This window comes from Amborella trichopoda, chromosome 13 (genome assembly GCF_054954075.1).
Source record: "Amborella trichopoda isolate Santa Cruz 75 chromosome 13, AtrichopodaSantaCruz75HAP2 v2.0, whole genome shotgun sequence".
NCBI classification, from domain to species: domain Eukaryota; kingdom Viridiplantae; phylum Streptophyta; class Magnoliopsida; order Amborellales; family Amborellaceae; genus Amborella; species Amborella trichopoda.
Genome location: NC_142348.1, coordinates 29049887 through 29167252, shown reverse-complemented (window position 1 = coordinate 29167252; position 117366 = coordinate 29049887). Strand labels below are relative to the sequence as shown.

Here is a 117366-nt window from a genome sequence, read left to right as displayed (position 1 = left end):
TCATATCTATCCTCCCTCTCTCTAGGCTGATTCCCTTCGCCTTCTTCCTCTTCTAGCTCCTCACCTACTCTTGTAACTGGTGACCTTTATCTTCTGCTTCCTATCCTCTTTTGCTAGTTCTTTTGTCCTGCCAATATGGGTAGGTTTGGATGTCGTTCCCTCCCAGCATGGAATAGTTCCAGTAACTTCTCTAAATCATCCATAGCAGTAACTGCTCCAGATCATCCAGAGCCTCTAGAGGTGGTGCTAAAGGCTTTACTGAGTACCTTAAGGTCAACTGTTTGAATGGATCATGGAGTTCTGCTCGTCAAAGGCCTCACGTATTCTGAGTGGTGGTCGAACTATCCTAAAAGGAGCTCATGGTCCTAGCAGTTGTAGCTCATCCTCTTCTTTCAAGGAAAGAGGTATGTTTCAGCCCTCCACCTTCTCAACCCCCTGCTCTTCTAGCCTCTCCTGCCTCTGCGGATGGGATACTTGTGCTTGAGGTTAGGAAGGGCTCCACTACTCAGTGGGACTCCCAGTTACTCAAGGCTCTAGTATGTTCTTTTAGTCCTCCGCTGGCCGACTTGAGTATGCTTCAAGATTGGGTGCCCTGCACTTGGAGGTGTCCATTAACTTGTAGGATCATCCCTAACCATAGAACTCTTATGATTTTCAATAGCCCAAATGTTATGTGTAGGGTTTTGAAGTAGCACTTTAGAAGATTCAAGGGAGTGCTCATGACGGTGGAGCGATGGTCCATCGAGGCTAACTTGTCTCTCTTTAAACCTCCTTCGGTCTCGGTGAAAGTTTTAAGTATACCTATCCATTCCTGGACTAAGGAAATCTTTGTACTGGTGACTCAAGCTTGCAGCAACCTAGTGGAGATAGACTGGTTCACCTCAGCAGGTCCTTCCATGGGATCCTTGAGGATGAAAGTGTGGCTTATCCCTGACAGAAATATCCCTGACCATTTTGTTGAAAGTGGATGACGATCATTTCAACGTCTCTCTCTAAATCGTACAAGGCAACCTTGTTGTTCATATGCCCTATCCCAAGTCTTCTTTCTCAACTTCCTCTGGTAATGCTAATATGAATTTGGGCCGGAGTAAACCTTCCAACGACAGGAAGCAGGCTCCTAAGACAGAAGATAACCAACGGGAGGGCTAGACAGACTAGAGATCTACCTCCCCTGAAGCATTTCCAAAAAGAATAGCGAAAGAAGGGAGTTGGTCACAATCCTGGTACCTTAGACAGCGCGAAAGACAGACGGCATTCAATACGGATTTCAAATTCAAACTTGAGTTTGTCCCAAAAGGTTAAAAGTGGTGGTCTTGTTCGAGGGCATGCATGATCGAACATTATTCATTTTGGCGGCCTTGTCCCATGCAGCCTCTGTAACTGTGCCCACATGTCCTATCTCCGAAAAGGCGTCGTCTTGTGTTGACGAGAGGACATTGGTTGATGGCAATCTAACGGCCCCACTGTAGGACGACCGAATTCAATGGTTAGATGTAAATGACGGTTGTGGGACTGTCTATTCAAATCCGAGAATGATATCAAAGAGTCATCATAAGAAAGGTAAGGGTTTGGATATTGACCTAGACCCAAATCCTTCTCAACAATTGGATTTTGGTAATCCTCTAAGGAGATCTCCCTCGACCGAATATATGACGCTGAATGTTGTTCGCCTCTAAAAGGAGCGATGTTCTGGAAAGGTTGCACCCTTTGAAGATAGCTCTTAGCATTTAAACTCGGACCTGCAACTGGTGGTTTTCAGACCTCCTCCTTTGTTCCCTCTTCCTGGTCTTGGCTCTCTGTTGTTGTTGTGGGCTCTCTTCTCGACATGCTCAGTGCTTTTGTTGCTTAGGAGGAGTATTCTATTTTTGTTGTCCCTGATAATGGCACCCTTGGTGACTATCCTGGATGTTATGAAGGAGAGATGTAATGCTTTCAGATTTAGAGATTGCACCTGAAGATGCAATGGCTATGACCCTCTCTAAATGGGAGTTCAGTAGGCACTTCAGAAGCCTGTCCTTCAAGAACCCTTCTATGATGGCAACCCAGAAATAGAGAGAGAAGTGCCTTCTGCTAGCTACGATTTCAAACATCCCCATGGCCCCTCCGCTCTGTATGATTGAATCTTTAGGCTCCTCTAAAGAGGACTTGACCCCAAAAGACAAAAACTGGTCTATTAAAAAGCACAAGAGGGGACTGGTCAAGGAGTGTGCTACGAAGCACCTGAAGGGCATGAAGGTGTCACTCAAATGAGAGATCAAGCTGATCAAGGAGATGATTGCCCTAATGGACATCCCAACACCGAGAACTAGGAGCAGAGAAGTCATCTTCAAAAGGAGGATGCGGAGCTGGCTGCAGGGATTTAGTATAACCCCCTCTCTTCGGGTGCTATGGGTGCCACTAGCAGAGGGAAAGTCTTTCGTCCTCAATGATCGTCCTCTCGTGGAATGTTCGTGGGCTTGGAAGTGCGAGAAGAAGAAGGGTTCTGCATCGACTGATCCGTAGATGTAGACCTAACATTGTGGTTTTGCAGGAAACCAAGCTCTCGAACTTTGATCTCTCCGTTTTTAGATCTTTTTGGGGCCACCACCCTATAGACTTTGGTTCTGTTGCTTTTTGTAACCTCTCTGGAGGCCTTCTGACTATTTGGGACCCCGCTGTTGTTTCTGGGATTTTGTTTCACTCTTCTTTCCATGATATTTCTCTTTCCCTTACAAACAATGATGGGTTTGTTTGGTGTTTATCAAATGTATATGATCCTAATGTTGGGGGGACAAGGAGGAATTTTTTGGCTCCATTTCGAGTATCATCACTTCCTATGGGTGCCCATGGATCGGTGCTAGGGATTTCAATCTAATTTGGGGACCCCAATAAGTCTCCACTCCTACTGCCTTCAACCCCCAGATGCTTATGTTTGACTCTTTTATTAACTCTCATGATTTCTTTGATTGTGATGTGGTGGGGACCAAGTTCACTTGGTCGAATAATTCTTTGGTCGACCCGAAAATGTCCAAGTTAGACAGGTTTCTAGTAACCGAAGGCTGGGATATTCAATATCCTAAGATTGTGGTCAAGGCTGCCCCCTAGATGGCCTTGGATCACGTCCCAATTCTTATGGACTCTCTTGGGGTGTCTTTGCTCCACCACCCTTTCGTTTTGAACTTATGTCGTTAGAAGATAAATCTCTCTACGATTCTATCCATATTTCTGGATGGCCTAGGTATGTTCTCACCAATAAGCTTAAAGATTGGGGGCGGATGAATTTTGATGACGTGTCAGGTAAATTTCAAGTACTGGAGGGGGAGATCAAGCATCTGAATGCTTTGGAGCAGTCGATGGTTGTATTTTCTCCTAACCAAATTTCAGAAAGGAGCACTAAGAAGAATGACCTGGACAATTTACTGAAGATGGAGGAGATCTTTTGATTCCAAAGATCCAAGTCCATATGAGTTAAGACTGGAAACATGAATACCAAATACTTTCATGCCTTTGCTAATTCTAGGCATCGTTCAAATTGCATCAGTGGTCTGTCCATCCTTGGTGTTAACATGGACAATCAGGATGCTGTAGAGAGTGCCATTGTCAAATATCTCTCTTCGGCACTTTCATCTCTCCCTTTGACATACTCCGAGTGCCCTTTAATAAACTTTCCTCTTCTTCGATGGCCAATCTTGAAGTTCCTTTCTTAGTTGAAGAAGTTAGAAATGTTGTCTTCAACCTTTCAAGGGACAAGGCGCCGGGCCCTGACGCTTTTTCCCTTGCTTTCTTTCAGGAATCCTGTGAAGTTGTAAAAGATGATATTATGTCTTGGTTGTATCAGTTCTATGTAAATGGCTTTGTTAGTAGTGCAATTAATTCCACTTTTATAGCCCTAATCCCCAAAAAGACCACTATCCACGTCCTGAGAGACATTAGCCCAATTAGTTTGCTTTCGACTTTATATAAAATTATGGTCAAATTACTGGCCAACCGGCTTCGTTAGGTTCTTAATGAAGTCATTGAAGGCCCTCATATGGCCTTCATTAAAGACCAATATATCGTGGATGGTATACTCCTGGCGTAGGAGACTATCCACTCAACAGAAACCTTTGGCTCCAAGCATATTCTATTGAAATTGGATATTGAAAAGGCTTATGATAGGGTGGAATGAGATTTCCTCCTTAAAATCATCGAACTCATGGGCTTTGGGGGTATCTGAAGGAAATAGATCCAAGGATGCTTGTCTTCATCCCATTTCTCGGTGCCCATGAACAGCAAAGCGAATGGATACTTCCAAGCATCCAGAGGTCTTCATCAAGGAGATCCCAGATCATCTTTTCTGTTCACCTTGGTGGTTGAAACCTTCAGTAAATACTCCAGGGTGCAATGGATGGTGGGCTCATCCAGGGCTCACCACCCTAGCCAAATGACATTGTTCTAAGTCATTTGTAGTATGCAGATGCCACCCTCCTCGTGTTGAAAGGCGGTGATGAGAATATTTGGCTTTTCCTTAAACTGTATGAGCTTATCTCGAGAGCTCAAATTAACATGGACAAGTCCAAAATCATTGGCATCAACTGCCTATCCACTAAATTGCCAGAATGAGCTTTGTGGTTGGAATGTGAGATTGAAACATTCCCCACCAAGTATCTTGGCATGCCACTCCTTAATGGGTTGGCCTCTAGATCCATGGGGGATCCTCTCATACAAGGAGCTTTGGTTAAGCTAGATGGATGAAAAGCTCGATTCCTTTCAATTCCTTTCCTTTGCTGGCATATTAGTCCTTATAAAGTCAACTTATCCAACTTGCCTATTTATTTGTTCCTTTTTATGGCTCCCACCTCATTAATTCACAAGATTGAGCTGCCAATGAGGAATTTTTTGAGGAGTAGATCCCAATCAAGTAAGAATTTACAATTAGTAAGCTGGGCTTCGGTCTGTCTCCCTAAAAAGGAAGGAGGTCTCAGTATACAAAGAATCAAGGCAGTTAATGAGTCCATTCTTACTAAATGGTGGTGGAAAATTGCTAATAACATGGATCAGCTTTGGGTAAAGGTCATCCTTGGAAAATCCGGGAGGGATCCAAATGGATTTATTGCTAAAAAATGTACCAGATTGTTCAAACTCTCCAGTCTAGAGAGGGATTCATCAGGTTAGACCACTTTTTATAGCGTATTCTAGAATTCTGGTTGGGGATGGAACACTAACCAAATTTTGGCATGCTAAATGGTTGGGTAATTACCCGCTCAAACTGGTTTATCCTAATCTTTATAGCAGATCAACGCAAAAATAGGAGGTGCTTGTGAATTTGGTTTATGTTTTAGGTGATCATTTGGCTTGGGATATCAGGATTAGCACCCAGAGAGATGACGCTCCATCGACGAACAATTTTAGGTGCTGGTGGCATCACTATATGCTTTCTGTTACTATCCCAGGAAACCAGATAGAATAATATGTTCCCTAGAACCTAATGGCCAGTTCTCGGCATCCTCTTTGTACTATGAGATTGTTAAAGACCGCTATATTGATGACTTCCCTTGCCAAGCTCTGAAACTGCAAACTTCCCCATCGGTTCAAGACCTTTCTATGGCTTCTCGACTATAAAAGGCTTCTCACTATTGATTGGCTAAGGAGAATGGGGTTCTCCCTCACTAATGTCTGTTTGCTTTGCAAGAATGATGTAGACTCTAATGACCATCTCTTCATTCACTGCCCTTTTGCTACAACTTTATGGGATTAGTTGCAAACCTAGGCAACTGGATTGGTCTCAAACATACCGAGACCCATGCCTGGTTACCACAATTGTGGTCCCCTCCCTTCGCTTCCCTGGGTATCTGAGGATCTAGGTTGCAGTTATCTCTTGGAACCTTTTGAGAGAGCGGAAGATGAGAACCTTCGAAGGGCGACGCAAAGACCTACGCTCTTTTTTGGAAGCTATCAAGTGGTCGATCATTCTCTAGGTGTAACTTTTCTTCCCTTAAAAGTTGTGCCAAAGTACTTGATATTTTCTAATTTCTCTCACCTGCTCTTCAAATCCACCTGCCACAGCAAACAATTTGTTTGGGCTGCGCCTACATAGGGTTGGGCTAAACTAAACTTTGATGGTAGCGTTAAGGGCCCCATTGATAGATATGGGGGTCTTCTTCGAGATCATCTCGGTTCAGTTTTTTGGACCTACTCAGCAACACTGCATCAACGTGAGCCTAATGAAGTTGAGCTCTAGGTGGTTTGTAAGGGTGTGGCTTTATTGGATCCTTCTTGTCATAGAGTCATCATTGAGGATGATTCAACAAATGTCATTTCCTGGTGTTCCCGTATGGATTCCACCCCTTGGAGATCGAGCGATGTCATGGACGAAATATTGTTAATGCTTTTTGGATTTGAGGTCTTCTTCGCCCATGTTGTCTGGGGATTTAATTCGGCAGCGGACTCCTTGGCTCATGAGGCTACCTCTTGACTAAGTCTGAGCCCTCTCTTCTTTATCTCCCCCTCACTCTCTCTCTCTTTCTCCCTTCTTCCTCCTCCCCTACACTCCCCTTTTCGTCTTCTTCTCTTCCTGCTTTTTTTTTATTATGTTCTCTTTTCTTCCTTGTAATTTCATTATCTTAATGAAGCTCGCATTTTCTCAAAAAAAAAAAAGGTTCTCAGGAACCCCTCACTTGCAGAACCGGGAATCCCAAGTATTAGGATCCGACCCAAGATTGTGTACATGATTGGCTATATGTAAAGTAGATAAATACAAGTATAAATTGAGTGCCAGAAATAAAACAAAACAAAAAAAGCACCACAATAACGCACGATTTACGTGGTTCACCCCATAGGGCTACATTTACGACCTCGACAAGTAGAAATCCACTATTACAATGAAGATTACAGTTTTGAGTTACAAGAGATAATACCTATATCTAAATCTCGGTAAAAAAGTCATTGATATTCCCTTGTAAACCCGCTCTCCCGATATACATTTTTTTCCATGGTGATACCACTACCAGAAAGATAACTTCGAGAGCAACCAAGATATTTTCTCTTTCTAGAAGTGGAAGCCTTACCAACCTAAAAACCCATGGGAATACCGCCTCTCTCAGAGGCCATCTCTCTCTCTTGGAATCTATCTCCATCTTGGAGATCCCTTCCCATAACCCCAAAGGGATATCCTTTAAAAGGAGGATATTATATCTTCCTTGATTCTCTTTTATAGATATCAACTTGAGCTTCTTTCTTGCTCCACAAGAAACCCCTTCTCTTTTTACCATAATGCTCTCAATCTTTTAATGAAAATATAAGTATATGTACTGTGATTTGGCTATCACCTAACCCAACAATATGGAGCATGGAAGTTTTTGGTTTCTACAAGTTTGAACGCATGATATCGGGAAGTTTTGGAATACTTGATAACATTCTAGATGTTATGTTATACAAAGATCAGGTTTCATAATAATCTGAAAAAAAGGAAAAGAGCTCGGGCTTAATTGGTTAGCACTTGAAGATTTGCAACACTACATCCTTAGCTCAATTCCTATCAAGTATAGGAGCCCTCGCCCTACTGACCCATCCAAGCAAAAATAAAATATGAAAAAACATGACAGATATTAGGTTTCAGGGCTTCACACACAAGACTTAGATAAAGAAAAGACATAGTTGGAGAGAGAGGGTACATTTACAGAGATAATGAGTTAGGGGGACAAAGGGCACCATTACATAAAGAGCTTAGAGAAAAAAAAGGACATGAATAGAAAGATTAAAGACTAAGTGCCAGTTTGTATGTGCCCAAAATTGCAATATTTTTGGATTACAATTCAAAAATTATGTGAAACAGATTTGAACCGTTAGGACAACCTCAAGATTTTTTTAGATTTTTAAATTGAAATAAAAAATATTGCAGTGTCAAGGCAAAAGTTTTGGTAAAAAAATTCAAATCAGACTTGAATTTTTTTTTTATGAAAGTACAACTCTCTCACCCCCGTGCAAACCTTAACCCATGACCCAACAACTCCGTAAAACCTCAGAAACCTCAAAACTACTCTCTCTCTCTCTGAATAAATAGAGAATTTTTATTTTCTCTCTCTAAAAAACCAGAGAAGCTCAAGTCCCACCCATGGCCGCCCTAGGCGGTGTCTTTGTAAAGCCAAGACCCTTTCTCTCTCTACAAAAGGCGAGCCTTTTCTCTCATTCCACACCCATGGGAAGCCCCGTCTCTTCATGAATAAGGAGAAGCTCGAGTTGCAAAAAACTAGAGAAACTCAAGCCCCATCTATGGCAACCCTAGGCGGCGTCTTTGTAAAGCCAATGCCATTTCTCTCTCTATAAAAGGCGAGCCTTTTCTCTCATACCACACCCATGGGAAACCCCTGCTCTTCGTTAATAAGGAGAAGCTCGGGTTGCAAAAAAACAAAGAAACTCGAGCCCCATCCATGGCAGCCCTAAGTAATATCTTTGTAAAGCCAAGACCCTTTCTCTCTCTACAAAAGACAAGTGTTTTATCTCATACCACACCCACAAGAAACCCCTTCTCTTCATGACTAGAGAGAAGCACGGGTTGCAAAAAACCAGAGAAGCTCAAGTCTCATCCATGGCAGCCCTAGGCGGTATTTTTGTAAGGTCAAGGCCCTTTCTCTCTACAAAAGACGAGTCTTTTCTTTCATACCACACCCATGAGAAACCCCTTCTCTTCATGAATAAGGAAAAGCTCGGGTTGCATGTTTGATTATTGTATGGAAGCTAATTGTTTACTTCTGCGAGAGATACAGGAAAATCTTTTGGATTGGCAAGAGAATTTTGGAAGGATAGAATGAGACTTTGCTTTTAGTATGTTAACTCCAACCAAACAGTCCAACATAATAATAATAAAAAAAGATGGCAATGTTTCTTAATTAAGGATAAAAAACTTATGATTTTTTTCCAATGTGAAGGTTTTTTTATTTGACATCCAAACTTGCCCTAAGAGAGAGAAATGGCACATTTAGAAAAAGATTAGAATCACAGATAGTAATGACGCAGCTAGAGAGAGAGGGGACACGATTAGAGAGTGAAATGAGTAAGAGATAAAAGGGCACGATCAAAACTAGAGTTAGAGAGAGAAGAATCCTAGTTATAGGGAAGGAATTTAGGAAGATAAGGGCACAACTATATACAATAGTGATTGGGTTAAATAGGGTTAGAGAGAGAAAGGGCACACTTAGAGGAGTCAAAGAGAGTAAGGGGTCATTTATAAAGAACAAAGAGTCCGAGAGAAAAAAAAAAAGAAGTTGAGAAAGGAAATAAAAAGAGGAAACAGATGTTTAAATATAATTTTTAAATAGAGTGGATATCGATAGAGAAAGGATATAGTTGAAGAGAGAAAGGAATTAGAGAGAGTTGGGGAGAGAAATGATACAGGAAGCGGAAAAAATGAAGTGAGATACGAATTTCTTAAAAAACATAATAAGCGAATTGTTATAGGGGATGGAAGTTGCATATTCTCATTGATTTATGAACCTGAATTTTCTTTCGCCAATTTCCTATTGCAATTCTTGTTATCAAACAAATAAGTGCTACAGTAAACTAGAACTTCTAGTTCGTAGAGCTAGAACTTCTGGTTATCGAATGTGCCTCAAGTGACAATAAAGATTCATCATACTGAATGTAGAATATGTACTAATATGTACTTCTCTACTAGAAAACAGACTAATTCAACTTTGGCCAGTCAAACCAAGGGAAGAAGAAAGATGCAATTAAAGATATAAAATTAAAGAAAAGGGTAAAATAAATTTTAGGTCTTATTAAAAAAAAAGTAAAGCTTTGCCTTAAAAGTCATCAAAAATTACGGTTCTTGCATCCAAAAACCTTCAAATCGCTCATCTCAACATTGAACATTGTGATTGTTGCACCCACAAAAAAAGTGTATATTGTTAACCTAAGGCGTCAATTTTTAAGTGTTATTACCTTTTTTTTGAGCTACAAATTTCATAATCAGATGTGAAGATTGATTTCAATGCCATCATAGAGATTTCCGTTGCCCAAAGTATTTTCTGAATGAAGTTTCATGCCTTGCTTTTTTTTCACATAACCTAGGTCTTATAAAAACCGCATCCTCAAATTAATGTGGCATGCCATGTATTTTATATTACTGCAACTAATATGACGTTCTACGTGCTTTATATAACTAAATATGACATGTCATGTGCACTTGTAAACACTTTATTTTATGGACCCGGTTTCTATGCGACCAAGCTCCCATATGTAGAAACGCAGGCCTATTAATAAATCTACTTTTGAGATGGATTTTTGGACTTAATTTTGAAGGACATGTAATCTCTAACATGGAGATCATGAATATGAAAAAGTAAGTAAATTTTATAATTAGAAATAATAATTCTAGTAAGAAAACATTTGAACCGTTAGTTTCCATTATTTTTAGATGGAACACCTACTTGCATCCATCTTAAAGATGGATGCTTTATACTTTTTGGACCGCATCATGCAGTCCAGCCCGCATGAAACAATTTCCCTTATTTTATTTAAGGGAACTCCTAGGATCCCTAAACCTTAAAACCTCTACGTCAAGCTTATAAAACACCGTACCTTAGATAGGGGTGGCATTCAGGACCTGTAAACCAGAGACCCAAATGGTAGACCCGACCCGGGTCCGGGTTTGGGTCTAAGATTTTGGACCTGGTGGGTTAGGTCCATGTCCAAATCTTAGACCCAAATAGTATTTGAATCCGGGTTGACTCCACAATGTCCATGTGGATCCCACGTGAGTTTTATTAATTTATTTTAAATGTATATTTATAGTTATAACTTTTAAATAGTATATATATAAATAAAATATCTATAAAATATGTGCTTAATCCCTACCGTTATTCTATTCTAAGATGAATTATGGGGGTTTATCTTCTCATAAATAAGTTTACTCTCTTTTTTTAAGGGTTTCGATCTCTCTCTCCCCCCTCTCTCTATTTTTGGATTTTCATGTCGGGTCTGGGTCCCTTATAAACAATTTGAGGTTTGGGAACTTTGGACCCAGTCAAGTTCAGGTCCGGGTTTGGGTCGGGGTCGACTGGGTCCGGGTCCAAGACCTGACCTGTCCCGACCATAATGTTAGAGGGCCCTCTCAAGCGTAACAAACACATACAACTACCGTCTGCATCATCTTCATGCCCAAAAACCCTGAAACCATCCCTTACAATAATAAATACCATATTCCCTCGAAAACTCATTCCAATTGAAAAATTTTGGTTTTAAAGTATAGAAGATGTCACAAGCCTTTACACAGTCCAATAATCAGTTAATTCCGATATATAATTTGAATGTTATGACGAAATTAAATTTATTTAAAAAATTCCATTTTAGCCTCTCTTACTACTTGAGTCACACGACAGTTCTGCAATGCGACTCACATTGCAAAGCACTGTTATGTGATGCATGAGCCATTTTGCTTAGGATTAGCTATGCTAGTCACCTCCACGAATCACTCCTATCGGGTTACCGACCCGAAAATTGCTCAAAACACCCCATAAACGAATCCAGGACCGACCGCAACCTACATTGTGATCTTAGTTCCGCCTGAATCATGTCACATTGTAGCAAGATGGATAGCTCAAATTGAGCATTACTCCGCCATTGTGCAATAACAAACACGAGGTCTATACATGCCCTTTCTCTAGATGATTTTAGGGTCTAGACTTAATCAATTGACATTGTATAGAGTCGAGGCTTTAAACAATCAAATTAGAGCCCACGTTCAAGTAGTATCGAGAATTGTGGTTTCAATATTGTAAATCTTTATGAGAGCCTTTAAATATATTATCATATTTAATTATAAAATTTAAAACTAAAAAGGTAGTATATATCGAGCAAATCTATGAACACTTGAAAACCTTGCAAATTGACAGTCCAAAAAGGTGTTACAAGATGCACTATTTTCAAAACTTGAACTCCTTTTTTTTCATGTCCATGCATCTTGATGTTGAGATGATCAATATAAAGATATTTGGGCATCAAAACAACCTCTTCTAGTAAAAGTTTTTAGGTGCGCCTTAATTTGATTGTTTAGAGCCTTGGCTCTATATAACTTTTCCCATTATGAATTCGCCTAAATTATATTCTTGACCTTCAAACCTAGGAACCCTCGACCTCACCCAAACCCTAAGAGCTTATGTGACTCTAGTAAACCCTAGCTCGGACCTTTTCAAGGCTTGCAAATGGAAAACTATAGAACGAAGTTATGACGCCAACGTTTTGTAGTCCGTCTTTTCTAACATTTTTAGCTTGGAAACATTGCTAGAATGAAAATGTTTAGCGTGTAAACATTGCTAGTTTAAAAGAATCCTCTTTTATAACATTTTTAGCGTGGAAATTGTAGGGCCTTTAAAGATGTATAGTCAAGATATTATTCGTTAATTGCCATTAACAAATGGTTTTGTGGTGTAGTTGGTTATCACGTCAGTCTAGCTCACTGAATAACTCCGATTCGATTCCGGGCGAAGCCATATTGAACTGCAAAATTTTTGGTTTATATTTTAGGGGTTAAGTTTGACAAAAAGAAACTAAAAATTTGGTTTCTTTGGTTTACTTATTCCTTTTCTTTGGTTCACCTTTTGGGTTTCGGATGTGTTGTATATGTAGGGGTTAAGTTTGTTTTTGGTTATATTTTAAGGGTTAGGTTTGAAAAAAAGAAACTAAAAATTTGGTTCACCTTTTCGGTTTTTTATTCGTTTTCTTTGGTTTACCTTTTGGGTTTCGGATGTGTTGTATATCAGGGGTTAAGTTTGAAAAAAAGAAACTAAAAATTTGGTTTACCTTTTCTTTGAAATTGGTTTATTTAAGGGTTTTCATTTTTATTTATTACTTTTTTATAAATATTATTCTTATGAAAATTGATGCATCCATAAGTCTAAAAATTGCACACCAACAAAAAATGAAAAATATTATGGCAATTTCGTTCATTCTTTTATAAATATCATGCATGTGAAAATTGAGGCATCTATAAATTGCACACCACCAAAAAAAAAAAATTGAACAAAACGATTTGACCAAATACCCCGAAATGTTCAAGCATATTTTGATCAATTTTTTTTAAATTTTTTTTTAAAAAAGAGACTTATATGCCTGTACCATAAGAAAAAGGGTTTACGGGAAGCACATGGATCCCATTTATGTTATTGAGGGGTGGGAATGGGCTGGGTCAGGCCTGGTTGAGGTTGACCAGACCTGACCTACCTACATCCATGTTAGGCTTACTTGACCCGGACCCGACCCACCCCTATAAACAAAAATATATAGAAACTTATGTCATACTTTTTATACTATATTGTTAATATTATTTATATGTATTTTATAATATACCTGGCCGGTAGGGTCGGATTACCCCAACCCAACCCTATAGGATCCAATATAGACCTGGACCCAAATCCAGACTCAAACTAAACAGTTCAGGTGGACCCAAACCTAACCTGTCGGGTCAATTGTTTGGGTCTTAAATCGGATCCACTACGGTTGACCTATCAAGTGCACGGGTCCAACCAACTCATTTCCCATAAAATAAGGATATATAGACTATTATATGTCTTTTTTGATGTACTTGTATCCTCAGATGCATAAGAAGAGACTCGGTCGTAACTTGGTCCTACCGGTGCCAAAAACGCCGCTAGACCACGGGAACACTATAGAAATAAGCGTGATATGGGAGTAATCTCAAAATAAGTGTCAGAATGATCTTAAATTGCATGAGAGAGTCATCTCATTCCGACAAGTTTTGAGCCGATTAGGACGAAACTCAGTTTTTAAATCCAGTTCCTATCATGCTAAAAATGGACCATATAACTACAACCTTATTTTTTGGGTACTACTACCATTAGATCCAGAAAGTCGAAAAACCCCCAAATACCAAATTTTGGCTCAATCAGACCCTTTGGGACCATTCTGGACCTAACGTAGTAAACAAAGGTGGGTTTTACATTATTGCGGTGCAGCGCGGTACAACCTCAGTGAACTAAATTCCATTTATGGAAACTGTATTTTCTCATTTCGAGATGAATTTCAAATGCTCATAACTTGCTCATTTTGAGTCCAATTATGCTCAGATTCGGACACAAGCTAGATCTCATCAATACGCTCATTTTGACATATAGAACACATCATGGTGTGCCCCGAAACGAAAGAATTCTTAAAGAGAAAGTGGGCTCAAAACATGAAATTTTAGATTTTAAAAAGAGAAACATCTCATTCTTTGAAAGTCCATAGCTCGAGATCCCGATGTTGGATCATCGCAAGTATACGTTAGTTGCGATCGTGCTTCGAAGGGCTTCAATTTGATGTAGTGTTTTAGCATAATTGAAGGCCGGACGATACCAAATTTTGAGGTTAAAGAAGGCACATGTTCTGGTCGTTCAGAATCTCATTTTTCGGCGACCGCCCAAATTTTGAATGCACTCAAACGAAGACCAAAACATACGATATTTATAATAAAATGATCGTGATAGTATCCACTTCAATTTTTGATCAAAATGAAGTCTCGAAACATCATGGATGGTGCCAAATTGGTGATCGAAGAATCAAAAGTTTTTGGACTTGGCCGGATTTTGGGTTCTTCCTTAAACTCTATTTCAAGATGATCAATGGGTATCAAAATGTGCATAATAGTGCAAGCAATGATTCTACGATGTTTGATAGGCCGAATTACGTCCGAAAACATCCGAAAAAGCTTTCGAGGCCTAGCAATAGCAAGAGGCCCCTCAAAGAGGGATGGTTTTATCATTTCATTAAAAATGCTTAGGGACAAATTTCTTATTATTTTAAAAAATGGGATTATTATTTTATTCTATTAAATGTGTAATTTTTAACAATTTTAGTGAATTTTGAGTATCCACCCATGTTTTGGGGTTACTCTATATCAGCAAGTTAAGTCATTTGTAATGGGAGTTTTGGAAATCAATTGAAAGAGCTTGAGAATTCAAAGAGCTTAGGCTTCTTCTTTTGCTTCAATCCCAAATCCAAACCCAAGGAGAGAGGAGAGAGAAGTAATTCTTAGAGAGAGAAAATACCCTTGGTACCCCTCACTCCTTAGAACTCCAAACTTGCCATTTCCTAGAACTCCCAACTTCCTACTCCCTCCTCCATACACCCTATCCTACTCCATATACCTTCGCCTACTCCATACACCCTATCATACTCCATACACCTTAGCCTACTCTATACATCCTATCCTACTCTATACACAATAGCTTCCATACACTCTAGGATTCCCAATTCCGAATCCTACTCTATACACCCTAGCTATCATACACCCTAACCTACTCCATACTCCCTAGTTTCTATACACCATAGCTTCAACACACCTAGCCTACATCTTACCTTACTCCAACCAACCTAGTCCATACACCTAGAGCCTATATCCTAGTCGTAGCCTCTCCAAGAACCAATACCGCTCTCTAAGATGCATGCAGAGGGACCCTTGAAGGCAAACTTTGGCCCGAGTCCACTTTAGGCCCACTCTCTTTCCTATCTCTTTCCCTCTCTCTCTCCACTCAGACCCAGGGCAGGTCCAAGCTCTCATGTAAGTATCGAGATTTTCTCGGCATAGTGAAGTACACGTGTGGCAGAAGAGAGAGGAGGCCACCGTGCGTGCAAGGAGAGAGGTCGTCATGCGTGCGAGAAGAGAGAGGAGGTCATCGTGCGTGACACCGCTGAGCCTATGCATGATCCTAGGTGCCATCTGCCTGCTGCATGATGTCATGCATGCCACCTGTCAAACTGCAAGCCACTGAGAGCCACTTGGTGAACCCAAGCTGCCACCTCCCACTTTTGAGACACATAAGTCTCTCTCTCTTTCCCTCACACCATGTTCATTTTCTCACTCTTGAGAAGCTAAACACTTAGAGTTCTCAGCCCCTTTTGTGCCCACTGTTAGAGAGATTGAAGTGGACACAGGTAAGTTGATCAAGCACCTTGTATGTCTTTACTTATGAAAGCATGAAATTAAGCAAGAGCTTGTATGAATTACGAAGAGGAAAGGTTGCATATATCCTTGGATATGTCATGTTTTTCCAAGAAATTATGCCTTCATTTGCATGACAATTTGGGCACTGAAATTCCTCTTGTCGACCATGAAAATTTGCGAAATTATAGTTACGTGAGTCTAATTTAAGATGAAAGAGGTCTCATGTAAATATCTATCATCAATTAGAAGTTATTGATTGTTCTTTGAGGCATGCCATGACCATACTGTGAATTTTTAGGGAAATTACATATTCTTGTAATGAACTTTTGATTAATCAAATGATATCCAAATGGCTTCAAACCACCTTTATTTGAAATATATGTGTTCTACTTAAATGTTGTCTTTGAAATCATCTCAAAATTTCTAATAGATTGGAAGTTATGTCTCTATTTATGGGGACATGTCACTATTATTAGATTACAACAGATTTTAGAAAGTTCATTCCTATTGTACTGAGCTTTTGAGTGATCAAACGAGGTCCAAATACTTTCAAGCTACCTCCAATTGAAAGATATGTGTGTTTACTTTGAAGTTGGTTTTGAAACCATATCAAAATTCCTCCTAAATTGGGAATTATGACTCGGTTGGTGGGGACATGTTACTGTAAGGAATTGCAAAAGTTTCAGAACTGTATTCCATTTTGCATTGAGCTCTTGATTGATCAAATAACACTCAAATAACTTAAAATTTCCTTTGATTGAAATATATATATGTCTATTTCAAGTTGAGGTTGAAATTGAGTTGAAATTTCTTATGAATTGGATACCATGCCTCCTTTTGCATATGTATATCACTGATGGGAATGGTAGTGAATCTCAAACTATTGTATGATTCATGAAAAGTGGTGCATTGATTTATAATTTTCTGAAAAAAGCTTAAACCCTCCATAAAGAGATTGAAATTATCTGTTATGAGACACTGAATATGCATGCTTATGATACTATGAATGCTTTTGAATTACTGAAAAAATAGCAAAGCAAGAGTGAATGAATGCTTGAGTATGCATGTACACATCTGCAATTTGGACCACTATGCAATGGGACACCCATTGGCCATGGGATACTGTTATGATGTGTTTGTGATATGGACCACTATGCAATGAGACACCCATTGATAATGAGATACTGTTATGATGTGACTGTGATAGGGACCACTATGCAATGGGACACCCATTGATAGTGAGATACTGTTATGATGTGACTGTGATATGGACCGCTACGCAATGGGTCACCTATTGGTAGTGTGGTATGATATTGTGAGACTTCTGATATAAGGCACTACGCAATGGGTCACTCGTTGGTGGTGCGATCTGTACCGTTATGATTGGAAAGTAATGCCGGCAACTGAGATCTTTCCTGACCCTCAAGATAGGAATGGGGTTGAGATGTGAATGTGAATATTTAAAAGGGTTGTGCCCCCCAAATCTATATGAGCACTACACACTAGGTTACCTAGTGGTAGTGTAACACCCACTTACCTGAAAGGCATAAGGAGAGGATGGTGTCTTGCAAGGTCACCGCTTATCGAAAACGCCAAAGCGCACTGGGGACTGTGTGCATGTGTGAGGACATTACAAAATGAGACACCCATTTGTCATTGTTCTCCCTCTTGAGTGAGGGTAGAAGTTCCAAGTTACAGGATTAGCTTGACCTGGTCGATGGGACTTCTACTTTGGGAGTAAGCTACTCTAGTTTCTGCCAGTGTGCATTGTGCATTTCGTCTGAGTTTCTATTTCGTTATTATGATAAGAGATGCAGTAAATATGAGCTTATGCAATATATGATGTCCTGATATCTGAATTATACTTCTTCTTACACTGCTAAAGAATTGTGATGCATGACTCCACGTTGTGACTTCTGTATAAATTTGGGAGGGGGGGGGGGGGGTGTATGTCTATAAATGTCATCATATATGGGCCGGAATGCAATAGTGTTGATTTACTTACTAGGCTTTTAGCTCATCCATTTATTTGTATCTATGTAGAGTGATAACTTCCGACTCTTGAGAGTGGGCAATTGGACATTGTGGCAGGCTACTGAAGCTCAGTGCTGGGACAAGGGAGCTTCTTGATAGTAGGTGTTTGGTGGCAGTGTCATAGAGTTGTTTTGATGAAGTGTTGTAATCTTGTTGTCAGGTCTGTAGTGCCTTGAACATAATTGTAAAAGAATTTCTAGAGAACGTATATGTGTAATATGGTTTTATTTTGTTCAATTTTGTGTGGATCATGCTGAATGAGGTTTTATTTTTTTCTTTCATGGTATGCTGTGATTCCGCATTTTAAAACGCGTTGAGCCACTCTCACCTGAGTAGCGTTTGCCACCTCCGATCACTATCCCGCACTCTGTCGCCCTTCAGCAAGTACGATAGGAATAGGTTGGTGGGGTCATGACACACTCTCCCTCTCTCTCTTTGCTCTTACTCTCTTTTTGCTATCTCTCTCCATTCGGACCCAGAGCGGCTCTGAGCTCTCTCTCTCTCTCTCTTTGCTCTTACTCTCTCTCTTTGCTCTCGCTCTCTCTCTTTGCTCTTACTTTCTCTCTCTCTCTCTCTCTCTCTCTCCACTTGGACTCAAGATGGGTTTGAGCTCTCACTCTTCCTCTCTCTCTCTCTCTTTGATCTCACTCTCTCTCCCTCTCTCTTCTAGTCATAGACCCACACTAGAGGCGGGCCCGTCTCCCTCTCCCTTTCTTTCTCTTACTCTCTCTCTCTCGCCTTAGTGATGGACTCGTGTCATCCTCTCCCTCTATTTTTCTCTCCCCCTTTCACCCTCTCTCGCCCTACCAAGTCATGGACCTGCGCTATAGGCAGGTCCGTCCTTGCTCTCTACATCTTGCTCTCCCTCTCTCACCCTCACTCCCCCTCATAAGTCACAGACCCGTGCCATAGGCAAGTCCATTCTCGCTCTCCATCTCTCTCTCTCTCTTTCTCTCTCTTTCATCCTCTCTTTAACCACTTAGACACAGACCCGTGCCATAAGCAGGTCCACCCCGCTCTCTTACTCCACTCTCTCTAACTCCCATCACTCACTCATCCATCCTTATCTACGCTCTCTCATCCATTCTCTCTTTCTTTGACCTCTCATTCACCCACTCTCATTTCATTACTTCTTTATTTTCTCTTCACTCATCTCTTCTCTTACACTCGGTCACTCGAGCCGGGGTCCTCCTGAGATAGCTTCTTAGGGTTCCAACTCTTGGGCTACTGCTTTAACCATCAATTTACATAGTGTTTTGGGACGTAAGAGACTTAGATTCTCTTGCGATCGATCACTCAGGCTGGGGTCCTTTTGAGACAGTTTTATTAGAGTTTTAACACTTGAATATCATCATTTATAGGCTGGAATACAATAGTATTGATTTACTTACTGGGCTTTTAGCTCATCCCTTTATTTCCATCTATGTAGAGTGATAACTTCCAACTCTTGAGAGTGGGCAACTGGACATTTGTGGCAGGTGACTGAAGCTCGGTGTTGGACAAAGCAACTTCTTTATAGTAGGTGTTTGGTGGCAGTGCCATAGAGTTGTTTTGGTGAAGTCTTGTAATCTTGTTGTCATGCCCGTAGTGCCTTGAACATAATTGTAAAAGAATTTCTAGATAATGTATATGTGTAATATGGTTTTATTATGTTCAGTTTTGTGTGGAGCACGATGAATGGGTTTTATTTTTTTCTTTCATGGTTTGCTTTGATTCCGCATTTCTAAACGCGTTGAGCCACTCTCACCTGAGTGGCGTTCGCCACCTCTGATCGCGATCCTGCACTCTGTCCTCCTCCGGGAAGTACGGTAGGAGTAGAGTGGCGGGGTCATGACACACTCTCCCTCTCTGTCTTTGCTCTCACTCTCTTTTTGCTCTCTCTCCATTCGGACCCAGGGTGGCTTTCAGCTGTCTCTCGCTTTGCTCTTACTCTCTCTCTTTGCTCTCGCTCTCTCTCTTTGCTCTCACTCTCTCTCTCTCCACTCGGACCCAAGATGGGTTTGAGCTCTCACTCTTCCTGTCTCTCTCTCTTTGATCTCACACTCTCTCTCCACTCAGACCCAAGGCAAGTTTGAGCTCTCACTCTCTCTCTGTTTTTGCTCACACTATCTCTCCCTCTCTTTGCTCTCACTCTCTCTCCCTCTCTCTTCTAGTCACAGACCTGCACTATAGGTGGGCCCGTCTCCCTCTCCCTCTCTTTTTCTTACTCTCTCTCTATCTCGCCTTAGTCATGGACTCATGCCATCCTCTCCCTCTATTTTTCTCTCCCCCTTTCACCCTCTCTCGCCCTACCAAGTCATGAACCTATGCTATAGGCGGATCCATCCTCTCCCTTTACATGTTCCTCTCCCTCTCTCACCCTCACTCCCCCTCACAAGTCACAGACCCGTGCCATAGGCAAGTCCATTCTCTCTCTCCATCTCTCTCTCTCTCTCTGTTTCATCCTCTCTTTCACCACTTAGATACAGACTCGTGCCATAGGCAGGGCCACCCCCTCTCTTACTCCACTCTCTCTAACTCCCATCACTCACTCATCTATCCTTATCTACTCTCTCTCATCCATTCTCTCTTTCTCTGACCTCTCATTCACCCACCCTCATTTCATTACTTCTTTATTTTCTCTTTACCCATCTCTTCTCTTACACTTGGTCACTCGAGCCGGGGTCCTCTTGAGATAGCTTTTTAGGGTTCCAACTCTTGGGCTATTGCTCTAACCCTTAGTTTACATAGTGTTTTGAGATGAAAGAGACTTAGATTCTCTTGCACTCGATCACTCAGGCTGGGGTCCTCCTGAGATAGTTTTATTAGAGTTTTAATACTTGAACTACTCTAACCACCGGGTTACATAGTGTTCAGGCTGTGAGAGATTTCTATCTCTTTCATTCTCTTTTACTCTATTATCTTCTCTCTCTGGATCGCTTTTAACGTGCTCTTTGGGTTAGTGACATAGTCATGGGTTAATGACATAGTCATGGGTTAAGTCACGCAAATCCACTTCCCGAACCCTTCGGGTACCAAGGCTTTGAGCCTAGTACTTTCCCTTGTCTTCGGTAACACTCCTTAGGAGAGGTTACATCGGGAGGCTGCCCGATTCTCGTGATCAATCAAGATGGTGATGGTCCCAAAGATCCAATGACATGTTTTAATGAAACCTTGAATCAAATCTTGGATAGGCTCAAAGAATTAAAAAATGCTCGACCAATCAGGGCATCTTCTCACCATGAAGAAAATTCCCCTCTTGCGCCTCAACTTGAAGAAGAAGAGCGAAGATCACCACCTCCTCCTATAACTCAAACCTCACGACCTCCAGTTCCTCCAATTCTTCCTGATATACAACCCCATGTAGTGTCTCACGCTATTTCCCCAACAGTCACACCGGAAGATATTCAAAACATGATCAATAGAAGCATTCAAGGCTTGCAAATCCCAAAAGTTCATGAAAATGCCCATTACAAGAAGCCTTACCTGCCCTTCATTGATCGAGTTCTTGTTCCACCTGGTTACCAAAAGGGAAGGTTGCGTATCTTTGATAGCACCGGCTCACCCCAACAACATGTGGCATACTTTGTGTCAGCATGCAAGGAATCGGCTTTCAATCCCATACTGCTTCTTTGACAGTTTGTGGAGACACTAGCTGAACCTGCCTTTAAATGGTATGTGTGTTTGCTCCCGAATTCTGTTCACTCCTTGGAGGAGATGGAACAACTATTCTACAAATGCTTTTATGAAGTCGTGTGAGAAGTTCAGACAATAGAGCTTGTCATTATGACTAAAAGGGTGAACGAACCAGTGAACCAATATATTCAGAGGTGGAGGGACCTAGCGGTATACCAGAGCAACCCTATGCTTGAGATCGACACCATGTAAATATGTATAAGGAACATGAAGAAATAAATCTCCCTTCATGTCGAAGCTTCTAATCCTACCACCTTCTCAGACATGATCTCTAAGGCCGTGAAAATTGAAAGCTTACTTAAGCATCATGGTGGGACTCAGGCTCAAACCTCGGGGGGAGGTCATTGTCGGACCTTAACTAATAACTGGTCTAACCCTCACACTACGAGCAAAGAGACAATGTCAGTGCAACAGTTACCACCACACTCATTCTTCCCAAACCTCCTACTACCAACACACCTCTTAAAACATTGGATACTTCTCGAGGGGTATCGCAATTCAAGGGTCAAGGGGAACGTCAACAATGACAATTACAACCTAAGGCTTATAACAGAGTTCTACCACCACGAAATCTTTACCAGCCCAATTACTTTGAGTAAAGGATGAACACACAATACAACTTTAATAAAGCTTGGGTACTGCTTCTTCTAAAAATGTTGTTAGAGCAAGGCATGATAATTCTTCCAAAGCCTAAGAGACTAGATCAAGTAGGGCTCACCAATAACAAGAATTATTGTGCTTATCGTCGGATGTTGAGTCATCACGTTCAATACTGCTTTCATCTCAAGGACCATATCGAAGCCTTGATTCAGAAAGGGCAAATTCACTTGGACAGTCTCAGGTAAGCTTTCGAGATAGTAGAAGTATCACATGTGGTCATAGTATGAGAAGAACGAATGTAGACTTTGCAACCAGAAGAAGTACCATCTGACCTTCTTCCAAACCTCTTTGTAATGATGGCGCTGCAAGGGTTGATTACCCCACTCTCATCAAGACAACCTAGGCATTTGATTCGGGGAACTAAAAATATTTGGTGCCCATTCCACCAAGTGTGGGGCCATGAGATATCTCAGTGTTCGAGTTTAAGGATATTAGTGCAAGAGTCTATAGCTGAAGGACGAATCATTGTGAATGTACCAGTCCAAACTCGTGAACCACCGAATCCAGTAACCCCTGAAAATGCCACCAAGGAACCTTTTACTTCTCACAATGAAATGAAAGAAGAGAAAGTTCACTCCAATGGTTCTAAGAAGACAGGTGAAACAATTGACTCTTCATACCTGATTACAGTTCAAGAGGAACAACCTTGGGGTGACCCCATGGATGAAGTGTCCCCCGACATGTTTCCTATCATCTTTGATATGCTCATACAATAAGAGATGATTAAGCTTTGCTTGCCTAAGAAGGCGAAGCACCTGAAGATGGAATGTAAGGATTTATGGTGCCTATATCATCATATGAAAGGACATGATCTGCTTTAGTGTTTGGGATTCAGAGACATTCTAGAGGAGTTCATAAGAAATAGTGAAGTAGTCATTGATAACACCCCACCCCAATGTCAAAAGATTGCTCATGGCGATATAACCCAAGAAACTCCCATTTCCAAAGTACCTCTTGAAATGCCCAAGTCATGACAAGAACATCATGGGAGTGGCAAAATGAAAAGCCCCAGGAGGGAGGCCATTCAGCAAGCAAATGTGGTATCTATACCACCAACTCATAAGACTGCACCTTTAAGAAAAGGAAGAAGAGTAAGCGGTCTTCAAGGGCTCAATGCCGAAAATAAAAATTGCCACAGTCATCGGTTGAAGTACCATTCTTTCCCCTTATTCCCCTTCTTCTTACTTTGTATGACTTTATCTCAAGGAAAGTCCTTTTTGTTGAGGGTAGTCAATATATAACCATGAAAACATTCCAAATCCCGTCCAATATAGGTGAGGACATTAAAAGAACCCCAAAATAGTCTAAAAAAGGTAAAAACTCTAAAAGCACCCCTCAAAGGTCCATGCAGGGTAAAGACTTTAAAGATCCCCTACAATCATCCAACAAGGGTTATGATGTTAAAATTCCTCGAGTACATCTAATTAGAGTGAAGACGTTAAAAACCTCTTTGAGTCCAATTCAGGTGATGACCCCAAATGCTACCTGGTTCGGTCCAATTTAAGTGATGACCTTAAAAGCTACCTGGTTCGGTCCAATTTAAGTGATGACCCTAAAAGATCTATCTCTTCTTCTATCCCCGATTCTTTAAACTCTTCTTCTCTCTCTGAGCTTACGCTTGAATTCCCAGACTTTGAGGCTCTTGATGAAGAGCTCAAACTCTGCAATATTAGGACATCGCAAGCAGCTAAGGAAGATGGTCGCTCAAAAGGCCTGATTCTTGAGCGTTTGGGATGCTATGGCTTTTACTGCCAAAAAGGACAACCCTTGTCCTACTCCCGCAGAGCCTGACTTGGGAGAACTATGGAAGAACTAAAGGGTAGAGAGTTCCTCAACCTATGAAGCATGCCACATGTTGGTTTTTCATGAGGTAAGCACAATAGCTGCAATTACGATTGAGATCACGAAAGAGACTTAAGCCAATTCACAGACCAGCTCCACCTAAACTCCAAAAATACCCCCACTGGTTCCATATCTAAACTCACCTATTCCCACTCAAGAATTACCCCCTCTCTTAAAATACCCAGAACCACCACTAGTCCCTTACCCAAATCCTTCACCGTCTTTCCTCAAAAACCCTAAACCATCATAACCTTCATCTTCTCATGTCTTAACGACACCTATTCCGGCTGTGCAACCCAGTCAGCCCTCTGTGCCTCCTCCTGTAACTACAACCGACCCTTCCTTAGCAATTGTAGCAAACCCTTCCCCTCTAAAAGCTACTCCATTACCACTTGTGCCTTCAAAACCAATGGTGAACCGAGGAGTTGTCTTTCCTGAAACCGACAAAGTCAAGGATGATGTGATTGGGCACATGAGACTCTCAGCTCTCTTGAGTGTTTATGATGCTCTCATGTTGTCAAATGACTTTCGTATGGCTCTGGTAAAAGCTCTCTCCCAGCTTGAAGTTTATGAGATTGAGATTGAGCGAATTGAGGTAAACCCTATAATCATTAACAATTGCATGGCTATCACTTTCTCTGATGATGACCTCCAATTGGGTGAAAGGTTTTACAACCGGCCTCTCTTCATAACTAGTGAACTACACGTTTGTCCAATCAATCGGATCATGTTATATGGGGGATCAGCAGTGAACCTTATGCCCAAGAGAATACTACTCGAATCGGGATAGGCGTCGAGCAGCTCGAGCCCACGAGCCTAACGGTTCAAGGATTCAACCACTCGGGGGAGAAACAGGCTGGTGTTATCCATCTCAAGCTCAAGATTGGAGATTTGAATACTTCCACACTGTTTCATGTGATTGAGATAGACACTTCCTACAACATTCTTCTGGTCATCCTTGACTACATGATCATGGGGTGGTTCCATCCACATTCCATTAGTGCTTCAAATATAGCCGAGATGGAAGGAACACACGATCTATGCTGATAAGAGACGGTTTCCCATTGCTGAGATGCATTATGATGATGCAAAGTACTATTTCATGGATCCTATGCCATCTCAAGAGCTAATGTTGCCTATGAAAGCAACTATGAACCCTAACATGAGAGAAAGTACTGAGACCTCTCATGAAGATGTTGAGGATATGGTAGGATCACTCAATCATATGTTTCAAGAAGAGATGAGGTGTGGAAAAGTGATTCCCTTTATCCTCATTGATGGAAATTTACCAAGTTCTCCAGTGGAAGTGATGCCTCAAAGTCATAAAGAGCAAGCTTCATCTTCTGCCCCACTTCTCAAGAATCCATTTGGGTGGTGGCTCAAACTGAACAAGTCATGAAAGAAGAAACCACTGACTTGGTTGCTACTGTCACTTATACTCATGGCAATGTGAAGGTGTTACGTATCCCGATCCCCTTTCTAGAAGCTGAGGTTGCTTGTCGAGCTGAGACCGACCAGATAACTGACCCAAAGGTCTTGCACATTCCAGTCTCTTTAAGAGAGGAGAATAATGTTCACCTTACTCCTCAAGTCAACTACACACCAAATCACCTCAAGGTATTGTAAATACTAGAGGTTTTACACATCGAGGAGCCAGCACGACCATTTCAAGGTCTTGCAAATCCTCGAGGTCTTGCATATCCCAGTTCCTGAAAGGGAGGAGGATAATGCTTACCTCACCTCGTCAGCTCCATATTAACAAGATCGCCTTAAAGTCTTGCAAATCCCTGAGGTATTGCATATCCCCATCCCCGAAAGGGAGGAGAATTGTGCTTACCTCACTCACAAAGCTCAAAAGGTCTTGCGCTTCCCAACCCCCGTCATGGAGACCTAGGTTGCTAATCAAAACATGACAAGTAGTCTCCTTTCCCCCTCCAATGACTTCATCGGCACTCCTGAACAGCAACTTGAGGTTCAAAGAAAGCCACTATTGCTGAGTTGAAAGAGCAAGTACACGATTTGCTCAATCAGGTCGAGACCATAAGGAAATGAAAAGCTAAGATGAACGAAGAGCTTCCTCCAAATCCTTTTTCCATCCCTCTACTCGGTTTCACTCCATAAACCCGAAGTACTAGTGCTCCGAAGAACTCTCAAGGTCCCTCTTCTACAAATACTGCAATATTGTCAAAGCGGGATTTGCACAGTCATAAAGCTCATCAGATTATGAAGAAAATAGATTATGCACCTGAAACTAATCAGGGGTTAAAATACGGTAAAAGGAATGTTAGCACCCTTTGCAGTCATTGAGACTATTGTGTCTCAGCATATCAACAAATAGGGCCTGGGGTACACGGGGCACTTTGGCTTGCCTCCTTGGCTATTCTTGACCGACTAAATATCTCATGTGACAGTATCTCAAGAACTGCCACTATCTCCCCTTAAACCCATCCTTGAAGAAGTTATTCCCCTAGAATCTCCAGAAGAGGTGGAAGTTGCCCAAATTTCCTAAGAACCTGAGGGTTCGAAAGGGAAGGAGATGAAAGAAGAACCCTTGCCTATAGAGCAAAAATTTGAAGTGTTTGAAGTTGATAAGGGGCCGTTTGGGTACCTGGGAATCTATTATATTACAATAGATTACAATAAAATGTGACATTTCCATTGTTTGGGTACGCTTAATCGTAAGGAAATGGAAAGAGATTACGTGAGATTTCTCCAAAAATCAGGAAATTCATTACACGAGGTGATAAATGAAAAATCTATTACGAGAGTGACTGGTAATTTTGGAAAATCTTTCGCTTGCATTTTGCTCTTCGTGCTATAGGGATGGGATCCTGATGTCCCTCCTCCCTGGATGCCCTTTCGGAAGGCTTTGTTGGACATTAAAAGGGGTCGTGGGTAGAAGTCGAGGGGAGAGTCCTGCAGCTTAGGACACGTCCACGGGCTCGCGAACGGACGGGGGCTTCCGTGCTGAAGGGGTCATGCATGTCGAAGTGGGAGGAAGAGAGAGAGAGAGAGAGAGGGAGAGAGAAGGAATGCCTTGGCTTGGGAGAGATGGGATGACCCGTGCGACCGGGCTGCTCGCAGGACCGTGCACTCAGGGGTACCCTCCTCAAAATTTTCGCAGGACCGTGCACTCAGGGGTACCCTCCTTCTCAAAATTTTCTCTCTCTTTCTTTCTTCTCTCCCGAATAGGCTAGTGGCTCACAGAATAAGACAAAACAAGAAGGTATTAGAGCTTTCAAAAGGGAACCTTTTGGAGCGATTTTTTGGCCCTTTTTACAAATGAGCTAAGCTTTATATAGAGGATTTACCAAACAGGGGTGAAAGCTCAAAAGTCAAGCTTAATTACAATTAAAGTAAGAGTAATGATCCTATGAGATCCCCCCACACCCATGTGTATAGGACCCCAAAGGATCAGTATTAAATTTGGCACAGATTTTCAGAAAAGTTATCACATGGGTGTGGGACTTGACTTTTCTAAAGATCTGTGCCAAATTTAATGGTGATCCTTTGGGGTCCTACACACATGGGTATGGGAGGGTCTCACAAGATCATTTCCCTTGAAGTAATTGAAAACAAATCCAAAATTAGACGCAAATGACCAAAATGTCTCTGCGATCTTTTCCCGAATAACGAGACCGTCCCTGCATGTAGGCTGCTCTGCCATGGGACGACCTTGGAAGCTGGTTCTGCAACTTGCGACAATTGTTTAGCATTTTCAGCAACATATCTTCGTTCTTCTTTTGATTGCGAGCATTTTGATGACCTTCAATTGTGTTGTGGTGGCCGTCTTCCCCGGGGTGAAAGTCCGACCAGTTTTATGAACTTTGTTTACCGACGCATCTCCAAGCTGCATCGTTTTAGCTCCTGGCTCTACTTGCAAGTCAGAGAGGAGGTTGGTGCAGTCGTTTTGCACCAAGTTGGGGCCGGTTTAGTGCAGATTTGCGTCTTTGGCAATTTTGGAAGGTTACCGGAGAAAGGGATTCCGACAACTGGCTCGATTTGCTTCTTTGGTGACCTGAGGATTTGCATTCATCGAACAAGGGATTGAATGCAAGAGTCATACCATAATGTAGCTCTGTGCGAGGTGGTTCTTTTGAACTCTCCATTGCGCCAATTCATGGCCTGAATTTTGAGCTATGCTTCACCGAATCTGGAGCCTGTCAGACCTCTTTTTTAATCCTGATTTCTCTGGCTGCTTTCCTCTTCAGAGCAATAGGGGTTTCCGGTCACACCATAGTGAGTGCTTTAGGTCAAAATGACGAGGTTGGTGTGATCTAGAACATGTCAACATTTGAGTTCGATCTGATTTCAGAGAAAGGCGCCTTAGGTTGAAGAAGTTGCTGCCAAAAAACAGACACATCCTCATTTCCGGGACTGATTCGTGAAGCCGCATTGCATTATGGTAAAACCCATGAGTTGCGAGGCGGCTAGAGGGGTCCGATTGAGCCCAAATTTGGTCCGTGGGGGTTTTTTAACGTTCTGAGCTCAATGGCGATGGTCTGGTGCCCTGTTGCAGTTTTTATCACAAGGCTACAATGGAGGGTCCTTCTTTATTATTGGGGCACCGCACCCAGGTCACTAGGCTGGAGGCTTTATTTCTCGACACAATCCTAGCCTGCGGGTGTTTCGTGACGCTGCGAGACCAGACTATCGTCGGCTCTCTCCTTATTTGCATGAGCTCATAGAAGTATGTCAAAAATGACGTACAACAACTTGCCGCACCCGATGTTACGCTTCGAGAGAAGTGAGAAGTGCAACATTCGGAAAACTTTAATGTCGTAGCTCCTCTAATGAATCCTTGCCAAGACGTGTTTATTGTCTGTCGATCATAGATCACTGGCTCAAAGCAATCCTCGAGGGGTAGACCTTGCTGAGCTTTTCCCTTGATCGGGGGGCGACCAAAGTGGTTTCCAATGGTTTGTTGCCTTGTTGAGTGGCTTTCTCCGGGTCCTGCCAGAATTTTTTTTTCTTTTTGGGAGATCATGCTAATATTCTACCATCGGCGGGCTTATGAATTATCAACGCGAATTCTCGATTTTCTAGTCAGTGGGGGCCCTTCTTGTGAGCTTTATCCCATTCTGGTCGGGGAGGTCCTGACGGTCCAGATGGCGGGGTCCCTTCTTGTGAGCTTTATCCCTATTCAAACAGAAGCGGCAGGAGTAAACAAGGTACCGCTTGGCTTACGTCCTACAGGTCTAGTTGGGGGTCTTCCGAATTACCCAGACATGAAAGGAGGATGGCCTTCGAAGCGGTCCCATTTTAGAGGACTTCACCCTGGATGCTTGAAGGTTGGTGGAGGAAGAAAAGGCAGACAAGGTACCTCTTCGGCTTACGTCCTACTGGAGTGGCTAGGGGTTTCTCGTCGCGTCTTGATTCTCCAGGCATGATAGGAGGATGGCCTCAGAAGTGGTCCCATTTTAGGGGACTTCACCTTGGGTGCTAGAGTTTGATTAGAAGAACGACAGGCAAGGTACCTCTTTGGCTTACATTCTACTGGGGTGGCTAGGGGTTTCTCGGCCATCCCGATTGTCTAGGCATGATAGGAGGCTGGCCTCTGAGGAGGTCCCATTTGAGGGGACTTCACCCTGGCTACAAGAGTTTGATAGAAAAGAAGAGGAGGAGAGGATTTTTTTTTTTTTGTGTTGGCAGTACTAAGGCCCATGATAAAAGGGTGGCATTGAAGCACTAAGGGTCCGGTGCCGAAAATAAGAAGGCGACACTAAGGCCCAGGATAAAAGGGTGGCACCAGAACACTAAGGCTCTGGTGCCTAAAATAAGAAGGCAGCACTAAGGCTCGGGATAAAAGGGTGGCACTGAAACACTAAGGCTCCGGTGCCGAAAATAAGAAGGCAGCACTAAGGCCCAGGATGAAAGGGTGGCACCGGAACACTAAGGTTCCGGTGTTGAAAATAGGAAGGAGGCACTAAGGCCCGGGATTAAAGGGTGGCACTGGAACACTAAGGCTCCGGTGCCAAAAATAAGAAGGAGGCACTAAGGCCCGGGATAAAACAAAGGTGGCACTAGGGCCGAAACTATTTTGAAGTTACTAGGGCCGTAGTTTTTTTTGGAGGGCACAGGGGACGTAGTTTTTGAAAGGCACTAGGGCCGGATTTATCTTTTTTGGAAGGCAATTGGGCTAGAGTTTTTTTTTTGGAAGGCACTGGGGCCATAGTTTTTTGGAAGGCACTGGGGCCGGAGTTTTTTTGGAAGGCACTGGGGTCGAAGTTTTTTTTTTTGGAAGGCATTGGGGCCAGATTTTTTTTTTTGGAAGGCATTGGGGCGGAGTTTTTTTTGGAAGGCACTGGGGCCATGGTTTTTTTTTTTTGGAAGGCACAAGGGTCGTATTTTTTTTTGAAGGGCACAGGGGACAAAGTGAGGAGGTTTGGCCTGGAGGAGGGTAGCGGGAGGTTCAGTCTAGGCACCCATTGTGGGTTTTCACTGAGACCGAGGGGATATGGCACCAGCAGAGTGGTTTTCACCATATCCATTGTTGGGGGCTTTTACCCGTGACTTCGAGGTGATGTCCACCCGTTAGCTTCCGCTTTTACTCATGACGCCCATTGAGGGTTTTCACCATGCTCAGATGTTTTTCTTTTAGGACTCTTTTACTCATGGCTTTGTGGTCATGCTCGCTTGTCATTTTTTCATGGCTTCGTGATCATGCCCGCCTGTCATTTTTACTCATGGTTTCCTTTACGGGTTTTTGTTTTTTATTGGGCGATTTTACCCATAGCCCCCCCCCCCTCCCCCTCGGTCTTTTTTGGGGCTATGTCCGCCTGAAGCTCTTTTTCTTTTACTTGCGATGATTGTCATCGCGCGCAGCTTCTTTTTTTTTTTTTTTGGGGAGAAAGTGGCCACCAATATGGTGAACATTGATGAAGGAGTCTTGAGAGTCTTGAGGGTACGGCCCTGCCCTGGGTCGATTGTAGCGGTTGGAGGCCTAGGCAGGGCACCTTTTTTTTTTCTTTTGGGGCGTTGCCTTGAAGAGTAGCTTTATGGTGACCCAGGCAGTGTGTCCACGCGGGGTCAATGATGGAGGTGTCCGCGGGAGGTGTCGGATGATGCATGCGGTGGTGGGATATTGGAAGTACCCGCGGGATGGTGAAGTGATGGAGGTGCCTGCGGGGGGTGAATGAAGATGGCACCCGCGAGGGGTGAATGAAGATGGGCACTTGCAGGGGGTGAATGAAGATGGGACCCGCTGAGGGTGAATGAAGATGAGACCCGTGGGGGGGTGAATGAAGATGACACTCGTGGGGGGTGAATGAAGATGGGCACCCGCAGGGGGTGAATGAAGATGGGACGCACGGGGGGTGAATGAAGATGAGACCCGCAGGGGGGTGAATGAAGATGGCACCCGTGGGGGATGAATGAAGATGGGCACCCGCAGGGGGTGAATGAAGATGGGACCCGCGAGGGGTGAATGAGATGGGACCAACACTATATTCTTTGATATATGGGGGTGAGGTTGTTTTGCCTTTGGAAATTCAGTTACTCTCACTCAGAATAGCCCTCCATCATAGGATGACGGATAAGGAACAAGCTGCTATGTGTTATCAAGAGCTTGATTCACTCGATGAAAAAAGGCTATAGGCACAACAAAGTCTCGATATTTGCAGACAAAGTATGCAGCAAGCTTTTAATAAATCCATACGGGTGCGATCATTGGTCAAGGGAGAATTGGTCTTGGCAGTAAGAAGACCAATTATTACTCATGGCTGTACACAAGGGAAGTTTGAGCTGAAATGGGAAGGCCCATTTGTGGTAAAGAAAGCTTTTCCTAATGGAGCTTATGTACTGGTCAATGCTGAAGGAGATGAAGTTATGTCCCCAATTAATGGGAGATACTTGAAAAACTATTACTCATAGACCACGGTCCAGGCCGCACGACCCTAAGCTGCATGGCACCAGTCCAGCTATATGACCCTAAACTATAACACACATCTTAGTGGCATGACGTTAAACTGTGTCACCTACAGTCTCCAAGGCACGACCTTAAAATTGCCTCCATAGGGTCTTGGAGGATGACCTTAAAACACACCAACCTTACGTTCTCGAAGGCATGACCCTAAATTGGCCTCCATTAGGTCTTGGTTGATGACCTTAAAACACACCAACTCGACGGTCACGGTGGCATGAGCATAAACACGCCTCCTAGTGGTCACAACGACATGACCTTAAAAGTGCCTCTATGAAAAGACTTACATGGCGGGGGCGTAATGGATAAAAAGAGTCAAAGAAAAGAAAAGAACATGAAAAAAAATGATGGGCATAATAGTATCATTAGCTATTATGAGAGAAATATGTCAAAATAAAGGAAAGAAAAATGGGCATGGTGAAAACCCGCAAGGGAACCATAAGTAAAAATGTAAATTAGCAGACATGGTGTAAAAGCCATGAGAAAAAGCGCCACAAAAAAAATGCAAGGTTTTTGTGAAAACCAGGAATGGCACATGCCCCAAGGACTTGGATGAAAACTCGAAAGGGAATTCAAGTCATACACGATGGAGATCAAATCATGATCCCATGTGAAGCAATCTACAAATTCATCCCTTACCCACTTTTTGGAGGAGACAAGGGCAGTTAGGAAAGAGATGAAAGAAAGAAGCAAACTATTAAGTAGAAGAAGCAAACAAAGATGAAAGAAGCGAGCATTATAGACATCAAAATCCAAAAAAGGAATGAGAAGAAGAAGATGAATAAAAATAAGATTATGAAGTTCATGAACCCCTAGAAATTGTCAATGGCTTCATGAATCCTTGTCTTCAATGTTTTTGAATGCTCTGAAGCAGCCTTCATCTATTCTCTGAGGGTGGAGATTGCTTTCGTGATTTGATTTGACCAAATGATGGTCGATGCTATCTCAAAGTTCAGCTTCTCCAACTCTTGGAATTTGCTTTGGGCCTCTGCTCGCCTCTGATCCAGCTGGCTCTTCAATTTGCTGTGATAAGCGTGCAGCCTGGTTATTTCTTCTTTTGTAGCTTTCATCTTTGCAAGACATGTTGTGTCTTCACTCTTGAAGCTATACTGATAAGCAAGTAGAGAAGCCTTCTTCTCATTGTAGTCTACCATTAGGTTCTGATGTTGAACTAGGGAATCTTCCAAGGAAGTCAACTGGGTTCCGCACAATTCCTGAACATTGGATTCACTTTGCAAGGCCTCGACTCTCTACTGTTCAAGGTCATTCAAAAGGCTTTCTAATCGATTAAAGGTCTCCTTTGCAAAACTGACACCCCTCAAAGTAGTAGCACAGTCCCTAACTGCGATAATCTCAACTTTGAGATCGGAGAGGGAACATCCCTTTAACCCATGAAGACTTACCCGTAAAAACGTTTTTGCCAAAGAAGCCTTCCTATTCGATAGGGTGCTTGATACCGAAGAAGGCATATAAGAGCTAGCCATAGCGAGGTGTGGAATTTCAGCAATGATGACTGGTTCATGAGGAACAAGAGCCAAGGTCTCACTAGAAGGAGCATCTGGATTGGATTAAGGCTCTACATCTGAAGCCGCTGAAGTGGGCACTTCTGGAGTTAGTACAACCACAAGTTCCAAAGTCTCACCCAATGGAACTTCTGGCTCAGGTCTAGGCTCGACCTCTGAAATAGCTGAAGTTGATATTCCTTGAGGCTAGGGTCACACTGATTGCCCCAGTATCATCATCAAGTCTTCTGGTCTCTTCTGCAATAGTACAAGAAAAGTCTGCATGACCTAGTGGTGAGGAAGATGAAGGTTGTACCATCTCAGGCTCAGTTGGATCTTTATCACCAAGAGCCTCTATGATCGGGTGAACTGTCTCCATCATGGGTGTAAGAGTGCCCTCTGAACTACATCTCATAATGAAAGAAGTTTGACCAGATGAACCTGGTTGAGCTATGATAACTTCGGGAGCTGTAGTGACTGTCTCTTGCGTGGGAGGTACTACCTCTAATGGCAGAGTTGGGTTAGGGGAAGCCTTCTTCTTTGCATGTTTCTTTGGCCTGGGAGGTAAATCAGTTACTTCACTAAGACAGGTTCCATCGAAAGAGATGCATATGAGCTTGATAAAGCCCTCGTACTCAGTCGGGTGCTCTTTCGACGAACCTTAGGTTTTGTAGTGGTACTAGGTTCAGCGCTCTCTGAGGCCTTATTCTTCTTCTTTGTTCCTTTCTCTGGAGTTGCCTTATCCCCTGACTGTAAAGAGGCACCCTTGGTTCATTGACCATAACGAGCTTTGGTAGCTGGAGCTGAGTGTGACCCACTCCCTATTAAAGCATTGATATCTTGTATGGGTCGACCCTCACGACCAGAGACAGCATGACCCTTCGTCCATTTTAAGATAGAGCAAAGATCATCAAAAAGAGACCTGGTTTTACCCTCAAGAGAATGATATTGAATGCTAGTATGATCTATAGCCAATGATCGAGGCATACCGAGCTCTTTCCAGTTTAGTGGGTAATCAAGCTCACAAATTTTGAAAAAGATGGGAGGAGTGAAATGTTTCCCATGCCTTGTATCATTTTTGGCACAGTTGATGGCCTTCCATTCATGTGTCGTCTTCCAGTAAGAACGGTTAGTGGTGTTCCACCACCGCCAATAACCTTCAGTAGTATGGCCGACACGACCATAGTGAGGGATGACGAACTTGCTCAAACCAGTAAGGGCAAGACAGGTTTCCCATGCCATTCGCAAATTACTATCTGTTCAGGATTCACGCTTTGCACATGAGGATCTTGCAAAGACCCCTTCCCATATCTCTTCTCAAAGAGCACTGAGAATGAGCATCCTTGATCCAAACCATGTTAGCGTGCAGATCTATGAGGAAAATAGCCCTCAAGCTTCTTTTCCCCAACACCCCTATAAGGCAGAATGCATCCCCTAACACTTAGAAGATACATGGCTTCGTAGGTCTCAGTGGTGTGCCTGTCAAAGACCTCGCCAAAGGCATCGGTATAAACACAGTCAGTGGGGCCACCTGCAAGGAGAGGCTCCCACAAGAGAAGAAAAAACTATCAGCAAGGAATCAACATGTCTCGCTTGGTCCTCTGAATATGGTCTTCATTCTGGCGATTCTCATCATTAGAGGGCAAGCATACCCTGAGAAGTCTTCATTGATCTTGTATGATCCAGGTGCATAAGGAGAATCTTTCTTTGGAAAGTATGTTGAGAGCTAGCCAAAAATAGAGTGAACATAGAAGGCTGTTGTAAAGCAACCAGGAAGAACCTCCTCACCAAAAGATTCACTTTTCCTATCACTAGACATTGCCTTACCATGGGCAATTGCCCCTAGACCATGGTATATGATGCAAAAGACTGACTGAGCTAAGGCATACTGACACCCTTGGGTGAGCTTGCAAGCTACAAAGAAACATTCAGAACGAATGACATTACTTCTTGACCCTGGGAGTGCAAATTTGCACAAGCAGAGAGTGAGATAAGTTGCCAGATACATGTGATCCTTTTCAATCTTCTAGAAGGAATCACGAGGTCTTCGGTCTTTGTCACCACCACTTGAATATCGTGATCCCAAATGGCACTAGAATTGGGTTCCTCCTTGTCTTGACAATTCCCGTGAAAGAAATATCGCCATACATTGAAATTTACCATCTTGTCATTGTTCTTTGAAAGCAAGAGTTGGATGATTTCAAAGAAGACCTAGAGTTTCAAAAGATTGGGAGGGAAAGAATCTCGTTTGTAAGACAGTGCCACCAATCTAAAAGTAAGACTAGAATTTGATCAAACCAAATATTTGCCTTGGTATTAAGCTACCCATGATAAGAGTGTTTAGCCTCCAAGGTCTTGAAGTTGAGTTGACAATAGGCAGCCACACGATGGTTCAATGTGTTATTTATGTTCTCGGTACCTCTTGCCACAAGAGGTTTGCCCATGTGGCTGGCAAAGCACAGGCCCGGACCAAAAAACGTAGGGCCTAGGCTAAAAGTTATCGTAGAGGCTCAAACGGGACAGGGCCACAGGCCAGCCTAGACAAGACATGTTTCTTCCTTCTTTTTTTTAATCTTTGCGTCTAGTAGGCCCGAACCGCCCAGCTTGCCTGGAACAAGGCGCCAAGGCCAGGCATGAGCAGAGGTCCCCTTGGCCCTCTGGCAAAGGGAAGGGGCTGGCCCTTCTCAGCCCTGCCTTTTGCCAACCCTAGCTATGTTCCAATGTCTAAGATTGCGAATGCCTGGGCAAATCTTTGATTTGGAAAGACAAATGGTTACGCATCAATTTTCAAGTTATCATACTTTTCCAAAATGAATTTTTAGGTGGAATTCTCATGTTTCCCTTTCTATGCATTTTGGTATATACATTCAAATAAGTTTCCTTATCGTCTTATGCTTCTATAATTCGATTTTGTCTCCTCATTTTATTTTCTGGTTTTGGTTCGCTATACTTCAAAAAGATGAGGCATGTTCATACGACCTTAGAGAGGGATGTCCAATATCAACTCGAGGTCCCTAGTATAGTAAGAGTGATTAACAAGAAAAGAGACCCGGGGTGGAGCCCCTGACTCCTAATTCTCTTACATTTGCACCATTTTTCAATCTGAGCTCAACCTAAGTTCCACAATTGATTATAAAAGATAAGGTCCCAATCTCTTGTTTGTTCCTATCTTTTTATCAGTGTCCTTGACAAGAAAATTCAAGAAAATTCATGGATAAATCACTACTTTCTAGTTCCATGGATTCCTTGCACTGAAAAGATTATTCATAGTTCAAGGCTTACACAATACAAACTTGCCATTCATCATTGCTGCTTTGTGAACCGAGCAAGCCACAAATGCTCCCAAACCTGCTCTCTCAAACCATCCAAGTAAAAAAGGCACCCAATTAACACAAATTACATATCCCCAATAAGAAACAATTCACCCCAAGCCTCCCCCAGACCAACAGACCACATTGTGTTCTGTGCCACGCTAAAAATTCCTTCATGCTTTGATGCGAACAACAAATGAACCTAATATTACATACAGGAAAGGCCATAAGCGAAATTGGAATCGATTAAAGGCAGAGAATGAGGCTGCAAGTCATCAATGTAGCATAATAATCCAGTTGACTATCAAAAGATTATACTCCACTGGGTTCACCACTGTCCAAATGCAATGGGTGGTTATGGAGTGAAAGTGGGAGCCATCACTGGGAGCATGCCCTGGTCGGCTCTCTCTCTCTCTCAAAACATTTCATTGGACAGAAATGATCCAAATGAAATATGGAAAATGGTTTTCCATAACCTATTGCAACACAATATACTTTGCTGATAAGGAATAATCAACTCACAAGCTGGAAGATTTGATAGATCTGCTGAAACTGCACATGGCACTCCCAAATTGGTGAGGGCTCCCCTTATGATCCCACAAGGAAAGTAGAGATGCATGCTAGCTGCCTGTGCTGTCTTATTGTCCGCTGCAGCCGATGCCAGAGAGTCAGGTTGTGGTTTTGGCAGGGTATGGTCAACAGACATGCGTGTTAGCCACTTGAACTGGTTATCTTGCAAGACAAAAGTCCCCTACACAAACCAATAACAAAGGCTTTTTCTCAGTAAGGAAATCAGAAGCTTTTCTTTCTTAATGCTTTTGTTTCTTAAAAATGTAAAATAATGGCTCACTCTATGATTGGTCTTCAAATTGTCAATTTGTTTCTTGAAGAGGCTCTGCCAGAAATCCTTGCAGATGAATTTGATTGCTTCCAACTGATCAATGAATCGGGATCCATCCATTGTATACCTAACAAAGGAAGTGCAAGAAACAGACCAATACAATAAGTGACAAAGGAACAACTTTTTAACCCAAGTCTTTATTTCCATTATGCACATTATATGGTCCACTGAGTCCCAAACCACCAACCTATTTAGGCAGGCTATGAAGATGCACGTCGGACGGTATTATAGAAAGTACTATTTTTCTTGGAATTGTCATACATTCAGCAATATATGTTTTGGTACGTAATTCATAATCTCAAATGCATTAAAATAGACACATTTCAAGGAGTGAATAGCAAAGCACACTACATGTCATCTCCAGTAATAGAACGCGTAGAAGAACCTTTTCTTTGCTCAAGTCCACCATTGTCCGCTAAAGTCAAAGAACAGTTCCATCCTTAATTAAGTACAAAGAGTGCAGATGACATGACGTATGATATTGTTCTGCTATTTGTAGTATGTTCCATTACCATTTGAGATTTGAAAATATCAGTGTGAAGCCGAAGCAAAAAAGGGTGTAATTTAGTCAGAACAGATAACTATCGGAATAAATCAGCAGCCTTAATGAAATCTGGTGGTCCAAAGTTAGCAGCTAGATCATACAAAGTAGGATTCAGATCACCAGTCAGAACCTTCACACAAGGACCACTATAATTGTTACTATTATAGATACAGTCATACAAAAATATAGAGAGGATAGCAGGCTTCCTTTTTCACGTCATGGCTGAAACATCAACTTTGCCATTTTTTCGGAAACTCTTTCCATTTTCTTGACTTATCAAGTACTAATTTGTGCTTCGTTTGATTGTTATAAATTTATGATTACACCAAGTTACTTGAGAGCCAACAAAAAGGAAAATATCTTGTACCCCCAAGGCCCCTTGCTAAGGCAACGAGCCAAAGTTATTAGGGTCAGCAATGGTTTCTAATTTGATAGCAGCACAATGTCAACCATCTTACCATCTAAATTGGTGAACTGAAAGAAATGCTAGACCAACCACTGCTCTGCTTCGCCTGTCCAAATGTTACTTTGAAAGTCACCACCCATCTTTTTCCTTTTTTTGTTAATTACCACCCATCTAATTTTTCAAAGCATCCAATAATATGGAACTCATCTCACATTCATCTTTGCAAGTTATCATTCAAGACATCTTCCTTAATTAAATCACAAGCACCCCTTGCAGAAGACCATGAGGAAGCTTCAAATGGAAGGAGTTTGATCCCATGATCACCAATAGGTCCAAGACATCAATCAATGACCTTGATCTAATTGCTGCAATACACCATTTTAACAAATTCCAGAATAGCATTTCCCATAATTGTGAATCTATACGTGCTTTACCATCTAATTCATCTTTTTCTTCTTTAGCCTTATTGCGAAGCAAGGATATCAGCTAATTACGGATTACGAAAGGTGTCAGTCATTAGTCCGAAAGGCAAGAAGGGAAGAAGGAAGGGTTTTCATCCCAGCTGTTGGGTCAAGCTAGTCAAGGGTGTTCTCCTATCGTCACTAAGTCAAGTCGACCAAGTGCATTAGCCGTCTGGCGAAGCAAAGAATGGTGCTAGTCGGCTTATAGGGTACACAATTACAAAGAGAACCGGACCAACTGAGCCTGAACAACGCTTGTGAATAGCAGCACGATGGAAGGAAGGGACAATCCTAGGAATACCGGATTGAGTCAAGGACACATGAATCTATGTTGGTTGGTGGCGAGCGAATGCATGTATCTTCGCCTTAGACTCATTATGCCATAGACTCGTTAGTTTTAGATTTGCTAGTTTGCATTTATTTTAGATCGATCAGTTAATTCTTTCCTTTTTTTCCTCCTCTTAGGTGTGTGGATTGTGGAGCAATGTATCAAAAAGTGCTAGGCCGGTCCTAGGTTGCTTGGGGGGTCCAGGTCACCTAGCGCTTAGGCGGGCGCCTAGAACCTGAGCAGCTGCCATTTGAAATTTGAGAAAAAGTAAAAACCATACCAAATTTCCAATTTAATACCATATTCCAAGTTGAAGAAAAAAAAAGATAAACGTTGAGAAGATAATTTTGATAATCCATATATTTAAAACAATAAACAGTAAAACCCTAAAAGTGTAGGTAGGATATAAAAGTCAACACTCAACCCAATAGAAATTTATAAAATATACAGTATAACAAAAGTCAACACTCATGACTCAACACAACAGTCAACATACTCAACACTCAGCACCAAGAGGCAAGAGTTTTCAATCGTCGTCATGATCATCATCATCACCATCATCATCAGAAAGAATATCAATAGGGCAAGCCTCATCATATGCATCAAAGTCGAGGCCATCATCATCAGAGTCATCTCCCTTTTTAATATAACGCTCGTCCTCCTATGTTTCTATTGAATCTGCCTCTTCCTCCTCCTCTTCTTCTACCTTCCTCTTACTAGTGTGTGCAGATGAGGCCCTAGGAGTCTTGGCTACTCTACCATTTTCTTTGTGCTTCTCCGAACTCAAATATCATATAATTTCCTCCTTGGTAACCTCAGGAACATTTTTACAAGGGGCAACATCCCCTTTAATACCGGCAAGGCGTTTTTTAAACCGGTAAATGCCCCCATTAGTATCCTTTCCACAATAATTACATTTAATACGATTTTTATCATTTGGATTCGGGTTATAACCATACCTCCAACGAGAATCACCACTGCGTCTAGAACCTGAAGAAGATATTTCCATAGAACAAGGCTTATTTTTGTCCTTTTCTGATTCTTCAAAATTCAGAAGATGTCTAATCTCATCCCGAATTGCTTCAGGAACCATTGTACAAGAAGCAACATTAGCTCTAACACCAACAATGTGTTTTTTGAATCGGCTAATACCCCCATTGGTATCTTTTTCACAAAAATTACATCTTATACAATTTTTATCATTTGGTTTTGGGTTGTACCCATACTTCCAACCCGGATAACTTTTTCTAAGAGTAGCAGAAATAGATCTATGATAAGGATTTTGTTCTTGTTTTTGTTTTACATAACTTATAAATTGCTTAATCTCCTCTCTGATAGCTTCAGAAACATTTTTACAAGGGGCAACATCTCCCTTATTACCGGCAAGATGTTTTTTAAACCGGTTTATGCCTCATTTTGTATCATTTTCACAAAAATTGCATCTAACGCAAATTTTGTCATTGGAATTCGGGTTGTATCGATATTTCCAACCCGGATCTCCACTCCGACTAACTACTGAAGAAGACATCTCAAAATAAAACAAGCAATCTAAAAAATACACTTACTTTGGTTGCTCGAACTCCAAACTTTGAGAAACACTTCGACGATTAGACCTAATGAAATGTAGTTTTTTGGAGGTTTCTTTCTCTCTAAAAGGGTTTCTTGGGGTTTACGTTTCAAATGAACCTAAAACCCATCTTTCTAAACTTTTATATATTGAAAGAAACCAAAAAAGAAAAAGAAAATTACTTTTTCGCTTCTGGGAGGGGCACAGGCCCTCGGCGGCCACCTAGGGACCACCGCCCAGTTTGGCCGCGATGCGCCCAGGCCTTCTGGACCGTCTAGGCACTGGGTGGTCCCTTTTTTTGAACAATGTTGTGGATAATGGACTATGAACTGGGATGACAATCATGGTAATGGTGTGGACTAAGGAGGGTATGGATGGAGTTATGGAGTATGGACTATGTGCTATGTCAAGTACTGAATATTTTTTTTTGAATATCTATGTCTAGTACTGAATTTGAATGTTGGATTATATTTTCCTATTTTTCTTAATGGGTTATTAACTAATTGTCCAAATCTCAAATACTTTGGTTTGTCTTTGGAGCTTGGATTGATTGAACATAAAAAATGTATTAAAAATGTCTCAATATGCAATTTTTATCCACAATTTGGACATAGAATTGTTTTTATGGACACCTCCCACCCCTATTATTCCACCTTGGCCGCCCAGAAGCCTGGGTGGCCTCCTGTCTACTTACATGCTCACAGTCCTTTGGCATCTCTCCCTCTCTCCAATCTACATACATAGATACACACACACATATTAAGTGAGAAGGGAACGCTTTTCACTCTTCCCATACGTATCCTTTGTGCTTCCAGTTTTGCACTTTTATTTTGTCTATTCTATTTTTGATACATCATATAATTAAGCAATCGTTTTTTTTCTAATATCTGTTTCGAATCTCCAATAAAAAACGAGGAGATCTATCGGGCATACATGATCGCATACTTCACAAGCAATGCATTTATCAAACACAAAGTGGATTTGCCCCCGGAATGCTCTGATGTGATCGATTTTTCACAAGGATACTGAATGGTTACAGGTAAATGATTCGTGTGAGATAAGGCAATCACGAAACTTTGACCAATATATCTTGCAGCTCACACTGCTTGTTGACCATAATTCATGAACCCAATCACCATAGGGAACATATTGTTGATATTCATGAATAATCTTTCTTTCTCTTGCTTGAGAGAGATTATGAATCTAGAATCTTTTATTACATTACAGCGAAAAAAGTTGGGAAGAACTTGTCAATAATAGATTACCTAGAGCAATAGGTGCATATTCTTTATTTTTTACCTCCTTCACTCTATCTTTGTTAGTACCTCGATTCTATAATGAATGGCTGGTGAATCAAAACTTTCAATTAGTGTTTTAAAATGCAGCCGCATCGCCGCATAGGTGGCCGCATCATCAGTATGCGGTGAACACCGCATCAAAAAAGACCGCATATGCGGTTTGGAGCTATGCGCCGCATTAGAGCCACATAGCACATCTATCGCATATGCCCGCATAATTTCTGCCTTTTTTTTTCAATTGTGCCCCTCGGGATGGATAAAATGGTGATTTTTTACCATCAAAACTTGGGGGGAAATAGTTTGGAAGGGTGTTAACCCCCCTAAACAATCATTTACAGCCACTTTCGTGGCTTTTTTGGTATCAAATCAAGCAAAAAAAAAAATTGGGCAGAAATTGTTTTTCATTGAGATCTTGGATTTGTGGATTGTTTGATACATGGATCTTGATTTGAACCTTTTGGTTCTTGATTTGGATAAGTTTAGGTGAATTTGTGACCAGAAATCGAGGGTTTCAAAGGCCATGAAGAAATAGAGCACTGCTTCAAGAACCGGTAACTTTTTATTCCTTGTACAACAATATTTATTTTTGGGGCAATGTCTTCTTCCCAATCATATCCGGCTTGGAAATATGTCAAACTAAAATATCCGAAAGATAGAAATTGTGTGATTTGCATGCCCTGTGAAAATACTTATATGGGTAGTGTTTTCCGATAAAAAGAACACTTAGCCGTTTCTGGGAATATAAGAGCATGCCCACAAGCTACCGATGAAATAAAAAAAGAGATTAGAGAATACATGGATAGATTGAAAAAAGATAAAGAGAAGAAAAAATGAAAAGAAAAGAATTACTTGATGATATGCAATTATTTGATGATGATGATGATGATGATGATATATCTGAAATTGCAATTAGGCAAAGGCGTACTCGAACTCCAGTCTCAAGAGAGAGGGTTATAAATATTAGTGGTAGTGTAGAAAAAAGAGCACCGCTTTCTAAGGGGCCAATGGGTGTTTTTTTCACCCCTAGCCCCGAAATTGTGCTTCAGGAGAGAAAGAAAAAAAACAAAACAAACTACAATTGAAAATAGACACAAGAAAGAACAAAGGAAGTCGGTATGTAAGTGGATTGTAAAGTGGATTTACATGGTCGGCATTCTTTTTTATACTATAACTCTTGATAGTTTTGCATGTATGGTCCAGGCAATTAGGCAATATAGCCTAGGACTTGTTCCTAGGGAGCCCTTGTTGAAGGATGTTGTATTGATGTCAACAAAATTTTGATTTCTCAAATAAAAGGGTGGGAGAAATATGGGGCCACTATTACGTGTGATGGTTGGTCCGATGAGAAGTCGAGGGCATTCATTAATTTTTTGGTTAACTGTCCAAAAGGTACTTTTTTTGTTAAGTCTGTTGATGCATTAGACAAGTCACATGATGCTACATAATTATGTGGCTTGATGGATGAGATTGTAGAGTTGTTGGAGAGAAAAATGTGGTACAAATTGTCACTGCCAATGGTGCCAATTATGCTGCAGCTGGGCATTTCTTGATTCTGATAAGGATGCATATAATTTGGACTGCTTGCGCAGCTCATTGTATTAATCTTATGTTCAAGGAAGTGGGTACATCTTTATTTAGTGGGGTGATTTCAAAAGCTATGTTTGTTGTTGAATTTATTTACAGTCACACCACAGTCTTAAGCATGATGAGATTTTTTACAAAGAAGAGAGCATTAGTGAGACCGGGTATCACTAGATTTGCCACGTCATTTCTCACTCTTCGAAGCCTAGCCAAGCAAAAAAGTGCCTTAAGGACCATGTTTGCTTCAGAGCCATGGAGTTAAAGTAAATGGTCAAACCATAAGGATGGGAGAAAGGCTGAAAAAATTATTCCGAATACATCTTTTTGGAGTCAAATAATTCTTGCATTGGAGGTGGCTCGCCCTTTAGTGAGAGTACTTCGATTGGTTTATGGTGATGTGAAGCCCGCCATGGGCTACATACATGAGGCAATGAAAAGGGCAAGAGAATAGATAAAAAATGTTTTAACGGATGATGAAAATATGCGCAAGGCTATACTTGAAATTTTTGATAGGAAATGGGATACCCAGCTTCACAGACACCTCCATTCAGCCGGTTACTTTTTAAACCCATCTCTTCACTACAAGCACCCATCCATTGATTCAGATCGTGTAATAAATGGTGGCTTCTTAGATATACTTGAGAGGTTGGTGCTTGATAAAGATATCCAGGATGAGATCTACAGACATGAATTGATTAAGTTCAATTTAGCTTTGGAAAACTTTGGGAGAGATATTGCTACTCGAAAGAGAGACGCTACAGAACCAGGTACAGGCAAAAAGTACCCTTAATTTTTATCTATATTATAATCTAAATTATAAAATATTATACAGTTGCATGGTGGGCATTATATAGAAGCGAGACACCAAATCTACAACGTCTCGCAATTCGAGTGTTGAATCTCACATGTAGCTCATCTGGTTGTGAACGAAATTGGAGTGCATTTGAGCATGTAAGTCCTTAACTCCTTATTTCTTGAATTTCAATTTCAATTTCAATTTTCAATTTTATAATATAAAATCTAATTTCAATTTTCTACCACAGCTCCATACAAAAAAAAGGAATAGGTTGGAGTAGAAAAAGTTGAATGATTTGGTTTATGAGCGATATGATGAGCGACTTAGGGAGAGGTATCAAAATCGCATAAAGCTCAAACTTATTCAATTGTATGAAGCTGATGGTGATTCCACAAGTGAGTGGACCATGAATCCAAGACTAAAGCGTGTGTTCGAGGATGAAGATCTTACATGGCTCGATGTCAAGCTAGCAACAGGGCCTAATGAAGAAGATCGACCTAACACTAAAGCACAGAGGAATAGAGGAGCAGCAGGAGCTGGGTCTAGTCGCACTCGCACATCAGCTCTAGAGGTCAAGGAGGAGGAGGCTGACTCAGAGGAGACTGAGGAAGAAGAATATGTGGTGGCCGCAGAGGATGATATTGATTATGCACATGACCACTCTCAAGATCACTTCTCTGATTAATATTTGAAAAATTGACTTCAAAATTGTCTGGGATGATTGCATTAACTATTAACTCTTATTGAGTTTGACTTCAAAACTCTTTAATCTTCATGGAGACATGGACTTTTAGTTTGCTAACTTTAAAGTTTGTGGTTGCAAATTTGTGCTTATGGTTGTTGATTGTTGAATGTTTTACGAAGCTAGTTTCAAGTTTCTAGTTTCTATAAGGGGATAGTGGATACAGAATCTCTGACAGCTAATATTTTTAGAGTTAATCATTAAGCTAAAATACCTATTATCACATATATCACCTCCATATTTTTTTCTATGTATTAGCCTATATTTGTAGATTGTTTAGAATTTTTTTATATTTATTGACCGCATCCTCGCGATGCACCCGCATCCGAACCGCATCAAGCCACATCGCCGCATCGGGCCCCCCAATGCTTTTGGCCACATCCCACATTTTAAAACACTGCTTTCAATTCAAACGGATCCTATCAATTGGGATTGTTTCTTATCATCGTATCTCAATTCAAACTTAGGCAAATGTTTTACTTATATATATATATATATATATATATATATATATATATATATATATATATATATATATATATATTATAATTATTATATGTATAATGATAATGTATAATAAAGAACATATCTCATTTATCTCCTTCACTCCTATTATAACTAGTTATTCCGGTTTTCTATTGGTTGCTTCAACTATAACCTCAACTTTATTGATTGGCCTGATACCACTAGAATATCATGTATTGGTCCAAGTAAATCCGTGATGTGCGAAACAATAAGTCGAAGTATTTCATAATCTTACTGACCAGAAAAAAAAAGGAGGTTACCTTATTTGTTTTTATTTTTCTTTACGTTCCTACTTTACGTTCTAAATTGAATTTCTCTTAATTTTAATGTGTTGTGGATTAATATTCGTGTAGATAGAAAATTTTGGACATTAGACTAATCATTTTTTGGTATAAAAAAAACAAGCCCGTGATTTTTAATTTTGGAATCATAATACAGTACATCCTCGCATGAACTAAACACCACATAATTTCCTAATGCCAAGAAGAGATAAATATATAAGATTTTATGATATATTAATAGTATAATATATCATTAAAAAATAACCATAACATGATTAAAATAATTTACTAATATTTGATTAAAATTATTTCCTAATAGAGATCAAATTAAAATTATAATTTAAGTTTCTTATTATATTCTAATTTTAAACTTATTTTTATTGATATTACATAATTTTATTAATAACTTTCCTATTATTAATTATATCTTAATCACCTCTCTTAACACCATAAAAAAGATAAACACAGATAAAGATAAAAGTAAGAGGCAAAGATTTATAGAGATATACATAGATATAGAGATTCACGTGTAGGAGCCTCTACTTATATGCTTAGGAAATTTAAATAAATATTTAGGAAACATGATTCAACATAGAAAGGTGAACAAGAGAAAGTCTATAAATAAGGTGCTACACGGATTGAGACTCCCGAGATCTTACATAAAAAACCTTACCAAAATTTTGTTTTTTCTTTTACCTCTCTTTCTAACTAGTATTATAAAACCAAGAAAGTGATTTGCTTTTTCTTTTCCTTTTGCTCTCTTTAAGAAATTATTTAGGATAGTAGTTTTCTCTATCTATTTTTCAAAGAGATTTTTGGTTGTTATATGCTCCAACTTAATTATAACATATATGAATAACATGCAATATTTTAAATAGAATAATAATGAAGCATTTAAGATAATTTCACTAAACATAATTATGATGACAATTAAAACTTTAATAAAGAATCATTAATCTAACATAAAGAAAATAATGGTAATTATAAAAATTTATATTATTATCATCATCATCATCATCATCAAAGCCTTTTCCCAACTATTTGGGGATGGTAATTATAAAAATTTATATATAATTAGTAAATTTATTCTAATTATATAAGGAAAAGGTTTTGATAGGGCTGCAGCCCTATCAAAATAAGTAAAGCCTCACCTCAAAATTCATCAAAATTTGCAATTCAAGCATTGGAAAACCTTTACATCGATCATCTCGGCTTGAACATAAAGGTTGTGAAAAGAAATTACAATTTCAAGCTCAAAAAATAGTGTATATTGTAACAAATTATCTACACTAACCCATTTCGCCCTAAAAATAAGTGTTCAAAGATCCGCAAAATTTGTACCATTTTTTGAATTTCAAATTTTATTGTTATTGTTGGAAATTGATTGTAGAGCCATCATGGAGATTTCTATTGCCAAAAGTGCTATTCGGATGAGGATCAGAGATGAGGCTTTATTTTGTTTTCATAAAGCCCAGGCCTTATAGAAACCTCATCCATTATATAATTATATCATATGAATTTTATTTATTCTAATATAATTATTTTAATGATAAAATAATTTTGGTAATTTCATTAATATATATACTTTTATAAATATAAATATTTAAAAATTGTTTAATATAAAATTATAATCAAGACGAATATAATAATTCATTTATATTAACAATATTAATTATAGCTTCGTTAAATATGATCAATCTATCATAAAAATGTAATGGAGATTATATAAAATTGAATATAATATATAATTATATAATGGGTTTTGTTGGGGTACTCCTACACATGGAGTATTTCGTTAGTGTACCCAACATTCATTGGACACTCATTACCTTTGCTTTGTAATGCAAAAGTTTTCCAACAATAATATTTTTCATCATTAAGAGGGGTAGAATAGATATTTTTATAAGAAACTTGGCATTTTATTAGTAGTTAAAAAGCAATTAATGCTTCATGTGGGTGATGTCATACCTCATGTAGATGAGGTCATTCTCCATTATAGTTAATAAATGCTTGTCTTTCTATCAAGAGATTCTACTTTTCCCTTGATTAATTACCTAAAATGCCTATAGATAAAAAAGTTACTACATTGCGAGGTCAAGGTATCAAGTGTCTAAGATTATTAAGTACATTAAAAAAATACTCCATATGTAGGAGTACCCTAACAAAACCCTAAATAAGGTGAAGATCAAGGCCATAGAAGAAAGGCCTGCACCTACCGAGGGGAATGAAGGTCATTCCTCGAGTTAGTGAACTACTATCAACAGTTCATCCACCACTACTTAAGAAGAACGGCTTAACTCACGAATCTCCTCAAGAAGCACAGGTCCATATGGATAAGGACTATCATGACGCTAGGCATGTCAGAGAGCTTTTGAAGGCCTAAAACAACAGTAACAAGTGACCCGGTGCTATGCTTATATGACTACAGCAAGCTGTTTGATGTCCACACAGACGCATCGGACTTTGCCATAAGTAGAGTCCTAATGCAAGTGGGCCACCCAATGACCTGTGAAAGATATATGTTTTATTATGGTACTCCAATGTATGGAGTATTTCCTTAATGTACTAGCATTCTTTGACACTTAATACCTTTACCCCACAATGTAGTAACTTTTTTATTTAGGAGTATTTTAAATAATCAATCAAGGGTAAAGTAGAAGTTCTTGATAAAAAGAAAAATATTTATTATTATTAACTATAGTGAAGAATGACATCATTCACATGAGGTATGACATTACCCACATGCAATATTAATTTCTTTTTAACCACTAATAGAATGGCTCTAGTTTCTTATAAAAATATCTATTCTACCCCTCCCAATGATAAAAAATATCATTGTTCAAAAAAGTTTATATTACAAAACAAGGATAGTAAACGTCCAAAAATGTTGAGTGCATTAAAGAAATACTCCATGTGTAAGAGTACCCTTAGCATAACCGCATATACACACATACACACACACACACACACATATATAGACACACATATAAGACTTTTTTTCCATACAAGGATCGACAGACCTTGGTCTTTGATCCTACTACGACCATGCGGCTGCTCCATATAGATCTCTCATCTGAGCTTAACTACTTGTTTGTTTGTGCAAACTGAATGGATGCCCTCTTATCTAAGAGTAACCAATGCTATAAGATCCTTATACCGCTCGACCATCAGCTCTAAATTTCAAACCATTGCAATTGATGGCCTTCCAGCCTTCAGGTTTATATGATAGGTGCCAAACCTACCTACCTTATTACGAATCATAAAACTCCTCATCCACGGCTCCATGCCATGTATGTATTTGCATCTAGTAATATATATACACACACACACACACACACACAAATATATATATATATATATATAGAGAGAGAGAGAGAGAGAAAGTATACAAAGAGACCATTTACTTTTAATACAAGGAGGTTACAATCAATCTTGTCTGTCAAATTTCAAATCAAGAGGTTGTGAGTGGGCCATTGACTGCACTCAAAGTTCAAAACAAAATTCTTGAACTTTGTGACACACCCCAAACCATCAATTTTGAAATCTAATGGCTACTAGCAATTGAGTGTTTACTTTTAATACAAGGAGGTTACAATCAATCTTGTCCGTCAGATTTCAAATCAAGTGGTTGTGAGTGGGCCATTAACTGCATTCAAAGTTCAAAAAAAAAATTCTTGAACTTTGTGACACACCCCAACCCATCCATTATGAAATCTAATGGCTATTAGCAATTGTTACCTCCTTAACAAAGATAAATGGTCTTATAGTATATATATATATATATATATATATATGTAGGAAAAATATATAATTAGACTATTTACTTTTGGTACAAGGTGGTCACAATTAATCTTGACTATTAAATGTGATATTGGATGGCTGCCTTTATTTCATTAACCAAGCTCAAAGTTCAAACAAAAATTCTCGAACTTTGTTACACACCCAAGCTATTAGATTTCACATCGGATGGCATATATATATATATATATATATATATATATCAAAGCTCAAGACACTCCACTTCCACTTTCAACATACACATTTTCCTAAAGGAGTCTAAATTTTATCATAGAACGTATCAAAAACATGTCTAATGTATATAGATATCAAACTCAAGCCACTCCACTTCCACTTTCAACATACACAGATTTTCTTAAAGAAGTTTAAGTTTTATCATAAAATGTATCAAAAACATGTCTAATATGAGGCTGTCATCCTCTCATCAATTCCTTCAACCATGATGCTGGATTCCATCGACATCACCTCAAATCTAGAATGGCAACGACCCAAATTGGTGCATGATCCAAGACATGTCTCATTTGGTTATGCACCACAACACCGAGAACTGATATTCTTCGTCACTTACGGATGCTAAAACTGATCCAAATTTACAACAAGATTGTAATGCACAAGAGAAGATCTACCAACTCATTCTTCTATAAAGAAAGACATGACATGTCAGTTTACCATAACGCAGCCACCCTTCTTAAAAAGTAAACTAATGGGGCTAAAGTTGCCTAAAAAACAATAGGTTCCAACCAAAATTAACCCTAATCCCCAGAAAATTGATGCCATGTACTATAACTGTAAACCAAGCACATTTTCTGACAACATCTCTGAGATCCTGAGGATCTAAATTCCCGAAAAGCACCACTCATAGCAAAGGCACTAATTGTAACCTCTTCGTATATGACTGCATTTAGGCCTGAGTCAACCTACTATAACAAGGTCAAATCAACTCCACACATTTTCATAAAGTTTACAACATGTAGCCTCCAATGTAGTACCAAAAGGCTTCTAATTGTCCAGCAGAGGAACTTTGCTAGGAGACAAAAATATGAGAAACACCCTCCAACTCCTCCAACCTGCCACCAGGTCCACCATCAGCACCATGCGTCTAGTTGTTTCAACTGTTATTCTTATAGTTACAGTAGGTACTAGATCTAATGATCAGCAAAAATATATTCAGATTATATACAACTGGCCATTTTTCAGCGTAGTAAAAACTGGCCCTTTGCAATTCCGAAAATTATCACATCTTCCCCCTGACACACATGGTCTAACTACTTTCCAGATAGATCCTGCACAAATTTTTCTCAACCACTTTGCTACATTGCTCTCATGTCCTCCACCAACCCCTCTCTAATGCCCAATGCACACATACAGGCTTCTCCTGCCATCACAAACCAAACCTGCTAGAAAAGGACTGACTGAATCAGAGGATATCTACAATTAAAAGAAAAATAAAGAGGAGGATTTACTAGGAAACTGACATAGAACTCCCTCAAACTCAACTAGGTTTTGCGCCAAGCAATGGGGCCCCATAACATGATGTGAAACATCAAGATGATTCTTAGCTTTGTAACTTGTCAACACAAAAAAAAAGAAAAGGGAAAAAGAATTCCAAAAAGGATTCCTGGTTTAAGAAGCCTTATCCTCTCATACATGGGGCTTATGCCTCAAGGCAAAACCAAAATAAACAGCCTTCAGAAAAAGTGTGAGGCCTTGATTTCTTGAAGTGGCCTATGCCCCATTTACTGATCTCTAACAAAGCCTACAGGAATAATGTTTATATCAAGCATGATTTCATCATTTCATTTTCTTTCTTCATTTTTATTAACTTTGGCTCCTCAACCCTTAAACCAGATTTAAGTGAAAGCAATTTTAAATGTTTTAAAACACGCTTCAAGTTTGTGATATCTTAATATCTCAGTACTTTGTTATCTTCATAGTTTTCTGTTTTTCTGTAGCATTTTTCTATTTCTCCATAACATAATTGGGATTTTTCTAAAGCATTAGCATGAAACATACTTCGTATGTTATGCTAAAAAGTTAAGCCAAAATACCACTCTCATGGAGCCATTCTTTTCCACCCCATTTGGGTGCACATTTCTTTAGCAATAGCACTATTTTTTCTTACACCTGTTTAAGATTCATAGGCATCCCAACTTAATCCATGACCATTCATGGAGAAAACAACGTTGCCTGTTCCTAAAATGCCACCAAAACTCTTGTACAACAACAAGAAATAAACTCTGTTTCTCCACTTCTCCCGAAAAGAGTGGACTTCTTTGGTGTGGCTATGGCTGTTTCAGTTTTTCAAGCCGCCCATAAAACTACACAGGGTAACTTATTTGATACAACTACGAAGGTGTCCAAATAGGGCCTTAAAGCATTATCTAAATGTAGTGGCTCATGAATACCTACCACATCAAGGGGTTGGTATTCAATCAAGTTGTTGGATTCTAGTGATAGCAAAATCATGATCCAAGATGTATTCTTCTATTCCTATCGAACTCTTATGTAAGTTTAATTGGGCAAGTCGAATGATTAATTAAATTGGGAAATCTCTGGAGATGAGTTATGATATGACAAATCTCTATTGGGAGCTACATTTTAGATAGAGAAAGAAGCACATGGAGCCTTTTGGATTGCAATTCCCAATACATATAGGATAAGAAATAAGGAACATTGTTAGTCCAAGGAATGAAAATGAAAAAGGAAACTTGGGCTTCTAGAAAGAGTGAGAGGCAAGGCCTCCAACACAGAAAGGCACAGCCTGCAGATAGAGAGAGATGAACCTCCTAAATCAAGATTGGGCCTCATACAAATAAAAAAATATGCTTTCCCATGGAGACTTGTTGGAACAAGGTATAGCCTAGCTTGGATACTGGTTATTGGGATTTTGAGACCTACCCAAATGAGAAAACATGACCATAATTACAAGAATTTTTACACAAAGATGGTGGACATAGCCAACTAAAAGCAAAATTGGCAAATCTAAACCAAAAATAGGAGCACAAGAAATAAAGCAAAAACATAAAACAGATCACAAAAACACAGGATATAAGTAGTTTGTGCAAAGGATATATGCCCATGAGTATAAAATGACATATTATGTGGTAAAACATTATACCTCTAACCCTTCAAAATTCCCTGTTGATCATCACTCAAAACCTGCTCTCTTATTGGCAACACCAGCCTATCACTCCTCTTTCATACTAGTAACTACAGTAAGAAAGAGATACAAGAGAAATGAGAAACTGGTATTATCTTTCTAAAAGGAGATGCCGATCAAATTTTCTCATAATCGTGGTTGTTCATTTTCTTTCCTTATACTTTGAACTGTTGGGAGGGTGCTTGATGCTAAACTGTTCCTTTCTTAATAGATTCTTTTTTTTTGTTGCACAAATCACTCAATTATTCTTGTTGAAGAAGAATGTGTTTAACAAATATCAAATAAATAAAAGAAGGAGAACATAATATTTACCATCATAATCTCCACCTCACACCAAATATTGCATTGTTTTTTTTAAGAAACCACTATTTTAAAAAGCGGACTGCCCAGCGCCTAGGCGGATATCCCTGGGCGCCCCCCAGAACCCGCCTAGGCAGCCGCCCAAGGCTTGTGCCCTGCCCAGGGGCAGAAATGCGACTCCTTGCAGGTATTTTTGGGTCATATTTTTAATACTAAAGAGGCAAAATTGTGGGTTTTAGGTTCATTTGAAACCTAAAACCCATTAGAGGTTATTTTAGAGAGAGCAAACCCCAAAAAAAAAAAAAAAAAATTATACTAGGTCGCCCAGGTTCTGGGCACCCGCCTATGCGCTGAGCGGCCTGGACCCCCTGACCGCCTAAGTACCGCTTAACGCTTTTTGAAACACTGGAGGAAACCGAATACTACATATTTCACAAGGTGTTTTTTAAAACGCCTATAGAAACCTTAGCTACTCTTACTAAACCATGCACTAAAATAGCACTTGTTACTATCAAGGATTTAAGTATAACCTTACTTTGATACTAATTGTCGAAATTACTCTCTATCCTAAAATCTGCAATCTCAATTAGAATAGTGGATTTTCGTTTCCCATGCCCATGAATGTAATCCTTTGAGCGAAGCTCCTAAGCTAATCTGGTGTAATTTCTCTCGCATTTTATTTCGTATTCACCTATGTTGCTTTTAGACAATAGAGTATACAAACCTCAGTGGAGTCTAGGTAATTGGGTTTCATGTTTCCACAACTAGGTGGCTCCTAATTCCCAATGCATGGGACCAAAAGTAGGTTATACCTTATACCAATGACTGTGTTGGCTAGTAAATATTGTTCCCAGTAACATGTACATGGTATGCTCTAATTAATGTCAAACATGTGACATAGAGTCAGCTGAATATAAAAGAAGCAAATGCCTCAACATCACTAACAAGAAGGTTGGCTATAGATCTCAAGGATAGAACCATCAATCTTTGAGAATCTGTAGAATGCCATATACAATGGCATATACAATTAAGGAGCAGAAAATATTCACGTAAGTATTAGTGATATTCTTATATTTAGAACCATCACAGTAAATTGGTTGTAAACCCCAACAACCCCTTCATTGAACAAGGGGAGAGTTTTCTTAAAAGCAAAATCTTAAAGATGGCATATTACAAATATTATAGGCAACAATAAAGCAAAGTTAGAACAAATTAAAAAACCAGATACTCAAATATCGGATGGCTTCTCAAGTCACTGAACATAGTTTAAGAGAGGGATTTCGACGCATGAACACAGATAGCTACTCTTTAAGAGATGGATTTCCACTCTTGAACAAGGATAGCTACTCTTTATCTCCACAACAACATTTTCAATATGCAAGTCATCCCAACCAGCATAACCAATAACTTAACACAATAAGGTGGAAAGAGAAAGAGTACTTAGGCTAGATTGTGTTTATCATTAAAGTAATTGTATACTAGGGAAATAACAAAGCAAAATCATGAAACATTGGTTAAATCTAAATAGGTTTCATGGTCGAGAATCATACGACTGTAGAATGGATGAAACAAGAGTAAAACAAGTTTTTTTGGGAGAATTTGAGAAATGAAATTTCAAACCAAACGAATCTAAGTTATCTGCTTATACTAGGGCATTCCCCTTAAGTGACGCACTATACCGGAACCTTGGTACATTAATAAATGAGCAAGGGCTCACTAGGGCATTCCCCTTAAGTAACGCACTATACCAGAACCTTAGTACATTAATAAATGAGCAAGGGCTCACTAGGGCATTCCCCTGAAGTGATGCGTCGCAAACACCCAATTGCAGTGAAAAAATAGGCAAGGGTTCCCACGACATTCATGACGAGCGCGGGTAAAGAAGCTAGTCCAAGAGGTAAACTTTCCCTTAACCCATCCGAAGCTGGGTAAAGGGGGTGGGTTGTGGTAGATGGGCAGCTAACGTAAAACTTTGACAAAACTTTCCATGTTGATGAAATTTCAAACCTAACAATACTAATGGTTTAAGGGAAAAAAAGCTAAGAAAAATACTATAGCATGGAGTGGACATGCACACCAAATAAAGCTGATGACTAAGCTTAAAACTACAGAAAATGACCCTGAAAGAAGGCGACTGAACTCATATGTGCCCAGGAATCTTCTTGCAAAGATTGGAAAGATGCCCATGCTGTTACCTCAACTAAATGTTATGCATAAAAATGGTCTTCCAAATTTTGATTGATGCAAATTGTCACAAAAACCAACATTCCAGTGGTAATTGCCAGCAATGCTACAAAAATATCTTACAATTCAAAATCAACACAAGCCTTCCATGCCCCATATTTGAAGCATAAGGATGATTTATCAGAAAACCCTAGCACTCATCCCTCGCTTAGAGCATAGTTGGTGATGCATCCCTAAATCTAGAAAGGTTCTTGAAGGTTCCACAATTTGTGCCCCATTTTTCAATCCTATTGCCTTAGAATACATCAGTTAGTGATACCGCATTTTCAAGCAAGTGAGTTTTGAATTTCAAAGCGTCTGGCCGTTCTCCCGCTGCCCGCAATCATAATGACCTTCAAAAAAGCAAGCGTTTTCAACCCTAGAATTCTGTCCCAGGTTTTTCCATATGACTCCCTAATTTACACAGGATAGAACGCCATGGATCCATTACCAAAGAACTTTTCTCCCAAAACTCTAGTCTCCTTTTTTGGTGCTTTCAAGATTTTAAAAAATAAATACAGAGCTTAAGTGGCTACCTGAGAACGAAGAAATAAGCGTAAATTTTTCAGATCAGAGTTTGATCAACAGGCATGGGCCTAACCTCTCAGAGAGTTGGAGACCAACTTGGAATCCAATGGCTTCAATTCTTCGAGCTGCGAGCTCTGGCTTAGTAGAATAGAAGCGGTTGCAATAGGATGAAACCATCTCTGTAACCAAGCTGTTGACACAGCTCTCTGATACCTCCTTCCCTCCCATCACTAATCACGGCAGAGAAACAAGAAACCAGAGGTTTGGCGGGGTGATAAAGTTGATCCTTGCCCTTAGCCTGGAATTTCAGTTTCAATAAGAAAGCGTGATCCAGTTGATATTTTGCCCTAGAAATTCCAGTTTCGACGTTTTGCTCATTTCTGCTCACTCGAAAATGGGATCTTAGATCCGCTTCTCAATAGAAAATTACACGGAATTTTGTTTTTCCTTCTCCAGAGACGCAAAATGTGGTAGCTTGGCTACGGTGGGTAACATTTGTGGTTTCAAAATGAAAGTTTCGGCGAAAGATTGCCGCAAGACATATAGATAGCACACTGGCATTGACATGTCTTTCAGGATAGTATTCAATTGCATTATTCAAATAAGGGAAAAGTTTAGATAAGGTTGCAACTGAAGTAGAATTAAAGATGCATCTCAAAAATCCATCATAATAACTTGTTTAGACATTGAAAAACCTTCTAATTGATTGTCTCGGCATCAAGATATATGAATATGAAAAGAATAAAAGACTTCGCGTCCATGAAATACTGTATCTTGCATTACATTATATGGTACTCCTATTTTCAAGATTTACATATATTTATAGATTTATTTGATTTGAACCATTTTTTAGAGTTTAAAATTTTATAATTAGATATAAAAATAGATTCTTTAAAAAAATTTTACATTAAAATTACATTTATGATAAAATTTAGAGGTGTGCCTTAATTTGATTGTTTAAAGTTATAACCTTATGCAAACCAAACCGTTCAAATAATATGGATGATATAGATTGAAGCAACCTTATTTCTACCAATAAGGTTATAATCTTATATAAATTTTTTCCGTATTTTATTACATATATTTGAGGGGCAAAATAACAACGCACGCCTACCACTTGGATGGCATATTCAATAATGAGAAAAATCCTAATTTATGTTACGAGGATTGATTTGCACGAATTTTAAGAAGCCATGGAATTTCACTAAACCCGTATTAATGCCTGGTAAGATGGCAAGTAAAGTAGTGTAGTGGATTTAAGTGTGATGCATGTGCTTATGTAAACAATATGTAAACAAAGATACAATAATAAAGAAAGGGGATAGTATACAAAGAGATTATTATCTCCATTACAAGGAGGTCACAAATGACAATGACTCTTAGCGACTGCATCTCAAATTGGAAGGCTTGGTGTATGTTGGAAAGTTTCAATTTTGTTTTTAGACAGTTTGATAAATGACATTCTTATACCCATCTGATTTAAAATCTAATGGACAAAAATGATTGTGACGTATTTGCATCAATATAAATAGTCTCTTTATATACTTTTACTAAAGAAGTAATAAAAACAAACACTAAAACATGTTTTGCTAGAAAATCTCACGGGTTGCTAAAAAAATATTATAAAAATAAAATGGATATTGTTTTCAAACATTAATAAATTAAAAATAAAAGTGACTCGTAAACTCCATAATTCATCACGTATATTAACCATAATCTACCACATGGTTTCCTACTTCTTATTTTTGTAAAAATGTAAGTGAACTTTTAAGTATGGACACAGTTTCGATATTAACCATAATCTACCATATGATTTCTTACTTCCTATTTTTGTAAAAATATAAGTGAACTTTTTAGTATGGACACAGTTTCGATGCGGTTTGTATAGAGCCAAGGTTCTACACAATCAAAGTAAAGCACACCTTCAAATAATATCAAGAAATGTAGTTTTAAATATAGTTTTAGTACCGAAAAACTTTGTGATAGCCTTAAAATATATTTTTATTTTTAATTATAAAATTTAAAACTTCAAAAATAATGTCAAATCGAGTAAATATATGAAAACATATAATCTAAAAAATTGACTGTAAAAAAAAACAATACAAACTACATCATTTGTAAAACTTGAAATTTAATTTTTTCTCGTATTCATGCTTCTTGATGTTAAAATTATCAATTTGTTTACAATACAAACTACATCATTTGTAAAACTTGAAATTTAATTTTTTCTCGTATTCATGCTTCTTGATGTTAAAATTATCAATTTGAAGATATTTGAATATTGGTGTACAAACATTTTTCCAAAAAAATATAAAAAATTATACAGTCCACTTGAAATCCCTTGCCCCCATGACGCTCGTCTGTCTCTATAAACTCCATCCCATAAGAGCAATTAAACCATACGCTATGCGCACAACGCTCCCATCGGCTATTCTCTGTCTCTTTAAGAAGCTTGAAGCTCCCAACCCTCTGCGCAAGTAAACGGCTCTCTCTCTCTCTCTCTCTCTCATCCCATAAGAGCAATTAAACCATACGCTATGCGCACAACGCTCCCATCGGCTATTCTCTGTCTCTTTAAGAAGCTTGAAGCTCCCAACCCTCTGCGCAAGTAAACGGCTCTCTCTCTCTCTCTCTCTCTCTCTATCACATAAGGTCTCACAGAAGCTCCCATCCCTCTGCGAATAAACGGGATGAAGTTTCTCCATGGTGTCTCTCTCTTCCTTTCCTAGTAGCATTTCTGGATAGAGAGTGAGGCTTCGAATCGCATTGAATCCCTTGGCCTTGGAGGCCTCTCAAGGCTTTTAAGAAGAAACACGGTGCGTTTTAGAGAGAGATGGGCGAACACCACAGGGACAGCAGTAGCAGGCGGAGGAGGAGGAGCAGAAGTTTGTCAAGGTCAGGGGCAGATTCAGACAACTCCTCTTTCTCTTACTCATCCTCCCCTGGTAGAAAGAGAAGTCGAAATCCAAGTCGTCGAGAAATAACAGAGGAGGAAATTCAGGAGTACTTGGCCAGAAAGAACGAGATCATTGCCAAGAAAGCCCAGAAAAAGGTTCGAGTCAATGTTCCCGTTTCTAAATATTTTTCATTTTCTTTTCTAGGCTCCTCATCATGGCGCTTGTTCTTCAGGCTTTGAAAGTGGCAAAGAAGCTCAAGACGCAGACCGTTTCTGGTTATTCCAATGATTCCAATCCCTTTGGGGATACAAACTTGAACGAGAAGTAAGCTCTGGAAATTTGAAATCTTTGGATCTTCCTATGCTTTCTGTGATTCTATATAAATTTCTGTTGTTTTTTCATTGTATTCTCCTGGTGTGAATTGTGTAACACTAGAAGAAATAAATTTCCCCATCAAATACATGTTTTTACCCTAATTTATGGACGAACAAGTTCTCTGGCGCCTTGTTCTCCTAAATTCGATTTGTGAACAAATGAAAAGATGTACTTGTGTCTTATAACTCTATGTTCTATGGAAGGGTGGCTTATTTAAATTCTAGGTAGCATAATCACATGAAGGTTCAAGTCGAACAATTTTGATCCTGCGATGATATGTATGTATGTGTCCTCCTGTTGATGACATGATTGCTTTGCTTGAAGATCTCATGAATTAGGCTTTCCCTTTGTTATGGTGAATTAGGCTTTTCCTTTGTTACGAGGAGTACCCACAACCCTGGAATTTGGAAAGAAGAAAGAAATTACAACACTCCGGGGGTTAATAATACACCCTTGTAGTTGCAGTTAACATTTCTTCAAAAAATAATACTTTGCAATGTATCAAAAAGCGCTAGGTGGGTCCTAGGCGGCCTGGGGGGTCCAGGCTGCTAGGTGGCTGCCTAGGCGGGTGCCCAGAACCTAGACGTCTGCCCGGTTGAAAAAAAGTAAGAAACATTCCAAATTACCAATATACTATATTCCAAGTTGAAAAAAAAAAAAGAGACGTCGAGAAGAGAATTTTGATAATCCATAGTGTTAAAACAGTAAACTGTAAAACCATACAAGTGTAGGATAATCTGCCTCTTCTTCCTCCTCTTCTTCTACCCTCCTCTTACTAGTATGTACAGTTTATGCAGATGAGGTCCTAAGAGTCTTGGTTGCGCTACCATTTTTTGTGTGCTTCTCTGAAATCAAATATTGTATAATTTCCTCCTCGGTAGCCTCAGGAACATTTTTACATGGGGCAACATCCCCCTTAATACCGGCAAGGTATTTTTTAAATTGGTAAATGCCCCCATTAGTGTCATTTCCACAATAATTACGTTTAATACGATTTTTATCACTTGGATTCGGGTTATAACCATACTTCCAACCTGGATCACCACTCCGACTAGAACCTGGAGAAGATACTTCATAGAACAAGACTTATTTTCATCGTTTTTTGGTTTTTCAAAATTCAAAAAATGTCTAATCTCATCTCGAACTGCTTCAGGAACCTTTGGACAAGAAGCAACATTACTTCTAACACCAGCAAGGTGTTTTTTTAAATCAGCTAATACCCCCATTGGTATCTTTTTCACAAAAATTACGTAATTTTTATGATTTGGTTTTGGGTTGTACCTATACTTCCAACGCAGATCACTTCTTCTAGAAGTGGTAGAAATAGAAATAGATCTATGACAATGATTTTGTTCTTATTTTTGTTTTACATAACTTATAAATTGCTTAATCTGCTCTCCGATAGCTTCAGGAACATTGTTACAAAGGGCAACATCCTCTTTAATACCGGCAAGATGTTTCTTAAACCGGCTTATGCCTCATTTTGTATCTTTTTCACAAAAATTGCATCTAATACAACTTTTGTCATTTGGATTCGGGTTGTATCCATATTTCCAACTTGGATCTCCACTCCGACGAACTCCTGAAGAAGACATTTTAAAATAAAACAAGCAATCTAAAAAATGCACTTACTTTGGTTGCTCGAACTCTAAACTTTGAGAAACACTTCGATGATTCGATCCAATGAAATGTAGTTTTGTGGAGGTTTGTTTCTCTCTAAAAGGGGTTATTGTGGGTGCAGGTTTCAAATAAACCTAAAACCCATCATTCTAAACTTTTATATCTTGAAAAAATGAAAAACAAAAAGTACTTTTCCACCTAGGTCTGGGCGGGGCGCAAGCCATGGTGGTCGCCTAGGCGGTCCAAAAGGCCTGGGCGCTCTATTTTTTTGAACAATGATACCTTGTAGTTGTTGTTGTCTCTGTCTGGCTCTACTAGTTTTGAAACTGAGATGGAGGTTTACAACTTTCAGGAGTTGTCTTTGCCAATTTCGTAGGCTGCAAAGGCATTTGATAATCCTTCTGGCACTATGTAATCTTTGATGCCTTTTTTGCCGTGTTATTAGTGGCATTCATTAGCATTTTTTAGTATTTCTGTTGCATGTGCTCTGGTCCTTATGTAAAAGACATAAAGCTTTCCCTTGTTCCATCTAGTTTGGTAGTATTGGATAAGTTTACCGCCACGCCAAAGTAACACAAATGTTTTTTGCTTTAATATATAGAATGTGGCTTTCCGTTAGAAAGCTATGGACTCGCTCAGTTTTTAAGACTTGGTATATGACATGTGTACATAAGAATCAATATTTATTTGCTTAGTCTGTCACATCACACTAGTGAAGTAGTTTCCTTATACATTTAAAACAAGAGGAATCCTCATAATAGATAACGGTTTCGTCATATATATGCCTAGTATGAAATAGTGAGATCCAATTTCACTCTTACGCAAGCTTATCTGCGTCAAAGTTATACGAGGATCAGAATCAAATATTGAAAGTTTATCTTATGTTTGTGGTTGCGTTTATCAACTTTTTTTTTCTGAATATCAGTGTGAAATACTTAAATAGGTTTTCTAGTATTTGCTTGGATTTCATTACATAAGCCATAAAACTGTAAATGAATACTTATAGCTGCTAAACTTTGTTCTCAAGAAGTAGATATCTCTTTTAACCGATAAAGAAAAAGTGGATTGCTTAAAGGTAGTGGTCTTGATCTCTGCCCAGTGAGACATATAATTAGAAAATTGCTTATCTGGTCTTGGGCATGGAATACCAACATGTTTATGCCTTTCTTGTTTGGAAGTCAGTAGGTTTGTTGCTTAGATCTCATTGGTCTCCATCAGTAGTACATCTGCAATGTACAAATTTAACATCTGTTACTATGATTATGGCATAATTGAAATAATTGAATACTTGTCTTCTTTATTTAGCCTAGTGTTCTTACTATTTCTTGCTATATTACCCAAATGTTGATTCAGGTCTTGGATCATCCTTAACATTTAAAGCTTCTTGTATGAAAGGATATTGAGTTTAGATAATTACATTCTATTGGCATGGAGACCTTTGATATATATTTGTTCTGTATTCTAATCTCTCTCTGTTCAGACTTTCTTGTGGAAAATTATGTGCATTAGGGTTGTCCCATGAATTTAAACCTGATTATGTGATTGATTTATTACCCAAATTCAACTGTTGACTATGTACACACTGGCATTTGTAAAATTTCATAGGTTTGTGTGGCGAAAGAAGATAGAACGAGATGTTGGTCAAGGTCTCACATTGGACATGCTGTCTGTTAAAGCTGAGAAAAAGCGTCAAAGAGAAAGAATGGTATCAACTTAAACTTCTAAATAAGCATTTCCTTTTTTACCAGTCTGTGGCATGGATTAGGTTGGTCCTATTGTTCGGATTAGAATGAGAAACATTACTTATAGGAAACACACTTTGGTGTTCTCTCTAAGAAAAACTAGAGTATGCAAAAGATGCCCTTGTTGTACAATGTTAGACGTACAAATGTTAGGCATACACCTACCAATCGAGATATGAAATATTATCTGTACTTCAAAAAGACAATATATACCTGAGACAGCACAACATAGAAATTGATATGACAGATAAGGGATTGGAGAAACTGATGTGTTTTCTATTTTAAGTTTTTGCATTTTATATTGAATAGCTGGCAACAAGAGATGCATCTCTCTATGGGCTTCGTATTCCTCCACTTCCCAATACATGGAAAGCATGCTCATGGGGGTTTATTGGATTCCAAGAACTGTTGAAGGGTAGAAACCATGCAACTCTGAAATTCCAGAATCAAGTCACATATCATACCTGCAAAATGGAGAGATAAGGATGGCAAAAATAAAGAAATGGAGAAGGATACCATCATGGTTATCTGATGCATCATCTGTAGAGCTTGCATCATAATTAACACGTTTCTTCTCTTAATTAATGATGCTTAAGAACTTCACAAGCCTCCACTTGCATGATAGGATTCACCATAATATGTAGAAGATCTCATATATCTATGGTCTGACTGTGTGAGAATGCAATCATAACACATAAAGTGTCAAGCAAGTTAAGTTAATTAAGACATTAAATATGTTTATTGATTATTTGTACCATGGGAGACGTTAATTGTAATGATTGCTGCCTTCAAGTTTTCCCTTAAGAGTGAAAGGTATCACTAGCAAGATTCTAGAAGAGCAAGGAAGCTTCCTTAGGATTAGAAGATGCTTTTTCAATGGAAAGATTTACTTCTATGAGATAATGCATTGAGTTTGACCGCATGCTAATATAGAAATTTTTTGTAAGGTTAACGGTTAACCTGCATGTGACTTCGTTATTTATTGGAGGCTTAGAGCATAAAACTCTATATTAGCTTCTCCCATGTTACGGTTCTTGTAATATCTAAAGTTCATGAAAAATATTGTTTAACTCTAATCCATGATCTAGTAACACAAATTATATCAATATCATTTGATTCAACCATGATTGTTCCATGTGCAAGCTTTTATTCCTTGAATCGTGATCATATTGTAGCTTGAGTGTCTATTTAAATGGCAGCCCTAACCCTAGCATACTTTGTTTAAGAATCCTAGAGTTCTGTACCTTGACTAGGCTTTAACTCATAATGCAGGCAGAAATTGAAAAAGTGAAAAAGAGAAGGGAGGAAAGAGCAATTGAAAAAGCTCAGCATGAGGAAGAAATGGTTGGTTGTGCACTTGATTTTTTTTTTCTATCGGTATGCATGAATAAGAATATGAACTGGAAAGATAGAATATTTGCTAACTTTTACACTTTTACAGGCTATGTTGGCTAGAGAACGTGCTAGAGCAGAGTTTCAGGACTGGGAGAAGAAAGAAGAAGAGGTATGCTAGTAATGGCTCTCACTGGATTGTTTATAAGAATTTGTTAGTCTATTCAATTTTTTTATCCCATTGTGATATTATGTGGCATGATCTGCTAAACTAAATCTTCTCACAGTTTCATTTTGATCAAAGCAAAATCCGGTCACAAATTCGACTGCGGGAAGGGCGTACGAAGCCTATTGATATTCTTTCCAAGAACCTGAATTGTTCTGATGATTTTGATATTGAAATAAATGAACCTTACATGGTTTTCAAGGTATGTATCTATTTTTCTTCTTTCCTATTTCATTACACATTTGTTTATATATATATATATATATATATATATATATATATATATATATGTAATTGCACGTTTGTTCATATGTATATGTATACGTGTAATTATGCGCACACACACACATATACACATACTGGAATAGGGATAAACTGGATTTCCTGGACATCGATCATGTATGGAAGCTATATTTTATATCACCTATGTGTCTTTTATTTTATGGCAAAATGGTGACTGATGAAAGCCTCATAGGGAAGGTAGTGAGCTCCTTTACATGACTTGGATCAGCTAAGATCTGCATTGCTATTCACATTCCTAGCGGTTTTTGTTACCTACCAATTACTTGAGATTATCATCATCAGAGCCTTGTCCCAACTATTTGGGGTCAGCAAAATGTTTTAAAAATGTGGCCGCATCATGCGGTATGCGGTGGGCACCGCATTTGCACAGACCGCATATACGGCGTTGAGTTATGCGGCCGCATATGCGCCGCATCAGAGCCGCATCTGGCCGCATCGTTTTCTGCAAAAACAATTTCGATTGTGCCCCTCGGGGAGGGGCAAAATGGTCCTTTTGACCATCAAAAATTGGGGGACACAGTTTGGGAGGGTATTAAACCCCCTAAACGATCATTTACAGCCACTTTCGTGGCTTTTTTGGGATCAAATAGAGCAAAAAAAACATTAAGGGGGAATTTTTTTTTTCATTCAGATCTTGTATTTGGGGATTGTTTGATACTTGGATATTGAATAGAACCTTTTGATTGTTGATTTGGGGAAATTTAGGTGAATTTGTGACAAGAAATCGGGGGTTTTAGAGGCCATGAAGAAATTGAGCACTAAAATTGGGGGTAGTGGATACAAAATCTCCGACAGCTAATAATTTAGAATTAATCATTAAACTAAAATACCTACTATCACATATATCACCTCCATATTTTTTTCTATGCATTAACCTATTTTTTTAGATTTTTTATTATTGACCGCATCGTCGCGATGCACCCGCATCCGGACCGCATCGAGCCGCATCGGTTCCCCCCACCGCTTTTAGCCGCATCCCGTATTTTAAAACATTGGGTCAGCGTACCAATTACTTGAGATGATCACTTTAATTAGTGGGTTAACCACTGCTTGCCAACCAGCTACTGATGCTTGCCAAAGATAAAATCATATTACGTTGAAAATTTAGCATCCTTGGATGATGAATTTCGGGCTTCGTACCACTTATCTATGATACCAAAAGGTGGAGAGCTTATTGGTTTGTTGTTATTGATTTGTGTGGGTTATATAGTTAATTCAGATTTGCCACTAGCAACAAAAAATCATTCCAGTTCCAAACAAAAAAACTTTTAAAGATATATGAAAACAAGCATTAAGATATATGTTGAATTATGATTTCCTATTGCTAGTTCTCTCTAATTCCCTTGCTTGTGGCGGTGATTAATGATATTTCCTTTCATGGGAATTGGGCCTCCCCACTGTTTTGATTTTAACTTATGCAGTTGGATGATTTGGAGCTAAATGATAGAGTGAAAAGATGGTGGACAAATGTTAGTGTTCAAGGTTGGGCTATTTAAGAATGCTAGAAAATTTTATAATGTGTAAAGGAAAACTTAAAAACTGGAGGTATATTGCGCTGAGAAAATTATCCCTGTTTAGATACAATAGATGAGTGATTGGAGAAGAATTCTGCTACTCTTAGGGCTCATCTGAATACAGGGACACTATAGATTCGGAGCCTTAAAGGGGGTTCAATTTCTAGTTATGCTAGAAACTGTAACGGTTGGATGGATAGATGATATGCTTGGTTCCTGTGGCTGATGTCTTAACGTTTGGAATGTGGCCATGTGAAATCAAGGAGTTTTAAGGGCTTTCTTGAGATTGTGGGAGGTGCCTGTTGGATAGCATCACCCAGTTGTTATTTGCACTATCAAGTAGATGGTGGATACCATGCTCCTAGTTTGTTAAATAAGTATTACATAGGGCATGGCAGAACTGATAAAACAAATTGGAAATGTGAAACTGTGGGTGTATCTCTGGTTATATCCATGTATGGTAATTTGCCGTAACTCAGAGGTGGTTTCTTGATCAACTTTATATATTTCAAATAGGCCCATACCAAGTTAAGGTATTTGTTGTCTACTCATAAAAAGGAGAAGAAGTTCTGAAGATTCTCTGCAAAATATAAATTTCTCTTCAGATGATTGTATACCTTTGTAGGGAAAAAGAGGTCTATTGACTACTTCTTGTCCAATGTTGTTTCTGCTTGGAATTTTGGGTGTAGCGGATCCATGTCGATTTTGTTTGGTGCTTGGTAATGCCAGCTTCTGTGGATTTATTGTGGGCATTGTTGGTTTATGCCTGTTTTCTTATTTGTATTGCAGGCATTAACTAGTGTGAAAGCATAGTTGTTGGGATTGGGAGCTGGGGAATTGTTGTTTGCCAGAAGTTCCCTCATTGGGAGCCCATATGATAAATATAAACAAAAATAAACATTTAAGAAATAAACTCAAAAATTAATTGATGGATTTTGATGTTCGAGAAATCATTCTAGTTTTTCTAGAATGAAAATTTCTGCTTCTTTAATATCTGACATTTATTTTCTGATGCATTTCGTAGGTCAAAGGGGGCCCTTCCTTAAAAGTAGTAGTGGAAAGAGTTCCCAAGAAGATGGGGAATGCGTACTCAAGACTATTGAGGCCATTGGGAATGCATTCCCGTCCCTGAATGGCAGAACCACATTCCGGGAGCAGGAATACCACGTTGTCTGGCAGATCCCAGTAACAATGGTATAGGGGAAAAGAGAGATCTATTTGTGTCATCTTCATATTTAGAATATGTGGAAGGCGCATATTGGCGAATTATTTAGCGGAAGTACCTATCTTTGTTGGACATTTTTGGAAAGTTCCTTATGCTATGATACATGTCATGGAAACAGTGTGGTCATGGGGTTTTCACAATCCCCTTTTTGGGTTCGAAAATGATGGTCTGAGAATAGTCTGTGTTTTGAATTAAAAACATGTTAGTCATTCCCCAATCATCATTGTTCAAACTAATGATGTATCCTCTTATGGGTATACTATTATGCAAGTCATATGGGTCATAGCATATTTTCTCTTGCTGGAAAACGTTGGAAATGGCATGATGACATGCGGAAGGGATAAAGTAGTTAGATTCCAAGGTTCATGAATGATGTTTATGGGAGACCTTTAGCAGCAGTTGAGATGGAGCATGATCTGGATACATTCTTCTAGAAAGGCTGACGAGTACAAGGATTATTTGGGTTTTGTAGGTCTCAGGAAGTTATGGACAATTCATCATCTGAGCCTTGTCCTAACTATTTGTGTCAGCCAAGTTATGGACAATTAATATTGGGAAATTCTTAGATGCTTTCTAGATTTCTAGAAATTGGGGAATCTACATAGTATGAGGCAAATTTTACACATGTTTAAATTATCTTCCCTAGGAGCTCAGTTGAAGGAACCATCATTATCGAGTGAATTTCATGAATATCTCAAATGCATTAAATGAAATTAGCACCTTGTAGACGAAGACTGAGTTTTTGCACTAGGCTGGGCTCTTCAACTTAGGTGTTTACCAATATTTTTGATGCATGAGATGTTCTTAAGAGAGGTAAACTTAGGTAGCATTTCATTTCCTAGCCAAATTGCAATTTGGGCCTATTAAGAAATTTCTCACCTTCAATTTATCCTTAATTGATGTTTGGTTGACAAATTTGAATTGATTCCTAATTGCGTTTGGGCTCAAAATTGATTATTTTGCAAAAATACTCCAACTTGTTTTGCTCTAGTGGCAGAGTATGTGGTATTTTCAGGTGTATCTTTAATATGGACACCCATTTTCAGGCGGAATCTAACAGATTCGGAATCCTCATCCTTATCTCTCTTATGCAAACATTAGGAAGCTCTTGTAGCACCCTCAATCGACCAGATTCACTTATCTAGTCCCCTGCCCCCTCGGGGTATTTCTCAGTTTCATCTTTCTATTCTTCCCTCATTCCCAATCCCACTTTGAGCCTCTTCTCAATCTATCATGGTCTTTACCCATTCCTCATAAAATCCAGGCTTTTGTCTGGGTTCTCTTACAAGGTAAAATTCTTACCCTTGACCAACTTAAAAGGAGAGGATTCTCATTCCCAAATAGATGCACATTATGCCTCCAGGAGGAGGAATCCATTTCTCACCTTTTTCTTCATTGTGAGGTATCACAAAACCTTTGGTCTTCTCTCCTAAACCTCTTTGGATTACAATGGGTAACCCCAGAAAATCTAACCCAACTGTTCCAAATTTACTTTGCACCACCTTTTTGAAAGATAGGAAGAAAGCTTTGGCATATTCCCATTGCAGCTTTATTTTGGAGCCTTTGGTTGGAAAGAAACTCAAGGACCTTTAGAGGTACTATCAAAACTTCCCAATCAGTTTTTATTTCCATTACAGCCTTGATATCTTTTTGGGGCAATTCTATTACTATTTTTGCCACTATGCAAATCTCCCACTTCCTGAATAATTGGGAAAGCCTCTTACATCTTCATGTCCATACAAACCGACCCAAACCTCAGTGGACCTACCCTTCCCAAGGTTACCTCAAACTTAACATCGATGGTTCCTCTCTAGGTAACCCTGGCCCTTCGGGAGTAGGAGGAACTCTGAATAGCCCCACCTTAACCATCTTGCAATTCTCAGAATTCATAGGATACCAAGATTCTACTATGCAGAAGCTGTGGCCCTTTTGGTGGGACTTAATAAGGTGCTTCAAGCAGCTCTTGAAGTTCTTGGGATTTTGGTGGAGTCAGATTACAGTAACATAGTTGCTTGGGCTACACAAGAGCAACTGCCTCCATGGAGACTTTTATTCATATTTGATAATATATTCAATTATTTGCAATCTGTTGCCGCAGGTCTCCTTCTCACATATCCTCAGAGAAGCAAACACTGAGGCTGATCGACTAGCAAGGGAAGGAGCTTTGCTTGGTCAATCAAATCAGCAGTTTACGTGATCTTATCAACTTTTTCCCTTGACCCTACAAAAAACAAACTGAAAAAGAAAAGGGGCTTATCGTTCATTATTTATTTTATCATTCTCGAACAAATGTGTATTTCTTGGGAGGGGCATTCAGTTAAGCATGAATGGTGACCCTTGGATTCGGCCACCATCATCTATGGGACTTCAGGATCATCATCACAGTGCAATGGCTCGAATGCTTTCTTCCGTTCCTCTCTTGCCAATGCCCAATATCTACTTCTTCTCGGAGGGGCTCCTCGATCATCGGAAATCAGAGTTTGCATCTTCCACACTACTTAGCAGAGGCTTGAAGCTCCCGTCTGTTCTTCCACTGGGTTGCTGAGGTCCATATCTTACGTCAGATAGTTTGAAGAGGCTTTTCTTTCAACTTCCTGAAGCTTCCTACCGTTTTTCTTTTTGGTTGATGAGGTCCAATCCTACATCAGTCAATTCGTAGAGGCCTTCCTTTCATTGTCGTCCGCTAGTTTTCAACCTCAAGCAACTTTGGTCTCAGTATTGACATTTCATCACTTATTTTCTTGTTGGGCTCTGCCCATACTTCTTTTTAGCTTTAGGCTTCTACTTTATCTTTTTTCTTTCTTGGGGTGCAGCCCCCTTGTTTCTTCTTTAGTTTTTCTCTCTTCCCCTTTTCTCCCCTTCTCTACTTCTATCTCTTGTTATCTGAGCACCCAATCTGTGGGATTGCCTTCTTTAGGATTAGAAATATTGTAATTTTCCTATGTTAATGAAGTTAACCTTTCCTTAAAAACTTGTTTTGCCAAAAAAATTAGTTTGGCTCTTAACAATATTAGTGGAAAGAGCTCCCAAGAAGATGGGGAATGTGTTCCCAAGAGAAATTGAGGGGTTTGGAATGCATTCCTGTTCCTGAAGTGTGGAACCATTCTTCCAGGAGTGGGAATGCCTCCTTGCATGAAAGATCCCTGTAACACTGGTGAAGGGAAATGTAGAACTGTGTTTGTGTCATGTTCATACTTAGAACTGGAAGTTAAATATTGACCAATTTTGTCAGCCGAAGTATCTATTCTTTGTTCCAAATTGTTTCAAAGGTCCGGATGCTATGACACATGCCATGGAAACAATGAGAGGTGGACAAGACCCAATGAATTAGCCTCAAGGAAGTAGAGCGTATTAATCACGACCTCTTTCCTCACTTCTAATACCACAGCTCACCTATCCTTATTATCTTCTTTCTTCTCTCCCCCTCCCCCTCCATCATTTTCATGTAATTATTAGCTTCTGTTTCAATTGATTTGATCCTCACTGTTAGAAAAAAAAGCTATATTTTATCCTATTAAAGAGCAGTGGGGAGATGCCAAAGTATACAAAAAAACATATGATTGATAACAAATACATATGATTGATAACAAATTTCTGTGTTTATGTTTTTTGAGCAAATTCCAATGCATCTGACTGAGTCAAGCCTGACCTGGCCTGTTGCAGACATTCCTTTGGGCCATGCAATTGAGACTAAAGTCGGGCCTGTTAATCCTGGTGGTCTTAGTATTTGGCCCAGTCCAAATCAACAAGCCCCTGTATTAGCCAAATATGATGACACATTCACTGCAAACCCCTGGTTACGTTTGTGATGCGATTTGTGTTTGGGATGTTTGTGAGCGCTGTTATTTGGATGGTTTTGTCCCTTTCACCAACATGATATTTTGGTACTGCTCTGGGCCTCAGTTGACATCTCTATCAAAGGATATAATGTTTACAAGATATGCTTCCAACCATCTAAATGCTGTATTTGACGTCGGTCCCCTTCGCATGGTTTAAAGTTCGAATTCGAATTGCTGGTTTTTGTGTTATGAGTTTTACCCCATCTCTGTTGCATGATTGTCCAGATTTAAATCCATGTACAAGTACTTATAAGTGAGGTGCTGTTAGTACCTTAATCTATATTGGTCTTATTTTCCTGGACCATATCAATCTTTTCATAATTAGTTGTGGTTTTCCAATCTTTATTTGGTGACTTCTGATGATTTCTATGGCTAATGTATGGGAATCCAGCACTTGCTTGAATGGTTACTGTGTTGTCTGCAATGCTACAATCCTGGGTTTGAATCCTGAGTGCTGCCTACCAATAAAAAAGTATGAGTACAAAAGATTGAAACATCATTTACTTCTGAGATGGTAAAACCCACAGAAAGAATGTCCATTAATTAGATGATACAAGTTACTTTAAGGCCAGGTTGTTATATATAAAAAAAAATATAGCTTTTAGGGAGATTTGCAATATATGGAGGAGTCAATGGTAAAACATGTGACTATAACGTGAGTCAATATTCTAAAAAAAAAAAAAAAAATGCGACTATAAATAACATGCATCCCCAGAATATAGCAGAAAGTCTGCTAGGCACTAGTTCTGTGAAATTGAGGAAACAATGGATTAGCAATGATTCTTGGATTGTTAATTTGTTAGATCAGTATATTGCCATCTTGTTGAATCACTTAAGTACCTAAAGTTGCATTAACATTTATAGAATCTATATCAACAGATAAGCCACGCTAAATTTATCAGTTAATGCAGAATGTTCACCTCGGTAACAAGTCCAATTGATGACTGCTTCTTGGTCCTCTTGTATTAGTGACCTTTCATCGATCCTCCTTTTGATTGTTTGCACTTAGATTTGAAGAAATTCATGACATTTCTAGACTTACACAAGGGCCTTAAACCTGAGTGAGACCACATTTTTGTCTATATACCATGTCTGATTGTTAGACATGGCGTGACCTGGTGGAACATCCTAGGTTAAAAGATGATCCTAGTTTTGCATGGATTTAGGATTTTATTTTTTTTATTTTTTTAAATAGATGACAACGAAATGGAGAAAAGAAGGTGCTGCAAAGATGCAAACAAAAGTAGACGCAAATATGACAGGAGGACAAGGAGGAGTAGAGGAGGGGGAGGGAGGGGAAGGGTGAGGGAGATGAATAAGAGATGTTGCCCTACACACTAGTACAAAAACGACATTGGGTATTAATCCATATCTGCTGGGGCTAACATCCCCTCAGTGTTCAGGGGTGGACCATCTAATATCAGTATAAGAAAAATATGCATTGCAATTTTGCTTCAACCATTCATTGTATTCAAAACTGCAATTACTCTTGATGACTGTATGGATGCTTTTTCCCAGATCTTAAAAAGAAATGCAAGCTTTGCATTGGTTGTTTCATAATATTTCCCATTTTTATTCTTCAGTGTGATGCTTGTGTAATTATGTATTAATATTATCTGATATGGTTACAACAGGGTCTAACAGTCAAGGAGATGGAAGAGCTTCGTGTTGACATCAAAATGCATCTGGACTTGGACAGGGCAACACCGTTGCATATTGAATTTTGGGAGGTATTTCCATTTCTTCTTCCCTAAGTGAGATACTTCAGCCACTTTCATGGATTGAACCATTTTGCTTCTTGATCACTGTGTGCCTTAGGCTTTAGCTTAGTGGTAGACACATTGTTTCAAGTGAGGTAGATCAAGGGTTCGATTGGAGTTTGTTTCAAAAAGCACTATATATATATATATATATATATATATATATATATATATATATACTACAAAACGCCTATAGGTGAAAATGAACAGTGATTTCGCCTACCCTCATCACCGTTTAAAGTTCATCGCACGGTCACAATTGTTCGGTAGTGTTTCATTTTTTATTTTTCTTCTACAAATCAAAATGACCTGAAATTTGGAGGGTGTGTTCATCAAAAATAGGTGAATCTACAAAAAATATCAAAAAAATATTTTACATGAAAAACATTGACCAAAATACCCTCGAAACATTTCAAGGGTATTTTGGTAATATTTTTTTTGCGAATTATTTTTTTTTATATTTTTATATTTCAGGTCATTCCGATTTGTAGAAAAAAAATGAAAAATAAAATACTATCGGACAATCATGACCGTGCGATGAACTATGGACGGTGATGAGGGTAGGAGAAATCACTGCTCATTTTCGCCTATAGGCGTTGGGAAGACTTTTCCTATATATATATATATATATATATGTGCTTGTATGTATATAGATATAGATATATGTTGTGGATTACTATATTTTGATCTGGACTGGTAAATATGAAAGTTCTGTATGGTTAGGGTTGCCATGCACATCATGTGCATTATAACAATGTAAATGAAATATCAAGAACAGTGTAAAATTGTGAACTTCTCTGGATTTTGCATGTTAACGTCACAATTTATTGTTAAAATTGTAAAAAGGCCTGTGTCCTTTCCTTATGATGAAAACACTGAATAAAAGTTCAAATTAGGTATCTTAGAGTCCATAAAGTTATGGCAGGCATTGGGTAATTGATCCCCTACTATTCATGGATGATGTAGAAATGTGATATCTAAGTATTTTCTTGTAGTTGTTTCAGTCAATATGTGATCTCTGGGCCATTCAAATACCATCTCTTTCACATTCCATCTGGATTTAACTTTTCTAGTTAAGCAATTTATAATTTTCTTATTGATTAAAAAAAAAGTTACATTCTTGTGGTTTTAATGTCTATGCTGTCCTCTACTTCATGAGTGCACAAGTTTTAAGGTCCTCCATAGCCTGGTGATTTAGCCCAAGATCGCCTAGCATACTGAAGACTGAAAATATAATCTTACCACCTTTTAGTTATCTTAAATTATGCATTTGTCCATTGTACAAAGATATCTCAGCCCTTAAGTTTGTTGTAGTAATTAGAGCTCAATATTTCCAATTTTAGACGAGATATTCTTAAATAAATAGAACTTCATAAGATTAAGCCTAGATGCTTGCTACGAGATTTCAAGTGATTTACTGAATGTGAACTTCTTACTTTTGAAGCTTTAGATAAAAAACATTGTGTTCCTAAGTTTCTGGATTACTTTCTTTATGAAGGAATTCAGGATTACTTTCTTTATGAAGGAATTCATTGTTCTTTTTTTTTGGGTGGTTCAACAGTAGGGTATGAACTTGGGACATAGTGTATTATTATAATTTATTGTATACTAAATCAACTCCATAGTTAGATTATTTTAGTTACTGTTTGATTTCGTAGTTACAAGGGAATAGCAATTTATTTTTTCATGTTGATTTTGTGCGGTAATTGTTGAAGGTTTCTTTTATAAATTCCATTTTCGTATTTTTCTATTATTTTCTAATAGAGAGTGTTTAATTGCTTTTAATATATTTTTGTCTTTTCCATCTCAAGGGTATGGCCATGCATCATTTGGGTTGTGGACTAGTATGTGCATGGGGAATTGTGCAGCAAAAAAACAAATACCAATGACTAGCTTTTATATATGCATGAGGTTCTGTAAAATGCTGCATTCATTTCCTAGTTTCAGCAATCTCAAGTTCACATCGACATTCATTGTGGCTGTTGGTTTTATTTTATTTTATTTTTCTGAAGGAAACTAGGGGGTGCTGATTGATTTGGAGTTAGATTTTATTTTATTTTTCCGAAGGAAACTAAGCGTTGCTGATTGATTTGGAGGTAGACCTATTCAGTATATATATTCTTTCAGCTGAAACTAGTAATTCTGATATCTGGAAGGTGCTGGTATTTGCTCGTACTAAAGGGTGTGTAGTTTGACCATCCTCATTTTCCGACACTTATTTGATTGGATTAGCTTTTTGTGGACTACAACTTTGGTTTACAAGATATTAACCTTTATGGATTTATGACTCCTTCGCCCATCTTGAGCTCTTGGTTCTTCCATTTTCTCACTCTCTTCCTTTTCTGGTATCATAATATGTACCAGTTTCATGGTACAGCCTGTTGGTGGTTAAATTTACCTAGGCAGAGTTGTATTTGAGACTAGGGCATTCATTTAAGAACATGTGCTTCCCTGATGTCCATGGGAGGATTAACTAAGGAAACGAATAATATTAGTCGTCAGATTATCAAAGATGGAATAATTGGAGGTTTCTATAGAATTTACTGTTGCTTTCCAAATGTAGTCGTTTGGTCTGACTTCAGTTATGGAGAGTTGGAGATGGCCATCCTTCTAGATATGTATACGTTATAGTAGATGCCTAGAGGATGGATTACCGTACTTGGTATCAACAATACCAATGTTTATATTTCTTGGATTTAAGCTCCAAAGAGTTACGATCTCTAAGGGGCCATTTGGATACCAAATGATGTATTACAGGGAAATGGATTGTCATGAAATATACTTTACCCTCACTTTGGATGCAGAACATGGGCATGAATTAGAAATCCATTACCTAGAAATGCCCTTAAAATTGTGAAATCCATTTTTCTCTAAAACAGGTGAAAAATGGATTATGGGGAGGGATGGTTAATATATTCCCTCCTGTATTTGAAAAATAAATTGGGCTAAAACGGGCTTGAGGTCCGTTTAAAAACAAATAACTTCCCAAGAAACCCTAGTTTGTCTCTTGCTCTACTCTCTCCCACTAGCTCTCACCAATTGCCCAAAATCCATTCTTCTCTCTCCCAGGCCATCTCAGAAACCCTACTTTATAGAAAGATGCCTACAGACAACTCCCTATGGCTCTCTCTACTCTCTCTCTCTATATCTTCCCCCCGTGTTTTTCCTCTCTCCCTGTTTCTGTAGCCATGAACCCCCATTCTCCCTCTCTCTCTCCATCTCCTTGCCAACTTTCCCTTCCTTTTCAAAAGCCTAAGCATCCTCTCCTAAAACCCGGAAATCTCTCACATCTCTCAAAACAAAAACCTAGTTCCCAGTCCCTCAAGGAAACCCTGTCTCTCAAAGCCCTAATGCCCTAGCTTGTAGATAGTCAATTTGAGGTTGAAGATATTTAAATTTGATCAAACGAGAGAGACTCAATCAAGCCAAATACTCAAGCATCAGATAATGTATTTTGCCAGTAATGTATTTCATCAGGCTATATTTCCAGGTTCCCAAAGGCCCCTAAGCGCATCAATAAGCCTGATATACTAAAAGAAAGTACTTGGTAGTTGTTTCATTTAAACAAATTAACTTGGGAGTGAACTCACTATCTCAAAAATAGTTTTTCTATAGGGATGCTTCTCTTCTGTATCGAAATTTGTCTCAGCTCTTCAATGTTGTTCTGCCTTTCTTTCTTGTTTTTTTTAATGAAGTGTATTGTGCTATTCTTAAATTAGGTAATAGACTGCCACCTTTCATCAAATTTCTCACACCCCTGGATAAGTAAATATTACTATTTATTTTCCATCCTATCTCACTGTGCGAGGATGTTGTTATACCACTGATTACTGAAGCCATATTGATATTACTTGATTCACTTGGTCTTTTTAAACTCTTAACTAGATGTCTGCTGTTTTGATACAGGCAATGATGGTAGTTTGTGATTGGGAGCTAGCGGAGGCTCGAAAGAGGGATGCACTTGATCGTGCTAGAGTGCGTGGAGAAGCACCACCTGCTGAGGTGCTTGCGGAAGAAAGGGGCCTGCACTCAAGCATTGAATCAGATGTGAAGAGCCTTTTAGATGGCAAAAGTTTCAATGAGTTGGAGGAGCTTCGTTTTCAGATTGAATCACAGATGCTTTCTGGGACTGCCAAAGTGGTGGAGTATTGGGAAGCTGTTCTGAAACGTCTTCAGATATACAAAGCCATGGTATGGGGTTAACTATGTTTTATGTTGGATAATTTTGTTCTACTTGAATTAGATGCCTATGCAGTTCCCTTATTGCTTCAGTTACTATATTATTATAGTTGTGCTTGATATTTATTGTACATGAAGGCAGCTTAATTTTATTTGGTAATTGCTAGTATGAAAGATCAGTGTATAGATAGTCATAATCTGTTCTGGACATGTTCATTTAGAATCTGCAAACTGTGCACAAAGTTTTACTTGTGAGAGTAGTTGCAGTTAGCGACTTTGCTTTTAGTTTCTTTTGGCTGAACATTATCACCATTTTGAGATTTATTCTTGAGTAGTGATTTGACAATTGAATAGTGATTTTCCCTTGGCTTCTTTGATTGAAGTGTATGCAAGCATGCCTAGTCAGTTTTTTGAAACCCGTAAAGCTTAGAAGAGTACGCCATTTCGTTAATATTACATATTGTGCAAGATTCCTGGCAATATTAGGTTATGTTGTCCCTAACATCTAGAAAGTAGACCTAGAGTATTTTGACTTTCCAAGTTATTTATCTCAACATCCCTATTTATCATTGTCAACTTCCCTTCTTTTCGCTATAAGCCATCTTTGTAACTTCATCTAAAGTGTGTTGCATGTTGGATGCTCAGACTTCATTCTTCATTTATACAAGCCTTAATTATATTTCCGACATTGGTGGTTGGATCTCCCATGTTTAAATAAAACAATGAACATGTCAAAAGAAATACACAAGTACCTCGAGGCAGCAACAAATAAAGTACCTGATTGTCGAAATATGGATTTGATAGTTTCCTAATGCCAAACAGGTTCCTCACCCAGAAATTTAGCATTTAGTTTTCACATGCCTTTCCCCGCTCTCTCAAAGCGTAGATCCTGTGATGGCTGCAGTCAAATATAAATTTGTTGTCTGTGGGAAAGGAATAGAATTTATATTTTGTCTTCGGCTGAACTTTGTCCAAACCTCACAATCCTTTTTCTGAATAAAGGTAACTGTATTAAATAGACTTTTAATTGTTACATGTATACAATGCAATACACTATATTCTGTTTTCAACATATGGGAATCATTCCCAGAATCAAAAGAGGCTATTCAATCCAGAATGACCACCAAACAGTCAATAAGGAGCAAAATATTTGCAGGTGGCATTCACACTTGAGGGTGGATTGAGCACTAGAGATGTGTGAAAGTCCCTTGTTTAGCCAAGCCATATGAACTCTATTTGCCTCTGCCAAGTATGATGAAATGTGACATTCAGCGAAGCATTGACAACCCTTCAAATTACAAAGGTTCAAGATAGAGAGAGTTGTGAAGGGTGGATTTATTAATTTTGTTATCTATTTTTGTCATCTTCATAAGGGGTAAAATTGAAATTTTAACTACAGGACAAGGGCACTCTACAAATAAAGTTCCAGGACACTAACTTCCAAAATGCCATTGTACTTTTATGAAAATTTCAAATTTTCCCTTGCTTAATGATAAAGTTACCTATTTAAATAATTTTTTAATAAAAAAGTAATGATTGATTTGATAAATGCACCCATCACACCCCCTTCTAACTTGAACTTTTGTATTTTCAGGGGTTGTTAACTCTAGACAAACCCTATATATATATATATATATATATATATAAGTTCCAGGACACTAACTTCTAAAATGCCATTGTAATTTTACAAAAATTTCAAATTTGCCCTTGCTTAATGAGAAAGTTACCTATTTAAATAATTTTTTAATAAAAAGTAATGATTGTTTTGATAAATGCACCCATCACAACCCCTTATAACTGGAACCTTTGTATTTTGAGGGGTTGTTAACTCTAGACAAACCCTATATATATTTAGAAATATATATATATATATATATATATATATTTATTTATATCAATGGTTTAAAAAACGGATTGGTGACCCGGATCGGGCTCCCAAAAAACGGATCCGGATCGGCGAATCGGCGATCTGGATCGGGAATCGGGTGAATCGGTCAAAATAAAGCTTAAAAAAAATCCGAAAAAATTATTAAAATTCATTATAAATATTGTTTTTTAGGAATTCAATAAGACATGAGGGTACTCCATTAAGAATTTTCAAGTTTTTGAATGAATATGCGAATATTGATATGTTCTTTCCCTGCATGAACCGCCATTCAGCATTTAATTTACATCACACAAAAGAATAAACATAGAATTATCATGGAATAAGTATATCAATATACATGGACTACAATAAAGCATAAGATTAGTAACATATGATCTACAAATAAAATGATAGACGACGTTATTGTTCTTCTTGGTCACGCTGGTGCCATTGATTGAATTCGTTTAACAATTCATTGATTCGATCTAAAAACGAATCATCGATATTAGCAGGCGTCTGACTATTCCCAAATCTATGAGTGTTAGTGTTTTGTTGTGTTCCCAATCTAAAATCCCCGAAGATTGTCCATCCTTCATGCTCACCTGCACTGTCGTGCTCATCCCTACACTGTTGCTGTTGGGACTCGATATGTGAATAATATGGCTGGGATAGGGTGGCCTTAGAATCATCATCTCTCTCATTTTCTCTTTGAATAATATGGATTACAAAAAAAATTAACAAATTTTCAAAAAAATCGATCATGGATTAAAAAAAAAAATCACAAATTTTCAAAAATTCTATCATGGATTACAAAAAAAAATCACAAATTTTCAAAAAATTCTATCATGGATTACAAAAAAAAATCACAAATTTTCAAAAAATTCTATCATGGATTACAAAAAAATCGATCATGGATTACATAAAATTCGATCATGGATTACATAAAATTTGATCATGGATTACATAAAATTCGATCATGGATTACAAAAAAAAACAAACAAAAAAAAACAAAAAATTCGATCGTGGATTACAAAAAAAGAAAAAAACAATTCGATCATGGATTACAAAAAATTCAATCATGGATTACAAAAAACTCTATCATGGGTTACAAAAAAAACAAAAAACAAAAAGTTCGATCATGGATTACAAAAAAAAAAACAAACATTTCGATCATGGATTACAAAAAAAAAACAAACATTTTGATCATGGATTACAAAACATTCGATCATGGATTACAAAAAATTCTATCATGGGTTACAAAAAAAAAAACAAAAAACAAAAAATTCGATCATGGATTACAAGAAAAAAAAACAAACATTGCGATCATGGATTACAAAAAATTCGATCATGGATTACAAAAAAAAAAAAAAAACAATTCGATCATGGATTACAAAAAAATTAATCAAGTATTACAAAAAAATCTATCATGGATTACAAAAAAAAAAAAAAAAAAAAAAAAAAATCCATACGGGACTCGCCGATCCGTACAGTGAATTGGCGAGTCACTGTGCAGAATCGTCCGGTTCTCTCTAGAACCGGACGATTCCCGTTTTTTTTGCTGATTCGATCCGTCCATTGCGATTCCCGAGTTGAACCGGGCGAGTCCGGTTCGACTCGGCGTTTTTTTAAATACTGATTTATATATATATACACATATATATATATATATATATAAATATATATATATATAAATATTTATATAAATATACACATATATACATATGTGTGTGTGTGTGTGTATATACACACACACAAAAAAATAGGTGCCTCAGCTTCTGCTGAACAACTTGAGACCTTGAAGAGCACAAATACCTCGGCCATAGGTGAAGTGGCAATACCTATGGGCCCCGAGAAGGATAAGATTGAGGATCCCTGAGAATCTCTAAAAATACCTCTTGCACTTGCCCTACCAAGGTTTCCAAGTGAATGACAGAGAAGTTTAATTTGACAGTGCCCAGCTTCGGTGGTTGCCAGATTGGCCTACCAGATCTGGCTATAGTTTCCCAGCATGAGGATCAAGCTTCACAATCCTTCACCAATAGGGCTGCATTTACCGAACCCTGACTTCAAATTAGGGTGTCAGGATCGATCGAGGCTGTTCACAATATGTGAATTTTTGAAGAAAATTGATTTTCTTTGTCCCTCAGGTTTCTGATCCAATATTTCAGATTAAGGTGCTAAAATGGGCTAGTAAGATTCGGAATTACTCTTGGTGATCTGGAATGAAAGGCCAATTAGTTGACGCATGTTTTTATGAGTTGCAGACTAGAGCAGGCCCAAAAAAGGACTTCACCTCTCCACTATTCTGACCCAGTACCTAAGGCCTATCCCACAAAACCCTGCTACAGACTGCTTCTCCAAACAAGTTACTAGTGAAACTTTAGATGCTAATGCTGCAAAAAAATGTTGTATTAGCTCTATGGTGAGCAGAGCTAATACGTTGAAGGTAGACCGATTGATTTTTACAGAAAGAATGCCTCTGGTATAAAGGCCCTTGTTGGACTAGGGTTTGCACTGATCAATACGTGCATCGCTTTTGGAGTGTCTACTTGCATTTTTCCCCAAAATGATCAAGACTAGTTCTTTTTTTGTTTTTGAGTGAATATTTGGCATATCAAGACTAATTCTAGGTGTTTGGAAATTGTACAAGCCCGCAACGTCATTTTTGGGTAAGCTTTCTATATCAGATTCTCTCCTAGGGAGTTATTTTATCCCCTTAATGGCCGATCAGCAAGTCAATGGCCATACAAATTGCTGATGTCAAGTTGAATGACAACAACTATTTTGTTTCGAGAAGTCTAGCACAATGACCCTTTAAGAGAAAATTCAAGATTGGATGCATAGCTGGAGCATCCAAGTGCGTAGATCCTTATGACCAAAGTTTGAAGAGTGGATGACATCAGATTCATGGGTTCTCATTTCTATAGATGAAAACACAGAAGTGGATCGTTTTTCATAGTGTTGGAGAAGAAATCTAGGACTCTTTAAAAGGGCAAATTTCCTAAAAAGTTAACTTGTTGGAGTGTATCACTTCAAAATACATATAGCCTTATGCTCTCAAGGAGAACAATCTCTGTCAGAACATTATGGAGCACTCAAAATTATGTGTGAGGAACTCAAACTTTATGAGCCCTTGCCTTGTATGTGCCCAATTGCCATTTTAGGAATGACAATGGCAAATTAAGAAGAGGCATGTTTTTGAACTCCTGCTTGGCCTTAATTATAATTATGAGATGTTCGTACAACATGCTTTTTTTTTTTTTTGAAATGTATTCATACAACATGTATTGTTCTCTAAAAAAGTACCATCAATCAGTGCTGTCCATGCTCTTCTCTAGAGAGAAGAAAAGTGCATGGAAGTCATTAGGGAGCTTTTGTGGCTGATTTTCAAGTAGCACATGATAGAGGATGTGAGCATAGTCGGGCTACAACCACTAGACGTAAATGTGAGCTTTGCAATCGATTAGGATAGTATAGATGCTAGGCTTTACATGGGCTGTATGCAGCCCCACTATTCAAGCCTGCAGCCCGCCAAGTGACGTACTCCTTGGATAGCTCCTTAGATGACAACATCAACCTACTCTCATTCCGCTCCTTTAGGAAGAGAATCCACTGAGCCATCTGCCAGTTCATATATTGGGAAATAGGTAACCATCACTCCCTCCTTACTATGTCCTCAAATTGAGTTTAGATGTGGCAATGGGCTGATCCGCTCCGCCCTGCCCCTTTGTTATTTATTTATTTATTGTTTTCCATTTTTCCTGGCTTGACCCTGATTTGGCCAAGGCCAGGACTAGGACCTCTTTGCCCCTGTTAGAGCTTGGTCAGGCCTTGGCCAGCCTTATGGGGATGTTGCCACCCTAATTGGGTTATGTACTGCGGAGAATATGCTTTGTAAGCTTCCTTTACTTACCCTCACCCAACAAAACCCTACTGATTTCAAGATAGTTAGCCTTGTTGATGGATCTCTTGTATCAGTTTAGGGTGTAGGATCTGTTAACCTCACTGTTACTTTGAGTCTTTAGTGAGTCCTTCATATTCCTTCTTTCTTGTATAATTATTATCTGTCAGCAATGTTAGTAGGAGTCTGAACTGTATTGCAACGTTTTCTCCCTTGTATATTTAAAGAAAGGATTGGGAAGATGATTGGGAAAATGTATTTGTAGATCCAATTTTTAAATTTCATTTCTCCATAGACCCAAACTTTCCAAAGCTATCTTACCACATAGAGATTTCATCTTTTATATCTTCTAACCCCTTAATCTAAGTTTACCCATTTTTACGTTAACTTTTTAGTCCAAACAAATTTGAATAAGACCTCCCTAAAAAAACCCTAGCTTTCTCTCTCTTCTTTTTCTATCTTCATGTGTTTCTCTCATTGGGAGAGAGAGAGAGAGAGAGAGAGAGAGAGAGTTGGGGGAATAGGTAGAGAGACACAGGGGAGGTAGAGAGAGTTGGGGGAATAGAGAGAGAGGGGTTTGGGAGATTGGAGAGAGAAAGAGAAAAATGTGGAGAGAGAGAGAGGGGTTTAAAAGGATATCTTAGTAAAATTTGGTTCGGTTAAAAAATAGGATAAAGTTGGTCTAGGGGGTTTGAAGATATAATAAATAAAATCTTTATGTAGTTAGATAGGTGTTGAAACCTTGGGTTTATGGCGAAATGAAACTTAAAAATAGGATCTATGGAGATATTTTCCCATTGTTTAAAAAAGCGGACCGCCCAGCGCCTGGGCGGCCGCCTAGGTGAATTTCCCTGAGCGCCCGCCCAAACCCGCCTAGGCGGCCGCCCAAGGCCTGCGCCCCACCCAGGGGTGGATATGCGGCTCCTTAAGGGTATTTTTGGATCATTTTCTTAATACTAAAGAGGTAAAATTGTGGGTTTTAGGTTCATTTGAAACCAAATACCCATTAGAGACTATTTTGGAGAGAGAAAACCCAAAAAAGAAAATATTTCTATTGGGCTGCCCAGGTTCTGGGTGCCCGCCTAGGTGCTGGGCGACGTGGACCCCCCTGACCGCCTAGGAGCCACCTAGTGCTTTTTGAAACACTGTATTTTCCCAAGATGATTTGGGAAGGGAGGACAATGTAACCTACATCTTTAGCAAGCCACTCATCGGCTTTTGTATTAAGAGATCATAAAGAAGAACATCTTTGGCATGTTCCTTTGGGCCATCCCTCCAATCATGTTCTTAGGAAGCTTTTGGCCTCAGTTTTTGCCATTTTATTTCCTTATGTGAAGTTTGGGAGGGGAGGACAAATGTAATCTACATCTTTGGCAAGGCACTCATTAGCTTTAGTATTAAGAGCTCATAAAGAGGAACATCTTTGGCATGTTCCTTTGGGGCATCCTTCCTATCATGTTCTTAGGAATCTTTTGGCCTCGATTTCTATCATATTATTTCCTTATGTGAAGCCTATCAGTTTTTGTAATATTGTTGTTTGCTTTTCATTAATAATAAGTGCCTTGTTCAGATTTGTTTTGTCTTATTCTTTTTGATGTGTGGGGTCTTGCACCTGTGAATTCACTAGTTCGGAATATTTCATTTCCTTTAGTAAAGGTTGTTCTTGCACTACTGGGTTCTATTGCATGAAATTGAAAGCAAAAGTGTTCAAATTTTTAAAGTTTGTCATGATCATTACTCAGATCAATACTGAAGTCCAAACCATAGTTTTTGGAAACGCCTGGGAACCCGAATTGTTTTAGGAACTGGAATCGCAGAATCGCCGTTGGTTAGAAGATTCTTGTCTTGGGAATTGTTGTCCATACAATAGAAATTTCTAGGAACGAGATTCCTAGTTTTTGAGAATCGTGTTTCGACCGAAATAGATCCAAGTTTCATCCACCTATGGAATCGAGATTCTATCCTCCTTGGAATCGACACTCCAGGAGTCAAGATTCTTTAATATGCGGAATCGAGTTTTTGACATCTATGGAATCGAGTTTCTAACATATGTGGAACATAGATATGTTGTTGTTTCGATTCGTGATTCTAATATATTTGGAATCAAGTTTTTAAAATATATAAATTAGAGATCCATGCCAGTTTGAGATTGAGATTTACAATAATATGGGCTATGGAATGCGTTTGACGATCCCTACCAGGAATCAAGATTTCATTTTTATGGACAAGGAAGCCACAAGCACATCTTGAGCCTCATCAACTGTAGAACCTATATTGGATGCTCTTGTTAGAAGGTTCCCATATTTTAAAGTGATTGTGTTGACTATTGAACTTATGGTCATTTTATACAAAAGACAAGTGTTCCTAAATTGTGATTTTGACTTCATTATTATAAAGATAAAATAGGATTATGTCTACACCATGGTTTTACTTTTAATTGTATGTGTTGTATTTACCAATTATATTTTAAATTTAAAGTAAAGACCATCCAGAGTGGCACAAGTAAAATAATGAAACCCTATAACCACTAGAAGCATTCAAAGGAAGATTTCTACTCTAATTGACATGGAATCAAGATTTAATCCTCGCTAGAATCCATATTCGATATATTTTGGAACGTCTACCCACAATTAATGGGTTCAATTTTTCAAAGATGTGTTGGATTGAGATTCCGAAATTAAGGAATCAAGTTTCCTTGGTTTCGATAAATGGTTTCTAAAGATGTGTTGAATCGAGATTTTGAATTTAAGGAATCTAGTTTCCTTGGTTCCAAAAAAAGGTTTCTAAAAATGTGTCAAATCGAGATTCCAAAATTAAGGAATCGAGTTTCCTTTGTTCCGAAAAACGGTTCCGTGGAGATGCCTTAACGAAAATGCGGAATCAGGTTTCAGAACCAAAAACACAAGGTCGGTGGAGAGATTCCGTAACTATGGTCCAAACCTTTAGAGCTGATAATGGAATAGAAAATGTAAACAAGAACATTACCCAATATCTGCGAGAAAATGGGATAATCCATCAGACCTTCTGTCTTGCAATAACACAACAAAACGGTTTTGCAGAGGAAAGAAATAGATATCATCCTTCAAATCATAAGAAGTTTGATGATTTTCATGCATGTTCCTCGAACTTTTGGTCTTTTACTCATGTTGGGTTACCAACATAAAAACATATTGTCCACTGTCAATTGTTCGTCATTATAGTCCTATTGAAAAATTAACTGAGAAAGCACTTTATTTGTCTCATATGCGTGTCTTTGGATATACATGTTTTGTACACCTTGATTAAACTACTAGGGGCTAGTTGGGTGCATGCTCAGCGAAGTGTATTTTCTTGGGTTATTCTGTTATTCAAAAGGGGTGTAAGTGCTATGACTCCAAGAAGAAAAAATATTGTGTTGAGACGTGACCTTTCGTGAAAACATTAGTTATTTTCAAATGAATTCCAATCTCCATCTCATCTATATCTTCCGATTGCCATATGAAAAATAAAAAAGTGTGCCATCCTTTTGAACTTTTTGTTTCTTATACTTCTCTTTGTTTCTTGTATTGGTCTTTTCTTTCTTCTATTGCTTCTGTCATAGATCCCACAACTTTTGATAAAGCCATGGAAAAATCCAAATTGGAGAAGAGCAACAAAAGAAGAAATTCAGGCTCTTAAAAAATGGTATAAGGTATAGTGGAACTCCCCTCCAAAAAGAGGGTGATAGGGAGCTGATGGGTTTTCAAGCTCTTGCCTAAGCCTGATGGAAGCATTGAATGGTACAAGACTGACTTGTAGCTTTCATCAAGAGACTTTTGCATCTATTGCCAAGATTGCAACCATCCGGGTTCTGCTATTGGTTGCTGCTTGTAGAAGGTGGTCTCTCTTCCAATTGGATTTCAAAGATGCTTTCCTTCTTAGAGACATAGAAGAGAAAATATATATGAATGTCCACTTTCCCTAGGCTCTGAAGCCTCCTGAAAGGTTTGTTCGCTGAAAGGGGCTCTTTATGGCATCAAGCAGTCATTATGAGCATGTTTGATCAATTTAGTAAAACCATGATTGCTATTGGATTCCATAGGAACAATTCTGATTACTCCCCCTTTGCAAAGAGGACACCTCAAGATACTACTCTTCTTCTTGTTATGTTAAATTTTTTTGTGGTAACAAGGTTTGGTATTGCTAGCATATTCTCCCTTAAGATACATCTTCACCAAGAATTTGACATCAAGGACTTAGGGCCGGTTAAGTACTTCCTTGGTATTGAAGCGTTGGGGTATGTGGCCATTTAAAGGACTTATGAGAGTATGTAAAACTATGATTATAGTGATGTGATAGCTCAAATGGGAGTACGGTCTGGTGAGAATCAAGGATTGCAATCCTGAGGGACCAAAGGAGGCATTTTTTATGCTATGACTCACTCGGGTTTTGACGAGCTAGGCCGAGTTGATGTCTAAAACCCTTAGCCCTAGGCATATGCCACAACCGAGAAAGCTTTGTAGGGTCATCCCTTGATGAGGTCGAAGAGATCCCCAGGGTGGTTAGCCAGGGGACTGTGTGACCTTTGTATGCAATTAGCTAGCCTGAGGGGACAAAGGACCAAAATCCTAATCATTGCCAACATAACTTTGCTGGGAAGCAGCCCCTTGAGGCATGTTGTGTACATGTGCTGAAGAGATGACTCGCTACACTACTGAGATAGTGTGTGAGGGTCCTATGCGATAGTGTGCAAAATGCAACATGGACTTAGCTCAGAAAGGAACTTGAAATCCATGGGCTATGTGTTCTCTTCATTTTTGATGGACCCAAGCAAGAACCCCTGTGATAGACCGAGGGTCATTGGCTCCATTAGGTTAGCTTGAGAAGATGACTATAGTTCACAATTGCTAGCATAGATGGAGTGACTTAGTGAATTCGCATGATCCTTTACCTGGAGGATCCAATTCCCATTGAATTATTCTTAAATATGTTTTATTTGAATTATGTAAGATTAAAATGAATTATTAAAATGCTTTGTATATTTTATTTTATCAAAAAGAATTTTTTGATAGTTAAAATTGACTTTTCAGGTTTCTACAACTATAAAGCTATTTAAAATTGCTTAAAAGAGTTCTTAATATTAATTTATTAATTTTAAAATTATTAGGGGCATGTGATGCCGTGTTTGGAATAGGGCCCATCACATGGAGGGTGGGGCATGGTGCGCACTTGGTTCCGATAGGACCTCCATGCCCCACCTTGTTCTCTCACTCTCTTTGGTTACTTGTCCATAGTCTTCTAGATGGAAGTCAAAGATTTTGGAAATATTATGGTTAAGAGATTGATTGAGAGAGAGGAAGGTTTGATTGATTCCAATTTTAGTAAGTCATTTCATAACTTGAGAGTTTTGGAGACTATATTGTATTTTCTTAAAATCTAATATTTGATGGAAATGGGTTAAAACTGAAAGATAATGGTTCCATAACCTTCCCTTTATAAGCATGATGCCTGATTTAGGGAATGGTAACTGATATCTATTCACCCCGTAAGTCTCCTTAAACAATGGTTTGGTGAAGATTAAGTCTCAATAAGATGGCAAACTCTAGATCCTGGACACCCTAGTTTGTAATTATAAATACCCCTTTAGGGGTGGCCTAGACACAATTCTCTTCACACCTCTCTCTCTCTCTCTCTCTCTCTCTCTCTCTCTCTCTTCCCTCCCTAGGCTGCATGCCCTACCTCTCTCTCTTTTTCTCTCTTCTCATCTTCTCTCGCTCTCCTAGGGTCTATAGGGGTGCCACGCCCCAAGGAACAAATAAAGGGGTGGCACACCCAAAGGTGTAGGATCTAGGTAGATAGTGGCCCTATCCAATGGTTGTGTGTTGGCTCATGCTCTCATATCTTTAGATTAGGGTTTTCCTTGGCTTCCCATTTGTGAGGCAAAGTGAAAAGACCTCAATCCTGCGCCATCGGTGTTGGAGATCTAGAGTGGAGTGTAATAAGTACTTGGGGGTAACCCTTGGCAAGGTAATATGTTATTTTACAGTTTCATGTTTCTTGATTTGCTTTTGAGTATTGTATCATGACTTTGTTGAATAACAAAAATTTTGGCATGCAAGTGAGGATCCTAGGTTGTATTAGGATTTTATTTTTATGGATTAAAGATGTATTTTGGACACTTAAAGTGTTCTAGCTGGTATGAATATAAGAAAGTAAAGAAAATTTTTAACTGTATATACTTGGTTATATCACGTTGTTCACCTTTCAAGTAGGAACTTGCAAGCAAGGGAAATCTATTCTCATAGTGCAAGTATTCCCTTGATCTTTTACAAGAAACCAGGAAAACATTGGTTAAACCTCTTATCCATGCACTTGATCAGTAACAATTTTAGGAGACGTCCTTGGTGATGTGGACATGTACTAGAGACTGGTTGGTTGCCTCATTTATATGCGGCCAACTGGGTCTGCCATTTTATGCAAAGCACTACAATCTTCACATATAGAGGTAGTTACACTTGTTTTCAGAAATCTCTAATGTTGTCGTGGTAAGGGGCTTTCAGGCATAATTCTTCCCTTAATTTATGAGGCTACAGTTGCCCAGCTGATGGAATCACATATGGAGTCCAATACTAAGAAGTTCTTGCTTATAGATAATCCGAAACCTTAAATTGTTTGGATTGTGGAACTTCTTTCTTGATAATTTCTGGCTTGGTTCCGAGTGGTTTGGTGTGCGATTCTTGAAAGTTTGGAATCTATTCGGAGTTGATGGGACAACGATTCCAAGGTAAGAATCTCGATTCCTATTGGACTGGAGCGCGATTCTGAAATGGTAGGAATCTTGCTTCACATGATATGCATTGTAAAGACAATGATTCCGACTAAAGGAATCATCTGGCCACCCACAATTCCATGATTCTGATTCCTAAGACGATTTGGAATCATAGGCGTTTCCAACAACTATAGGCTATTGCACCATGGTGGGGAAGATTTGGTTATGTGGAGAAGCAAAAGGAGTATAGACACACTGACCAGTGTAAAAGCATAATATCACCCCATATGTAAACTTTTATGTCCACGATTGCTCCTAAATGATTTGGTAGTGTGCATCACATCGCCTATATCCATCCACTGTGACGACCAAGCTATTATCTCCATCACCGCTAATATCATTTCCCATGAAAAGACAACATATTGAGGTTGATTTTCATTTACCCAGGAAAAGGGGCAGCCAAAATGATATCCACTCCTTTTATTAGGATTGAAAATGAATTAGCTGATATTTGTATCCAGGCAGCCCTTGAGCAAGTTTGGCATGCATGAAATCCATGCACTAATTTGATGGGGAGTGTGGAGAGTGAGTATGTTTGATATGTATTCTATATGTGTAGTTCTAAGGGCACATGTGGGATTTTAGAATATTCTAGTACTGATTTTATTATTAATTAGGACTGATTAGTCCTATTGAAAATTCTATAGGGCAATGTTGTCCAACTTATTTTGTGTATAATTACACTTGAGACAACCTAGGATTTGTCTTTTGGCCCCAACGTACTTTCCTCTTCTCTCTTAACATGCTCTCTCTCTCTCTCTCTCTCTCTCTCTCGTCTTCTTGCAGCCATTGTTTCTTTTCGTTCTTATAAATCCAGGCCCACTAACGTTTCACGTAAGGCCTTGTTATGAGGCCCTTCTGAAGAATCATCAACTTCCTGTTCGACCTGCTGTGGCAGTCGCAATGGCTCCATTGAAGAAAAAAGAATACTACTTGATGTGTGGTCTAAGTGGGCTGTGCGGGACTTGGTTAGGCTTGAATACCAAGGGATTTTGTCCTGGAGCCCCTGGTTACGATTCTACAACACCTCCTGTCATATCCACTCTGCCAAACCTTTCCCTTCCATCCCAAACCCAGTGCCCAAAGAAAATAGGACTCTGACTTCACACATCTTATGCCTTTTTCCTATCTAGAACGTTAACTGAAGTTACCCACTGTCAGACGCATAAGCTACTATGGGTTAAACCCATCAGATACTTGCCATGGGACAAGTTTCCTTATCTAACCGCTATCATCCCATCCTCTAGTCGGAGCAGTAGGTGACTAAAATGGATAGGGAAGAATGCTCAGTGGACTGAGATGGCGTGCTCATATGGAGATCATTACATGGAAACGGTGGAGGAAAAAAGGTTTACCAGGGCTGAGGTCGATAACACTAGACACTCATGTGCAGACAGAAGTAATGCTATTAACAGAGTTTTTTACGATGACTGCTGTAGAAAAAAGGATGGAAAAAGAAATGGTTGCGGGAAAAACTGCTGTAGGACAAAAGGAAGGGTCATGGGAAGAGAACTGTAAAATCGTTCCTTAGACACCAACTATGATCACACAAATCCGCCATCCCTGGCCAAGAAGTGTAACCCAAATGAATGTCAGGTTAAGATCCTCAAGGAATATGCGAGGATTAGGCCCTCATCTCAAACAAAGGTCCATACAAAATTTTTTTTGTAACTACAACCTGACATTCTGTTGGTTGTAGGAATCAAGAAGGCTCACCTTTGGGGGAAATCTGAAGTATATGGGGCAGAAAGCCAGTTGAATAGTGTGCTAAGGCGGCAAGCAGAAACTTGGGTGGCATATGGACTGTCTAGAATCCAAGCTCTTACTGAGGAGAGTCAGTGCATATTGCATAATACTCTGTCTTGAGCATATTCACATCTGTCGCCAGCAACTCCAATCGTTGCAGCAGGTTATGGGATTAATAGACCTGCTTTGCGAGTTGCTTTTGGGGAGGAATTGGACTATTTGGCAGATCCACAACTCCCTTGTTTGTTGAGGGGCAGTTTAAATGTCCCTCTGTTATCAACTGAGAAAAAACAGGGTTGGCTGCATCACTGCAAGTGCTGAAAGGTTTTTTTATTGCTTTTGTTAATGGACATGGGCTCATAGACATCCCACTTTCAGGTGCACAAGTCACCTGGTAGAACCGCTCTGCCAATCCGATCCTAACTAAATTATACAGGTTTCTGGTCTTTGCCGGAGTGGGAGTCACTTTGTTTTATTACTCCAATCCAGAGCATTACCAAAACTGGCCTCCGTTCGATGTTATTATTTTGTTTTGCTTGACTCTACCCTTATGCTCGACGGTGACCTGAACCCTTCAATCTGACCTAATGTGGTTAGAGAAGGTTTTGCCAAAACATATCAGAGAATAGTGGGAGTCTTTCTTGGTCTGCACAAAGTTTAGATTCTGCATGGAACTCCAAATGTTGAAAGAGAAAATAAAAAGTGTGACCCGCACACCTTTAGTCATTTCCAGTCAAGGAAAACATGACTGCTGGAAGAAATCCACAAACTTGAACTCATAGAAGAAAGGAGAAGCCTCAATGCCGATGAACATGCGGAGAGAGTTAGAGCTAAAGAGGAGTTCCAATCTGCCTTAAAATAAGAAATATTTTCTGCATGCAGAGGTCTATAGTACAGTCGATCAAGGAGGGAGAGACGCAAAATTCTTCAACAAAATTGCAACCAAGAATGCTAGTAGCTCTAACACATCTCGAAGACTGGTAAAGAAGTTGATGAACAGCCTCAATTGGAACATATAACTTAATTTTTTTTTAAGCAGCTGTTGCTCCACCAGAATAATGCACCTAGACTTCAAAGGGGTTGGGTTTAAAGGGATCTTGGAAGCAAATACATCAGCTTGAGAAACCTTTTGAACCAAAAAACAAAAATCAGAGCATTGTCATAGCTTTGGAGAATTGGGTCCCTGGACTGGATGAGTTCCCCATGGCCTTCTACCAAGACTTCTGGGACCTAGTAGAAGAGGAGGTAGGGCAGATGGTAGCTGGATTCCTCTCTGAGCTGCCATAAACAAGAGCATGAATGCCACCCTCAAGACCCTAATTCCCAAGTTTGATGACACAGATGAAATTAGGGATCTCAGAGCCATTGGTTTCATCAGTGGTTCTTACATATTCATCGCTTAGATCTTAGTGAGGGAGGTAATCAGCAGGTGTTATATCACAGTCACAGGGTGTGTTTGTCAAAGGGAGGCATATACTAGATGGCGCTTTGCTTGGTCATGAGTGTCTGTATGCTCTTCACAAGGCACACAATTAGGTATTATATGCAAGATTGGTTTTGAAAAAGCTGATGATCATGTTGAACAGAGAATCTTGGACAACATTATGGAACTAATGAGCTTTGGTAAGGCATGAATCAAAGAATGTATGTCATTTGCTGACTCCTCTATCCTAATCAATAGTGAATCTTGCGGGTTCTTCCCAAGCACAAGGGCAATTTGTCAAGAGGTCCCGCTTTCGCCTATCCTACTTGCAAATGTCACAGAATCCATCTGTACCAGGCTTATTGAAGTGACTGCAAATTACTGTTGTAGAGGATTCCAAGCAGAGCCCATGGAAACATCTGCAGTACATGAATGATACACTGGCATCTTTTGAGCCATCCATACAACAACTAGGTGTCCTATGGTTATTTCTCAGGTGCTAGCACGTAGCTACATGCCTTGGTTAAATATGAAGACGTCCTTTTCAATTGGGATTGGGGTAGATGAATAGAGGATGAATCTTTTGTTCAAGTGTATTTGATATGGAACAGAGAATCATCATCGTAAGAGCCTTTTCCCAACTAATTGGAGTCGGTTACATGAATCCTGATTCACTATTATGCTCTATTAAGGGCCATGCCATCAGTGGGGCCATAAGTCCCCATATCTTTTCTCACTATTTTCAACTATGTCCTTTTGGGCCTACCCAATGTTCAAAAAGGCATTGGCCCACCTAGGCAGTTTGGACTTTGGGCTGCCTAGGCGCTAAGGCGGCCGGCCAAACCTAAAGGCAGCCTATGTTGGCTTTCTCTAAAAGTTGGATCCCCCACACCTCCCCCCATATATACTATATAGTAATAATTACGAATTAATACTAATTTTTAGTTTACCAATAAATAATAATTACTATTACATGCGAAAAGCATCTTTGATAAATTTATTATATATACTATATAGTAATAATTAGGAATTAATACTATTTTTTAGTATACCAATAAATAATAATTACTATTACATGCAAAAAGCATTTTTGATAAATTAATAATTCTCAATTAATACTATTTTTTGGTTTACCAATAGATTAATAATTTACTGTTACATACAAAGCATTTTCGCTAAGTAGCATAAAAAGTCGAATCCTTCTATATATTAATTAACACTTAATTTGATACTATTTTTTGGTTAACTAATAAATTGATAATTACGAATTAATACCATTTTTTGGTTTACCAATAAATTAATAATTACTATTACATGCAAAAAGCCCTTTTGATAAATTAATAATTGGTTAATTATGAATTAATTTTATTTTTTGGTTTATCAATAAATTAATAATTACTGTTACATGCAAAACGACAAGTGGCATAAAGTCTAATCCTTCCATATATTAATTAAAATTGAATTAATATTTTTTTCGTTTACCAATAAATTAACAATTACGAATTAATACTATTTTTTAGTGTAGGGCAAGGTGGCACCTAGGCGCCTGCCTTTTACACCGCCTAGGCGGGCGCCTAGCGAAAGCCACCTAGTCCATGACTAGGCATTTTTTCAAAAACTGCCGCCTAGGCAACTGGGCGGCCGTTCGTTCATTGGGCCTACCCCTTGTCTTTTTTGAGCCTTCCACTTGAATTAACTTGCACATCCTAACAGGTGTTGTATTGGGTCTGTGCAGCACGTGGCCAGCCCACCTAAGTCTATTTTCTCTCATCTTATCACCTATTGGTACTGCATCCAAATTCTCCTGAATGTATTCATTCCGAAGTCTACCCCTTCTTGTCATGCCACTCATCCATCTCAAATTATCATCTTAGCTACACTCATTCTATTTGTATGTTGTTTCTTGATTGCCCAACATTTCGCCCCATAAAATAATGCTGGTCTCACAGCTGTCCTATAGAACTTGTCCTTCAACTTCATTGGTATGTGGCAATCACATAAAATTATGATTTTACGTCCACTTCGCTCACCCAACTCCAATTATATGTTCGACATCTTCCTCAATCTCTCCATTTTCTTAGATTATCGACTCAAGATATCGAAACTGGGCTCTTTTTGGTATTTCTTGGCCGTCAATCTTAACTACTTCCTCGTTCTACTCCTATTATTACTAAACTTGCATTCCATGTACTGTCTTAGTCTAGCTAATTTTAAAACCTTTAAAACATCCCTCAAAAGTTGATATGGAAAAGACAATGTGCGTGGCAAATACCGTGGACTTGCTCTATGCATTGTCAATACCTTGTGAGAAACTTTGGGATCTGGTGATTGACAGATCTGAGAGGCAATATGCGACATGGATGAGTAGATTGCTAAATTCATAATCCAAAATGTGAATGAATTCGAGCAGAATTCCTCTGGAAAGGTTCTTCTAAAGAGGAGAAGTTCAACCTGGTCAGATGGAACTTCTGTGGATAAATGTCATCAAAGAGAACTATGGCTCAAGCCAATATGTTTGAAGAGTTGAAAAATGTCACGGTGGTCCAATAAATGTTAAGTGTATGGAGTAGTATAAACGCCGTATATGAAGACTTCATAAGACCGATAAGATTCGGTGCTGTAATGGGAGGCAATTTTCTGGAGTGATCTATGGATTGGACAGAGCACACTGGCTATGCGTTCTCCATGGTTGGCAGCCACAACCAGTGCATTCAAATTTTGATAGCCGACCTATATCTATCAAAGCAAGAATAAGGTGGTGTGTGTCCAATTTTCTGAGGGCAACTCAAAAGACGTAGAGATTGAGTACCTGCGTAGACTATTGATAGAACTCCAGGCAACATTTATTTCCCAAAAACTTGGAAGATTCAATCATTTAGCTGTTTGTCAGTGGAGGTATATTTTTGCTAAGTCGCTTTACTCATGTAGTTCAGGGGAATGAATGCTATGCCTATATCAAACACAGAGCATGGAAGCTTTGAACACACCGGGAGCCCAATTTGTGTGGTTGGCCATTCTAGACAAGGTGCTAAAGATGGACCTTCTCCAGCACCTATGAATGGCAAGCCGTAATTGCTGCATTACGTGCCAAGGTGAAGAAGAAAAGGTTGTGCAGTTGTTAATTGCTTATTCGCTTCTTAGATATGATCAGTTCGCTTTTATGTGGATATGGCCATCCTTTGTGGAAAACCTACTTTGGCAGTGGTTCTCTGCTCGCCTCCATCTCAAGGGCTTCAAACGTTGGAGGCTCTGTATAGCTGGTTTTTACGGTTTCTGTGGCAAGAATATAACTGTCGAATCTTTTGACGAACATCCAGGGAGGGACCAGCCATGATAGATGATATAAAAACCTGATTATTTCATGGACTCTCTCTAAGAAGAATTGTGGGGCTATTCAGCCATAAATCTGTACACCAGTGGTAGACTATTGCATGGAGCTCTCAACCAAGAAGGGAAACACAACCATCCAAAAAGGAAAAAACAAGGGCATGAAACTAACATCAATAAAATTTCCTTGGGCAATCTAGGTCCGGCAGGACTAGGGCGTATGCCTCATTTTTTATGAATTTTTAGGTTGTATGTCTCATTATCACCAAGTTAACATTGCCCTCAGCTACTCGGTCTTGCTGGTGCCTGTGACTCAAGTGAATCTGAAGCCCTAGCTCTACTGATAGGCATCCGTTTTTTCGCCAAAATGGAATTCTGAGAAGGAGGAAGGGGACTTAGAAAATGCCATTGCATGTGTCGAGAGGGAAATCTCTTTTCCTTCTCTTCTATGAGATTTCTCAATTTTACACAGGCCCAGACATAGTTTGCTCACATGTCTGACGAGTATCCAACTCGTTAGCAAATTCTCTCGTATGATGAGCTGTTCAGCGCAGAGAAATGGTAATCACACAGGCAAGCCCCTAGTACTAGTTCCAGTCGTGCTGATTTATGTAGTCAGGACTTAGGAGACAGTTTTGTAATTGCTCAGATACTGTCTGTCCATTTCTGTAAGCAGACAGTAAAAAAAAGACATCAAATTAGTATTAATTAAAAAAATGCTTAGAGAGTTTGTCATGGGTGGCACCGCAATTTTCTAAAGACTCTGGCGCTGTCTCTTACTATTAAGATGCAGAACTTAATTTTTCAGAGATCTTCAATCCACATGGGTGGTTTTGGGAAAGCTTAACTGAGTTTGCTCATATGTTCAAACCTTGATTTCCTTGACCAGGCGAGAATTGGCTTTTGATACCGTTTCAAGACTAGTATAGACTGGATATCTGACGAACAAATTTTGTCAATGACATCGATGCTCACTTTTAGATACGGCTAAGACACACCTACTTTTAGTTTCTAGTATACCTGTAGGCATAGTAATATGCCATGACAATGATATACATCAACTGAGATTTATGCATGGGTAACTAAAATGTATTATGATGTGCTATGAGAAACAATAACTTGTCATGAGATCTTATAGTTAGGTCATCTAAGAAACTTCGGATGCAATTATATCATCAAACTTGACTGTCAATTTATATATATATATATATATATATATATATATATATATATATATATATATATATATATGTATATATATATATATATAGATAGGAAAAGTCTTAAAAACGCCTATAGGCGAATTGCTACAGTGTTTTGCCCCTGTCACAGACCCCGTCATGGACATGCTATGTCTATGATGGTTTTGCCTAAGAATCGCCACGGACCTACGGGAGCCGTGGCGGTCCCCATATATGTTTTGCATAAAAAAAATCCCTCCACGAATATGCTATATCCGCGATGGACCTTCATGGACATGCTACGTCCGTGACAGTCTTTAATCCACGCTGTCCGAAAAAATCAGACGGCATCAATCCTATGGGTTTTTCGGACGGCACCGAGCCTTTGGGAGAAAATGAACAATATTTTCACCCATAGGTTCGATGCCCTCTGATTTTTTTGGACAGCGTGGATAAATTGACCGCACCGGACAGACTATGTAATGGACATAGCCTGTTCGGTGCAGTTGATTTTTCACTCAAAAAACTCAAGAAACCACAATTGCTCTTAGGGCGAAACACTATTCATTTTCGTCCTATGGCATTTTTAAGACTTTTCCTCTATATATATATATATATATATATGAAAAGTATACATTGAGACTATTTACCTTTGGTACAAGGTGATCACATTTAATCTTGAACATTAGATGCGAAATTGGATGGATGTATTTATTTCATTAACCAAGCTCAAACTTAAAAAAAAAAATTCTCGAACTTTGTGACACACTTAAGCTAACAGATTTCACATTGGAGGTTTACAAGTAAATGTGACTTCCTTGTATTAAAGGTAAATGGTTTATATATGTATATATATACATATATTCAATGTAAGATGATGAACACCAGATTTTTACAAAAAGAGATTGAAGAAAACATTGAGAACATTAGTAAGTGACAATCTTCTTGGAGTTCCCACTGGGTTCTTCTCATGTTAGGACCTTAGGGGCCTTGTGGAAAATTTACACGCAGCCTATCAACGCCATCCGCATACTTGATATCATCATCATCATCATCATCATCATCATCATAACCTTTTTCCAATTAATCTAATCAAGGTCCGTTATGCTGCTCTATTAATGGTCATACCCTCAGTGAGGCTATAAGTTCCCATATCTTTTTGGACTACTTCGAACCACATCCTTTTGGGCCTACCCATTTCCTTTTTCAGTCCTTCCACTTGAACTAACTCGCATCTCCTAACAGGTGCTGTCATTGGTCAGTGCCACACATGGCCAGCCCACTAAAATCTACTCTCTCTCATCTTATCGCCTATTGGTGCCACACCTAAATTCTCCTAAATGGATTCATTTTGAATTCTATCCCTTCTTGTCTTGCCACTCATCCATCTCAACATTCTCATCTCAGCTACACTAATTCTTTTATCCGTCCAACATTCTGCCCCATAGAGTAAAGTTGTCTTATAGAACTTGCCCTTTAGCATGTGACGATCACATAAATTCCAGTTACACATCTCCACTTCGCCCACCTAGGTCCAATTTTGTGTGTGACATCTTCCTCAATCTCTCTATTTTCTTGGATTATCGACCCAAGATATCAAAAGTTAGCATCTTTTTTTGTTTCACTTTATTATTGGATTGAAAAGGTTGCTAATGAGTCTTTGATCCTAATACCAAAAAGATTGGGTATATCGAGCCAGTCTCTAGTAGACTACCAATTCCTTGTTGTTCTCTGATGGATGTTTTTTTTTTTGAGAGAAGTTCTCTGAAGGATGTTACTGAATAGAGTTGCTTTTTAGCATGAAATCGATACATGCTCACGTATCAATGGGGCTATTTCGCGCTCATAACATGTCTGATATCCTTAGCTTGTCTGCCTTAAATAAGGAATGAAGAGTTTTGCATTTATACTGAGTATATTATTCTCTTTGATCGATTGTCTGATAGCTTTGAAATTTTTGTAAATGGAAAAGGCAGATTTACATTGTAGTTGTTCATGACTCATGCCTGTGGAATGCAGTATACATCTTTGAATGGCTTACTCCCTACGTGGTGTATGATTATTTGCCGGTTCATACTCTGGTTTTGAGTTTACTGACACTGTTTCTGTCACAGGCACGCCTGAAAGAGATCCACACTAGCTTGCTGCATAAACACTTACAACGTCTGGAGCAACCTATAGCAAATGAACCTCAGATCTTGGATGAATATCATGATTTAAGTTCAAAAGAGGAAGAAACTGCACGAGAGGTGGAAGGCACGTAATCTGTTTTCCCACCTTTGCAAAAGTTTGACTTTTAGAATGCCTTGTTATTTGCTGCTTTCAGTGAAAATTACTGATATGGTCCATGTGTAGATATTCGGCCGTACTCCCCGCTGCCTGTGGCAGAGGAACCGGCGTATGAGCTCGAGGAAGAGCCCGGCTCGTTTTCCCCTGAATTATTGCATGGAAATGACGAGGATGAAGGAATAGACCCAAAAGAGGACATGGCTGAGCTGGTGAATACATTTCTAGAGCTCACATATATTCCAATAAAAAGAACTTTGTTGTATTCTCTATGTAAGGCCAAGTTGTGATATTAGATCTACCAAGTCGCATGAATTTTGTGTTACTTGCAAAAATATGGATAAAAATTGACCAATTAGATTTTCTGAAATAATGGAAGTTTAAGTTAGCTGACCAACCTACATTAAGCTGATTTTGTGCAACCATCTTTCTTGAATTAAAAAACTCGAAAAAAGTCAACTTTTATTATAAAGAGAAGGATGCCAACCAATGTGTGGCTCACCAAATGTCAAGACACCTAGATCGTAGCTCTCTGAATATGCATGATGATATAAATATTAGGGATTTAGCAAACGTGTTATGTTGAACATAGGTTTTGTTAAGAATTTTTAAGTTCACCACTTTCTGAATACCCTTATTGTTGCGTGGATTACCTTTTTTTTTTTTGGTGCTGTTTGATGTTAAAAATAATACCCAAACAGGAACGGAGTCGTGCTGCTGTTTTAGAAGAGCATCAAAGGCGGCTCCAAGAAGCGGCCACTGCAAGGGCCTCTGGCTTGCCTGACAATGATACAGAGCTTACACCTCAAGAGAGGGAGCTTGCTGTGAATTCCATGGGGAAAGATGATGGAGACTTCGCATTAGGGCCTGGTGCTGAAGTCAACCTGGAATCACAGGTGTGCATATATGACTTTAAGCAGTATTTCCCTTCCTTCAAAGACCTTTCTGAGGTCCTGATAGTAAATAACTAATCCTTCATGCTTTGTAGGTATATTGGTGGCACGATAAATATCGTCCGAGAAAGCCCAAGTACTTCAACCGTGTCCACACTGGATATGAGTGGAACAAATATAACCAGACGCATTATGATCATGATAACCCTCCTCCAAAGATTGTTCAGGGTTATAAGTTCAATATATTTTACCCTGATCTAGTGGACAAAACAAAGGCACCTGTCTACACCATAGAGAAGGATGGAAGCAGTGGAGAGACATGCCTTATTAGGTTCCATGCGGGGCCACCATATGAAGACATTGTATGTGACTCTCTCTCTATTGTGGTTTGTTTTTTAGGTCTCCCTCTCCCTCAGATTATCAGTTTCGTATCGTGATTACTTTACTTTCTCTCTCTCTCTACCAGTTGAGATGTTCAGATTGTGATTCTGGCTGTTTTGTTCAATAGGCCTTCAGAATAGTGAACAAGGAGTGGGAGTATTCTCACAAAAAAGGTTTCAAGTGCACCTTTGAACGTGGCATATTGCATGTTTATTTCAACTTCAAACGCTATAGATATCGAAGATAAGGAGAAAAGTGGGCATCTAAGGCTGAGCAAAATATTCATGTACCCGATCCCAACAGAGCATATATCTTTTGTGAAGCAGTCACCGTATGTTTCGATGTGCTAATAATGGTCTCAGGAAAAACGTTTGGTATTTTAAAACCCTCCAGTACTGGGATTGCTTCCAAGGATTGGGAGCATGTTCTTAGCTATTCATTACATGGTGAAAGCACGTATGCATCTATGTTCTAAAGCTTTGTAGCTCTTTTATGCCACATTGCAGCTACTGCTTTCCTTTTTCTTTGTACAACAGAAATTTCTGCATTTGTCTGGTTGGGTTGTGGGTAAACATACTTGTTTCTTTATGACTAATGAGATTTGCGCGAATCCAATACTAAGTTATGGCCATTGCAGAAACTCTCATTCTCATCAATTTCTCATATGTGCTGGTGCGTTGATGATCAATGGTGCTCAAGAGTATGAGTTTTTCATTTATTAGTTCAGCTCGCCATCAGTGAGTTTTTCATTTATTAGCAGCTCGTCATCAGAACAGCAAAGTTTCCAAATGAACGACTTCTACGCATATTGTCAGCAGTTAGGACCAATGGTTTAAAAAACGGATCGGTGACCCGGATCGGGCATCCAAAAAATCGATTCGGATCGACGAATCGACGATCCGGATCGGAAATAGGGTGAATCGGTCAGAATAAAGCTTCAAAAAAGTTCAAAATAATTATTAAAATTCATTATAAATATTGTTTTTTAGGAATTCAATAAGAAATGAGGGTACTCTATTAAGAATTTTCATGGTTTTGAATGAATATGCGAATATTGATATGTTTTTTCCTGCATGAACCGCCATTCAGCATTTAATTTACATCATACAAAAAGATAAACATAGAATTATCATGGAATAAGTATATCAACATACATGGACTACAATAAAGCATAAAATTAGTAACATACGATCTAAAAATAAAATGATAGACAACGTTGTTCTTCTTGGTCACGCTGGTGCCTTTGATTGAATTCGTTTGACAATTTATTGATTCAATCTAAAAACGAATCATCGATATTAGCAGGCGTCTGACAATTTTCAAATCCTTGAGTGTTAGTGTTTTGTTGTGTTCCCAATCCAAAATCCCCGAAGCTTGTCCATCCTTCATGCTCATCTGCATTGTCATGCTCATCCCAACACTGTTGCTGTTGGGACTCGATATGTGAATAATATGGTTGGGATAGGGTGGCTTCAGAATCATCATCTCTCTCATTTTCTCTTAGACCCCCTTCCCACTCTCTCATTAGGTGCAATATCACCGACATCTCCGACGAATTGTGGATACGTTAGCTGGCTGTTTTATCTTTCATGGTGCTCATCACTTTCTTCAAGATCTTCATCACCGATAGCCTCAAGGAACGCTCTCTTGTGCAATACTGGCTCCTCCTCTTCTACTATCCATTGGTCTGCTGTGTCTGTAACAAATATTGTGTCTAAGTTTATTGGCCCATAGTCTTCAAGCTTGCTTCTTATTTGTCGCTCTTTGAGGTTTAAATTATAATGAACGTAGACTAGTTTATGAAGCTTCTCAAAAGCGAGTCGATTCCTCTTAGTAGTGTGCAACCATTGGAACGTACTCCAGTTGCGCTCAAGGCCAGTAGCAGAATATGTCTGGGAGAGCACCTTGATTGCTATCCTCTTTAGGTGAGGTGTATCAGTACCATATATCTCCCACCATTCAGTTGGATTAAAATGCAAAAAGCATTGTAAGGGCAAGAACAATTCATAAGATTAAATATATGAATGAACAAAATATTAGTGAGGGAATAACCTGGATCCATCATAGTTCGAGAATTTCTGGCAAGTCTAGTTCCGAAAGATCCTATAGCATCCCTATACATAGCAAGCTAAAACAAATATATTACGTTTTAGTGCATTATTCCTCATAAATATAACAACTCAATGAAGTTCTTACCCAAACATTAAATAATACCTCTTGTATTGCTGCTACTTGGTTTCGATGGCTTCTCTCCAACCTTGCAATAATGTATCTGACCCCTTCCATAATCTTGTGGGGTTGTTCAGGTGTCAAATAGAAAAATTTTGGGTTGAAGTAGTAAGCTAAAAAATATATAGGTAGAAAAATGTCATTTACAATTTCATAAAAAAATGATTTAAACTGAAACATTGTAATGATATAAATATATATTTACCAGCATAATGAAATTGGACGTCTAAATTTGGTGTTCCACCTCCTTTCTATAATCTCGATCACTTTGCTAGCAAAATTATACTTCTCCCCAATAGCTGATTTCGCCCTCTCAATACCTTCATAAAGGATACCCATCGTAGCTTTCTTGTCAGCATTTACCATTCTTAACACCGTGACCAAAGGGGCAGTGGCCTTTACAATACTGGAACATCGAGACCAGAACTGTCTATTTGAGACTATGTTGTCCACTTTTATACTGGTACTGGACTTCGAGAGGCGGTTATTTAACCACTCTTCACAGATAAACAATCTCTTGATGCACCTTCAGATTCTAGAATAGAGTCCACAGCTAAGTAATCGGTCGCAAAGCGGGTTAGGACAGGCCTGATTATCTCTTTTTTCTTTGAGTGTTCTCTAAACAGAAATAAAATTTTAGAGTGGTTGTATATAAATCTCGACACCAACCTTGCTTCCTGTAGAGTCTCCTTCACAATTTTGATCTCACCGATCTCCTCTAACATAAGATCGATGTTGTGTGCAGCACACGTAGTCCATACTAGATGCTTCATCTTATCCATCAACTTGCTGCCTGCAGAAACACATGTACGCGCATTGTCCGTAATAAACTGGACTACATGCTTATCTCCCACCTCCGCCACTATATGATCATATAGTCGTACGTAGAAGTTTGCATCCTTCTTCGTTCTTGATACGTCTTTGCTAGACAAAAAAGCTGTACCTTTTGGGGAATAGGCCAAGAAGTTTAAAAACTCCTTCTTGCTAACTTTATTCAACCAACCATCACTCATGAGAGTAATGCCTATCCTTGGCCAACTCTATTTATATTCTTCAATCCACTTTTTAACTTCCTCCACCTCTTCATCTAATATTGGCCCACTGAGCTCATATGCCGTCGGGGGTTTTACCCCGGGCCCGACTCTCTGGATTGCACTGACTATAGGTGGAAAATATGGGCTATTGGCTGCATCAAAGGGATCCCTTTATCGTAGAACCATTTACCAACATATCTCCCTAACATGTTTCTTGTACCTTTAACCATGCCTTTTAGGGTCATCTATTGTACCTTAGGCTTTGAGAGAAATGGGTCTTTACGACCATGACCTGTAATACTGGCACTACTAGGTATCTTAGAAACAATTTCTTAAACAACTGATTCTCCTTGAGACATATTGCCACCAATCCCTCCATACATATTTGAGCTGGGCCCGCCATACATGCTCGAGCTGGGCCCGCCATGCATATCTGAGCTAGGCCCGCCATGCATATCTGAGCTAGGCCCACCATGCATATCTGAACTAGGCCCACCATGCATGTCTGAGCTAGACCCATCGAGCATTCTAAACCCACGTTCCCTCTGATATTGTTCATGTAAACTCAATCTTATGGCCATGTCCAGCTCATTATTATATTGCTCTTCTAGGTCATTATTATATTGCTCTTCTGTATCATTCCTGCTTGATGGTGTATATAAACTAGTTATCTCTTCATTCATTCTATGTTTGGTAATTTTTTTACCTTTGTTAGCATTAAGAATTGCCGCCATCTGTTTATTTACATTACTAGGGACACTAGTGCATGCAAAAACTTCTCCCTTAACCCCTGCCAAGTGTTGCTTGAACCTATGTACCCCACTACTTATCACTCTTTGACAGTAATTACAAATAATTTTGTCTTTCTTGTTGGGATCAAGTCTGACCCCATGTTGCCATGCAGGGTCTTCTGCAGATCTTGACATGATTCAACTGTTTTAAAATGTAAAAAGTATAAAATTAACCTGACAGTTCAAAAAGAAAAATAATCACCATGCATAGTGATAATATGTTGCGGTAGTTCATGTAGTCATATTTGTTGTTATTTGTTATTGCAAAATACCTTTATTGACAATAATATTTTCGTACATATCAATTGCAAACATTCAGGATAATATAATACAAAATGCAAGCTCCAAACATGGCTACAACTCAATTATCAAGAACATACATTTTTTGCATTAAAAAATTAATAATAAAAACAATTCTTCAAAGAGCCAGCTAACATCAGTCATTCCAACTAAAAAATCCATGAACAACAGATAAAAAAAATACAGTTTTGCATTAAAAATATAATAACATGCATTTTTTTGCATAAATAATCTATCAACATACAATTTTTTCAACAAAAACTTTAACAATAAAAATTTAACATATGGTTTAATACTTCATGATAATTAAAACCTTGTCACGATTTTCACATCTTTTCAAAAAATCATCATTTTTCAAAAAATTCGATCATGGAAAAAAAAAAAAAAAAAAAAGTACAGCAGACTCAAACAATAAAAATTAAAAATTGGGTTTAATACATCATGATAATCAAAACCTTATCACGATTTTCACATCTCTTCGGAAAATCATCATTTTTCAAAAAATTCGATCATGGATAAAAAGAAATAAAAAAAAAAAGTACAGTAAATTTTCAAAAAATTCGATCATGGATTACAAAAAAAAATTCGATCATGGATTAAAAAAAAAAATTAAAAAATTTTCAAAAAGTTCGATCATGGATTAAAAAAAAAAAATCACAAATTTTCAAAAAATTTGATCATGGATTACAAAAAAAAATTCGATCATGGATTAAAAAAAAAAAATCACAAATTTTCAAAAAATTCAATCATGGATTACAAAAAATTCGATCATGGATTACAAAAAATTCGATCATGGATTACATAAAATTCGATCATGGATTACATAAAATTCGATCATGGATTACAAAAAAAAAAAAAACATAAAAAAACAAAAAATTGAATCATGGATTACAAGAAAATAAAAAAACAATTCGATCATGGATTACAAAAAATTCAATCATGGGTTACAAAAAAAAAAAAGAAAACAAAAAATTCGATAATGGATTACAAGAAAAAAAAAAAACAAACATTTCGATCATGGATTACAAAAAATTCGATCATGGATTACAGAAAATTCTATCATGGATTACAAAAAATTCGATCATGGATTACATAAAATTCGATCATGGATTACAAAAAAAAAAAAACAAAAAAAAACAAAAAATTCGATCGTGGATTACAAAAAAAGAAAAAAACAATTCCATCATGGATTACAAAAAATTCAATCATGGATTACAAAAAACTCTATCATGGGTTACAAAAAAAATAAAAAACAAAAAATTCAATCATGGATTACAAAAAAAAAACAAACATTTCGATCATGGATTACAAAAAAAAAAACAAACATTTCGATCATGGATTACAAAACATTCGATCATGGATTACAAAAAATTCTATCATGGGTTACAAAAAAATAAAATAAAACAAAAAATTCGATCATGGATTACAAGAAAAAAAACAAACATTTCGATCATGGATTACAAAAAATTCGATCATGGAGTACAAAAAATTCTATCATGGGTTACAAAAAAAAAAAAAAAAAAACAAAAAATTCGATCATGGATTACAAAAAAAAAAAAAAAAAACAATTCGATTAAAAACAGCGGAATTTTGGTTCCGCAGAAATCTCTGTGTTCATCTCAAATTTCATGCTGTAATTGACCAAATTACATAAAATTGAAAATTTTAAATCATAATAGACACAATAAAGATTAAAAACCCTACAAATTGAACTCATTATTTTCAAAATATGTAGTGAAATAAATCATATGGCAAAAAAAAAAAAACCCAAACTTCTTACCTAATTTTGTGAACCGAAGCCTTCAATCTCCAAAAAACTTTGTTTTTCTCAACGATTATCACAAATTAAGAACAAAAGGTTTTGATGCACAACTTTACGATCAAAATGCGTACAAATTTTGAAAGATTCATGCCATATTTGGCATGAAATACAAGGAAAGGCGGAAACCCTAAAAATGCAAGTTTCGTGATCCAAAAACACCAAATTTTTCAACCATTTAATCCGTGTAAAAGCTGAATAAAGCTGTTTATAGCCTGTAAATTAGATCACATGCCAAAAAAAACAAGAAAAATGATAAAAAAAATGACAAATTTCGAAGAATCCCGTGAAGAACACTGTGCAACCTGTGTTCTTCATGGACTCGCCGATTCCGTACAGTGAATCGGCGAGTCACTGTGCAGAATCGTCCGGTTCTCTCTAGAACCGGACGATTCTTGTTTTTTTAACCGATTCGATCCCCCCATGGCGATTCCCAAGTCGAATCGGACGAGTCCGGTTCGACTCGACGTTTTTTTAAACACTGGTTAGCATCATGTCTTGAGGTAAATTCCATAATAACATCTGAACTTTATGCGGGATATGCCACTTCCAAATTTTGTTCAACACAGGCAACAACCATCTATGACGATTATGGAAAAGTAAATGATACGCAGATCTAAACACGAAGACGTCATCATTAGATAATTTTGAAATCATTTCATCATCCTCAATAGTAGAAACATTACTCCCTCTAACTCCATCAAATTAGTGAACTGTGAAATCATCACCTCTGAGATTCTGATATACGCTAACTGCCAACTCCAATTCACCCGGTGTTCGTTGCGAGCGAGAGCGTCATTTATTTTCAGTATCTGACTTGAAATTTTATCATAATGATCCTTGTACATCACCGTAAGTGGCATATTACCAAGCCATTTATGGAACTAGAAATTAACCGAATGTCCTCTGCCAATCACCCATCTAATATTTTTTGAACTAAATCCCTTGAAGCGAAAATAGCTTTTCAAATCTGAGACTGATAACACCGTCCCCTGCCCCTATTGATAAGTCCATTTTATCAATTCCATATTTAAAAACTAAAACCTTTTTCCATAATTGTTGACCTCCACACATTGATCTCCACTAATTGTTTTACCTTCGTCACAATAATCTCCACCACCATTCTCCTAATGCCGAGACCCGTTCCATTTTTGGGGTACACACCTTATTCCACCTGATTAGATGGTATTTTCTTCCCCCATCTAAAAGTACCCCAAAGAGAATTCCATATACGTCTTTTAATCTCTTTAACCACATGAGCAGCATATGTAACATAGACCTTAAAATAAATAGGCAAATTAGCCAAAGAAGATTTAATGGAATAACCTGCCCACCTGGATATAAGAATTTAATCTTCTGAAGTACAACTTCTAATTGAAATTTTTTCAAAACACGATCCCAAATTGATCTTGGTAATTTACAATCTGAAATAGCAATACCAAGATAGTTAATAGAGAAAGAGTCGACTACACAGATATAAAGCTTGGGCCAAATAATCTACCAAATCACCACAACAACCAATACCCACAAAAAGTTTTTGGAAAAATTTACTTTCAATCCCAAAGCAAATTACAGTATCAAAGAAAGACTGAAATAGCATATACCTGTTGGTAATCAGCACTACAAAAGATAAGTGTGTCATCGGCATATTGTAAATGTGAAATCAGATATCCATCTTCAACAATCTTAAACCATTAAATCAACCCCTTCTCTTCACATGTTCAACAATCAAACTAAAACATTATGCTATCAGAGTAAAGAGAAATGGTGATAAGGAGTCCCCTTGCCTCAAACCTTTAAAGAATCTTTTGGGCCACCCATTAAAAAGAATCGAAAAGTGTGCTGAAGAAAGACACCCATAATCTTTTTTTTGACAAGATTACATAGGAACGGAACTTGAGATGTTGGGCCATAAAAACCTAGACCGTCTTGACCCAAGCCCGTTTCCTAATCTATGTTTTGAAAAGACATGATTATATTAATATTTTAAAATTAACTAAAATACATGATTAAAATATTAAATAATTCATCTCTCACTGGTGTTAGAATAATTCCTTTTATGCATCATCATATCAAAGTAGCTATCCCCATGCATCGACAATGAAATTTTGCTCACCTCCAACACAAGGATCAGCATAGACCTCTTTCCCATGTACATTTTCCAACTTAACACCAATTTAAGGACTAGTGGGACCTATAATAATAGGGTGCAGTTGGCATACGGATGCATCCGTAGCTGTAGAGGTAAGGTGCACCTTTGAATTTTATCATGGTATATACTTTTGATATAAAGTGTTCTTAGGATTATCTCAAAATCTATTTTTATATCTAATTATAAATTTTTAAATTTAAAAAATAGTTAAAATCAAGTAGATCTATAAACATATGAAAATCTTGAAAAATGGACGGTGTAGATAATATGTTGTAAAATGTACTATTTCTGAGACTTTAAATCTTTTTATTTTTTATGGTCATACATCTCGATGTCGAGATGATCAATCAAAGGGTTTTTCAACATTAAAACTACTTTTTCTTATGGATATTTGAGGTGCATCCGTAGTTCAACATTATAAGGTTAAATCCTTATATAAATTTTTTTTTTTTTTTTGATAGAATCTTATATAAACTTTTTTCATAATAATGTATTCGTATCACATGGCACATGGGCCTCATTTGGAAAGAAACACCATTTTGGCGGTATTATTAGGACTTAGAGCCGAGTTCTTTTTGCCCTGTAACTGATATATGCATATTTCCCTTAAGGTTCTGTTTGCGAGCTTGTAGATGTCCTATCTAGAAATGATCAAATCCTAAGAAATAATTTTTCCGGGAGTGTTTAAATCTTGGAGGATAGATGAATAATGTTTAATAGCATTTACATAAGATACATTTTCACTGTTTGGATAGTATGAAACATGCGTTCTTAAAATACCATATTACCATTCTATTGTTTGTACGTGCTGTAACTTTTATCAAAAAGGCAAAATTTTCCAAATTTTTAAATTAAACTTTGTAATGTGATTTTAGTTTTAATATTTTGATAATTTCATTTTATATGTCTTCTTTGATTTACACATTTATTCTAGAATGAATATATAATAAGTGGATGGAGGAAAACATTAACTCATCAGCTAAATAGTTTTTTGATAAAAGTTTCAAATGACAATCAAACATTTTTATAACATAGCTATCAGCTATATGTCATTGTGATCAACATGCAAAATTCTATCCATAGAGAAAACTTTCAATCAAAGTTATCCCAAAATTGCAACATAATCAAACAACGCTGCAATTCCAGAGAGAAAAAATTGACTTTAACCGAAACAAAGTCCAAAGTGCTATGTCCTCTCACTCTCTCTCTTTCAATGGAGTTCATACTTAACAGCAATTTCGAACAAAATATATATCTCTCTCTCTAACTTTCTCTCACACAATGGAATTCATACTTATAACAATTACAAAATCAAGGGCACAAATCATAAGCTTTGCTCATGATTCCATTAAAGGTATCTCTCTCTCTCCTGCGTATAATATGACAAACCACGTTGCCATGCGAGATTGCGAAACTACAACTACGTTGTAGTAAGGAAATTGCGTTGAGTTTTAAAACATGCAATACAAATGTTAATAATTAACACTTAAATATAGCAAAGCTATAAATCACTATAAGTCTCGGGAATTTAGCCTAATAATCATCATGAACCTCAACCTTTTGCCATTGTTGCGCAACGGCCATGCCCTCTCCAAAACCGAGACCCATAAAGTGCACATGAGGTAGAATGATGCCTAATTTCTTTAAAGCCATTCCATTTGTCTATGCACTTGCAAACCACAAAGATTGAATTTTTACAGTAGCTTATAAGTTAACAGGGTGCGGTCTGTATAGAGCCGAGGCTCTAAACAATTAAAGTAAAGCGTACCATCAAATAGTATTGAGAAATGTGGTTTCAATACTGAAAATATTTGTGATAACCTTAAAATATATTTTCGTCACTAATTATAAATTTTACAATTTCAAAAATAATGTAGATCAAGTATAACAGTGAAAACTTGAAAATATTGAAAATTGACAATTTAAAACTGCATTACAAGGTGTACTATTTCTAAAACTTGAAATCCATTTTTTTCTCATGTACATGCATCTTCATGTCCAGATGATCAATTTAAATGAAATTTTTAAGGTAAGTCCTAATTTGGTTGTTTAGAGCCTCGCACATATATATACTTTTTTTTCTAAGTCAAATATGCACTTTACAAAATAACTAAAAAAAATTCTTTTGAAGAAAGAAAATAATCAAACATACTCCTCCTAATCAGGCCCAATCATTCTCCTCTTCCCTTCATCGAACCGAAATCAGTCAGATTAAAGAGCTTTTTCACCTCTATATATATTCTCCTCAACCATATAACTCTAGCTTTGACCCTATACATAGAATATTCACGTCATACTCTTCACACATGATGGAAGGAAGTTGGCTCTTCCTGTGCCCCGTTGACTGCCTCCTACCAATGCTTAATTCCTAATGCACTAAGGTTCCATATCGAATCCTACAAACAAAACCATCCGATGGCCAGCAACCTAAAGAGTTTCCTTTGGCGAATCTCATTCACCTTACATATCTCTTTTTCATCATTCTCTATCTTTTTCTCTTGTATATATTTATTGAGGGGTTCGCTTCTTTTTATAGAGGCACATTTTTTTTTTGTAACTCTCACATTCATAGTCTATAAGAGTTGAGATGCACAACTCCTGACTTAATTCCGTTAAGTACAGCGAATTAAGATTAATAAATTATTATCAAATTGTTAATCTTATGTAATGAGCTAAACTTGTCATTATTCCACTAGTGACTAACATAATAGGATGTCATCCAAAAGTTCTTACAATTTGATAAAAGGTATTTAGAAATTAAATAAACTAAGTATATACGTAACATAGGAAAATAATTTTCATAAAGAATCCAAACACACCACTAGGTTTTCCCTCCAGTGCCACTGGGTTTTACCTCCGGTGCTACATCCTATTAAAACCCATGAGATTTCACATATACTACAATAAAGCTAAAAAATGGATCCAAGTATATGGCATTGCTTTATGTTAACCACATGAGATTTCACATATACTACAATAAGACTTTTGTATCATTAATGAAAAAAAAATTCCCCCAAAAAAGGGGCTTGATAGGCCATATTTCCAACCGTAATAGAGTAATTTGAAAAGCCATCTTGTTTTGAAAACCGACCAACACACATGAAACTTGTAAAAAGAGACTATGCTTGTAAATCTTACGAGCAAAAGCCCACCTGTAGAAATATGATGCATACATAAACAGATGTAGAAAAAGAATAATTGTTTCATGTCGACTGGATCGCATTTGTACAATATGCGATCCAGAGGTATAAAGCATCCATCTTAAAGATGAATGCAAATAGGCGGTCCAATAAAAAACAATTGTAACTAACCGTTCAAATGTTTTCTTAATATAATAATTATTTTTAATTATCAAATATTATTTATTTTTTCATATTCATTATCCCCATGTTTCTTTAAAAACTAGGATCAAATTAAATATATTTATTGCCTAGCCTGCATTTCTACATGCGCGGGCTTGACCGCATGCTAATCTCGTCCATAGAAAAAAGCAACTTTCCCATACATTTTTATATATGTGCATCATCCGTGCATTTGTGGGAGACTTTCACTCCACCAATATGCCTAGCAGTAGAAAAATGATGCCTGAATGACGAAATCTATTTCTCTATTTTGGACGAAAATCTATCTCTATTTGGACGAAATTTAGAATTTCACCGCCTTCGAGAAAATATATTCCAAGCCTTTAATTTACATGTTCCCAAATGGCCCCTTAAGAAACATCGTCCATCTAGTTCTAAAATGAGACAAAAACTATCCCTAACAATTAACGAGACTTCCAATAGACGTCTATAGGGGCGGAGACAAGTTGTTGCCCCCAACCGGGGACAAGGGGTGGCAATTGGGGCCCGTGGACCCGAGACGACCCAACCTTGGTTTAGGGTCCAATAGCCTGGACCTAATTCGGATGTAGGTCCGGGTAGTCCCTCCAGGTCCAAGCCCGGGTCTGGATCCAAGTATTCCCTCTCTTTGTTTTTTGAGTTAAATACATATTTTTTTTTCTTTTTTTTTAGTATAAAAATTGATTTTCAAGTTGGGTCCAGGTCCCCCATAATCAATTCGGGTCTAGGTCAGGTCCAACTTGATCTAACCCCACATAGCCCCTCTTGCCAAGTCAATCTTGGATAGCTATACTATATGGAATTGTATATTGTAAAATCATTTACTTTTGATATGAGGACACGATCACCTTAAGCTATCGGATATAAAATTCAATAGCTATCGGATATGAAATTCAATAGCTTGAAGTCTCACATAGTTCAAGATAATATAATACCTCCAACGACCTGATTTCACACCTAACGATCAAATAATGGTTGTGACTTCCTTATACTAAAAATAAATAGTCACATCATATATGTTCCCATATAATATAATAATAATAATAATAATATACTAAGGGAAAGTTATATTTATCTATTATATATATAAGTTATATTAGGGTACTTATACTATGGAGTAAATTATCATTGTACTCGACAATTTTGGACACTGCTATACCTTTATTTTGTACGTGGATCATTTTTTTTTAATGAGGGTATTTTTGGTTCATTAAAAAGGGTGGATGACTCATTTTTTTTAATAAGAGTATTTTTGGTAATTATGAGGGATAGGATATCATCCACATAGGGTATGACATTACCCACATGGAGCACACTAGTAGCATTTAATATTCCATGTGGATGATGTCACACTCATGTAGATCTATATATCCGTTCACACCTCATGTAAATATATCTATCCGTTGTATTTATTGTTATTATAAAAAATATCTTTTAGTTTCCGTTATTACAAATATATTTATTTTTTTAATTTCATAACATTTTCTTTAAAAAAACAGATTTAAAATTTTTAGTTTTTCGAAAACAAAATTTTTTAAATATTTGGTTTTTCAAAAACCGAACGGTGAAAATCAAAACTTCTTAAATAGTTTGGTTTTTCAAAAACCGATCGGTGAAAACCGAATTTGTTAATGGGAGAGAAGTTCAAAAGTTTGGGTAGCCAAAGCCTCACTCTCTCTCGTGTTTGCAGCGTGAGGCGAAACCAGAGAAGAGGATCCAAAGTGTTTCATAATCTCTCTCACATCCAAATCAATTAAGAAAAATCACTCCCTAGCCTTCCAACATAACGTGCAATTTATCACCACAAATTTGTTTTCTGATAAGCTCTGTAACCTTCAAATCAATGACTTAGAAAGACTCCATGAGTTTTAATCAGAGAACCAGCAATGGCTTATCAGAAGTCAAGGCGGATTTGCACTATTCGCTAATCTTTCAACAGATTTGCAGGCTTCCTTGATCGAAGCAACCAGGTCCTGCAGCTCCTCAATATTGCACACAAACCTTAGTTTCGCCCTTTCTCCATTTTCCACATTGATCGTCTCCAAGTTGATAAAATAAGGCAATTCATTGAAGTTACAGTGGTTGGTCCACCAGAAACCCTAGGAATGGAGTCATGAGCCGTGATTTTTGACAGAATCCTTCTTAGATGAGCCTTATTTTCTTTGAAGACATGAATCAATATCTCTGCAACTTTTCAGATAGGCCGCATCCGCTTCTGAGAAAGGAGAAAGAATCTCATCGAGAAGCTTTGAGAAAGAGGGACATGAGCGGAAAATTACATATATATCCGTTAAAAAAGAAGAAGAGAAAATTACATATATATCCGTTATACTTTGCTATATTACGAATGTACCAAATAGTTTATGTTATTACATGTATGTCTGTTTTTACATTTTATAATGTAATTTTTTTAAAAAGACGACTTTACCCTTTTTCGGATGTTGAATAATTGAATTGAATGGTTCTTCAGATGTTCAACATCAAAAAATAAGCTGAAAGTTTAACATTCACATTCCTATTTTCGGGTTTTGAACATCCGAATTGAAGGGTTTTTCGAATGTTAACATCCAAAAATGGTTTCGGATGTTGGATATCCGAAAATGTCATATTTTCGGATGTTCAACATCCGAAAATATGACTTTGAATTTCCAGAAAGTCTATGGAATTTTGCAATCATTTTCGGAAGATGAACATCCGAAAATATGACATTTTCGGATGTCCAACATCCGAAGCCAGTTTTGGATGTTCATTCGAAAATGTCATATTTTGGAATGTTCAACATCCGAAAATGTGATATTTTCGGACGTCCAACATCCGAAACCACTTTCACAAGGAATACAATGTATTGACTTAACCCTTCAATTCGGATGTTCAACACCCGAAAATAGGATTGTGAACGTTAAACTTTCGGCCTATTTTCGGATGTTTAACATTCGAAAAACCCTTCAATTCGGTTGTTCAACATTCAAAAAAACGTAAAGTCGTGGTTTTGAAAAAATTACGTTATAAAAGATAAAAAACGGACATACATGTAATAACGGAAACTATTTGGTAAATCCGTAATAACGTAAAATATAACAGATATTTATGTAATCTTCTACAAGAAAAAAAGAAGTAAATTCCATTGTTCAAAAACCATAATTTTAAAAAAATTGGTAGTTTCATCTTTTAAAAAGGGTGCAGTTGGCATACGGATGCATCCGCAGCTGTAGAGGTAAAGGGCACTTTCAAATTTTATCATGGTATATAATTTTGATGTAAAATGTTCTTAAGATTATCTCAAAATCTATTTTTATATCTAATTATAAAATTTTAAATTTTAGAAATGGTTAAAATCAAGTAGATCTATAAACATATGAAAATCTTGAAAATGGACGGTGTAGATAATATGTTGTAAAATGCACTATTTCTGAGACTTAAAATCTTTTTATTTTTTATGTTCATACATCTCGATGTCGAGATGATCAATCAAAGGGTATTTCAACATTAAAACTGCCTTTTCCGATAGATTTTTGATGTGCATCCATTGTTCTACATTATAAGGTTGCATCCTTATATAAACTTTTTCCTTTAAAAAAAATATAAAATTATGAAGGTAAAAAAAAATGGATATATGTGTAATAACATAAAATATTAGGTATTTTTATAATAATAGAAAATAAAACAGATATTCACATAATTTTTCCTAATAATAATAATAATAATAATAATAAATTATTATTATTATTATTATTATTACTATTATTATATTTTATTTTCAGATAAATTGCCTTGTAATATCTATATTTAAAATAAGGATGTCTTGTTTAGACTTTATGTGAAGTTCTCACTCTTCTACCATTTTTTATCTCAAATTACCTTATTCGAGTTCGGACAACATATGTCTAAATTGAGTTTTTTTGTTTTTTAACAAAGTTAGATGGGTTAGACATCAAATGTGTGAACTGCTCCATCAATGTTTTTTTTTTTGAAGTGGGCTAGTTCAAATAGGCAATGTCGAAAGTCTAAACCCCTCCCGCTTAAATAAGTGAGCAGATTCAAACACCAAATATCTGAATCTTTAATATTTTTTTAAACGAAAGACGAGTATATTGTTGTTCTTTAGGATGGCTTTGATGTGGATGGGTTGGCCCCTGAATACAATTATGGTACGTTGACTAAGGGTAGTAATAGACTCAAGTCTTAAAAAATAAAGATCTAACAAGATTCCTTCGATTTAGCTCTTTGGGGAGGACCACTATCTCCTGCTTAAAAAATCTTAAGTTGGCAGGGTATGACATCTAGTGTCAGATTTTACCTACTTACAAAATAAAAAAAAACATAAATAGTGGGTTTTACACACACGTCCAAACCCACCTTTATTCGATAAAACTCGTTTTGCTCCCACTTTTTTCATTTTGAAAACGTGTCCTTTACTCGGTCTCTTATCACTATAGACAAACTTGATTGAATTAAGGTGAATTAACCGTTTTAACATGAATTTTTTGAAAAAGTATACAATGAAACCATTTATCTTTGGTACAAGATGATCACAATTGAACTTGACCGTTGGATGAAAAATTAGATGGATATATTATATTTATTCCATTGACCAAGTTCAAACTTTAAAAGAAATTT

General features: G+C 38.2%; 2 protein-coding genes across 2 annotated transcripts; one reads left to right on the top strand and one right to left on the bottom strand.

Annotated features, from left to right (window-relative positions):
- Positions 1-36726: 36726 nt before the first annotated feature.
- LOC18444956 (Transport protein particle (TRAPP) component) lies at positions 36727-56665 on the bottom strand. The gene is made up of 4 exons (XM_006855111.4): positions 56353-56665; positions 37691-37808; positions 37363-37591; positions 36727-37042 (listed from the first exon to the last, which is right to left on the bottom strand). The coding sequence occupies exons 1-4, from the start codon at positions 56505-56507 to the stop codon at positions 37014-37016; spliced, it is 531 nt and encodes a 176-aa protein (XP_006855173.1). The 5' UTR covers positions 56508-56665; the 3' UTR covers positions 36727-37013.
- Positions 56666-58678: 2013 nt separating this feature from the next.
- Positions 58679-101723, top strand: LOC18444957 (cactus-binding carboxy-terminal, cactin). The gene is made up of 13 exons (XM_006855112.4): positions 58679-59331; positions 59409-59500; positions 62777-62876; positions 64186-64257; positions 64355-64417; positions 64533-64673; positions 72987-73082; positions 77019-77303; positions 99638-99779; positions 99879-100021; positions 100511-100705; positions 100798-101064; positions 101211-101723. Exons 1-13 carry the CDS (start codon positions 59113-59115, stop codon positions 101328-101330), a joined length of 1935 nt encoding a protein of 644 aa, XP_006855174.1. The 5' UTR covers positions 58679-59112; the 3' UTR covers positions 101331-101723.
- Positions 101724-117366: the final 15643 nt, after the last annotated feature.

Bases quoted from the DNA above. Each gene is read 5' to 3' on its own strand.
- LOC18444956 (XM_006855111.4), bottom strand. From the start codon at position 56,507: ATGGGAGGGAAGGAGGTATCAGAGAGCTGTGTCAACAGCTTGGTTACA. The intron at 37,809-56,352 runs GTTAGGCCCATG...TTCCTTTGTTAG, and splicing joins GGTCTCCAACTCTCTGAGAG to GTATACAATGGATGGATCCC. The intron at 37,592-37,690 runs GTGAGCCATTAT...TGGTTTGTGTAG, and splicing joins ATTTGAAGACCAATCATAGA to GGGACTTTTGTCTTGCAAGA.
- LOC18444957 (XM_006855112.4), top strand. From the start codon at position 59,113: ATGGGCGAACACCACAGGGACAGCAGTAGCAGGCGGAGGAGGAGGAGC. The intron at 64,418-64,532 runs GTATGCTAGTAA...ATCTTCTCACAG, and splicing joins GGGAGAAGAAAGAAGAAGAG to TTTCATTTTGATCAAAGCAA. The intron at 99,780-99,878 runs GCACGTAATCTG...GTCCATGTGTAG, and splicing joins AACTGCACGAGAGGTGGAAG to ATATTCGGCCGTACTCCCCG.